Source organism: Passer montanus, unplaced genomic scaffold (genome assembly GCF_014805655.1).
Source record: "Passer montanus isolate IOZ18808 unplaced genomic scaffold, ASM1480565v1 scaffold227, whole genome shotgun sequence".
In the NCBI taxonomy this organism is placed as follows: Eukaryota; Metazoa; Chordata; class Aves; order Passeriformes; family Passeridae; genus Passer; species Passer montanus.
In genome coordinates, this window is record NW_024366893.1 from 21,539 (window position 1) to 164,005 (window position 142,467).

General features: G+C 46.3%; 2 protein-coding genes across 6 annotated transcripts; one reads left to right on the forward strand and one right to left on the reverse strand.

The window, feature by feature from the left end:
• The first annotated feature begins 17,113 nt into the window (after nt 1–17,113).
• FBLN2 (fibulin 2) lies at nt 17,114–107,624 on the forward strand. 5 transcript variants are annotated; one of them, XM_039710233.1, is made up of 18 exons: nt 17,114–17,242; nt 42,513–43,967; nt 78,007–78,118; nt 79,462–79,591; nt 83,800–83,986; nt 84,791–84,997; nt 86,958–87,074; nt 87,505–87,606; nt 88,935–89,075; nt 94,317–94,451; nt 95,548–95,685; nt 95,961–96,104; nt 100,139–100,267; nt 100,966–101,091; nt 101,715–101,831; nt 102,820–102,948; nt 105,161–105,284; nt 106,696–107,624. In XM_039710233.1, exons 2-18 carry the CDS (start codon nt 42,638–42,640, stop codon nt 107,051–107,053), a joined length of 3,726 nt encoding a protein of 1,241 aa, XP_039566167.1. In that variant the 5' UTR covers nt 17,114–17,242; nt 42,513–42,637; the 3' UTR covers nt 107,054–107,624. The 5 variants fall into 5 exon arrangements, with proteins under 5 accessions (XP_039566167.1, XP_039566172.1, XP_039566171.1 ...); XM_039710237.1 differs by lacking the exon at nt 17,114–17,242 and adding an exon at nt 17,674–17,698; XM_039710235.1 differs by lacking the exon at nt 17,114–17,242 and adding an exon at nt 17,989–18,087.
• A 10,157-nt stretch (nt 107,625–117,781) lies between these two features.
• On the reverse strand, nt 117,782–118,418 carry LOC120502655 (histone H1-like). Its single transcript, XM_039710232.1, is given in 3 exon segments — nt 117,782–117,846; nt 117,849–118,160; nt 118,163–118,418. Coding segments are annotated over 3 exon segments (633 nt in total).
• Between the last annotated feature and the right edge of the window lie 24,049 nt (nt 118,419–142,467).

The window sequence follows — 142,467 nt, forward strand, 5'->3', positions numbered from 1 at the left end:
TGGAGGGGAATAAGCTGAGGGGCATGGAGGGGAGGAGAGGGATTGTTTTGGGGGAAAGCAGAGACTGAATGAGCTCTCCTGGGGGCTGGAAGGGGTCTCAGAACAGCCCTGCTCAGCTGGGAAGAGTCAGGGTGAGGAGCACAGGGCTCTGGTGGGATGGCAGGAGCAGCTCTGGGAGTGAGACGATTGAATTGACTGCCACAGCCTGCTCTCTGCCTCACTACAGCCTCTCCTCTCCAGTTTGCTCCAAGCAGCAGCCTGATTGCTGAGACCTTGCAGATGGCTGGTTCCTTGGAAATAAGAACTAGACCTGACAGCCCTGGACTTTATTGAAGGCGGGAGTATTCTGGTCAAGTACAAGGTAGAGACACTTATGGATAAGTGAAAAAGTGTTGGGGTTTAATTATTTATATATATTTATTTACTTTTGTGAGTTGTTCTCTGTTTGCTAAACTGCCTTCCACTCTAAATTTGCCTTGTGGCTCTTTGTGACTGGTTACACCAAAGGATAGGTCACTACTGCTCTTGTGGAACCCCACTGGTGTTCCTGCGTGAACCATGAAGGAAGACTCCAGCATTTTTGAAATCCGGTCCCAAGCTGACACAGTGCTGGAATGTCTTTGCATTGCACAACAGCATGGCGAGCTGCTCTGGGATAGAGGTGGAGCAGTATTCTCTGTAGGTCTCCAGGAGCTGGATAAACCACATTTATTTTTCACGCCACATAAGGATTTATGGGAAATGTTGACGTGGTCATGTCTGCCTGTCAAGGGTACAACAGCAGCTTCAGCATATTTTTTGGCACAGCTCTTTAAAATCCAACTGTTTACTGACTTGTCATCTCTGTCATACAGTATAAAAAGGGTAAGTTTTTTTACACTTCAGGGATCTCTTCAGATAATTTCATCTCCTTAGTTATAAAATGAGGTGTGATTTTCACATGTATATATTCAAACTGCAGCTACCAGCCTGTCCCTCATGTTGCAGGAGCAATTCCTCCAGGTTATACATTGATTTAATATTTTTATGGGTTTTTATAGCAGTTTTCTTTCCACAACAAGTACAGAAATCTGAGCATACATTCCTGTGTACTCTATATTGCATTATAAACAGGAACTAATTTCTCTGGGCATTAATTCAGTTTATAAAACAATGTTCTTGCTGCAGCCAGGATTGCCAAGCAAAATATTTGCATATTTACTGCTCTGACAGTCTGGCAGTTGGAGTAGGGTAGATGGAAGCAGAGCCACGGCATTTACCTCTGTTAAACAGCAAGTGCTTGAAAGAGGATTTTATACATCAAAAGCCTAGAAAGGGTTGAGGAGAGAGGGCTGAGGTTCAGGGTGATAAACATCTGTGAGACTTAGCATAGGAACTTGGGTAGAATTAGAGAAAAACCAAAAATTCAGATCCGAGTCTGAGATAAAATCCTTGGGGTGTGGTGCAAAGCCTGGAAAGTGAGACAGGGGCTAAAGCAGGGAAATGAGAAAATCAAACAAAGCTTTTGGTGCTCTGTCAAAGCTTTTGCCTTTTATCCAGTCAGTCTAAGTAACTGTGGATAACCTAACAGTGATGCTGCAATTCTAATCATCACATGAATTTTCACATGAAATAGTTTCTGGTTTTCATTGCTGAAATGCATTAAAATAATTAAATCTATTAAAAATATTTAAGTTTATTTAAAGCTCTGCCTACTTTCTGAAGGTGCCCATTGGTGAAGGTACAATTCCAGTCCATGGTGGTTGCCCTGACCTTGCCCTGTCCTCTCCTCCCTGCCAACAATTCAGCCCCAAGAGCTTCAGGAGACAGAGCTTGGGATGGTTTTTATTAGGCAGAAAGGCTTAAGGAAGGAAGGTTTTTCTACAGATCTTTACAGCTATGGGATGTCCAGGAAAGAATCCAGCTTGGCTTTCAGATCCCATATTTGAGTCTGTAGTCCTAGCAATAAAGAAAAAGGAAAAAATCCCCCTGTGAACTGAGCATACATTATCATTTCCTATGGATTCCCAGGGCATTAAGAAACCCCACCAGACCAGCTTCCCAGTGTCCAGCTGGAACTGCACTGGGAAAAAGCAGTCACTGGCAGGAGTTTGGGGCCGAACCAAAGGCCCTGTGGGATCAGGTGCTGTGCAGCCCCAGCCTTGTGTCTTCTACCACTGTGGCTGGGCAGTGCCAGGGTAAGTATTGCATGAAAGACCTCTTAGAAAATCACAAATCTTTTGAAAAGGCCCAAATTTACCCATTATTTTGGAAATACCAATACAAATTCATGTGTGTGTCCTCAGCACACAATGTCAGTAATTACTGACCCCACACTAATGATTGTGAAGGGAAAGGGAAATGCAGATGAGTATTCAGTCACTGACAAGTAATGGCTCTTTTTTTTCTGGTTAATTCAGCAAGAAAGCACAGCAGACTCTAAAACTCAGGTACCTGCTGCCATCCTCCTGCCGTGTGGAATCTGCCTGCACTGTGACACAGCCACATGAACACCTTGATGGGGGTACCCAGCCAAAAGACAGCGCGAGTGAGGCAGACTGGTGAGTGTCATCTTACCAAAAACCAGTAGGAGCAAGACAAAACCTGCAATTCGTTAAGTGACCCCCTATGATCTTCTGAGTTCCAAAGCCTCTTCAAGTCTGAGGAATCCTGATCAGAAGGAAGGTTTGAGTTAGAAGGAATCCTATGGTTCGACAGGGCAGAAGGAAGCAGGGCTGGAGGTCCCCAGGCAGAGCTGCACTGCACAGGCAGTGCCTGGAAGTGATGCTGCAGAGACAGTGTCTCTGGGGAAAGTTTTGTTGTACATTCTAAATCAACACAAATAACTTGTGTGGGTGAGTTTCAGGATCCGTGCAGCCTCCCGAGAGGGGGTGTATGTGTCACAGATGCCTGGTGAAGTTCCTCTCTGTCACACTCCAGGTGAGCCTGCAGGGACCAGGACAGCCTCAGCTGCTCCAGTCACAACCACTGCTCCCTCAGATGAGCACCAGGCACCTCCAGTATTCTGTGGGTACCTGCGAAATTAGGTGTTTGGAAAAACTTGATAATAAGAGAGTGTACTGGAACATTTCTTGGATCAGGCTGCTGCATTACTCATGTGTCATTAATTCTCCAAATATTAAGGAACATTTCCCAATGTTGGGTTGCAGTCCGTTAAAGAGATAGAGAACAGCTTGCTCAGGTTAAACCGTGATGCCAGACACACCCTTGGCCAGGCAGCTCTGGGGCAGGAGGAGAGGGAGAACCCCAGGTGTGGCTCCTGCAGCGGGGGAGCCTGGCTGTGCTCACACATTTCACACTGCAGGCTGCACACGTGCATGTTTTACCAGCCCCCACCTGCAACATCTCATTGTTGGTGCTCACATTGCCTCACTCCCAGGCAGGATCCTCTAGTGTCACAGCAGACTAATTTAATGCTCTTTTTGGCATTCCATCTATAACTAAAACCACTGCTAACCTTGTCTGAGTTTGCAGAGAATGGGGCCACGGCACTGATGGCACTGCAGAGTCACTAGCTCTGGTTTTTACTTCCTGCCATTCTGGTGAGAGTCTCCTCTTTTCCAGGTTTAGAGCTGCCCTGGCACTTCCACTGCATTTCTTACTGCCATGCCAGCAGCACAAACAGAATGTCAAGTGAGCCTCATTTCCTCTCTTCTCTATGTCGGTCCTTAGTGATGCTACCCACTGCTTTACTGCTCGTGTCCCAGCTCCTGTGAAACTGATAGCTGTGCACAACACTTCAGAACTGAGAGAGGTTGGGGGCGTGTTAGTAACCAACTGCTTTATTAGGTTATTTTTCTGGATGGGTGAAACTCTCCCCTGCATTTTAAGGTCATCTATTAAGATGGAGTGTAGAATTGGTAAATGACAGAAGAAAGGACCCCAGGGAGAGGCTGCTCTGAGCTCAGCATCCATTCCCACCACCAGAACTGTGTCATATTTCATGGCTTTCTCCAGTTTTTAGATGCTTTGTAGGTAGATACCTATTTAATTACAGCCCTACATGGATATGGAAAGCAACAAAAATGGCAAGGGCCATGTCTGCAATGAGGGGAAATCAGCTAAAGGTGACTTGCTGTGCCCAGGAGGCTGGAGGTCTGCAGCACATGCCAGGAGCTGCTTGTCTGCCCACAGGGCCCCTGGGAAAAGGGGAGAGCTTCTGCCTTTGGGATCTGCCTAGGATGGAAGCAGTGATGTGTGCAAACACAGCCATCCCCATGAGGAAACACTCAGAACTCTGCTTTGCCTCTGAGCTAAGTGGAGATGGGTCTCTGAGTGTTCCCCAGTTCCCACAGGACTGCAGACTCCTGTGAGCTCCAGCACCCTGAGCTGGTGGGGTCTCTCCTGTGGGAGATGCAGAAGCAGGAGGGAACAGGGAGTAGGACAGGTTGGATAAACCACGTAATCCCTGGGCCCCAGGGACATTCCTTCTGCAGCAGAGTGAATTTTGCTGTAAAAACTTATCATCTTAATTTGCCCTTGCATATAGAAGACTTTCATTTGGAGGGTGTGGGTTTTTTTCTTTTTTATTTTAAATATATTTTGGTGGAATTACTTATTATAGATATCCCTGCTGGCTATATGAAGAATCTGAAAGGAAAGTATCTCTGTTTTTGGGAGCTGCTGGCTCTTTGTCACGGCACCAATTTCTTGAAATACAAACAGTTTTCTATTTAATCCTTCTCATGTGTTATTTCTTTTTATGCTGCAAAGTTGGGTGGGGTTTTTTTTTTGTTTTTTTGGGGGTTTTATTGTTTTGTTTTGTTGTTGTTGTTTGTTTTGTTGTGGTTTTTTTTTGTTTGTTTGTTGTTGCTTTTTTGGTATTTTTTTCTTTTTCTTTTATGGAAATGATGCTTTTGTGTATCATGTACAAAGCAGACTTTAAATCAGAAGATAATTTTGGTGGCTTACCAGATGGAATTTGGGAGGCACAATGAGGGCAGGTGAAAAGCTAGAAAGCCCCAGTGGCAGGGGGTTTGTGGAGCTTTTAAACCAACTCTCTATCACTACAGCCTGCTGCACAGTTAAAGCTCCTCAGCAGCAATGGAACTACAAAAAGATAAAGTGAGAGACTCCAGTGTGAAATCTGAAGGTGGAGGGGAAGGCTGTTCAGCACCACTTGATGAGCCAGGAAATTCACTTGCTGCAGTTTTCAACAATTTTCTCATCTCTGGCATGCCAGGTGGGTGTTAATGCTTCCACAGTGTTACCACCACAGGGGTTTGGTGGGAAGAAAAAGTCTGTGAGAGCAGCCCCAGGCAGGTGTCAGCAGCAGAGGGCCAGGTGGTGCAGGGTGGTGCTGGAGGGGTCCTGCCTCCAGGTCTGTCATCGCCCAGGCTGCAGGACAGGTGAGAGGAGAAGTACAAATAGCCATGGAAGTAGTAAAGTAAACAATTTATATGGAAGGTCAAAGCTGCTTTATTGTTTTTATCAGCTGGATTGGGGTGAAAAATGAGACATGCTGGGAGTGTTCCTGCAAATGTTCTGGGGCTGTGAATTACACACAACACCTAGGCTACCGAGCCTGCCAGGGTTCAAGGGGAGTTTGGACAATGTTCTCGGGCTTGTGGTGGGAATCTTGGTGGTCCTGTGTAGGACCAGGAGTTGGACTTGACATTCTTGGTGTGTCCCTTCCCACTCAGGACACTTTATGACTCTCTGACTTTGTAAGTGCTGAATTACCCATGTATTTCCTGGGCTTGTGGGCTCAGCCTGGAGGGTTAAATGGCTGTGGCAGAACTTCCTTAGCACAGACAGCTGCTTTGTTCCCTCAGTAGCTTTTCCAAGCAGAACTTCCTCCTTTCCCACCTTCTCTCTTCGGGCTCTGAGGCTGTTGAACCTCAACAGTTTTTTAATGTGTCCCAGGAGCTGGCTTAGTCATTTAATGATTTTATACATCTATAGCTCTTTTCCTTCAGGGAGGAGGTAAAATATCTGCTATTCTGTCACTATCAGAGCCACGATCCTGTGGAACTCACCAAGGGGATTCGGGAACCTGCAGAGACATCAAGGGAAAACTGTCATGGAGCTTAAACCAAAGCTGGAGTTGGCCATGGGACCTACAGAGTAACTGCTCTGGGGTTGCCCCAGGCTCCAGGGACGCACCTGTGACACTGCCTGGGACAGTGAGCAGCACACACGGTGCCTGTGTCAAGCGGGGGTCTCCAGCACCTGTGGAAGTTGCTCCTCTCTCCCCTCTCGGCTCTGCCCCGTTGCTGGAGCAGGATGTGATCTCCTCCAGCAAGAGGGATGTTTGTTTCTGGGAGCCTCATTGGACCCGAGACAACCCACCCAGAACATGAAAACCTGGAGGCCACGAGTCCTGAGGCACCTTCTGGAAACACTTCAGCTGTCCTCGATGCCTTCCCTCTCCAAAGCCCCTGCTTGGCACAAAGGTGCCACGTCTGACCCGAAAAGAGCAAAATTAAGATGATCATCACCTAAAATCTCCTTGGGATCAGTCACCTGCTAATCAGGTTAGCTATGATAGGGATAATTGTGAATATCAACACAGCTTACCTAACAGCCCCAGTCCTGCAGATAAGATGTGCCAGCAAGGTTGAAGGATAAATAAGCGTGTCATTAAGCTAATGAGGCCCATATGCTTGTGCAGTCAAAGAAGAGTGAACTAAATGCATGCAAGAGCCAAAAAGCAGATGAATGATCCACGACAGACATCCTGAAATCATGTTTAAAATGCAAATATTGATATTTCTCAGGCTTTTCTCCCGTATGTAAATCACATCTAAATAAGCATCTGGTAGAAGAACATATTTTGCCTTTGAGCTCAGACACAAACAAAGCAAACCCAACTGGGGAGTGGCTGCCATGATTCCTGGAGAACACAGGCAGTTGGGAGTCACAAACCAGACTTGCCATCATGACGGATGCTGAGCCTGAAAGTCATTTATATGCAAATCTGCACAAATTAATTGGAGGGGATTTTTTTCCTAAAAATGCAAACTATGTATTTTTCTCCTGGGATAAACTGCAAATGGTGGTTTGGGGAATGCAGAAATAGTTGCAGTCAGAAAGCATTTCAGTACCAGAGAAATTATCCTCTTTCTTCTGTTTCCATATTACTTGTACGGAAGAGAAAAAAAAGAGAAACAAACTACCAGCATTAATGAGCTTGCTATTATTTTTCAGTAAAGGTGTAACTCAGGGAGAATTTTCACTCATTTGTGAAAGGTTTGGTCTACTCGTTGCAATGCACTTGCTCTCTATTGCTGCTGGAACTGACATTTATTGCTTTGCTGGTCTGCAAGATCAGCCCACCTTTCTTCACCAGTGACATAATTTAATAGGGCAAATTATGTCTTATACATAGTGCTGGTAGAGGGCTATGAGCTTCAGGCTTCCTGTCTGAGAAAATGTGCCAAAATCCCTCTCCTTGCCTTAGAATGTGCCACTTTGAGTGAATGGAGCTCCCAGCTGAGTTAGTGTGGGGTGGAGCAGCCACTCTGCCTGTGAGAGGCTGCCATCACACCAGGCATGGTTGTGAAAGCACAGGCTCATGGGTGCTGCTGCTTGTGATTAAGATTTAAATTGTGAATTTTGGGCCAATAGGCTTTAAGGTCTCTTCCAGCCCTAAACATTCTGTGATTCTGTAATTCTACAATATATCACATGCCTGGATTATGGGAGCAAGCTGGGGGTGTTAAATAATGTTTGGCTCCAGCGCAGTCAGATGTGGCTTTTTATCTGCTTTTCCTTTTTCTTTCTTTTTTTTTTTTTTTTTTTTCCCTTTTTTGATATTCTTATTTTTCTGACCCCCCTCTCAGGGAACAGCAAAAAAGGAGACACCCTTTTCCTTGGCTTCCCTTTGGACTATCTTCCTGAAGGGCACAAAGCTGTGAGTGCTGATCAGATTGAGTTCAGCTGCCAGTGCCCTCTCAGCTGGAGGGCTGTGCTGGGCAGCGGGTGTGGACACATTGTCAGAAAAAGACTCTACACCCAGCACCCACTGCAGCAAGAGATGGAAATGTTGGGAAAAGACATTTGTGTGTTTCAACCGAGCAGAGATTTTCAAAAAACACAGTTTCAGGCTGGTAGTCCGGAGTTTATAGACTTTCTGCATGTTGAAGTGGGAAGGTAGAGCTTTAAAGCTATGAAATGATAGTAACTGAACCAAAAAAAGAAAAATTGAGTGTAGAAAGAGCTGTGCTGGTTAGCACCAGCTAGGGACTTGGCCCCAGCTCCTCTTTATGATCTGATTACACAAGTTATTGTTGTGGTTTGTGTTTGTTTTGTTTCTATCTCTGCTGTTCTGGGATTTGACCACATTGCAACATCTCCAGCTTGGTGCCTGCTGCAAAGGGCTCCTTGTGGCCCACAGCACTCCTCTAATCACTGAAATATGACCCAGCACATGGGCTTAGGGAGGGTGCTCCAAGTGTGACCTAAGTGTTGCTTATCAGACCCTTCTCCAGCCAAGTGTGGCACTATCCCGTGCTGGCATCAGCTGTCAGGCCATTACAAACCACTGAGGACAATCTCCTTCTCTCATATCATATCATATATCATATCATACCATATATCATATCATAATCATATCCTATCATATCTCAGTAAATGCATTAATAGATCACAAGAGTTGATCATATCTCACTTAGTAGGTGAAAGGAAATCCCCCTCCTCCAGATTAAGAGAATTAACATGGGAGTGTCATTCCTGCTTCATGAGCACTACAGCAAAGGCTTTTTTTATGGTTCAGGATAGAGGAGAATAGTTGCATTTTCCTATTTCTTCTCACACACCCAAAAGGTTCAGTTTGGGAGCTGATATTAACCAGTCTCATGAAGTGCACCATATGTTTTAGTCTTTTTTTAATTATTGTAGCCTTTACAGTCTCAGCCAAATGTCATACTTAGTGCTTTGTTCTACAATTAAATCTCTCCTTTGGGGAGATCCTAAGATCTTTTTCTCTCGTCATCTGTGAAGTGTAAAGGAGAGCTACAAATTTACATTACTTTAGGCAAACAACAGTTCTGTTTGGAAAATAAACTTCAAACTATTATTATATCAAGATGCTTTTTATTAAATGCTGTGTTGATGCCACATAACAAGAATGTAAGTGATAAAGGATATTTTCACTCTTTCTTCATTGCCTCGCATAAGGCGAAGTGGTGGTTTATTATTTGAAGATAAAGGTCTACACAGAATTTTAAAAAAGCCAGTATGAGCTCAGGTCTCCACACATTCTAAAGATCTCAGTGCTAAAAGGATGAATTTACATCTCAAGCAGACTGTTGGTTAGTGCTGAAGGACTTGAATCTATTCACAGCTCTCTCCCACTCCTTAAACCCACACACTCTGCAAAGAGCTTTTTTGCCCACAGACAAGACTCATTGAAATAAAAAATAAAAATATTCATAACTAAAAGCAAGGTAGCTGTTAAATGTAGCTCTTCTGAGCCTCTGCTGGAACACTTCTTACTGCAAACCAGCTCCTGGATGCAGGGGTGGGAATGTGACTCCTTGGCTCCAGAGGATCCCCCAGCTGCTCCCAAGCTCTGGTTAAACATCTGAGCTCCCTTCTACACTAGAGAAGGGATTTCCCCACACCTTGAGGGCATCCCATCGAGGGGGGGATGTAGGGTGCTGGCCCTGGAATGGCTTTGTCTGGGACTGTGAGGAGCTGTGGCCGCTCTCATCACAAATGTCACCAGGCTCTCTGCTTATGGCAGTAATTCCTAACTACACTTTGTGCTACTCTGTGCAGATATAACACTCAAGAGGAGAATAGCCATTTTCTTTTCCAGTTTCTTTCTGAGTGGTGCTGCTTTGCCACAGAGGCATTAGCATTGCAGTTTGGGGGAAAATCAGTTTAATTTATTGCTGATTAAAATATAGATGGTCTGAAACAAAAACATAAAACTCCTTCTGCCCCCTCCTCTTTCCTGAGTGTCAGTGGGTTAGGGTTAGTGCTTCTGAGAATTCTTTCCTCAAAGCCCCTTGTAATTTTAACCTTTCTCTACTCCCTCAGCCTCAGAAACAGGGAAAAGGGATCATTGTTGTGTGTGGAAACCATAAGAAATGGAAACTGCCACACTGCTCTGAAGGTGTTTCCAAAGAAGAAAGCAGCGTGACTGGAGGAGTCTGTGCTGATGAGCAGCTACCCCAGGGCTTTGGCAGTCCCAGTGTCCAGACCTCACCTTGAGGACAACAATAAACAAACACAGTTTTCTCCATGACCCTTTATTTTTCCCAGAGATGTTCATGGCTTACACTGGAGACCACTGGAGTGGGAGCTGTGGGCAGCAGGGATCTCCAGAGCAGCACTGCCTCAGAAACTGGAACGTGCTGGGGAAGCAGACTGGGCTATTACGGGTCAAACCCTCACTGCAGGGTTTTTTTCCTATTTATTTATTTTTTCTTTCTGATGGTTATAACATTAATGGGCTACATTTTTCATTCTCTCTGGCACTTCTAATGAGAAACAGGGATATAGGAAGATCCCTAAACAGTTTACATGTGTGCTCTGAATCTCAAAGTAAACAGCCAGCCAAATTTCAGGAGGGAGACTGGAGACAGCTGTGAAAGGGGCGTTGTTGCTGTCTGATTTATAGGACCAGCTATTCCCTTCAGTAGGAAGGGGAGCTACGTCCAAGGCAATCACGGGCTGGCCTTTGAGCATGAGCTAACCAGGGTTGCACGGCATTCCAGCCCTGTTATATTCCTGCACAGCAGCAACCATAAATTCAGCAAGGAAGTATGTGCTGTACGTGGATGACTCTTGCATGGATCCAGCCCCAGTGCTGCAGTTTCAGCTGTGGTGGAAAAATAGAAAATGAACAATTGCAGTTGGGTTTTCCAGAGCAGGTAACATTAGGAGTAATTTTTAACTTTGAATGGAGATGATTTTGTGTGAACTGGGTATATTTGTGCAGGATGAGATGTCCAAATAGTCCCTTTGGGGCTTGTGAGCTGGTTTTGTTCAGAACTTGGCTGTCAGTGTGTCTGTGCTGCCCAACAACAAGGATGTTTGCCTCATGAGATGATAACTTTCACATGTTGTTAGAGATCCATCACAGCACAAATCAGAACTAACCAGCTCACATGGCCTTCAGCTTTCCAAGATTTAATCATCAGGTTTCCAGGCTGGTTCAAGTTTTTATTAGCTCCACACCTTTTCCAATTTGCAAAGCCTCTAATGTGAGGCCTTCCTTCTGGCTGGAGGAAGGAGCTGATCTGCCAGCACTTGGTGACTGTCACCCCTTTTCCCACAGCACTCAAAACACGGCTTTGCTTTTTGCTTTGGATCATTTGCATTTTCAAAGAAGTGAGGCAATAGCGGTGACAATAACTGCATATTCAATAACACCACTTTAGTTTCTATCCCAATTGGTTTATTTTAACAGAAAACTGGTTTTCTATGGCAGAGGTGCTGTGAGCCTGAGGCTGGGATGGCAGGCAGCATCAAAGAGCAGCTTGTGCACGGGATAACTTCATGACATCTGGGGAAACAGCCATTCTGGTAGTTTATTTGTGTAGTAGGTATTTATTACCATTGCAGGATGTTGCCTGGCCTCAGACCCTGCATTCTTGGCCTCAGTGCAAACATTTTTATTTAAGCCATTCACCAGAGGAAAACAATTATCTGTGACGAGTAATTTTAAGGGTTTATGCACTCCTTTGTCGCAACAAATGGGACCTTGTTGTACCTTCCAGCTTGCCAACGACCCACACTCACTGGCAGCAAGTCTCTGCCTGTGTGGGCTGAGCTGGAAATCTCTCCCCAGCAGTGACAGCCCCTTCTTGTCCTGTGTGTCACCTGGCTGGGCTCACAGCAGGTCTCTCCCCAAAATGCAGGTGCTGCTTGGGACAGACTCGTGTGTGTGAGTCGTGTGTGAGGACAGAGCAGCACTGAGGGTTGGAGGGGATGAGACAAAGCCACAGCCTCGTTAAGGAGCTGGTGTGAAGTGCTGCTGGGATTTGAGATCCTGCTGCAGAGCAGGGAGCTGTGGCAGGCTTAAGCAGCGTTTCCCTCCGTGTTTGTGAGCACTGGGATGAGACAGAGGTAGTCCTATTATGATTTGAGTGGTTTTGAAGGGCTGATGTTCCTGGTAATTTTCTGGTAGTTCAGTGAGTGGGCAAAGGCAGCAGGGAACTCCAGATAGCAAAGCAGAGCTTGGGAGATGAGACTTCCCGTGCAGTGAAATGCAGAAACAGCAGATGGAAATCACACCTCACCTCAGGGACGAAAACACAATCCACTCATTTTCGGTGGGTAATGGAGTATATTACAGGGGAGGGGAACTCGCAGCTGGAATTCAGGTGGAATATCCAGGCTCAGAATAATGCCTCTACAAATTTCTAAACTTCCTCCTGCTTCCTATCTTCCTCCTCTCTGAATCCCTTCTGGCTTTCCACTGGAGTCTCTCCTGTGTTCTACCTCCTGCCATACCCAGCTGACAGATCTCTGGGCCCACAGAGGATGCTGCTGATGGAGCAGAGCTGGGTGTGGGTGCAAAAAACCCATATATAAACAGCCCACACAGAAAGAGCCTGTGGGCTCTGGGTCCTTGTTGGCAACCTTAAATGTTTGTAAAGTTCTGCTGAAATGGGTTTTCAATACTTTATCCTTTCTAAATTTGGAGCATGTTTCAGAGTCATAACAGCAGTCATGATGGCTCCACAGGATGCAGCCTGCTGATGGTCACTCTCATCTTGGATATTTCTTTTGTTTACAACCTGCATGTAATGTGCTGCAGCAAATCTAAAGTGGATTTTGACAGTTTGCATTAGTCAGCTCATCTGCCATGGAAAGAACCAGAGCTTCCCCTGTTCTTTGAAAACTTTCAAGGTCAATACTGATAGTCTCAAAAGAGAAAACAATAAGAAGAAATGTGTTGTTTCAGTTACATCTTCAACTTCCTCACTTTCAAAATGTTCAGATACAGAGGATCCAGTGAGAGGAACTGGGATGGCCAGGAGGAAATGAGAGATAGACTGGGAAAAAACACCACTCTGCCGGCTCACTTCACACCTGTATGGATGTCAGGATGTCAGACTTGAGCCTCTACTGCATATTTGGAAATCAGCTAAAGTGTGCATGACATGCTTGGTTTGGGTTTCTTGGCAGCTTTACATGTGACAAAACTGAAGGTAACCAGCCCTAGCAGAGGGGCTCTTTCTGCAGCTATGGGGCAGTAGGAGGGCTTGCCTTGGCTGTCCTTTCAGCTTTTGCCATCTGAAGGCTTCTCACTGAGGTGACATCTGCTGGTGTCAGATTCTGATTTCCGTCAATTACTAGTGGTGGAAAAGTTTGAGAACCAGGAACAGTTTCAAATCAGGTTCCAAGATAAAGATAATTTTCATGCTATTTCCCTTGAAGAGCCTTTTGATGTTAGATTTGGGTACATTTCTCAGACGCTGGCAGTAAAATGTCAGAATCTGAAAGAATACTTTATCAAATGCTGCTTTTAAGCACCCTTGCCTTGCCTGTACATTAAATTAATGGCAAGTCACTGTCAGGCACACTCGCTCCTGGCTTGAAGAATTAGGCTTTATTCTGTTTCACATGTATGACCTGATTTCCTCTCAGGGCACTGAATGGGTGTAGCAGAGAGTGAATGTGACTAAATACCTGCAGAAAAAATGGATGATGATAAGGAAACTATGGTTTTCTTTCATTCAGAGATGATGGGTCTTTCCAATTAGGCTCACTTCATTAAATCCTGGTTGTATTAAGTTCTTCAGTGTCACTTGAAGTCAAAGCAAAATATTTTAAGTGATCTTATGTTGTTAAAAATATGTCTCAGAACCAGAGTAATTACTGTGGGTACTTTTCACACTGCAGGAATCTTCTCCTGTGATCTGTTTCTTTACCTTTTCCCTGTCACAAGTTCAACTGTGCAGGTCGCAGCAAACCTTTACAAGTTGTGGTGATCAAAATCCTCAGAATGGTGTGAGCTTTTCTGCATGGCCTCAGAGTGTGCATAGACTGTAATGGATTTGTTTGGATTGAGCCAGTCAATTTCTCTTGTATGAAATGTGCTAGCAGAGGGACTCTGGTATTTTAAAGCAGCAACATCTGCTGAAAGCTTTTCCTGTGTGAGCTGTGCATTTTTTATGTTTCTCAACCATACACTGCAATGAAAGGCACGCTGTGGAGTGGTCTGACTTTGGCCAAGGGGGCATTGTTTTCTGTTGCTTTGTGACATCTTCCCAAATTCTGAAAAACTGTGGTTGGATGAGGACACGCAAACAAATATTTCAGTCTGAGTCTGCTCTGCTCCATGGCTATTCAACTAGCAGAGAGCAGCACCACTTCACAGTGGGAAGGCCAGAGCCATGTGGAAGGCAGGGTCACGGAAGGGATGTGGCAAAATGGGTCCTACAATTTACGGGGGCTGAGGACACTGGTGGTGCTGTTCCAGTGGTCTGCAAGTAGGAAATTGTTACTTAGGAATCACTACAGACTTTTTTTTTTTTTTTTTTTTTTTAGTCTTAGCTTTGGAATTTTAAAATGGCACATCTTTTCTCTTCTGGTTTGTTTCCACTTCTGTGAGGCTTCTATTTGGAAACTAAGTTGTTCCTAGGTGGGTCAAGGATTAACCAGCCCATGTACAATGGTTTCTCTGTGCTCAGGTTCCCGTCTGTCCCTTGGAAGGGGACAGTGCTACCCTCTCTCCTTTGATGCACAGTGCAGAGCTCAGAGCTTTGGGAGAGTTGGAGATGAAAAAAAAAAAAAAAAAAAAAAAAAAATTTTTAAAATTTTTTAATTTTTTGTGAAAGGAAGTTATTAAATATAAGATATAATTATTTTATTGTATATTTATTCTTCCATGTGCAGAGTGTTTTTTAGTTCCTTTTGTTTATGTTTAAATCTTTCATCCTTCAAGTTACTGCCTTCATCAAAAACTTGAATAGTAAAACAATTAAATTGGAGAAACCAAGTGAGCTCGGAACTGGATGTTTGGCTTTGTAAAGCTGTTAGTCTAAAGAGTTTTTCATGCTTTATACTGGAAAGAGTTTCACTTAGACATAAAGGTAGACAGATGTTCTTGGAAGGGGACAGTGCTACCCTCTCTCCTTTGATGCACAGTGCAGAGCTCAGAGCTTCGGGACAGTTGGAGATGCAAAAAAAAAAAAAAAAGGTCTGGATTCAAGTCCAAACTTTTCTCCTGAAATCAGACTTCCAAAGAGTTGGTTCTGCTTTCCAAAGCTAGTCCCTGAGTTGGTATGTGCTTATCCCATCCATGAGGATGGCTGTGTGGATTCACATGACCTGCCTTATCCTTGCCATCCCCAGACAACGTTGTTGGTTTTCTGTCATTCAGAAATGATGAATATTTCCATTTAGCCTCACTTCATTAAATCCTGGGTGCATTAGTTCTTCAGTGTCACTTGAAGTCAAAATAAAATATTTTAAGTGATTTTATGTTGTTAAAAATATGGCTCAGAGTAATTTTTTTACTTGGATAAATTGAGTGAAAACACTGCCTGAGGACAGGCCACCAGCATAGGGCTCCAATTTTTGGGTTAGGTTTATGACTTCCTGAGTTTATCCAGGTGTGTGGTGCTCTGGTGAGGTGCAGCTTGCACCCCCTCTTAGATATGAGGAAGGATTTGGGAGCCTGAAAGTATCTCCCATGTGCATCAATTGGTTTGATGAGACAACTCAAACCTACCTACACACTCCACCTTGCTTAGGGCATCATGCCTTAAACAGGAAAAGCTGCAGGAGTGATTTTGGGAGTATCCTGTAATTCCTGCTTTAGTTTTATCACAGTCCTGACTCCTTTGGTCTCTCATGGTGTTCCTCAAACACACAGCTCAGGGTGTTGAGCTGGCAGATGTGGGCTTACTGTCAGCTCAGTCCCAGTCTCAGTGCAAATCCCAGATAAAGCATGACCCCAGCTCTGCCGCTCCCCTCTGCTCCTGCTGCAGTGGGGGCCAGCAAGGGGCACTCACGGGCTGTCACCACACAATTTAAGGGGACTGTAACCCTGCTTTCAGAGCAGCAGCGCTCACACTGCATCTCCACAGAGGGAGAGAGAAATCAGAGTCCTCTGCTCCTTCTATGCTTTCATTTTTCCTCCAGATGAAATTCAAGACTGTGTAGGAACATTTTGGGAGGGCTGATTGTTTGTTTACAAAGTAAATAGCATTTTTCTCTCTGGCTAAAGTTACACAATGATTTTGTGTAGTTGGTCCATCCCTCAGGGTGCCCAGCAGCAATGGGCAGGACCCTTCCCACATACATTGCAGCATCACACAATAACACAGTCCCACTTTCCCAAGCACTGGCTGTGTTGGAGACAGGATACCACATTTCAGAAATGGAAACTCTTACCCTGCTACTTTTTCCCTAATTGTATGCACATTTGTCTGTGCAGACTTCAGTCTTGCCTGTGAATGGGAGTTGAGAGCCAGGACCAGCTCCAAAGTTTCCTCAAATGTTGCATTTATAGTGTCATACATCGGGCCGGGCTGACTTTGCCATGAGGAGAAGGAAGATGGCCAAGCACTGCAGGGAGCTCCCAGCTCTGACTGCAGCAGTGGATCCTGCTGCATCCCTTGGCTGTTGGGATGCAAAGCTGGCAGCCAGGCTGTGGATGCTCTGGTGCCTCCACCAGCTGTTTGCAGCTGTGCCCCAGGCCTGGGCCTGGCCAGGCTGGTGCTGCAGAGCTGCCGGGCTGCAAGCTGGACAGGTGGCCTCAGTGGGATGCTGCCATGCTCCTGCTACTCCTGTTCTTCCCTGCTGGCTTGGGCAGAGCTGTCCTGCCAACAGCTCCGGTGGGCACCAAGCAGGGTCTCTCCTTCCCATAACCAAATGCCCGGGAAGATAGAGGAGCCCTTGGGTGTGAAAACATCCCAGCTGTGCCTCAGTGCTGCCTGCCTCCAGGGCTGGCCGGCGGGCCCGGCTGGAAACAGCTGGTACTGAAGGGACAGAAAGGCAGGGGGAAGCCGAGCCTGGTGCCCAAAGAGAGGTGCCCGATCCAGGATCCAGGACTAGCGGCTCCCTCTGGCTGAGCTCCCCGAGCCGACAGGCACAGCCCGCGTCTGGCAGGGAGCAGCAGCGGCCGTACTCCCGAGACCCTCTGAGGAGGGATGCTTTCCCGATGACATAGTGCTGGTTGCAGGGACTCGGTTCGTCCCAGGGACTCGTCTCTAATTTATCCCAGGATGGGTTTCTATAAACAGTCGCTGTTGTCACACGACAGCAACGGGACGCTCTCGATGAGCAGATCGGGGGCCGAGCACCGAGCGCTTCCCTGAGGGCTCACGGCCAGGTGAGTTTGGAGCTACTTACATCTTAGTAAGCAGCTGTGGGACAAAAAAAAAAAATTGAAAAGCCCTTTTAGTACAACCTCGAAGCCACCTTTGGGCGACAGAGCGGCGTTAACCTGGGTAGAGCCAGGTGAGGCCCCTCAGCGCCGGGGCAGGCGCGGGCGCTCACCTCTCACCCCGGCTTTTTATTTTCCTTGGTAGCTGCGGTCCCCAGGAGCCGGTCTGGGGGCTGTGAGCCTCCCCACACAGCCCATCCCATCCCACTCCATTCCATCCCATCCCATTGTCCCGGCGCGTCGGGCCGCGCTCCGCGGGGCTGCCGTCCCGCCCGGCCGCTGTCAGGTTGGACAAACCCCGCCGCCGCTCGGCCCCGGCGCCGCTTTCCGGCCCCTCCCTCCGGCCCCGGGGTCCCGCGGCCCCTTCCCCGCGGAGCGGAGCGAGCGGCGCGGCGCGGCCCGGTAAGTGCGGGGCAGCGCGGAGCCCCGGCGCTCGCTGCAGCCCCTCCGCCCAGAGCCCTTTCCGGGATATTTCCTTGCGCTGTTCCTCTCTCCCTCTCTCCTTTTTTTTTTTTTTCTCCTTTTTTTTTTTTTTTTCCTGTTGGTTTGGAAGCGGCGGATTGTCAAAGGAAAAAAAAACAAGTTGCCGTGGAGGTTTCGGAGCTGTTGGTGGATGGAAAACAACTCGCAGGGTGGAGGCGAGAGCGGGGCGGGGGGAGCGTTCGCGAGGCAGATGTCATTTGGCGCCGGGGGGAGAGCTGCCCGGGTTGCTCCTCACACGCGTCCACCGAGTCGTGCAGGCTCGTGAGCCGAGCGAAAACCAATGGGAAGTTCGAAAGGAACAGGAGAAGGTATATGGTAGAGCTAAAAAAAGCGCGCTCTGCCCGTTCTTGCTGTGATTTCTGCAGTGAGCGGCGTTAACACGGAGCGGGGGCAGCGTCGGGAGCTCCGGGAGGACAGGGGAGGGATGTGCTGGGGCACGCCGGGGGACCAGGCTCCCAGGATCAGTGGAGAAGCCGAGCTGCGTGCCTGTAGGGCTGAGCCGAAGCCGGCCGGCTCTCTGCCTCATGCCTCCCCTCACCTCATCTCCTCCCCGATCGCTCAGAGCCTTGTGCAGGAGCCTGGCGGTCGCCCCGGGCTGAGCCGCCCCGGGCTGAGGTCACGGGAGGAGGATTTGGGCACACGGTCTGTAACACCTGCAGGAAGGGCCTTGGAGCTGGTGTGTGCCCCACTGGTATCGAATTTTCTCTCTCAACCTTTGGCTTTCTTTGGAAAGGAAAGTTGCCGTTATTGCCAAGTTATATTAGCGTCGAGTTTGGTTTCTTTGCAACCATAGGCGATGAGCAGAGGGGCGGTGTTTGGAGTTTGTGTGGTTTGCTAACAGATCACCAGCACCTGAGTTCTCTCCTTTCCTGCTCCTCCTCGTCATGAATTCTTGCTTTAGGCATCCCGGTCCTTTCAGATGCAAACGGAAGCTATGCATACATCGCATAAGTGTGGCTTTACTTGTAGCTTACGTCATCTAACAACAAAAACTACAGTTTGTGCTATACAGTTAATGAGTGTAAAATTGTCTCAGAAGATATTGGACGTAAACCCCCCTTATTAGGGGAACGGATTAAATTAGTTTTATTATGAAGAATTTTCCCCCAATGACAGAATGGAGCCTATAGAGGCCAAACCCTAGTCTTTTAACTAGTTCTTCTCCCGAGTGGCGTCAGCTGGACCTTCAAAATCACTTTGAAGACAGTTATACCAGCATTAATAGGGCTGATGTTGGCCTAAAAATATATTCCAAAAATCACACTCTTAATTGGCATTGCTTTGTTGGCAAAGCTTTCCCAGTGCTGCCTTACTCTTCAAGAGCCATGTTATTTTAGTTGCATAAATGTATTATGTCACAAAGGCAGTGCTCTGGGCAGGGTTTATGGAGTTTAGTGTAGAGCCTGGAGCTTTAACTTTTCCACTAAAGACAAGAAACCAATGGCAAAGCCATGGAGCTCTTCAGCCTTGGGAGCTTGTCAGGCACCCCTCTCCTGTAGGACTGCTGGTCTGAGCACACTGCATCAGGCTATTCTGCAAATGACACTGGAACGAATAATAAGTAAACAGGCTTGCAGTGTGTATAAATACGAGGAAAAATGTCTCTCTTTTAGTTTAAATCAGTTTTTGAGACTGAAGTGATCTTTACTTTCCATCCATCCACTTTAATACCTTTCCAGTTGCATGATATGATCATGTGATATTACACACTTCTTAACTTCTCTGATCTACTTGAAGCCAGAAGAAATGGTGTTCTGCAGTTTTGTGCACTGAGTGTAGGTGGCCTCTGAGAGGTGATGTTGGGCAGAGTCCCCTGCAGTGCTTGGTGGCATTAAAGACGACATTCCAGACAAAGCTCTTTCTGTCCTGCTCAGGCATGAGCTCGAGGGAGGGCAACAGCAACCCCCATCTCTGAGGGCTGGGGGTGAGTGTGGCTGAGGATCAGCTGGATCCCACTGGAAGAGGCTGGTGAGCTCCCAGGGAGCCTCAGCAGGGCGCTCCTGAGTGCAGCTTCGCTCCTGCGTGTGTGTGAGCACTCCAGGCTGCTTTTTGGGGCTCAGGTGGTAGATGGCAATGGAGCAGCAGCACAGTCAGGAAGTGATAGCTTCTGTGTCTGATCATCTGTCCCTTCCTGGGATGGAGTCCTGCTGTTACTACCTGGAAACTGTTTTGCTGGACAGTTCCTCAGTTCCAGGAGGCGATACTGCTGGGGCTTCCATGCTGCCAGAACTCCTCCAGCACTGCAGAAGGACATCCCTTTCTCTGGATTTGCAGGAGCAGAGTGGTTGCAGCCCTTCTCCAGGCTGCTTCCATGCTGTGATTTTGTGCCTTTTTGTGTGTACTGGAAGCTCTGAGGGCTCCTGTTGCTCTCACTGCTGTCATGTCTGGTGACTCAGGTCTCGCAGGCTGCATGGAGACTGTTGGGGATGGAAAGGACCTTGGCTGTCCCTCCCATCATCCCTGTGTCCCCAGATTTTGCATGCCATATAAACCAAACCAAGCCTCCTGCCAGCCTGGCAGCGTCTCTCTCTGCTGCCTTCTTTCCTTAATCCAGGCAGAGGAGAAATCTTTACAGGGTTGGTCTTGTCTTTCAAACTGCTCTTTGAAAACGTTTCCATGCCTGGGAGTTTCTTCCCGTAGCTTGTGGGGTACAAGGTGGGATTTAGCTGCTTCTGCCAAAACCAGAAGTGTCTCTTGCGTTCTGCAGAGGTTTTGGTGGCTGCTGAGAGACTTGCAGTGGGCACAGGCTTTCCTCCAGCTGCCTTCTGGCTGCTCAGCAGAGGAAACCAGAGTGCTGCTGGCTGGTGCCTGCCTTTGTCCTCAGGGCCACTGTGATCTCGGATGGCCTCACAGTGCCCTGGGAGCTCGCCTTCCTCCTCTGTCCCAGGGCCGAGTGTCCTGGGGTGTTTTTCTTGGTCGTATGCAGATCCCTAGTGATAGAAAGAACCATGACTCTTAATTATTGTGCCTCTTATCTCCTTCTTAGTTATTGTGCCTCTTATCTCCTCTTCGATGTGCCACCAGTCCATATGTTTAGAATAAGGCTCTGATCTTGTGATAGTGGCTCATACATTCACTTTTGTTTAGCTTTTCCCCCCATTCTCGTGCATTAGAAATTTGGATTTCCTTCCAGCTCATTGGCATAACATTAACCTTTCTTTCTGCTGGAAGTGACATGTTGCCTTTCAGCGTCTCTCTCTGCTGCCTTCTTTCCTTAATCCAGGCAGAGGAGAAATCTTTACAGGGTTGGTCTTGTCTTTCAAACTGCTCTTTGAAAACGTTTCCATGCCTGGGAGTTTCTTCCCGTAGCTTGTGGGGTACAAGGTGGGATTTAGCTGCTTCTGCCAAAACCAGAAGTGTCTCTTGCATTCTGCAGAGGTTTTGGTGGCTGCTGAGAGACTTGCACTGGGCACAGGCTTTCCTCCAGCTGCCTTCTGGCTGCTCAGCAGAGGAAACCAGAGTGCTGCTGGCTGGGGCCTGCCTTTGTCCTCAGGGCCACTGTGATCTCGGATGGCCTCACAGTGCCCTGGGAGCTCGCCTTCCTCCTCTGTTCCAACGCTGAGTGTCCTGAGGTCTTTTTCTTAGTTGTATGCAGATCCCTAGTGATAGAAAGAGCCTTGACTCTTAATTATTGTGCCTCTTATCTCCTTCTTAGTTATTAATAATAGGGGCCTGTATTTAATATGCCACCAGTCCATATGTTTAGAATAAGGCTCTGATCTTGTGATAGTGGCTCATACATTCACTTTTGTTTAGCTTTTCCCCCCATTCTCGTGCATTAGAAATTTGGATTTCCTTCCAGCTCATTGGCATAACATTAACCTTTCTTTCTGCTGGAAGTGACATGTTGCCTTTTAATAATAGGGGCCTGTATTTAATATCCCAAGTCCTTTCCAATTCCGTGTTCATAAAGATCAGGAGTTAAACAGAAGAGACTTGGAAAAAGGCTTTCCAAAAAGTGTTTTGTTTTCTCTTGCTTGTGTTATTGTGGTCTTTCTGTTGGAAATCAAAGAGTTGAAACAAACTTAGGTATGAAGAAATGCAGCTCACTTGTGGCCTGGCCACTCCTCCTCTGTCTGAGCACGACCAGACCCTTTGAGCTATGTTTTCATTCTTGCCCGTTACAAACCTACCCCATTATTCATGAAAATTAAGCTGTGTTAATTACACCCCTTGCTTTGCATTACGTGCATTCCTGTCTGTGTGTTTGCTGAGGAGCCTGAGGGCTGGAGCCAGGGGCAGGGAGAAGTTGAAGCCCTGTCGCTGATCCCTGGCCTCAGCACGCAGCCGAGGCGGGGGCAGTGCCTTTGGGCAGGGATGCCACCGGCATTTTCTGCTCGGTGCACTGCAGCCCAGGGCTTTCCCCAGCCTGGGCTGGTTCTTGTGAATGAAGGCAGGCAGGGAGTGCCCAGCCCGGTGCCAGGAACGCTCTGTGGGAGCGACTGGCTCCCTGGTGCAGCTGCACGGACAGATGGACAGCCAGCTGCCATGGGCCGGGCTCGGGTCCCCGACAGCAGGTACCTGCACACTCAGACCTTTCTGTGACACGAAGGCTGAGGAAGTGCCCCTCCACACCTCACAGACTTTCTGCCTTTTTTTTTTTTTTTTGGTGATCCTTGGCAGGAAACTTCTTTTAGTTTAGTTCTAGTTTTTGCTCCCGACTCTATTCGCTGAGAATACCTTGGAGACAAGGAGCTCATTTTTTCCTGTATCCAGAAAACCTTTTAGTAACTGCTAACCCCTTACACCTGTACACATAAGTCAAGAAAGGATCTTAATGCAGTTTTGTCTAGACTGGTGATGAAGAGAGAGAGAAAAAGCAGTTCCTAGGGCAGGCATACATGACATTTTGGAAATAGAAAATACAACCAGCAAAGATTATATCCCCACCAGAGCTGGCAGAAGGGGTCTTAGGGGTGTTCTTAATCCACCTCACTGCAAATCCAGCCAGGTTAGCTCAAACCACCTTTGTTTTTGACTTGAATTAGCTGAGTCTGCACTAGCACAGTGAATATTCTCTCTGTCCCTCCTGCCAGACATGTGGTGGGGGACTACCAGCCAGCTCCTGGTCCTCAGCCAGCTCCTGCTGTAGCCATGGCCAGGAGACACCGTCTGTGTGTCCCCAGGCTTCACTTAACCAGAGCTGGGCCGTTTGGCCAGCATCAGCTCAAGATGTGCCCCTTACGCTTTGTTTGTGCTGTCCTAAATCATCTCAGCTTGGTACCTGCCCCGTCGCATAGCTGTCCCTCCTGGGAAATTCCACAGATCCCTGGTGCTCAGGGTGGGCCAGCTGAAATCCTTCAGGGCATCAGTGTGGCTCCCGCTGAACAGCTGTTCCACCCATGGAATGGCAGACCTGTTCTTCTGCCCGAGCATTTGTGAACCTTTTAGGATGATATGGATGTTCATGGACAGAGGGTTAGGGGATGCCTATGGGATCTGAATTCCCATTTAAGTTACAAGGCAATTTGTTGTCTGAGTTTCTGTGGCAATCACATTTGAAGTGTTTTATAGAAAAAACTTCTAGGATTGCTGCTTTTCTGTGCTATGGCTTTGGAGGTGAGGTTACATAAAAAAAATAAGGTGAAAGCTGGAAAAATTCTTTTGCTGGTGTCATGAATCAGATCAGAATGAGAGAATACATTTAAAACTTTGAAGTGAAACCTTTTCACAGGAGAGTGTTACTTTAAATATATGTCTGGAATGGGGAAAAACACCCACTTCTGCAAAAGATTTTTTAAAAAATAATTAAACTCCACTGTTTAGAAATGATTAATTATTGTAACATGTGAGCACTGCAGAGTTTCATCTACTCACAGTAGTATTTCAAATGATTTAAAGTTGTTTGTTCAAGGTTTGCTTTTAGTATGTCATTAAATGTCATGGATTTATTCCAGCTGTCCTCCACAAATGTATCACTTGTGAAGGGTTTTGCATGGGAACAGGCTGCCAGATTTTAGTTTTGATAGCAAAGCCCAATTTTGTTTTATTTTTAATCTAGTTTTGCTTTGCTAAGTGTATTACTGGCTCAAAGTGGAGTTGACAGAGAAGATGGTAGCAGCTCTGCTGGGCAGAGTTACTGGACAGGCGTGCACCTCCTGAAGCCCCCCGAGCCCAGGCTCAAGGGTGGGCAGCTGGTGCAGATCCCTGACCCCACTGACCACTGCCAGCCTGCCCCTTCTCTGGGCCCTGCTGGCCTCTGCCTCTGCACAGTTCCCACGAGCACTCCCTAATTTGCTTTAGACAAAGCCAAGTGGATTATCTCGAGCCACTAATTAGACTATTGAAGATAATCCTGCTGTCTTTTGGGTTTGTCTCTTTCCTTCCTGAAGTGAATCAGCGAGGACTGAGAGAGGCTATTCCTCCATCCACCTGAAGGAGCTGAGCTGCTGAGCCTGCCCAGAGGCTCTGCCATCTCTGTGGAGGCCAACTTTTTATTTATTCAGTTTTCACAACCAGGACAGTCACATCTGGTGGCACGGCATGTCCTGTTCTCATCTCATCTGCCTCACGCGTGGAGCTCTGTCCTACAATCCATACAACATCCAGTCTGGTGATCCTGAATGTAGGCTCTTGGGCATGATTAATGTATAAAACTTGGATGGCTATTGGGGAAGGATATAATGCGATACAGACCAGATTGGTTTGGGGGATTTACCCCTCAGTTATGAGCTGTTGAAGTAAATGTTTAGCTCTGCTCAGGGGAGCTGCAGAATGCTCGGAAACATTCATTTGCCTTTAGAGCAAAACCAAAAATGCAGTCTGCTTTCTGACACGATGTTTGGTTCCTGGCATGGCTGCCTGCATATCCAGGAGGATATGTCCTGTGGAAAGTGTGTGTAATAATTCGCGAGCTTTTGTAAAATGCAGATGTTAACAGCAAGAGTGCACGATAAGCAATCCCTCCTTGCTTTTATTAAGATGTTTGCATTCTTCTCAAGGTGTTGACATAACACACTATGCCCTGGGGTGCTGCAAGTGTCTGAATATTTAGGATGTGTAAAAGAACATTTAATAATGTCTCTCCAGTCTGGGCAAACAGGTTAACTTGAGTGCATCACTTCTATTCCTGCATTTAAATACAGTGAAGTGAAAGAAACTCACTGGGGTTTGCTTAAATTTACTAAAATATCTCTTTCTGTAATGATTTAAAAAATAAATTAGCACTTTATGATGTTTGCCACGAAGATGAAGCAAATGCCTAGACCGGACAGCTCATACGTAATTCTTGGTTATGTTTCTGTGGTTTGGGCTTGCTTGTCTCTGAGAGTGTAAATAGCACTTAAATTGTGTAAATTGTGTGCTTGTGCATTGCTGGGCACTGTGGCACTCCATCATGCAGCTGCACAAAGTTCCATGTTGCTTCCACAGCTGGAGGATGGCTTTGCACCTCCACTAACTGGGAATTGGAACTTGATAATTGTGTTGGATCTAGATGATCTTTAGGTCCCTTCCAACCCAAACCATTCTGTGAAAACAGGCAGTGAAGTGTGTCAGGCAAGCATGTGTGTGTTTCAAATGATCTCCAATGGGTTCAAAATAAAATGTTTCCATTTGGTTTTAAGCCTGCTTTTCGAAAACTTGTTTAAAGAGCCTAAATAACATCTGCTGTCAGTAATGTTGGGGCCTTAACAAAGGACAAGACTCTCATGTTGGTGACTAAGGTAGCTGCAGAGCTGGGTGTTCTCAGGAGCAGAGCTGAGGATTTCTCCAATAACTTGAGTAACAACTTCCAGTTTTCCCTCAATGCTGTATTTTCCTGATGGGTAAACCAAGCAGGTCTTGTTTCCTCATTAAAAAGAAAAGCTAAGTAAAAGAAAATATATGCTTTCTGCAAAACATCCTATTTTCATCTTTATTTAATGAACAGGTTTTAAGTTGCAGAGTGACTGTCATGCGTCTGACCTGCCTCCCATCCCCTCCCCTCCTTATTGACACTGATATTAGAAGTATGGGAAAACTTAGACTGTTGGCAAAATGGGTGGAAAATCAAATGTTTAATGTTTTGCTTGAACATTTTGTGGTTTCTCCTGAAATTCTTTGTCTGAAACAAAGGATGTTCTTTGTTCTTTATTGGGAGGCTTGTTTTTACTTGAAAAAAAATATGCAATGTCATTGTGGATTGCAGAAGTTTCTACAGAAATTACATAAGTTCTCTACAAAAACATTTTTAAGACCTGGGAAAAAAGGAGACAGTTACAAACTGCAAAAAAATTGACTGGTTTGATGGTTTTTTGGCAGATTCTTACAAATACATTCAGAGTCAAAATGTTAGTGATTTGGAAAAATTTTGAAATAGAGTAATTTCACATGACCCCCTCTTGGAAGCTTCTAGGTTTTACATTCTTTGCTCCAACACAATTCCCACTGAAGAAATACTTCAAAAACCCAAGATTATGGATTCTTTTTAAAATGTCATTCCTTGCTTTTCGGGTAACTGCGCTGTGTTTATGCATCTTAATCTCACCCTGATTTATATGATCAAAACAAAGCATTTGTGGATTTGTTTGGAGTCTGCAAAGGATTTGAACTGAACCACGGGACAGGCGGAACTGGCAGGCCCCTCCTGGGACAGGAGGTGCCCAGCTCCTCCAGCTGGATGTGGGGGTGCTGTGGGCACCCATCCTCAGTCCCCTGGGCACTCCAGTCCCCTGGGCACCCCAGTCCTCTGTGCACCCCATGCCCTGTTCCCTGGGCACTCCAATCCCCTGGGCACCCCAGTCCTTTGTCCTCTGGGCACCCCATGCCCTGTTCCCTGGGCACTCCAATCCCCTGGGCACCCCAGTCCTCTGTCCTCTGTGCACCCCATACCCAATCCCCTGGGCACCCCAGTCCTCTGTCCTCTGGGCACCCCATACCCAGTCCCCTGGGCACTCCAATCCCCTGGGCACCCCAGTCCTCTGGGCACCCCATACCCAGTCCCCTGGGCACTCCAATCCCTTGGGCACCCCCGTCCTCTGGGCACCCCATACCCAGTCCCCTGGGCACTCCAATCCCCTGGGCACCCCAGTCCTCTGTCCTCTGGGCACCCCATGCCCTGTCCCCTGGCTCTGTGGGACCACGAGGGTTCCCTGTCCCTCCTCACCAGTGGGCACAAAGGCCTGGGAGCAAGCAGTGAGGACTGGGGTGGTGGTAATTTGAAGGTGGCTTTGGGACGATGTGGTGGTCATACATGTCCTGCCCTTCCAGCCAGGCTGGCTTTCACTGCCGTGCCTGTGCTGTTAAATAGCTGGTAGTTGTCACTCCATGAGTATTCCTTTGTTATTTGTGAATTACTGAGACACTTAATTGGCTGTTCATTAGCTGCTTTAGAGAAAAATAAGATTTGATTAATCATCATTTCAGCAAATTGTAGCCTGTTCTGCAGGCTGATGGAATTAGGCAGTGAAGAGCTGGCTCCCTGCAGCTGGCTGTGCCCTGCCCTGGCCGTGCAGCCCTGCCTGGCCTCGCCTGGAGGGCTGGGGACACAGTAATCGGGTCACCCACACCAGTCAGGGATGGGGCACCTTGCACTGGCAGGGTGTGGGGTGAGGAGCACGAGTGCTGCTGGGGCACTGTGCAGGTGGTGCCTGGGGCTGTGGGCTCCTCGCAGCGAGGCCCTGGCACAGGGTGCCCAGAGCAGCTGTGGCTGCCCCTGGAACCCTGGCAGCCAGGCTGAACAGGGCTAGGAGCACCCTGGGACAGTGGAAGGTGTCCCTGCCCATGGCAAGGGGTGGAATAAGATGAGCTTTAATGTCTCTTCCAACTCAAACCATTCCATGATACTGTGCTATAAATACAGCCTTGATCAGAGACAACTGTTGGTGTCCATTCCTAACCTTTGAGGTCACTTCACTTCCTTTTTGTTACTTTTGTTTTGTAAGCAATTGTCACCTCAGTCAAGATCAGATTTCTGAGCTGAGATGTTGAATTCATCCTTGAAGAATGTATCTTTTTCTCTGAAATAGTCCCATTATATTATTCCAAGTTTTACCTTACCAACATGCTAATTTCAAACATAACTGGGTTTAGTAAATTATGCAACAGGGAAGATAGAGCTCTCACCTTTGCTTTAGAGTAAAGATCTACAGTTTGAAGACAGGAAAGCTCCAAGATGCAGAATGCAGTTGTTAGAAATCCCACAGAAGGTATTTGTAGATCCTAAATACCAAGGCAAGGAATTAAAAAGCAGATTCTTTACATGAAATTGCTTTGCTGCCTTCTGGCTAAGAGTTAAAAGTTCCCGCAAAGGTTTTCTGTTTTCTGCCATCTTTTTGTCTTGTATCTTTCCTCTTCCAGGATCACTGACTGTTTCTTCCCTTTAATCTCTTTTAGGGGCCCTCTCTTGGCTGTTGAAAAGCAGCTCTGTCTGCTCCCCCATCTGCCCAGGGCTGGTGGAGAGAGGAACAGAGACCTCCCTTCCCCTTGCCAAGTGGGACTCCCTCAGCCTCCCTGACTTGATTTAGCAGTGATTGGGCCATTGACCATGTTGACATTGGGATTACATGGAATTTGCTTGCACAAAAGCTGGGGAATAGCACAGCCCGTGTGAGTTTGCACTTCACCCTTCTCTGAGCAAACACTCAGGGAATGCCTGCACCAGGCTGGTGCTGATTGTTATCCCTGGGGTTGGTGCACAGCGTTGGGGACCTCATTGTGGGGCTGGGGCTGGACCAGCAGCAGTGACAGGATTTGGGGACTATTCTCCCTCTGCTCCTCTGCATCTTCTCTGGTGCATTTGTGCTAGGCAGCATCACAGCGAGTGTAACTCTGCCCTGTGCAGAATTTGGGAAGAAGAGGCATTTCCTCCTTCTCTCAGTGCAGTGTTCTTGTCAAGCATGATGGTAATTGCAAATTCAAACCAGAAGTAGATCAATAACAAAAGAAGAATATTAACAGAAAAGTTAATTGACAAAGTTCAGAGGCTTGGTTTTTGGATGCTGTTAATTGCTTAGCTGGTGGCAGCCTGGAAAAGAACAGATGGGACTCTTCCAGCCCAACATGTACAACATCTTCATTGCCAAAGATCCCAGAGCAGATGCGCAGGGCTTTGCTGGGTCTTCAGGGGCCTCTCCAGAGCTACCTCAGTGACCAGCCTTGGCTTTGGCCGTGGGGATGGTGGTGGCCCCAGCACAGTGGTGGTGGCCCTCAGCAAGGAGTCCCCTGTGTTGGGACTGTGGTCCCTGCTGCTCCAGACACCCAGGGGAAGGAACACAAGGGCCTCAGCAGCTCCTGAATCCCCCCTGGGGTCTGGGAGGGGGAAATGAGCTGTTCTAGGGCCCCACTGGGGTGGAGGAGGCAGTCCCAGCGCTGCCCTGGCTTTACCTGGGTCAGGCAGCCCTGGGCTCAGCTTTGAAATGTGAAGCAGCTTCCTTAAGCATTGCAGGGGGTAAAAAGTGAATTAACCATATCATAGGCACATGGTACTTCCCTGCTCAGATTACACTACAAAATCTGGGCAGTTCCTAAGATAGGGCTGGAAAAGGGGATTTGGGAGTGTGAGCAACACTTGGAGCAGAGCACAGCTGACATGGCTGGGAACAAAAGGTGACAGGAGAACTCGCCACATCTGCACTGCTGCTCATACACAGGTCAGCGGAAATCTTTCCTAACTGGACATTTGTTGCAAATTTGCTGGGAGAAGTGTAAAGTAACTTTGTTTGAGTGCTGGCTTTGCTTTGTGCCTTGTGTTCTGCTAGTTGCAGGGCTTGTGTCTGGCTGGGTTTCACTTCGGTTTTTGTACTTTGTTTTCCAGATTTACTTTTTAACTGTTCTTTAGGCTCTAAAGCTACTGTTAAATTTCTCCAGTTTGATGCAGTTTAAAGACTTAAGTAGAGAGGGGTGGGTTTGCTTTGTTAGTTAAGGCTGCTAAAGCCGGGTCTTTGCTGCTCGTGGACAAAGCTTTTTGCTTTTTTGCAAAGTTCTCCATAAGCAACACATGTGTTTGTGCTATTAGTCAGATCTTCACGGGCTTTTTTTTTGTTGCTTTCTCCTCAAACTGAGTTTCTTACAAAAACAATTATTTTTAATGCCACTTCTGGCCTTTTGACTGGGAATTCAAAGTTTTACCTCACAGGCTGGAGCGAAAGTTAGGTTTGTTTTTGTTAATGTAAGTCAAGGAGTAGCAGTGATTCACTGTGACAGGCTGAATGTGAGCCATATGAACCGAGCTGCACAGGCATAAAGGAGAATTGTGCTGCAAAATATCTCCAAGTAATTTAGATTTTGACACACTTACTACTTCTCAAGTTGCATTTCCCCCTCTCCTCACACTCCTGCCCTTCCCCCACCATCCAGGATCTGATGTGATGGAAAAATATAGGCATTGTCTCTGGGATTAGGAATGGCTGGGCTAAAAGTGCTTTTTGCTTCTGTGGATTTTATTATAGCGGTGTGAGAGCTTCCTAAAGACATGGCAATGATTATATACATTTACATACAGGGTCTTAAATGACGGCTTTCTGGGCTGCAATAATAGGGTTCTGAGATGACCATTCCTGTCCTTGGGAGCGTGCAAGTGTTGTGGGGTGGTTTGTGTCACTGGGACACAAACCCTGTGCTGGGTTCCTGCTCCCAGGAGTGTGAGTTGTGTGGATTTGCTGGAGCCCGGCTCCCACAGCTGTGGGTGACAGGGGACAGGGGCTGCCTGGCCCCAGGAAACCCCAGGAACTGGCATGGGGCTGCTGTGTCCCACTCTGGGGGCAGCATTCTACAGAGCCCTTTTTTCCCAATGAAACACTGCTGATTTCTTTTGTGTGTGTTTTGGGGTTTTTTGCTGTAATTCTCCTTCTCCCCCTTCTTTATTCTGTGGTTTTCTTCTATGAATGGCAAATAAATGAAGGCTATTTTAGTGTTGACTCAGATGGTACATATTCATAGCAGGACTTTTTGTCCAGTCTTTTTATTAATTAAATATCGTAGCATTGGGGTGTAGAAAGAAATTGCAAATGGCAGTTCATACCATTATAAACATGGGGTTTCTACTAGTCAGTGAAAGACAGAGTGTGAGTGCAGTTAAGTGCAATATCTATAAAATAAGACATATTTTAGTGGCTCTTAAACTTGAAGAGTGAATTCTGTTCTCTTAGGAAGCGTGTCCTGCAGCTACAACAGACACATACCGGGGCAAAGGAGAGCAGAATTTGGTGTTGCAGTGAATTTGTTATAACCCAGTGGCCCACTCCAAGTCTCTTTCTCCCTGAAGTTATTAGCCAAGACCCTGCTGGAAGTGGGGATTAAGCCAGATGTTAAGGTCACGTTGTGACCCACCTTTGCTGTTTAATGTTGAATGTGAAGTTTTAAAAGCAAACCAAAAATGATACGTTGAATACTGTTTTTGAGGCAAAGCTCCAGCAAAATGTTTGTCATCAGGTTTCAAATGATGCTTTGCCTCACTTTAACAATGAGCTATCCATTATATGGTCTGAATTTATGGAATGTTAAACAGTTTCTGGCATTACTGTGCCCCTGCAGGAAGAACAGATGGTACATTTGAATGAGTTTTGCTATGGGATAAAATGTTCCAGGTCTTCACCAGATCACATCCATCTGTAAGAAAGGAATAGCATTTGTGTAAAGTAAACAAGATGAGGTCAAACAACTTGAAATCTCCTACTGAAGGAGGAACAGTGCCTGTGGGCTGAGGTGGTAGTACAGATTGGAAGGTAATGTGGAAAGATACTGGTTAATATTATTTTAAAGGTGAACACTTATCTTGGTGAAACATCCCAACAGGAAATCTCCTTTATCAGGCCTTGGGAGGCAGTGGTCAGGGTGTAAGTGGTCAGCGTGTACTGACAGGAGCCTGTGTATAACAAGAGCACATTATTTTTATATCTTGTTTGATTTATAAAGCTTTGGCTCTCTGAGAAGAGCATGGAAACAATAAAAATCCAGATCCTGATAGTCCTTATCGTGCTCATGTATATTGTGGCCACACCCACATTACTGAGAGGAACATCTCCATCTGGATGCACGCCTTGCACCCTTCATAGAAGTTTGTCTTGTAGGTGAAACAGAGGATTGGCAGAATTGTGAGGTGTTGTTGTGAGGTTGCCTTCTCCATTCCTCTGGATGACCAGGAACTGCTGGAATGATGGAGTCCATAATTGTTTTCAGGGCTCTGCTGGGATTCTCCCAGTTGACCTCCAGGGTAAGGATTGCTTTCTCCTCTTTGACCTCTGCAGTGTTGTAGTCCACATTCCACTGAAGGAATATTCCCTTCAATTTGTGTTCCTTACAATTCTGTAAGCTTTCTTTATATTTCCCATAGAGTTCTCCTTTGCAAAGTGAAAAATCACAGGCTCTGCAGCTTTATCCGCCCAAAATTAAGGTATGTAGGATGTAAATAATGTATAGTCTTTGTATGGTGCACAGCTGTGGGTCACAGGCTCTGCAATTTTGGGCATTTATCCGCCCAAAATGAAGGTATGTAGGATGTAAATAATGTATAGTCTTTGTATGGTGCACAGCTGTGGGCTTCCCATCCCTTAAAGTGTCAAGGCCAGGCTGGACAGGACTTGGAGCAACCTGAGGTAGCAGAAGGTGGGACTGGGTTATCTTTAAGGTCTTTTCCAGCCCAAACCAGCCTGGAATTCTGTGGTAAAGCTCAGAGCAAAGGGACAAGGCATTCATCCCAAACAGTTTATTAATTTCCCTCTGAAGTCTTACCCAGCCCTCCACTAATTATAGAGAACCTCATCAGCGAGGTGACTTCTAGAAAACTGATGTTAAACTGCACCAGTGATCTTCTGAGAACTTAAACTCACAGACCTCTTTTGTTCTGTTCTTGTTCTTTGTACTTGGGATACCAAAGACCGTGGTATCGGCCGCTGGCTTTCAGAATTGAGCCTTCGAAATTGATGTATGGTTTATTACTGAAATCCAGTGAAACTCTTCCCCATGCCAGGCTCCAGCTCAGTCAGCTGGGCGTGCACGTCTGGCTGGGCTGCCAGAGCGTTTCCATCACGGCGGGGTGAGGCAGGGTCGTGCCACAGGAAGGCTCTCTGCAGGTGCCTCTTGCTGCACCGCGGAGAGCACTGACAGGGGAGTCTGGAGAGCTGGAATGCCTCCCACTGCACCCCTCTGCTTCCCGTGGTGGGGCTTTTGGCCTTCTTTCATTGCTTTAAATACCGAATAGTCTGTGCTCTTGGGAGACTTCATTTCATCTCTCATGTTAGTAACTTTTCCATTTTAATTTTCCTTCTCAGTCGTGTGCTGGACTGTACGTAACTAATGTGGAAGGAGGGACTACAACCTCATTCTTCTTCTGTTGTACTAATTATTTATTTCCCCTTGTACTAATTATTTACTTCCCCTTGTATTAATTATCTTTACAGTTAAAGGATTTCCTCAGCTGGAAAATAAAATAGTTCCCTTCCAGAAGATCATTGACCAAAACATAAATACGTATTTTAATGTGCCAAGACCAAACAAATTGTTCATACTAGTCAATGCCACTTTAGCTGGAGTACTGATTGCTGTGATGAAAATCAGATTGAATTTGCTGTTTTGTCAGTGTGTTCAACAAAGCCAAGATGGTGATAAAGAAGAAAAAGTATTGTTTAAATTATATGCGTGTCTATAAGGTAACAATACAGTTATTCAGTCAGCATTTTTTGTTAATGCAGTATCATCTGCTTTGCTGGGATTTCTGTTTTGAATGTTCCACCTGCAGTTGCAAGTGATCATGGGTTTACTTGTATTGGGTGATGATCAATAAATTAAAATATTCAAGAGCCTGGGTTGCAAGCTTACCCAGCAGATCATAGTAACTTCCTGTGGTATTAGAAAATGTAATGTGTAATTTACAAAATAAACAAGAGTTGCTTTTCTAATCTCGTTCTGGTTTGTAAATTGAATATGGTACAGAACCAAACTGTTCTGAACACAAGAAGTGTACCCGTGCATCTTAGGGCAGAAGCTGTCCCAGTGCATTTGGACACTTGGCAAACTATCACTGAGGGTGCCAGCTTGGGGTTCTGTGCAGAAACAAGAAAAACCCGTGCTCCTATCTCCAGGAAATTATCCTGCAATTTAAGGTTACCCCCTAGACAACTGGGATCTGTTCCCTGTCAAAGGAAGGGAGTCAAGATACAGGATTCCACATCTGCTTCAGGCAAAAGTGCAGGATAAACCTGAGGTGGAAGATGGAGACAGTGCACGTGTGACTTCTGTAAGCTCCACCTGAAATTACTGTTGTCTCTGCATGATGGGCTCTGAGATGGAATGGCAGAGCAGGCTTCTTTACTTTTCAGTTTGGTACTCACCAAACCAAATTAATTCCATTATCTTTTATGGAAAGTTTGTGGAGGAACACTTTGGACTGATGGATTACATCTGTGGCTGCTGACTGATTAGCAGCATGATAGATGCAGCTTCATTTACAGGGATTTACTTTCATTCATGAGGAAAAATTGAAGGTTTCTTTCCAGCACTTTTTTTTTTTGCATTAAAACTATTCAAAGTGCTCAACAAATGGTAGGCTTTGATTTCCATTTGTTTAATGCCTGTGGTAACCAACATTTCTATGAGAACATTTTAACCAAGTGTTCTAGTTTTTCCCCCATTAAATTTTTTTTTTTTTGCTTTAGCTGAAGAATTTAATTGCTATATATAATAACCTTGGTATGGACTCTCTTTTTGTAACCATATGAGAGGAAACTCTTCCCGTGGAATGATCATTGCTGCTTTTTCTGGATTTTATTGATTTATAATTGGCAATATGCCTCGTGGTACATTCAGTCCATTCTCCAGATATGCTCTTGTCTGCAGTCCATGGAGGTTGAGAAAGCATGTGCACAAATGCTGAAACAAGTCTAAGTTCCTTTTCTTCAGACCAGAAAATCATGTATTTTGTCAGATGCTCAACCAGATTCAGTAATTGGGTATTTTTCAAAGCCCAACAGCTAGACTATCACCATTAATCATGATAGTGACTATGTCAGGACACAGTTACAGAAAACCTATTGGCTGTAAACTTGCTGTATTGACATTTTGTTTTGACGCTGGTTTGGAATTAATTGGCAGACTGAAGCAGACCCCTCTGAGTTCCTCTGGAGGGTCTCAAATCCATTCCTCAGTTCTGCAGCTGAAGTGCAGGCGATGGAGGCAGCTCTGCCTCACAGGTACACTGTGCAAAGCTGCCTGGCAGCTCCCTTCAGCCTTCCCTGTATGAAAACCATTGTTAATTATTTCCAAATTGCCACATGGCAGCGCACAGGGCAGGAAAGGCCACTTGCTAAGCTGTCAGTTAAATAGTAGCCTTTCTTTGGCCTAATTTGGATTTTGGATGGGGGTGGGGGAATTTTTAGTTTGAACTGTTTGGAAAGAGCTGCCTGAAATGGGTAGGGGGTGCTCAGATGTTCCAACCAATGCATTTCCCAACACAAATTCTGTATTACTGTCACTGCTTAGGGCAGTGGGGTTCAAAGTGCATAACAGAAGACTGGATTATGAAAAAGAAACAAACTCAAAACTTAAATCTGCTGCTTACAGAGAGTTCTAAGTAGTATCAGAGTTCTTTCATGGAGGAAAGGAGAAATGGGGAGAGGGAATGACATCTCAGGTTTTGCATGCCACTGTCCTTGCAGCAGGCTCTTTACTTGGTGAGACGCACTGCAGCCCTGCAAATGGGAGCTCTGTAAAACTGTGGGAAGGGGCAGGGGACTGGAGCATCCTGCAGGGAGGTTAGAGAAAGGAAGCAGAGAGACAGAAATCTAGTCCAGGATCAATTGAGAGAATATATCTGAGGGGCATGGTTATGAGATTGTGCAGGGGTTGTGCAGGGGTTAGTTTTGGGAAATGGTAAATATCTAAATAATGGGGAACATCTTGGAAACGAGGGGTTTGTTCCTTCCTGAGAGGGAAGACAGGAGTGCAGCTCTTTAAATAAGTGAGAAAAAATCTTTCTTTCACTTATCAGAGCAGCCTCCAGTACTGACAGTGCTCACCTGAGCCTAGAACCTGGAGCTGGTGCTGGCCCTGGAAGCTGTGCTGCCCCATCACAAGGCTGTCTCCACACGTGTGCAGCTGCTCAAGGTGCTGTGGCTCTCAGGGACCTGCCTGCTGCCAAAAAGAGCTCTCCCTGTGCAAATTAGTTCATAACTTATGAGCTTTGACAAGTTTTTGTTGGCTGTGCCTTGGGAAACATTTTTGAGTGGCTGTTGCTGAGTTTGCTTTAATCTTTTCCCAGATTTCTTTGGCTGGTGTGGAAATAGCTGGATTATTTAATTGTGTTTTTGAGGAGTATATATAGTCACCTGAAACTTGGTGATGTAAAAAGAAGGAAAAAGAAGTGTATCAATAGCAAACACATTTATTTTCACTCCAGTGTAAGAGTTTGGCTCCTTCTGCAGCAGAGTTGTGACCCTGGCCCAGCTGTCAGGACTTGCTGAGCCTCCTGTGCATTGTCCAGAGAGGAGCCTGGCTGTGGTGGGTTTGTCTGGCATCCCATGGTGGGTTTGTCAGGGTCCCCATGGCAGAGTTCTGGGCCTGTCCCTGCTGCTCTGGTCCCTGTGCTGAGCTCCCTGTGTCCCATGTGAGCCCTTCCTCTCTGGCTGCTGGGCAGCTGTGCTCCCACTGGGTCGCTTTGGATCCGCTGCACCGGCAACTCCCAATGACACAGAATTTCACTCCTCTGGAATCCAAGTACCTGCCCTGTTGTGCTGGGCTGGGCTGAAGGGGAGCACTGACACAACAGCCCCAAGACATGATTCTCCCCTCCCTGGCTCTGTCATACCCTTGGAAAAAGGCTGCCTTTTCTCTCCGGGACTTCAGAAAGCCTTCAAACCCAGCACATTGTGGAAGAACAAGTCCCATAGCTGCCTGGTCACTTCTGTTAATGCTTGGCTACTTCAGCTGAAATACCTCGGGTGATGCCTTTCCATTACTGCAGTGTGTCAGGTTCCTGTTTGGATTTGAGCGTGGGGAATGCTTCTGGAGCATCTCTGCCTGAGAAGGGAGTTCTTTTGGGAGGCTGTTGTGTGAGTTTTGATCCCATCCTGCTTTCTTCCTGTTTGTCTCGAGTTCGCTGTTGAATGAAGTAAAAATCCTTCAGACTCCCAAATGTCCATTTTTAAAAGCTTTTCCATGAAAAGGGGGTTAATGATAACTGATTTCCTATTGAAAACAAACCTGAGGAAAACTGCCTGCAAAAGCTATGACTCCTGAACACAGGCTTGTTTAGCCAAGGACCGGAGTGTTGACAACTCCTGAGTGCTTTACTTTCAATAACAAAAACCAGCCTGTTGGATTGGGATTTACCCTGAGGTTCATCCTTCCCCTCTGCTCCTTCTGCCCAGCACAGGGGTCCAGCTCAGCTCAGATTCCAGTAATTTGCAGGCAGAGATGATGGGCCCTGGGCCTGAATGTTGCGTAAGAGCAGTGATGGAAACACTTCTCTCTTTTCATTCATCCTCCCGGCGAATAGCCCTGCAGTTCCCTGTGCGAGGAGAGCAGCAGTCCCTTCCAGCAGCCATCCCTTCCAGCGCCTGGTGAGATCACAAGTTTCCGGTTTGAGAGGGTGTGAAAGGAAGATCTAATCCAGGGGCTGGCACAGTCCAATCGGGAGTCACTGGGTTTAGGGTTTTTTTCTGGTCTTCATGCAAGATTCAAATGCTCTCACAAATTTCCATTTTCTCTTGCGTTTAAAAGGGATTGTTTTAAAATGGTAGTTTCCTTCCGTCCCCTCCCTTCTTCCTCCCTCAGTCTAAACTGTGACCGCAGGCCGGGAGAGCTGCTGGCAGCAGCGCGGAGCTCTGGCTGGGGAGAGGTGTGAAAATGCTCTGACTGGGGAAATACATTCCCCTCGCTCCTCGGGACGGGTGTGCACATGTGCTTCTGCCTGCTGCCCTGCCTTCTGCAGAGCTTTCATCTCCGTGAGGGAGATTCAGCTTCACCAAAAGATTCACCGCCACACAGCAGGGCCGTGTTTGGTCCCTGCTCGTGTACAGCTTCAACCTACGGGGCCAATTTTAGCTGGCTGGCACTGGGAAGGCAGGAGAATGGTTCACGGCAGCTCTGCGGGCTGATGAACTTGCTTTGTGCACAGGTGGTGAGTGCCAGCCCTGCCCTGGCTTTCCCACAGGTTTTTTCTTTGTGTGTCTGAACCGTAGGTGTGGATTCTTGGGCAGGCTCGGGGGCTGCCCTCAGTTACACCCATCAGGGCGTGTGCTCCCAGTACCCAGTACGGAGGGATGGCACAGATGGCTGCCACCTTCTCCTCTCACATCAGCTTGGCATCTGGCCCTGCTCACTCCCAAAAGTAGAAGATACAGATCACACCAGCATTTCTGTTACTGTCACCCTTGAAAACGGCAATTTAGTGAGGGACTGAGAGGTGGGACAGAGACAGTAATTATTCTGTCTGAACACCTTCACAGGGATCTGCAGCTGGTGAAATCGCAGGTACATCTTAAAGGTGGAAGTCTGTGGGTTCTTCTGCAGTGCACTGGATTTATTGTCTTTACTGCTTTTTATTTATAAATGGCTGCCTCTTTTTGTTCAGTGAACATTTGGCAGAATGCTCCTGTGTTGCTCCTGTGGCATCTCTTCCACATGTGCCCACCTTATGTATGCCTGTGGGGCACCCTTCACACAGAGACATTGTCTGTGGGTGAAATCTTTGAAGGAGAGTGCCTCCTGTCACCTCTGCTTACCTAAAATAAGTTTTCTGCTTCAGCACTGAAGTGAAACCATCTGGAAAAAGAATCTCCCAATAAAATGCTCGTCTTAATTTAAAGAAGTTGCACATTTAAAATGTCTAGATCTTCTGTGGCAACACACTGGTTTCATCAACATTCTAGAGTAATACGACTGAACAATTTTAATCAAGTCAACATTCTTCCTTTTGGTTTTATGTTATGGCTTTGAATGAAGTAAATCACTTGGAGTATATTGTTTTGCAAAAATGTCAAAATTTATAACTTTTTGGCCCCAAACCAAATTGAAATAAGCGTCTTGAAATCTTGTTTTATTCCCGTGCCAGGAGACAGGAATATGGTGTTTTTCAGCCTAGTTTCAGGACTAGTTACAATTTTGATGGCTGCTGCTGTTAGCCTTGGATGTCCCATCACACAGATACTAGGTTCATCTGCTTTGCTTTCCCAGGAAAATGCGTGCCTGCAGTTCATGCTTATGTGGACTGTTTTTAAAGCTGGTTTTTCATAAGGTGTCTTTACTCTGCCTTTTCTAGGAATACTTTTTAAAGAAGGAATTGAGTCATAAGGAGCTGCAGCAGTGTCACCATCCTCCATCTACTGCTGCTTTACCTCACATGTTTACATGGGTAGAATTTGAGGGACTCAGTCTCAGTCCAGAGCATTTCCCCCTCTCTTGCATGGTCACTCCTGCTTTCTCAGGAGGTGTTACGAGCACAGGAATGGCAACAGCTTCTTTAATAATGGCCCAGTAAAACCCAGTGAAACCAACAGGGTCAGCCCTTGAACCAAAGTAGAGCAGGAAATACAGGTTAGGAAATTCTACAATAGACATTAATGGAATTCTCGTGGGACATGAAGCAGTGCATGAAGACTGGCACAGCTGGCACACGGTTCCCTTGCTATAGAGCTCTGTAAAGCTTGCAACAGGGCTTTTGAAAGACTTTTGTTTTAGGTGTGCAGGGCATAATTTGTCACTCAGTGGAATAGCAAAAGTTAGTGACATTGGTAAGAGTGGGCGAAGGACAATGGTGAGAGTACAAAGAACCAATTCTCATTTTAGTGAAGCCCTTGTGTATTGCCCCAGTTGTGTAAAAGGACATCAAGGAAAGCATTAAAATAGTTAATGGAAACAAATTATTGCAATAACATCTGCTGGTATTAAACTCCCCTGTCCTACAGAGATAGTGTATTGTTTTTACTCTCTTGGTTTAGAGACCTTTATTTACAGCTCCAGCTTTTGATGCCATTCCCCAGTAATGAGCTGCTGTCTCCAGAGCATCGTTGCAGTGTTGAGGCAGGGCAGGGCTCCAGAGTGGAGCACATCAGCTGCGGGGGCTGGCAGGAGCACAGCTTTGTGTGCAGGGATGGGGGCTCAGCAGCCCTGCCTGTGCTTCCCTCAAAGATGGTTTTCTCTGTGCCTCAAGTAGAGACTGTTTCTTTGATACGTGATTTTATTGTTTGGGGGGAGTGATGGGTGTGGGAAACACATGGAGAAAGCACAGGGAAACACAGTGGTTTAAAGGAATAAAAAGATACTTTTTGTTGGAGTCATTGCACCAAAAACAAGGAGCCTCTGAGGAAGGAAAGTGAGCCTGAGGAATGGGAAGGTTGTGGTCTCATTCATGGAGTAAGGGCTTATAAGGATTTCAGCCTTATCAGTTCAGCCTGAAAATCCAGATGCTGAGAGATGTGGAAATGGTGGGGAGAGGAAGGCACGGGGGGACTGAGCAGGGCACGCAGCAGAAAGTGTGAGAGGCAGGGACAGGGCTGGCCATGAGCTCTCTGTGTGTGAGAGGCAAGGGAGCAAGGATGGGAGCAGAGGAAGGACTGGCGGTGACCCAGGCAAGCAAACAAACCCTTGGATAGAAATGGGTGGGGGTTGAGGGGCGCAGGGGATGACAGCACAGGGGAGCAGCTCCTTTCTCCAAAGCAGGACTGTCCTGTGATAAACCCTCAGCTGTCCTTGAGCACTCTCCCTGTGAGGGATGACTGCTTTCTGCCTCTTGCTGCAGCTCAGGGGTTTCTTTTGGGAGTTTGAGCGTGTGCCTGAGGTGTTTTGGGGAACCATTTACCTGGAGCTGTGCCCCGGCACGGGCTGGCTGGGCTGGGGGTGTTCACACCAGCTCACCCCTTACCTGTCCCACAGGTGATGCCTGGCCTTGCCCTGAGGCTGCCAGACCTGTGCCTCTGACACCCACATGGCCAGGCTTGGTTCTGGGGCTCTCTGGGAAGCCTGATATAAAAAAGGGAATACGGCCAGGGCAGAGCTGAGTTCAGCTGCCTCCCATGGGGTTTGCACTGAGGCATCACAGCCAGGAGGTACCACAGGAGGGGATGTGACAAAATGCTGCTGTGAGCCCCTTACAGAAGTCACCTGTAGTTGTCCTCCCATTCACTATTTCCCAGCTAGAGCAGTGTAACAATTACAAATTTGGAGTACCTGGAAAAGCTGCTGAAAGCTGGATGAATTATTAATTCCCAGGCTGTGTTCTGAAGAATTAATTTCAGCACCACATATTGAAAATTCTCCTTCATGAGAAACAGCCTGGTTTTGAGAGCAGTGAGATTCTGAAAAAGTGAAATTGTTCCATGCTATTATTGTATTTTCTGACAAATTTATTTTTCAGTCACTCTCCTTTAGCACACTCAGCTTATATTCTCAAATTAGTAGTAGGACATTTGTAAGAATTCTGTCTCTGTATAAGGTACTGAAGTAATTGGGATTCCAGGGCAGAACTGTGGAAATTCTTAGCAGGGTTTGTCCGTATCTTATCAGAACAGGCACGCATTTCCCACAGCCTGGCCTCTTGCCAGAGGGGCTGAGCAGACTTGTTGGAAGCCCCCTTTGAATGGGAGAAGTAATCTTTCTGAATGGATTTTCTGGCACAACTCCTGTTGCGTGTGTGGTTCATTGTTCTGGGTGATGTGGCTGTATTTTACCCCCTAGATAAATGTTTTAGGGTTGTTGTTTTTTTGATGATGGGAGGGGTCCTGAGAAAATAATCAGATTGCTGGCTCTATAAAATTTCTATAGGCAAATTGTTTTTTTGTTGTAAGTGGTTTTCCGTGTTAATTGTGTAGCTTTGTGAGCATGATTTTGATGTAAAGAACAACAGCTGATTAACCCTTGAACTTTTTTATGCTCAAAGGGCTTAGTAATTAAAAAGCAAACCATTTTCTCTTCTTCAAGGCATTTTAACAGTGTTGTTATGGCAGTTCATGTATGTATAGATGTATATTGTGCATTCATAGTATAGTATAGTATTTAGTATTCACTAAAAAGTACTGCTGGTGTTGTCAAAACGAAAAGAAGTGGTTGCCAGTGGTGGCATACCCTCATTTGTTGTAAATGTCTTCCAATGAAGTTGGAGTCAATCCCTCTGTGCACCACAGTCCTGCTGTGGAGCTGTGCCAACCGCTGTGAGCAGAGGATCCGGCCCTTAATATGTATTACAGGATAGTTAGTACGATGTGTAACCACAAAGTAACCACAACACACAAAGAAGTTCTATTTTAGCCCTGCTGGAGCAAAGAAATAATTGTTAATGCTGAAGACTGAAGTGCAAGAGATTGCTCAGTGGGGGTAGGAGGCAGAAAAAATCCAGATTTTGAGTTAACATGTGTACAGACAAATTCTCACGTCCCAAGGCTAAGTTTTGTCTATAAAAATTCCTTAAGATTTGAGTCTTTGTAATTAAAACATAAAGAATAATTATCTTAAGCTCATATCTGCTGAGGAAGAACAGTGTATTTACTTATTCTCTGCCAAAAAATCTTTTTAGCTGGAAAGATTAACAGAAAGGCATTGAAGTATAGAGAAGGGCCTTCCTTTTATTGAAATATATATGTTTTGTCAACAGATTCAAAACAGAGCAGTCACAACCATTTTTTCTTCCCTCTTTTTTTTCAGAACAAGGGTGGGGAAAGCATCCAGCTCCAAACTTAGTGCCTCCAATGCTTGGAAGACATTATGATTAATTTTTGTCCTTAGGTTTCCAGATGTTGGATTTCGTCCCAACTTTTAAAGACCTCTAATGTTTAACAGGATATGTGCTGAGTGTAGTCTTTAACAGAGTTTTCTTTCATAACTCCAGGATCTATGAGAAAAGGTAACTTAGGAGGCCGCTGCAGACTCAGAGCTGAAGCCCCAGCCGTCCAGGAGAGCAGCCAAGGCTGAACGTGCGAGGTTGGAGCGGAGCCGCGTTCCTTCGGGAAGACGATGGCCAGGGCCCGGAGCTGGCAGCAGAGCCCTTGGAATGCCCTGCTCCTCGTGCTGCTGTGCACGGTTGGCTGCCAGGCACAGAGGGACTGCACAGGCGCCGAGTGCCAGGCCCTGGAGAACTGCATCGAGGATGTGCTGGAGCCCGGCGAGTGCTGCGCCACGTGCCTGCAGCATGGCTGCACCTGCGAGGGCTACCAGTACTACGACTGCGTCAACGTGGGCTTCGTCAACGGCAAGGTGCCCGAGGGACAGTCCTACTTCGTGGACTTCGGCAGCACTGAGTGCTCGTGCCCCAAAGGAGGGGGCAAGATCAGCTGCCAGTTCATGCTGTGCCCGGAGCTGCCCCCGAACTGCATCGACGCCGTGGTGCCGGCGGACGGGTGTCCCCAGTGCGGCCGCATCGGCTGCCTGCACGAGGGACAGAAGTACGTGGCGGGGCACACCTTCCACATGCCTCCCTGCAAGGTTTGCCACTGCCCCAATGCTGGCGGGGAGCTGATGTGCTACCAGCTGCCGGACTGCGACGCATTCTCCTTGAACACGGCCAGCCCGGGGGATGCCGAGGACGGCGAGCCCGAGCGGCACTACGATGATCCCTACAGCTACGACCAGGAGGCCTCCGAGGGAGACAACACCCAGGTGGAGTCTCCAAAGAAGTACAGGAGTTACTCGTCCCACCTGGAGCACGAGAGCCTCAGCCAGGAGCAGGGTGAGGACTATGACTACCTGGCGGCCAGCGTGGCTCCCTCGGCAGCGTCCCTGGCTGACGCCCACACCGAGGGCACGGCGGTGCCCAGCACCACCCTGGCACCTCAGGGCCCCGCTGAGGTGCGCGGTGCCACGGAGCGCGGCGAGCGCCGCAGGCTGCCCCGCACCACGGCACCCTCCCTCCAGCAGGTGACACACAAGGAGGCACCAGCCACCACCAGGGCTCCTCCCCAGCACACCACGGCCACCACCGAGGCGCCCCAGCACCTGGAGGAGTTGGAGAGGAGACCTAAAGGGAACAAAGAGAGGCACGAGCAAGAAAGAGCTCCCCACTCGAAAATGAAAAAGCATGCCAGGAAGGAAGAGCCAGAGAACAGCATGTATCAGGGCCTGAAAGAGGTGAACTTTACGGAGCCAAGCTCAGCAAGATCATCCCCTGAAAGCCTCGAGGGGAATGATTTCCCCAAGGTGAAGTTCAGTGCAACAACCTCTCCTCCTGTTGCTCTGAAGGAAGACCGCAGCCAGTCCTCCCCAAAGCAGTCGCAGACGCTGTACCAGTACCATCCCGAGGAGGATGGGGACCCCAACTCCATCCACGCTAACCCCAGGCTGCCAGAAGGTAAGAACAGCTCCAGTGTGGGTGTCTAGATTGCTCTCACTCGTGGTCACATTGGTGCTCATTCTCTGCTGTGTTGTTCTTAATGTTGCACATGGCCTTGAAATCAACCAAACCACCACCAACCTTTTTTCCATCCCCTCAGGTTATGGTTTGTGTTTCATTTCATAGAACAGGTACCATTTCACTGTTACCCACCTTGCTTTGATTTCACAGACAGTGAATGGGGTTTTCTGGTTTTTTGACTTTATTTCAGATGATGATTTATTAAACTCCGGCATTTTTCTTCAATTACTTTTAACTTCTGTTGTGATGTTAAAGAAACATCTTCCTCTACATAGAAGGATTTAATTAGTTATCTCCAGTTACTAACTCAGTGTAATCACATTTGTAGTTTTTGTCTTCTTCTGGAAGGGAAGTGAAACAGTTGTGCTTTCACTTTCTAAATAAAAATATTTAGAGCACTTATAATACTTATCTCATGGTTGTAAGCTCATTAGTTCAAGAACTCAAGAGATACACTCAAATACCCCTGAGGACTAGTAGGGAGAAAAAGGGCTCTCTCTTGCTTTATGTTTTCATGGGGCTGGAAGTTTATGATGTTTATGCTCAGCTGTGGCAAGTATATGTATTTCCTCTCTGCCTCTGGATTCCTCTTGACATCTGCAGGGAATGTTGATTATACACTTTATGCAGTGCTCATTACTGTAATGAATGCAAACTTCATAGATGTAAATTAGCACATATACAGCTCATATTTCCAATTCATTTTTCATCAAATCAAGAGCAGTACCTCCTCTTTCAAGATGTGGCACAAAATGTTCTCTCAAGACTCAGCTGGAGGATGCTTGCAGAGAATATTCATGAGTCCCTGGGCAATGTAATTTCTCCTGGGCTGTGTCGGTAGCCCTTAAATCTTGAGCTGTCCAGTCCATCTCCTGGAAAAGTTTAAGGCACATGAGAGGAGGAGAGCAGATTTGGAGCTCAGACTCTAAGGCCCAACACACACAGCACCTCGTGGCTGTTCAGACAGAAAGTGTGCCAGGTCCATGGATGGAGATGGCAGCTTTTTCCTTTCCTTTGACTTCCCGTTTTATTTGCTTCAGCCTCCCTCGAAATATGAGCCATGCACCTAAGGCTGTGTATGATACATGGGCCTGAATTAGGACTGACACATAATAACCTGTTTCCTGATGTAACTTTAAAGATTTTTTTTAAAATAAAATTTCCTTTTCTTCTTTCAAAAAAGGAGAAATGGGTGGAGCACCATAAAATTTTGAGTGAGAGGGTTTAAAAAGGCTGTTGGGGTGAAAGTGTTCAACAGCAGAACTAAGTACTGAATTTTAGAGTCTGCTTGGGTGATTTGCAGTCTGTGATTCCTGGGAACTGCTTGACTGAGACAGGTCTGGTTGGGGGATGGATTAGGTTGAGGTGCCTGCAGCAAAATGTGATGGATGGCATGTCAGGCATGAATTGTTCAGCTGGCAGAAGCAGGCTTGGGAATCACTGGGTGCCATTTTCCCCTTAGCTGAAATACCTGCGATTTCCTTTAAATATTGTAGGGGTAGAAATGAGAAATAAATGTCCCGTGGGAGCACACAACTCTCTGACTGACTGCAGAGGATGCAGCTCCAAGGCTGCTGCTTCCCTGCCCCACGGAGCTGCTGCATGTTTTGGGAGTCAGCACTGGTGCCACCACACCATGTCCATCACCCACGTTCACTGACAGGTGGGACCTGGCCAGGCAGCCCCTGATCTGTCCCACCATTCCCATCAGGAATATTGGTGGAAGATCTGTATGGAACTACAGCACTCTCTCCCAAAATCAGGACTCTCTTTTGCCATGACCAGTGCTTGTGCCTAGGGATAGCAGTGCTTCCACTCATTTTGCTGTTTTAATTGACATGGTTGTGATTCACAGGAGTAGCTCCATATGTTTCAAGTAATAAAACACATACATCTTGTGTCTTTGGTGACTCCAGAACCAGTGGTGGAGGGGGAGTGAAGATATTAGTCAGACTTGAAAGAAAAATTAATCTCGCCTACAGATACAGAACGAAAACATAAATTTTGTGCATGTATTTCCAACTATAAAATGACAAAATGTACCAGAATTGCCAAATAACTTTATTTTCTCCCTTCAGTAGTTGTCAGCATGGTATAAACTGCATCAATCCCCTGATTTTCAGAGCCTGTGGGGCTGTTGTGCTGTTCCCTAATGAGGCTGCAGCCACTCTGGCAGTGTGCAGGGTTCCGTTCGACCAGCTCTCAGCAGAGGGCTCTGGGGTACATTTCTGTGACTCTGTGGCCATTCTAGATGCATTTTTATGTTTTGTTTAGTGTTTCTTTTCTCCCAGAGTTTAGAAAAGTTTGGGAGCTTCCAAAGAGGCTTTCAGCCCAAGTTAGATGGCTGTTGCATTTATTCCTCCTGTTTAGCTGTATCCTGGCCCCAGAATTCTGTTGTGCTTGAGTCCTGATGCCTTTGGTTAAAAACTTGGCTTCATTACTTGTATTTTACATATCTCATTTTGTTTTATATGTAGCTGAGTTTTCATCTCCCAAATCTTTGCTGGTTCATACGTAATCTAATGATGGAAACAACATGGAACACTTTGGTACTCAGGAAAGGTTAATTTCATGGTTTGGTTTCCTTTCTTCTTTTTAGCATTGTTTTTCATCTGTAGTATTGCCCTGTGTTCACATCAGCTCCTCTGTTCCTAAAGGAGCTGTAAGTGTACAGCAGAGGTAATTACTCAGCTGAGAAAGTGCAAATTAAGTGCTGTCACCATGGGAAGGGAAGAGATTAATGGAGACTGTTCTCTTTATACAGTCTCTCTCCAAACATTGATCTTACCCTGTCACTTACTGCAAGAGCAGCAAATGGGGGGAATTTTAATTTCTGTATTGCCTATTTCCTCATCATAAAAATGCCCTGATCAGGGCAGGGCTGACTAAAACATATTTCAAGAACTTAGTGTCAAATTCTGTTATGATTTTCCCACTTTCTTCCATTTCCCCATGCTCTGGCAGTAGAGTGCTGTTCATCAGATAAATGTAACTCAGGTAACAAGCAGACTCACTGTGAATGTTTTATGATTTGCATTCTGGTTTTGGCAGGCTCAGCAGCAGTTTGGATCTAGCTGGACCTGTCATGTTTCAGAGTGGAGGTGTTTTTCCACTTAAACTCCTCCACGACTGGTGATTTTTTTTTTACCATGGTGGCTTTTAGCGATAAAGATAATTGTTCTTGAGCTGGAGTGAATTGCACCAATTTGGGAGTTGAGATCAGTGCATGTGAGAGTGCCATTTATTGCAGGTGAATCCTGCCCAGGCATGAGCTTCTGGGAGGCTCCCGTGAAACTTCTGAGGATGTAGCTGAGATTCCAACCCGCCCATCTGCTGCATGTTTGCTGATTCTGAAACTTCTGGAGAAAAATAACCTTGAATTTCCAAAATGAGGGCAGACAGATCCATGTGCAGGTCCAGGAGTTGGACTTGATGGTCCTTTTGGTCTCTTCCTGGATATTCTATGACTCTGTGAAAGCAGACCTGCAGCGAGGGTTTGGAAGCATTCCCTGAGCACACCCACTCTTTGTCCTTACTGCCACCATAAAAAGCACTGGAGGTGGGAGAATGCTTGCGTGGTCCTTCAGAAACAAACTCTCTTTGCAATTAGTTCGATTTGTTTGCTATCAGGTGAAGTGTTGTCTCATTTTTACTTGAATTACCTCAGGCTTAATCCTGTGTTCTCTACCTAATCCCAGTCCTTTCTGTAACAGGAAGAAATCAGCTTTGAGGCCTCAAAATAGAATATCTGAAGAATAAAAATAAACCTCAGGAGACTGGTGTATGAGGAGAAAAAGCCTCTGGGCCAGCAAGTGTGAATCAGCATGAATTACAGCCCTGGATGACAGTGTTCTGTGGTTCCTTTGGTAGCTGGAGTTCTGAGGTAGCACGAATGGGAAATAAGGCAGTTCGAGATACTTGCAGAAAGAGGAAGACTAAAATACTATGAAATTAAAAAATGTTTATCTGTTCTCCCAAAAGTGGCCTTTTTACTTTATTAGGTAGCCAGATGCTTCTTTAGAAGGAAAAATAGAAATAATTCAGCCATTTCTATTAATGAAAGCATCCCATGTATGATATGTCTGATTCCCTCACAGCTGCTGTGCACAGCCTTCCCTGTGCCCTTCCCTTGTCACCTCTGCTTACATGGATTTGTAAGCAGAGGGTGCAAGGAAAACCCAAACCTACCCAAATGATACAGAGGAGTGCACTCAGAGTAACTGTTTGCAGATTCTGCAATAAACAGTAGCCAGATTATCCAATCTGCAGGCACAGACAGCCAGATGTGACCTGGCTCTCTGCTTCCTCAGCTCTTGCTTTCCATGAGGTCTGTATCCAGTCCTGGGAGCAGTCCCATGTGAGGAATGGGAGCAGTTCCATGCTGTGAGGGATGGGAGCAGTCTCATGTGAGGCTGGGGGCCCCAGGCACGCAGGCAGCAGCCGAATTCCCAGTGTCCAGACGTGTCCTAGCCAGGGGCGCGCTGTCGGGGTCAGCGCCGGTGCTGTGGGGTTTGTGTCTGGGTGATGGCTCTGGACATGTTGCTGCATGGCTGCTGCTTGCCTAGCTGTGTTCAGGGAGCTGCTCTGGGTCAGACCCTGCTGTTGCTTTTCCAGCTGGCTGGGCTTCAGGGCACCTCTCAGAGCTGCAGGCTCTGCATTGGCAGTGTTATTCTTTGCAGGAATTCCCCTGTAGAGCCCAAAACCTCCTCACCACCATCCTTTTCCCATTCCCCATGTGCATCTTCCTTCTATGATCATCCTTTTATGATGAGGAAATAGGCAAAACAGAGATATTAACCACAGGTCATGAGCTCCGGGCTACAGTGCTTTTGTGTCAGGCTTTTATGGGGCTGTTTTGTTTCTCATCTTAAAGAGTATTTTAAGCCATAGCTGTATATTGAATAGTGGTCTTAGTTAGAAAATATAGTTTAGATGGTCCTTTTTAAAGCTCAAAGACCTGTGCAGTGATGCAGGCACAAGCCTGGCATGCAGAGTGCCAAGACTGGCACTTTGCTAAAAGCTGTGTAGCCTGTCATAGTCAGGTGTCTGCCGACTTCTAAGAGCCTAAATAATTTAAGAAATGCTCAGATCTTCAGTTCTTTTCAAACCTCAGTATCTGCCAATCTCATAAACAGAGATGTATAAGAAGGTGGCTCTCCGTCTTCCTGTGTTACTCATAAAATTAAGGTAACAGCTGCTGCCTGCAGTGTGAATCACTGGGGACCACGAGGGGCAGGTACAGTCTACAAGATGGGACATACGTGTGTTTCTGCAGCTCCTGCCAGTCCTGCCTGCATTAAGTAACCTCTGAAGAGCACAGTTCTTGTCCCACACCCAGCTCTGTGTGCTGCTGAGGTGCAGTCAGTCTTCCTCTGCCGACAGTGCATTATACCCCGGGCTGTTGGTGCTGCAGCACAGGGTGTTCCTCACACAGCTGGCGGGGAGTGTTCTGTGTAAGGAAATCCACTGTGCTCAGTGCTGGCACCAAGGGAATGTGCAGAGGATGACTGAAAGTGGAATAGGATGGAGCATTCACACCTGGCTGGGGTGTGCAGGGGAGACTCATCCTCCCTGCAGCACAAAGCCAGGGCAGTGCCTGCATGGGACAGGCTTTCCACAAGGACACAGAACACAGGGGGGTTTCAGATATCCTTGCCTTCAGGGAGTTTATGTTCTAAGATAGTTTAAATCTCAAATTGTTGCCATAATACTACTGGAGCTGGGACCCAACCCAGGATGACATCAAAATGCCTTTGAAAACCCATCTCATGTACCTGTTCTATAGAGGTAAAAATCATTATTTATGCAAAGTCAGCTCCATCCATGGTTTGCAACAGAAACATTGAATCTCAGTTTTGAAACTCAAACATGCCGCAGACAAAGTATGAAAATAAGATGGGAGGTTTTTTTGTATAAATTAATTACCCCCTTGAACAGACGAGGCTGTTGGGCTCACCAGGTTTCTCGAGGGGACTCCATTTGCTGGCTATTTATAGTGAGTATCCAAGAGTGTATTTTTTTTGTATGCATGATGGATACTCCTTCAGAAAACAGAATTTCAATGAGACTTCTTTGCAGTAATGTGTCTGTTATTCTAATCAATCACCGAGGAATTAAAACTGACTCTGAATATAGCTCCTTGTTAGAGAAAGGAAAGTATAAGTAGTAATTCCTGATCCAGATTTTGTGAGACAATAACCTTTTGAACAGTTTCAAATATGTAGGCCAAATAAACGTAGCTTTCTAGCATATGCTTACTCATGAAAGGATTTGTAATTTCATTACCTTGGGCCTCACAGCGAGCAATATCTCTTACCTCTCAGGGATTCTTAGGTAACACGCCAGCAAGTAATTGGAATTTTATAAAGATCCCCTTATGTGTGAGCAGGTTTTATGTTTTCTTGACTGTTCCCAGTCTGTCTGTGCTCTGCTTTGCTCTGCTTGAGATGACCAATTCCTTTCCAAAGCCACCAGAAAGTCCTAAATCGTCATGCCAAAGCACTGGGGGTATTTATGCTCAGCCAAAGGCTGGGAAAGGGGTAGGAGAAAGAAGTATTTGTGCTGTATTTAGGGCCAGCAAACCTCCTCTGCACATTTCCCCCTTCCCTGCCTTTGCCAGGGGCCAGGGAGCTGCAGAGTCCCCCAGCACTCCTTGCTCCAGCACTATGTGTGGGTGTCTGGGACACACCAAGCACCCTGCAGGTTTGTAAGCAGCACCATTCCAGACTCACCGTGCCTGCAGCTGGAATTGCTGCTTTCCCTCCATCCTGGGAGGCTCTGGTGCTGATGGGGTGGCTGATGGTGATGAGGTGGCTGTGAGATGGTGGGGTGGCTGATGGTGGGTGCAGTGGGGTGGGAAGGGAGGCTGGGCAGCCAGGGTGGGCAGGGGCTCGTGCTGGGGCTGCCCTGCCTGTCCTCTCCAGCCCTGCCTGTCCTCTCCAGCCCTGCCTGTCCTCTCCAGCCCTGCCTGCCCTCTCCAGCCCTGCCTGCTGCACTTCTGGCTGCAGTTTCTCCAACCCTTCCTACACCAGAAATGGGGCCATTCATACAAACCCCCGAGCAGTAATTCCCTCCCCTTGGTGTCTGAGTGCTGCTTGCTTTTGTGGTGCTGTTGTGAACCACAGGGAGGCCGATTGTGTTCAGAAGGGCTCAGAGTTGTTTGACCGTAGTTTTGAATTACCAAGTACTAAAATAAACGTTTATGGCTTCAACAGCTCTGGGTTTAATAGCTTTTAACAGTACAAAGAGTTGCCTGAATGGGGAGGATTTGCATCAGTAACTTTTAAAAGGTGTAAAAGTTGATGCTCTTGTGTGCTGCTCCTGTGTGTAAACTAAACATCTTAAAAATAATGAAAGTCATCAGATGAGCTCTCATGGCCTTACTGCTGCCATGCACAGGGCAAATGACTGTGACCTGTGCTGCCCAAGGAGTAGGTGTGTGTTCTTCCTCAACACCCTTCCACCAAGGTTACCTGAACTGGGCACATGAGGATGGCTCAGGGGTAAGGATGCTGATTGCTTAGTATGAGCTTTATTTTGTATGAGGTCACTCTGTAGAAATGCTGTTTCTAGAAGCTGTGGGGGGGCTGCTGTCCCCCATGAGGACTTGGTGTGGGGACCCTGCAGCCTGGTGTTGGCCACCAGACACTGGGTAACAGTACATGAGCTCTTCTGTGAGAACTCAAGGAAAGAAGTGCAGGCAGACATGCCTCCAGTGGTGTAAGAGAAGTCAACAGATTACCAAAATCTAAATCAACTGGAAAAGCAAGTGTCATCAGTGAGAGCTGTTGAAAGGGAAGAGAGTATGGGATGTGAAAAAAGGAACTTTCCATGGATGTCTTACATGGTCCAGAAAATTTTCAGCCAATTTGATGCAATATATTCTGGTCTCAGAATGGCACTGAGATGCTTTTTGTGTAATAATCCCCCTAGCACCGTGTGAGGGCTCCAGTCTGGCACTGATCTGTAATAGCACTCACCTCCTCATTACATTCTCTGAAAGCAGCAGCATCGACTGTGTTTGGAGCAGGGGAGCTGGGGTTTGACTGGAGCCGGCTCCTAGGCAGGGAAAAAGAATTGAGAAGATGAATGAGCTCTTGCAACAAGAACATCTGGCTGTACCTCAGTTTCCTTCTCTTCTAACCTCTCACTATTTTATGTTAATTTCATTCTGGGTCTTCAAAGACGTTGTATGTGCTACTTGCTGAGGGCAAGTTAAATTGATTAATATTAGGGAGTTATACATCTTGTGTGAAGTGAATCAGCAAAAGCACTTCTTTTATTCTGATGTAGACATCCTGCAGGGACTTAGGAGCCCATTACATTTTGTCAGTGGTTTGTAGCACAGCATTTGTTATACTCAATAGCAAACCTCCTGCATGGTGATGGCACAGGGAAAAGACATTCCAGGCACACGGACGTTGCCTTGGTGGGGAGGAGAATTCCCTGGAAAGCAAACACTGAACAGCAAAGCACACCCTGTGCTCCGGCCAGCCGAGCTGGGAGAGCAGAGCCTTGTCTGGAGGGGACTTGTGTCCAAACTTGTCTGGTCTGTCATTCCAAAACTGAACTTCATGACTACAAAATGAAAATATGTGAAAACATATCTTTGTCATGAAAATGGAGCTTATATAGTGGCGGTTTCTTACAGTTCTTTCCATAAGGTTAAAGAGCTCTTCTGCATTGAACAAGCAGAAAAAGAAGCTCTGAGCGATTTTAATGGTGTTTAAGGAGTCTTTTTTTTTTTCTTTCTTCTACTTTTAATAATGACTGTGAGAAGGCTTCGGGATAAGAGTGTGAAGGCAATGCACTGTGTACTCGGTGGCACGGAGAGCCCTACACCCATCCCACATCCCTGCCAAGTGCTGTCAGGGTTTGGCTACCAAGCTTCCAGCTGATGGCTTTAAAGCTTCCTTACACCCAACTGTAGTTCTGCAGCTATGTCTATAAAACATCTTGTTTATAGCCTATAAGCAGCTGAAGATTAATATAGCTCTCCCTCTTATCCAAGAATCCTTCCTCTGCAATGTTCATTAATTTTCCTGGTGTTGGAATTGCCTTGCATGGTATTACTAGTAGTTTTCATTTCCAGATTCAAACCTACAGTGTTCTAGCTGAATGATTTTGTAAGAGATTCACTCTGAGGAACTGTTTTCATTGAAGATAACATACACTTAAGTAATGTCTCATGTAATAATGATAAAATTTGTACTTTTCCTGGTTCTGGTTCAAAGTTGATAAGCATTGTCTGAACTCATGGCATTGAAACCAAAAGAAAAGCGTAGTGACCATCAGTGATGGCTGGCTTTACATTAGAAGGTTCCATAAATGTTGAATTTCAGTCAGTTTGAATTGACTACGGTGGTTTTGCTAGTGGAAGATAAATGCAGAGACTTTCCAAAATCTTGTGCTGTGGTGTCAGAAGTTTTGGACGATGCTTTAAAGTGATGAATGTGCTTTGCATGTGTTCTTGCAGTACAGACTTTTGGCTTGCTCAGCCTATGGCCCTGGGAAAATTTTCCTGGTGGTGTCTGTGCTCTTTCTCCCTCACCCTCTGCCCCCAGAGACAAGAGGAGCAGGTTTATGCTGTAGCGTGGCCAAGAACAAGTTGTGGGACAGGCAGGGACTCTCACTGCCCTGGTACCACGTGAAGCTAACCAGCTGAGGTGAAAAAAGAGTTACACTGCTGGTTTTCTTATTCTGGAGGAGAGTAACCAGCCAGTTAAAATGAACAGGAGCTTTTGGAGTCAGCCAGTTACATTTGCTTTCCAGTGTGAATAATTTGATATGTGGAGAAATTGTGGCAGATAGGGAGTTCATAGGGAAAGTTCTCTATGTGGTAGATAGGGATCATGCAGAGAGCCAGTGCATCATCAGCACTGCTGTTTGCCTGCACAAGCCCTTCAACCGTAGGTTCTGACCTTTATTAGGTAACACTGAAGTCTCCTCTTGGTATGGTGAACAGATTTACACAGCTTTGAAATCTGACCCTGCTATTTCAGAGAGAGTGCTTGCTTGTTAGTCAGCTTTTGAATGGAGTCAATAATGTTCCTTGAAAAAAGACACTGAAGGTCAGACCCTGTCTTGTCAATGCCATGTTAACCCCATTAGTTTCAGTGAGGTTTACATTCATTTTAACTGTATTGCTCCTCTGATATTACTTTAAAATGGTGAAGGGCAACTGTTAAACATCAGAAATTTTAAAAATTAAATGCTGTCTTTAAGAAAAAACTCCTTACATCTCACATAGGCATACAGCAGTTGCTCTCACTTCACAGGGGTTCCCTTGCAGTAACAAAGCACTTAGTTGTTTGTTATATTTTCTGGTCAGACGCAAATTCCTCTCCCAGAATTTAAGAGTTAATCTGTAGTAAACTAATGCCTCATAAACCATATGATCACTATATAAATACATTATTTTAGCCATTTATCTCTTTTGTTTGTAAATTCCCCAAACTGAATGTGTGGGTAATGGACATTTATGGCCATGCAGTTGATAGCACAGGGCCCCTGGCACCACCCGGTGCTGGGGGTCACAAGTGAGCTCCTCTTCCCATGACAGGCAGGAAAGGACTTGATGCCTGCTCATCCAGCATCACCCAACACATTCCTTGGAGAAAGAAGAGATGGTGTTGATTGATTAATATGCTTCCCCCACCCTTGCCAGGGTCACAGAACTGAGATTCTCTGCTCTCTTTCAAATGTGGCACAGACAGCTTCAGACTCCCACAGAAAGTTAATCATGCCCTTGAACATAAATATCTGGACTATGGTCAGTTTTGTGCCAGATGGTCAGTTTCAGACCCAGAGGAATTGCACAGTTTTCTAAGTATATAGCATGAGAGTTGTGCTTTTGTGCTGCATTCATACTAGGTCAGAATGCTGCTTGTCTTGAAGCAAATCTTGGCTTAGTTTGCCGTAGTCCTGGTATTAGTGAAGAAATCTTCACAACAGTTTCCTGTTTTGTATTTTAATGGCAAGAAAGCATATGTGTATATAATATGTATGTATGTAATAGAATCAAAGAATCAATAAGGTTAGAAACTAAGACCTCAGATATCATCAAGTCCAAGCTTTCTCTATCTGTCAATCTCCTGCAAGGTAAGGAAAGAGTCCATGACCTGGAGGGCCAGGGGACCATGCTGTTGATGACGTGGTGATTGATTCTGTTCCCTAAGATGGACCAGGGAGGTTTCCTAACCCCTTCTCATTTGCTTTGGCTGGCTGTTTGCTGCCACCTTGCTGAGATTTTCCTTTTGCTGCTTGAATCCGCTCCAGATTCAGAACCTGAAAGCTGCCAAAGTTCATGGCAAGTGAGAGGGAACAAGTGTTGGTGCAGTGCAAGGAGAAGCCAGGCTGGCAATGGGTGTTGAGGATGTTCTTGTTGTAGTAGCCCGCAGCACTCTCAGTATGGGCTATGTGTTGCTTTATCTGTGCATTCTCCCAAGAATGAAAAGCAAATTATCTGCTCTCATAGCCTGTCCCCTCTCTGCTGCTCCATCAGTTCTAGTGTACAGTGCAGCTTTGTTTGGCCCTGCCTCGCATGGGGTGGAGAAGGTAAAGTTTAGCCTTTATTAATTCAGTATCTTGGTGTAATTTAGAGAAGGTGGCTCCATGTGGGCTCCCTCAGCCCAGCTCAGAGGCCTGGCTGTGCTGACTCGGGGACAGTCAGCACAAAGCTGTGTCCTGGTGTGTGGATGTGCAGGCTGGGCCCTAGAACAGGAGTTAAAGCTGGTGTTCAGCACAGGCATTACCCACAGTGTGCAGGATGAGTGTGTCAGTGCAGCCAACTCTGCTGGGCACGTTGTGTGTGACTGGTATCAAATGCCTTTAAAAAGGTGCAGAGGAACTTCAGGTGTGTGCTGGGGAGCTGCCTGCTGAGGCTGGAAGATGCCTTTGTCTTGTCTGCCCTCTTTTCTTATTCGCTGGTACTAAGACTTGGTTGTTAACTTTCAAACTGCTGAGCAGCTTTTAACTACTTGTGTGGACTAAAAATGCACCTTCATCAGATGCTAAAATAGCTCCTAACACCTTCTCTGAATTAGTCTGTCAAGAAGGGGAGAGTTCAGTTCTGAAGCCACAATTTATGTAATTTAAAATAAAACCTTTGTAAGCAGGAGTTTAGAAGTGGCAGAATTTCTCCACAGGTGTGTGTGGTGCTGTGGGAATGCTGGCTAGCTCAATGTACACACTTGGAATGTAGACAGATAGAAATTTTGGCATGTCCCTTAAAAATGAGGTGCTGCAGAGCCCCAGGGGTTTGGTCACTGGAGGTCAAGCCAGAGGAGGTGAAACAGGGAACCTTTGCTTGGGGAGCTGAGCTGAGCCCCAGGGCTCAGAAAATCCTCAAAGTGATGAAAAGTAGGGCCTGGTTTGCAAGGCAAACACAGCACAGCAGATGCATTTGTGACTGTAGCTCGATAACAGGGATGTGTAAACAGACTGCACCTGGCTTCCTGTTTAGCTGCAGTTTTCTTCCATAACTGCCAGTTATGCAAACGGATTAATTTGACAGATTTCTGCCTTTTGCGGCAAGTCATGTTCAGAGCAAGGAAGAGCGTTAATCTAGAATGAGGTTAAAGTTGTTTGTCAGGTGTTGTGCTTGTAAAGAAAATCAATAACTTTTCCCAGCATGGAAATGTATGCCTTGGACATCACCTATGAAATTAAAGGAGTGCCAAATTCTACAACATGTTTCAAATAATCCAGTATATGAGGTTATTTGTAAGGTTCCATTCCCTGGAGCCCTGTGGCTGCCCTAAGCCATCAACTTTCATTTAAAACACGTTTTTTAGAAAAATAGGAGACTCACAGTTTTCCTCAGAGAGAAAAACTAAATCTCAAATGTTTAAAACCAAACAAAACGCACCGACCCTGTAAGGAGAGAGCAAATTAAAAGCTATTCATTAGATTTTGCTGTTTAGATGAGATGTTTGGAAGGAATTCCTCCCTGTGAGGGTGGGCAGGCCGTGGCACAGGGTGCCCAGAGCAGCTGTGGCTGCCCCTGGATCCCTGGCAGTGCCCAAGGGCAGGTTGGACAGGGCTTGGAGCAGCCTGGGACAGTGGGAGGTGTCCCTGCCATGGCAGGGGTGGCACTGGAAGGGCTTTCAGAGATCCCTTCCAACCCAACCCATTCTGGGATTCTGTGGTTCATGTTCCTGCTCCACTGCTGTTTCAGTCCTTCCCAGCCACCAAGGCCCTCAGGCAGGGTGGGAGAGTGGCAGGGCTGTGGTGGGGGGACTGGGAGCCTGGGAGCACCTCTCCCAGCAGAGTTTGGGAACACATCTCCCAGCAGGGTTCGAGAACACCTCTCCCAAGAGTTCTTCTTGGGTGCACCTGCAGCACTGGAGGTCACTGCAACAAGGAAGAACCAAAGTGGAGCCAGATAGCTTGAGGGGATGAGAGCCAAACCAAGGGGGTTTTTTGTGTTTTTGTGTTGTTTTGTTTTTTGTTTTGTTTTGTTTTGTTTTTTCTGAGCCCCACAGAAGTCACTATAGAGGGCAAAGGAAGCATTGCTGGAACGTTCTGCAGGAGAAGGGAGAGGAGCAGACAGGAATGTCCTGCTCTGTCACACGCCCTGAGCTGTTGAAGGAGCACCTGATGGGGTGGGCTGGGGTTTTGTATCTGTTTAACATTCAGCCTGGAGGTGGCTAAATGGGAATGGTTTAAAATAGCCCCACAGTTGCCATAGATACTTGTCTAAATTGAAAAGAGAGGTCTGGCCCTAGCTTGGAGTGTGTCCTCCAAAGCCAGCCTTGGAGTGGGCTAGAAGAGCCCCACAAAACTGGTGCTGCAGGGATTCAGCCCAGGATGGGGATGTCTGGATGTGTTTGATGTCACCAGGCAGCTCCAGCAAGGCTTTGCTTGGGCCTGGAGACTGGGAAGGAAAAAATCCTTCATGCTTCAAATGCTTCCCTCCTTTTTTTTGCCCCGGGAGGTCTGTAGAGCTGGAAAAACCGCCATGGAATGCTGCTTTCATGGCTCTGGGTTTGGTTTTTATTTGTGAAATGTTACTGTGCAACAAAGCAGCAGCAAATTTAAAATAGTTCAGCTGGATAAAAGCACCCTATTAAGGTAAATTTGGTTTATTTGTCCCAGGAATGTGTTGCAAATGCGTGTCTAATTACAGATAAGGCAACTAAGCCTTTCATCTTCTTTCAGTGAAAAAAACTCTGTGTGGAATAATGTGGAAAATGTTGTGGTGAAATGAATGAAGGTCTTTTCAAGGATTTAGTTATCACAGATGAGAGCCCCACTTGAGGGAATTGGGAATGTTTCTCCCTAGCCTCCATTGGATTGATGTTTTGGGACAATTGCAGCTGACTCTGGAAATGCTTCATTTTGAGATAACAGTCTGTCCCTCTGCCTTTGGGGCTCTCTGGTGTCATCTCTGGGTTTGGGGTGGGGAGGGCAGGTCAGGTCTGCAGGGCTTGGTGAGGAGGATGGAGATGCAGAATCTGACTGAAAAGTGCACACTTAGCAATGTGCCATGTTTCCTCTCCAATTTCTCGCTCTGTAGGTGGTAGAGAATTAGTGCTTAATTACTTGCAGGCTGTGGACAACAACTACCCCCTTAAACTGTTTACATTTCTAGATAAGGCTGGAGCTGGATATTCTTTGAGATTCAGTCCTTCCTAAAATCTATGGGAGATTTTTTAGTGCGTATTTATCTTTTATACCATGTACTGGGACAACTGTTTGTTCCCAAAGAGCTTTTATCTATTAAGAACCCCAAAACCCTGTTCATCCACGTCTACATCCCATTATATATGATAAATCCCATTCATGCAATTCAGCTTTCCAGCCTGTGAAAAGGCCCAGTCAAGAGGCTTGTGCAACTGGGGGAGTTCAGAACTGGGCAGAAAATCAGATCCAAGGTGGAGCTGGAGTTCTAGACTCACTTGGATACAAGGACTTATATCTAGCAAATATCACTTGAATAAAACATTAATTTCCCATTTTAAAACATAATGTTGCTCTGATAATGGTCCCTGTTTTGAGTAATCCTCATGTCCTGCGTCTCTCTGGTGACTCATCACAGCAGAGCTCTCATCCCTTCTGCTCTGCAGATGCTCTCAAGCTGCCTATTCCTCATCTGATTCAGCTCCTGTGTATCAGCATCTCCTCCCATTGCTGTGAAGCTCTGGGAGTGTTTGCCTGCAGAGCACTTCAGCCTCCTTCCAGCCTAAAGATGACTGGTGCTCCTGGCTGCGCTTTTAAATTTAACTCCAATTTTTAACAAGTTTTTGGTCAAAAATTCACATGTCAAAATTTCAGGCTGTCTCAAGTCCTGGATCTAGAACTGAGAAGCCCAAATTGCAGAAGTGTGTGTCTCTGTCCTTGTGTGTGTCTGTGAGAGGAACCAATCTTTCTTCCTCTCAGGTTTTCAGTGAGTTGCCTGTCTAAAACACTCCCAAATGTGATGTGTGCCTCCTACAGTCTTTCTTCCTCTCAGGTTTTCAGTGAGTGGTTGCCTGTCTAAAACACTCCCAAATGTGATGTGTGCCTCCTACAGCTTTAATTAAACTTCAAGGTGCAAGGGTCTAAATGGAGACTGTACCTCTCAGCTGTCACCCCTGTAACAAGGCCTGAGCTGCTGCCACTGAATTTTATAGGTAAAGTTTTAAGAAGGCTGATGGGTGGGTGGTGAACTAAGCAACAAAACCACAGGATTCAAAGAAATTTTTGTTGGAGATTGGAGGGCTGCAGTGCTCTGAGGTGCCATAAGGTCCATGCTGAATGTTCCACCTGTGAATTCAGAGCCCCCAGAGCTGGGGCAGAGCTGTGGGCAGGGCTGGCGTGACATTTGTGGTGCCAGGGGAGATGTTTGTGAGCTCTGGGGGTACAACAGAGCCTCTTCTGGCTCTCTGTGCCATTTGGGCTGAAGGAAAGGAGTGTGCAGGTGTTACCAGCTATAACTCCCATCAGAATTACCTGGCTGCAAATAGGCTGTTAAGGCTTCCCTCTGCTTCTTGTTTAATGCTACAAGAATTTGTTGATCCTGAAGAAACACTAACATTTCCTGCCAGGAGGCCTGTGGGATGTGTGCAAGGAGGAATCTTGAACAGAAGAGCCTTTCTTTCTCCTCCCAGTGTTCCCTCTGTGCTGCTCTAGGTGAGGTTTGGGCTGGAGGTTCATTCTCCAGCTCCTGGGTGGTGTTGGGGAGCTTTCTTTTCCTTTTTGAAGTCAACCTCACCCTCCTATGAGCAAAATGGAATCTGGTGTTCAATAAAGGGTGCAGTGCAGTGAAAATGTAACTGGTTGTGCTTGTCTGGGGCTTTCATTACTCAGGTGAAGCCCATGGAACTGGCACTGCCATGGAGCTGCCCTCCTGTCACCTGTACAAGGTGTACCTGGGACTCACTGCACCACAACCCCTTTACTTTTAATTGGCTTCGCTTTTTTTTCTGGCAGTACTTTAAGCTTCTTAGGTCATACTTGGGTAAAGTTTTCCTTTCCGTACTGAAAACAGTTTCTAGTATTAAAAGTTGCACATGGATGAGAGTTTTCACTGAATGAATGATGACAGAGAGGGGAGTTTGGGACAGTGCCATGCTTCATATAGTGCCTTAGATAGATTGTCATGAGGTGGTTACCTCAGCTGTCAGTCTGTTAGGATTATATAACATTTTAAAATTATCTCCTTTCCTAAGGCCAAAAAATGATTCAGTCCTCTCGTATATTGTATTACCTCGAGCTCTTGGTATTTATTACATATGCAATCAAGAAAATAAGAGTCTGAGGCTTGCAGAGATTTATTAGGTAGCATTTAATAGCTCTCTGTTTGCTAGTAATTTGGTTCATCAGAATGAGGAATTTATTTCTGAATTGTCTTTTAATGAGCAGATAAGCAGGTTTCTCTATCACTCTGAAACTGTGGGTTGTCACTTCAGGGCTTTGTTTTTACAAATGGAAGTTGTTATCTCTTGGATAGGTATCAGCCTGCTGTGGTAGTTTCCACTGGTTTTAATGGACCTTGAGTTTAAATACCCCAGCTAAAAGAAGGATAAGAACCTTTCTCTTTGGAGATATTTCTTTTACTGTGTTTTTGGTGCTTGATGGAATTTACACAGCCAGAACAAACCCCTAAATGATTTTCAGTTCTGTGAATAGTGACTTTTTACTTGGGTAGATTATGATAGAACAAGGAGGAATGGTTTTGAACTAGAAAAAGAGCAGATTTTGATTTGATATTAGGAAGAAACTGTTCCCTGTTAGGGATGCCTTATGACACTGTGATAACTGGTTGTGCAAGGGCCAAGGCAAACAGAGGTACTTCTCTGTGACAAGGATTTATGTGACTGAAACAGAGAATGAGCAGCATGATGTTTCTATGTGGGAAATTAAAATGGTTTATTAACTGATGGACTAGCTGGGATTTAACTTGTTGCTGCTGAAACACTGCATATGTGCAGCTGAAGTTGTCTGAAAAGAAGGAAGGGAACTGAGCAGAGTTGTAAGAGGTTTATTCAGCACCTGGGCTCTCAGTCCCTCAGTGCTGGGTGTTACAGGTTCCACAGCAGATCAGAGAATATCACAGAATCACTGGGTTGGAAGGGACCTTTAAGGTCATCAAGTCCAACCCAGCCCCAGCACCTTGACTAAACCCTGGCACCGAGTGCCACATCCAGGCTTTGTTAAACACACCCAGGGATGGTGACTGCACCACCTCCCTGGGCAGGCCATTGCAGAACTTTATCACGCTTTCTGTAAAAAACTTTCTTCTAATATCCAACCTGTATTTCCTTTGGTGCAGCTTAGAGAGGAGGAAATTCCTCCATTCTGGGAGAAACAGCCACAAGTTGCACCAGGGAAGGTTTAGGTTTGATATTAGGAAAAATTTCCATGGAAAGAGTTGTCAGGCATGGGAGCAGGCTGCCCAGGGCAGTGGTGGAGTCACCTGAACGTGTTCCAGAACATGTGTGGATGTGGCACTTGGGGACTGGCTTCATGGGGAACAGGGTGGTGCTGGGCTGATGGACTTTTCCAGTCTTAATGATTCCTTGTTCCTTTTGCCAGAGCCTGGAAGCTTCTCTGTGGGACGGGATTTCAAAGCCAGGCAAAGCTGGTGTTCCTCCTCCAGGCTCTGAATTGAACACAGTGTATGAGACTGGAGGTTGTTTTAGAGATGTGCAGCTCTGTGGGACATTTCTCTTTCACACACCATGTGGAAGGGGAAAAGCCAGAAGAACAGAGGAGAATCTGAGTGCTGATCCAGTGGGGTCCCCCAACAGCTTTTAGTTTTGGGGGTTTTTTTTTTGCTTTTTCTAGTTAGAAATTGACAATTAAAAGTCCCTGCTGCAAAGCCAGTAGATAACATGTGGGTTGAGGGAGCAGTGAGTAGCAGGGAGGCCTGCACAGGGCTGTGGGAATTGCCTGCACTTTAGCATGCTCAAATGGAAGGTCATTCCTCTTCAGCCAGGGAGGAAAAGGAAAAGCTAATTCTCTCTTCTTCCAGTCTGGGAAAGCCAACAGCATTTCATCACACAGGGCTGGAAGCTGCCATGAGGCTTATGGAACAGAGAGTGGGGTGATGGAAAGTGTACTCAGCACCCCTAACTCAGCTGCCATTCAGTTTTAAGGCTGCTCTTTCTACAAACAATTACTGTACACAAAATGACTTACCTCTGGGTCCTGGGTTACGATGCACAGCATCAATCCCTACAGGTAAAAAACTCACTTCCCTCATTTGCAGCTTGTGAAATCCTATGGGAAATAGGAATAAAATGAGTATTGGGTTAAGGAGATAGAAATGGGCAAGTAATTGCAGTTTCCTCTCTGTTTTACAAAAAGAGACATATTTGGCAGTGCAAATTCTTAGATATTTTCAAAGAAACACAGAGCAGTATGTAAAGTGTGGGGGATTTTTGGTCAATATCTATTCCTTAAGGAAGTCAGAAAGCAGTAGGTGTAGTTCTTCCTTTTTGTTGGCTTCTTGCCAGGGCATTGCTCTTTGTTTTAAGCCTTTTTATCCTTCAGTTTACTCCAATTATAATTTATTTACAAATGTATTCCTCGGGAATGTCATTCAAAAGCCACGTGCAATGAGACAAGGCAGATTTTCATTTTTCACACCGTCAGGTTAAGCTGTAGAAAGTGGATCAAACAGGACACATGGCTGGCCTCTTTCTTGGGTTCTTGGTTCTGAAATAAACTCATAGGTGTGTGGCGTTAAATCCTAACTGAGAGTGCTCATACCTGTGTGTGGCATTAAATCCTAACTGAGAGTGCTCATACCTGTGTGGGGCAAATCCTAACTGAGAGTGCTCATACCTGTGAGCTGGAGCTGGCTGAGCCAGGTCTCAGGGAGGTGGGAATGCTGATGGACCCAGATAAATCAGGCAAACAATGCACACAGTCTGCACCAGCTGGGATGGCTGAGAAGGACAGTTCCAGGGCGGAGGGGCTGACCTGCTGGCCCCCTCCCAGCTGGAGGAGCAGTGTGGGCTGCTCTGGGGCCCTGCAGTGTCCCCAGCCCTGGCAGGGGCTGCACTCTGCCCTGAGACCAGCACTGGGAACCATTCCAAGCTGGAGGGTCATCCCAGGACCTGGGTGTGTCCAGCCACGCAGCTCCAGGGAATTTTGGCACTGCTGTGCAGAGCCATGGCTGCAGCCTCCCCTCCCTGTGGCTTGGCACTGGCCAGGCTTTTGGCAGGAGGGCTGGCAGGCATCGCTCCGGGGAGTGCCGCGGAGCAGGAACTCCACCGGGAGCTTTGGCCTCGCTGGCTGCAGGAGCAGGGCCCTCCCTGCTGCTGTCACAGCCCAGGGGACACCAGCCCTGCCACGCTTCTGTCTTTTGCCGTCATCCCTGCACCCTGCATTCCTCAAATCCTGCCAGCTACAGAGAGAAAATGAATGTGGTTTTTGGGGTAGGGGTTGGATTTGGTGATCTCGAAGGTCTCCTCCAACTGAAATTATTCTGTGATTCTGTAAAACTTGAAAAATCACCTTTTTCTTATGTGGGGGAAGAAGGTTTCAAAGGGGGAATTTGCATTGTACCAGCTCTGGTAAGTGAAGATTACCACTATTAAGAGGTAAAACAGTTAAAAATATATCAAAAATGCATGTTGGCTTGGGTCCTGCTTTGAAAAATAAAAAATTATTCTGTGAAGGTGATGTCTGATGAACCCATTTGTTTATCTGAGGTGAAAAAGTCATCTGAGATCTGTCTGATGTGAAGATGACCTGAGCTGTGCTGTACATATCTTTAGAAATGGGAATGATACCTCTTGCTAACAGCCAAAACACTTCTTAAGGCATTGAGGAGATTTTCAAGATATGCATAAAGAAAGATTATTTCAAGTTAAACTGCTGGGATTTAAATTATGACCATGTTGAAGGGAAAGCATCCTCAGCTTGAAGCCATTCTAATTGATGTCTGTCCTCAGAATTTAAAGTCATAAAATTGTTGCTAGAAAAGGGATGCATTGCAGTGTGGAGGAATTGGGACAGGCTGGGCATTTGTGGAGGTGTGACTGGACTTGTACCTGCAATTACCAATCAAAACAATTATAAGTGATTATAGCTCGGTAGAATGTCAGATCCCTTGCATTCCTCCTGCAGGGCTGATGCTGGATGGTGCTGGGTACACAGTGCCTGAATTCAGTTTGGAACTTGTTTCTGTGCATCAAACAGGATTGGGAAAATACTACATCAAGAGTTAAAAAGGTTGAGTCTTTCCTTTTAGCGAACATATCAAGCAAACGTATCAAATTTAATTGACTTTTTAAACACATCAAGTGTTTCAGAGCTATTCTGTGGAAATAGCATGTGGAAAGTTTTACCTGTCCATGATGTTTCTGTTTGAGTTGGATCTGCACGGTGCTGGCAGAGAACAGGACAGTTTGGGCTTTTGGGGTGATTTTGTTTGAAGGCAGTTGCTGATTCTTGGGAACTATTGTAATCTGTGTTTAAATGCCAGTGGATTTTCCTCATTTGCAGTTGGTTTTTATGTACCAAGTCTACTGTACAGAGGTTCACAAAAAAACCCAAAAAAACCAAAAACCCTTTTTTATGACTAATTCTCAGTGACAGTTGATGTCATTGAGCCTGGTTTTGTCTTTGTAAATTGACATGGAAAAGCTGAAAGCTGGAAGTGGCTAAGCAGTTTTTCCACTCACAGGTAATTAGGCAACAATAACATGGCAACACTGGTAGAGATAAAAGGATGTGGAAAGCAGAATTGTATTCAGGAGGCTTCTTTTCACTCTGTTCAGTATTGAACATTACTTCCTAAAGGAATAACTTTCCTCCACTATTCAAGTGCATGGAGTTGTGCCGGTCATAACTTTAACAGATGATGGTGAGGAAAAGTAATTAGCCTTCAGTCAGAAATGGTTACACTGTGTGAGGCAGTGGTGCTTTGCACTGCATGCACTGTAAATATAAGTCATTTTAACACTGCTGGGAATCCATGAAGCTCTGAACTCAGGTTTCCATGTTCTCTCCGGCTCCTGAAATGTTAACTCTTGGGTTGTAGTGCCAGTCAGTTCCTGTGCTGACTGTGGGAATTAGAAGTCATTGAGAAGTCAACGAGCCACTGCACAGGAATGAGATCTATTCCAATTGCATGGACTCAGTGCAAGTGTCACTGTATTACTCTGATTCCATCCCCTGGCTCTGGAGGCTGCACACAAGAATTGTGCAGTGGGGTGCTGCAGCACAGACACAGCATGTGCAGGTGCTGCCAGCAGGATGGGGGTCTGCTCTCCAGCAGGATGGGGATCTGCTCTGAAACAGGATAAGAGATCTGCTCCCCAGCAGGATAAGGGATCTGCTCTGAAACAGGATAGGGAATCTGCTCTCCAGCAGGATAGGGGATCTGCACTTCAGCAGGACAGCAGGATAAGGGATCTGCTCTGAAACAGGATAAAGGATCTGCTCCCCAGCAGGATGGGGATCTGCTCTGAAAGAGGACAAGGGATCTGCTCATCAGCAGGACAGCCAGATAAGGGGTCTGCTCTGAAACAGGATAAGGGATCTGCTCCCCAGCAGGATGAGGGATCTGCTCTCCCCCAGGACCTGTGGAACAGGAGCTCCTGGTTCATGGCACTTGGGAGAGCACTCTGAGCTCTGCTCCTGACTGAAAGCAGAACCTCTGCCGAGTCAGCAAGTGGATGTGCACAGAGGTTTGGGGCTGAGAAAGGCAGACTGGGTGAGAAATGTAGCATCAGTAGTGGTGGCCTTGTTGGATTGTTGTTTTGTGTCCTAACTTGGAGGGAAATTGATTTGTTAGGGTTTGGTTGGGGTTTTTTTGTTTGTTTGTTTGGTTTTTTTTGTTTGTTTTGGGGTTGTTGGGTTGTTTGTGGTTTTGTGTGGGAGTTTTTTTTGAGGGTTTTTGGGGGTTTTTTTTTGTTTTTTTGGTTGGGTTTTGGTTTTGGGGTTTTTTGGCGTTTTTTTGCTTTTGTTTTGTTTTTGGGGTTTTTTTTTGGTTTTTTTTGTTTGTTTTGGGGTTGTTGGGTTGTTTGTGGTTTTGTGTGGGAGGTTTTTTTTGAGGGTTTTTGGGGTTTTTTTTTGGTTTTTTGGTTGGGTTTTGGTTTTGGGGTTTTTTGGCGTTTTTTTGCTTTTGTTTTGTTTTTGGGGTTTTTTTGGTTTTGTTTTTGGCTTGTTAGTTTGGTTTTTTTGTTTGTTTGTTTGGGGTTTTTTTTTAATTTTGTTTTTGTTTTTGGTGGGTTTTTTTAGATTTCCTGAAGTGGCGTGGGAAAAGAGATTGCGTTTGAGGGGGAGATAAGGAAAAAGGGTCAAGAAAAAATGTGTGTAGGTAGAAAAGGGAGAAGACTAAGGGACTCTAGAGAGGAAAAGCAGTAGTGAAACAGGGAAATCTTCAAGGGTGAGAGCTGCAGGACTCCAGCTGGACACAGATGACACTGTTAGTGCTATAAAGCTGCTGTAGTTACTCCTGTCTGTCCCAGCAGCTGGGTCACTGCTGCTTTTGTCGCTGTGGGCCATCCCTGTGTGACACCCCTGCAATCTGCCTCACACAGGAAGATTGAAGAGAGGGGTCCTAACCTGGAAGATGTGGATGGCCCTTTCCTGTTATTGAAAATGGAATGCTCATGTTTTTTATGAGAGCTTTGGTAACAAATTGCCTAGAAAGCTTGCGATCCCAAGGGCCGTTTATACTGGCTTTTGTCAGATAGCCAATCTTTCACTATAATGTGGTTGCAGCACATTTTACTTGAGTTTATAAACAAACAACTCCTCCCCAAAAGCAGCCTTGCCAGTACACTCTGTGGGTGGTCCTAACCCTTGCTGAAGGGAGCACAGCTCCCAGCTCTTGTCCCACAGCTCTGGAGCTGCCCCTGCCTGGCAACTTCAGCCTTCAACTGTGCTGCTGTTACAGGAAAAACCTTCTCCCATGACCTTGTGCTGAACATCAGAGGCACAGGGCCAGTTAGACCTCAGAAAGCTTTATCTGATCTATGGGAAGGAGTGGAAATCCTTCAAATCAAAATGCATCTTAGATACCTGCAGCTTGTGCTGCTTGGGTCAGTGGCCTTCCAGAACATTAATGTGTTGAAAATGTCAAGACTTTGCTTCAAATTGTTATAAGGAGTCACCTATCTGATGTGAGAAGGGTTTCAGGCTTTTGTTTTGGTTTGCAGACACTGCAGGGGTATGTGTTGATACACTGCTATCACCATTTACACCTCACCTTCCCTCCACCCCTCTTCTTTCTCATTGCAGATTTACGGAGTGGCAGAGAGGTCAGATTGTGAGCTGTATTTCCAGCTCTGTAGTGGAGGGAGCAGTCCCTCACCTCTCCCCACTATGTGGCTCTGCTCCATGTGAAAGCTGATGTCTTGCAGTGATTGGGAAACAGCTGACAGTTCACCACCAGGGTTTGTTGGCTGGGAGAAGCAACAAGTTCAAAGCTGAGCTTTGAAAAGTTTCCGCTCCCCTGATGAGGAAAACTGCATTCCTTGCAGGGAGGGGTCTGGCTGGTGCCCAGCCCCTGCCCAGAACGTGCTGTCCTGTCCATGGCACCCCACACGTTGCTCCCAGTGCTTCCCACTGGGCTCTGGGAGTTCAGGGGTGATGGGGCAGGGGAGGCTGGGGAGTGCTGTGGCAGCTCCTGGGTGTCAGGGGACAGCCCGTGGTGCCAGAGCTCACGTCTGCAGTGCAGCAGTTTCACCCCCGAAGCCTCAAAGGGTCTGAGTTTTCCTGAGATTAGAGAGGATTTCCCCTGGCAGGGATTGGATTTTGAGATGAGGCTTAGTGGGTGTAAATGTGACCTGGAGCCTGGCCCAGGTAAGGAGAGTGCTTCTCAGAGGAACTCGTGTCTTTTCCTGCCTCCAGGGTCCCATTTGGGATGTGCAGGATGTGCTGCTTGGTTTGTCAGAGCTGGTTCTCAGGACAAGAGGACTTTTGGGAGGTTAATAGGTAGAAATTGCATCTGATGAGGAGAATGAGGGGATGCCACTGGCACTTTACTGAGATCATGGGTTTGCTTGTCAGTGCTCCCTAGTTTGTATCTTGCTTTTAAAGATCCATTTCACATCCATTTGTGGTTGCAGACACAGCAGAGAAAGGTGTAACTGCTGAACCCAAATAAAACCAAAATAGATCTCAGCAGCAAGAAGTCAAAATTGTAACAGTTGCTGCAGAGAGCAAATAGTATGCAGGATCCTGCTTCTGTGGAGTAGTTTATAACAGACCTGTTTCTATGGAGTAGTTTAGGAAAGACCTATTTTGTGTTATTGAATTAAATTCTGTGAAAAATGTGAAGTATTGTGGCCTTCCTCAGTGTTGTCCTTGTGTGTGTGGGTGTGCACAACTTGGTGGTGCTCCAGACCCTCTCAGGCACCCAGAGCCCAGTGTTCCAACCACTTCTATCCCTTCTCCTGGCTGATGACTCAGCAAGTTATTGTCTTTTTCCAGCAATGTCCAGACTTGTCTGCCTTTAAGTATCCAGACACTTTGTTCCTTTCTTATTGCTGCATCACCACAAAGGGCCTCATATGGAACTTATTTTCAACAGCCTCTGGGCAGCACTGAGGCTTTACTTTCATCCTGAGCTGCTAGCATCCTGAACTAGAGACCTGGGTAAAAACCTTCAAAATTCAACCATCCTGATATTTTGATTGTTCACTTATAATTTGCACAAGTGCTGTGTGGGAATGGACGTCGCTTTCCTGGCGTGTGGTTGAATATTGAAAAAGAGAGAAACTGAGAAGTGCACTCTACTTATTTACACACAAGTAATAAAGACTAGAGGTTTTGGAAAAGCTCTGATGAAGTGGTATGTGAAGTTCTGCCGCTTTTAATATTTTCCTTTACTCTGTTTTAGGTGTCTCTTGCAGAAAGTAACAGTAATGAGTCTTTCTGGGAGAGATGAAGAGTCCTCCACCCTTCAGTAGAATTTGCTGCCTTATCCCAAATGCTCCAAAACACATTTAAATCACATAGTTGGAGCTTTTCACAAGTCAGTGCCTTTTCTCTCTCTTCATCTCTGATTCCAAACTGGAATGTGATTGGGAATGTAAATTCCTTTACAAGTGGCTGCAGCCTGAGTTGTCCAAGTAGGAAATGTGAGCCAGAGTGCACTGCAGGAGATGGAGCTGCAGCTGGGGTTTAGCTTGTGCCTGTTTTAGGTTCTGCATGTGGGGTGTGGAACCCCAGAGCACATTTGTCCGCCTCTGGCTGCTCAGGAGAGCAGGAGGAATCTGAGCAGAGCCTGATGCCAGCTCTGTCCTTGCAGCCGTGCTTGTGCTTGCTGCAGTGGTGGGTACACGGGGAGAGGGACTGGGACTGTCCCTGCAGCTGAAAGAGCTTCTGTAGAGACAGACACAGGCTGAAATGCTGATCAGCATCCTCCTGACTGTTTCAAGCTTTGTGCAGCTGTTGCTTGTTGGCTGTTCCCTGCAGGAAGCACTGTCCCACCCGTTCTTGCTGTGCCTCGGCAGGACTGGGCTCAGCAGTGGCCTCCAGCACGTGCCTGAGCTCCATCAGCGCTGCTGCACTAAGGACTGGACTAATGTTAATATGTTTGTATTTACTCTATGTATAAACAACCCCAGGCTGAACTGGAGTTGCTCAGCCTGGAGAAAAAGAGGCTCAGGAAGAACCTTCTGTTTCTCCACAGTTCCCTGACAGGAGGGGGTCGGGATCTGCTCCCAGGGAACAAGGGAGAGGACAAGGGGAAATGGCCTCAAGCTGTGCCAGGGAGGTTTGGATTGGACATTAGGGAAAAATTTCTTGATGGAGAGGGTTGTCAAACATTGGAAAAAGCTGCCCAGGGCAGTGGTGGAGTCCCCATCCATGGAAGTGTTCCAAAACAGGTGTGGATGCTGCATGTGGGACATGGTTTAGTGGTGGTGGCGCTGGCCTGATGGTTGGACTTGATCTCAAGTCTTTTCCACAGAAACCTTAAGGATTCTGTGATTCTGCATTCAAGGGCTTTCTGCTTGAATTTTTGGTAAAGAAGCAGGCAGTGTCTGTAGGCTTCCATGGGGCACAGGGTCAAGCCCCAGCTTTAGGTGAAAACATCCACTTGTGCTGTAGTTTATGATTATTTTCAAGTGTTGCCTTGTTTGAAGGTGACTTCAGTAGCAGTGCTGGCAGGTATTACAGGAGTGTCATTTATCCCGATGAACAGATACATGAGGTACTCACTACTTTTAATTAGGAAGGTAGAATTGAAACAAATCGTAGGAATTTTGTGTATGATCTGAGTGGTGTAGATTTTCGACAGGGAGGAAGGACTTAGGGAATTGAACAGTTCATGTGAATGTGTTTCTCTTGGTGTGCTGTGGGGTTACACTGAGCTGCACCCAATCCCTGCTGTGTGTATCCACATTAACAGCATCAAACAAGGTGCTTCATTTACAAGTTAAAAACTCAATTTGCCTAATTTCTACCCCAGACCACACTTTCTTAGGGAAATAAACCCCCTTCTTTCCAAACATCTGTGGTTCTGAGGCATGCTGCATGGCAAAGGAGAGATTTCCTGCTGTGCTTCCTGCTAGAGCTGTTAAATTCCCCTGGAACAATCTAAACATCATTATCAGCCCATTCAAATTAGTATTTCCTCCTACTTCTGTAAGGGATAAAAGGAGGCTTGTTTCGTTGCTGTTGACTTAAGTGTCCCACTGAAATTCCTTCACAATAACTGCTCTGGCACTGGGTGCATCCTGGAGAGTTTAAACCTCCTTGGGGTTACTGGATCAAGGCAGAACTGGGAGCCATCAGCTCTTCCAGCCTGTCATTAATCCAGGAAATGCCCTAGGCCACAGTCAATACTGCTGAAATTCTTGCCCAAACCCTGATTACAAAACTTCATAAAGGAAAGCCTGAGGAAATGAGAGATCTCTTCAGAACATCATCATAGAATAAAGGAACAATGTAATTTACGATTATAAACCTGACAAGGACAGGCAAGGAATCCTGGATGGCTCCCAAATAAGGAGATGGAGCTCTACAACAACTCTTCTGTTCAGTTAAAGCATCCCTGCTCACTAATTAGAAACTCAATGAAACTCAGATTTTTCCTTCCTCTGCTATTCAGAATCCTTTTGTCAGCAGTCCTCAGGCAAACAGAGCTGGAGGGCACATACTTAGTCAGGAGCACTCCGGGGGCTGTTCAGGTCACTGACTGCTGCTGTCATGTCCTTCCCTCTCTGTTCTTGCCTTCTCCAGGTGTGCAGGCTCGTGCTGTGGCTGAAGGCTGTGCTGAGCTATGTGGCAGAGCAGGCAAGCTGACACCAGCAGCTGAGCTGAGTCAGGGGGTGAATCTGCCCCATGTTTTCAGTCATGGGCAATCCTGTGATGAATTTTACAGTTTTTCTGCTTTGGGTGAATTGGTCATGAGGAAAATGAAAATCTCGGCTTCCCCTTTCCCCACCAACCCCGAACTGATTAGAGACTTTCTCTGTGAACAGTTTCTGAGTGGGTTCTCCTGGAGGACAGATGGGGCTGTGTGTTTTTTAGCCTGTGCTGTGTGTGTTGAACTGGTGGAAGCAGACTGAGCACTGGGCAGGTGCTGGGGATTTTATTTTCAGTTGCCAGAGTTACAAAACTCAAACCCCTAAAGGCTCACAACAGCAATCTGAAGGATGTTTGACTTTTGGGGTTGGCTCCATAGAGCATCCACGAGCAGTCCCTGTCCTGTGTTAGCCCTGGCAGGGTGTGCACAGTGCAGTCTGTGTCCCAGCAAATCAGGTGTGGTTCAGATATAAATGTACAATCCTCCTTCAGGCTTTCAACAAAAATACAATTTCCGTGTGCTTGGTCTGAGAATGAATAATATATTTATATGGATTGCATGATTAAAGTGTGTGTAGTGGTTTTAGGCAGTTGGGCTTTAAAATGGCACAGTAACTTGGCTTGTCCTTGATCAACACTCCCAGTCCTAAACAAAGACCCTTTTCACTGCTAAACTTTTAAAATTTAAAGCAGAAACGTGTCTTAATGGATGGCTGTCCCTAACACTGCAGTGTGTGGGTGTGAATGGGTAATGGTGAAATTAATGCATTTTCTGTAGATGAGCACTCAGACATAAGGGGAGCATGTATGCTAAATGAAGACCTTACACACACATCTATTTGCTTATGTTTGTTGCCTTTGTATTTTTTTAAGATGAAGGAATATTGTTTTTGTAATTTATTTACCTTTATAACTTCAGCTCAGTTTGTAATTGGTTAAGAACATGCTGGAAGTGCTTAGCTTACTCAGTGATTGAGTTGCAGCAGATTTAGTGATCCTGCCTAATTTTCCCAAGCACTCTGACAGGCAGTCCCTGACCACATTCCCTGACTAACACTATTCCTCCAAATTTTAACTTTAAAATTAAACAGGACTGGTGGAGGTGCTTTGAAGAAAGGAGCCTACCTAGCCACAAAACAGATCATGCAAAGAGCTTTCTCTCCCCAAGATAAAATTCTTCAGACAGGAATTACAAGGATAATCAGAACCAGGCTTTTCCAAAGCCTCAGCTCTTTTGAAAGTTAATAGCCAGCATAAATATACTCTGTGCAATATCTGAGGAAGGAGGGTTGAGGGGGAAAATACAGCCAAGACTGGGCTGAAGGGCAAGAAACATTCTGCCTGCTCTGCGTTATCATTGTAACAGATAGAGGGATGATTGTGCATGAACCGTTCTGCTTCAAACTCCACGGCAGAAGGATGCAGCAAAATGAGACACATTCTGAAACAGCAGGCATAGGAATTGCTTCGGTTTGTAGTTGGTGAAAAGGGTTAAAGAATTTATTTAGTTGTCCCCCCCCCTCCTTCTTTCAACCTGGATCTAATAAAGGATGTTGTCATGGAAACATTAGAAACCAAACATTGTCTAAATTATCTGGCCTCTGCCACAGGTAATACAAGTTTGACTTACAAGGACTATCCAGAACTAAAGCCAGAGGGAGTATAAGGTTGCTATTCATTGACACTTTGAACAAAATCTGCCAAACAAGCCTGGCTGAAGCTATGTTGATGTATGTCTCCACTGTATGGTGCACAGTAAAATGAATGTTCAGCTTGGGTTATCCAGTTTTTCATTGTGCCTTGGGGCAGACACAGCTCTCTATGTTTTGCCAAGCAAGCCAGCATAAAGAATTTATGAAAAAAGAATAATGTAGGAAACAGAATGTTTTCAGGTTGAAATAGAAAGCAGATGCTTCCCAAGGAGTGAAGGCAATATAACAGGAACTTGTCCTGGATGAGTGGTGGGATGGATTCCCAAAGAGATGCGGGTGCCTTCAGAGGATGGAGGAGAGCACAGAAAAACACTTTGCTGTGTGAGGTTTAAAATGAATGCAGGTTGCTCCAAGTGTGATGAGCCTCCCTTACAGTGCTGTGGTGATGGCATGGCAGGCAGGAATTGAAGAGGGTGGTGGAAAAGGATTAGGCACTGAACTGAATCCAAGAAGTGTGTGCTGGGTGCTCAGCTCAGCCTGTATTTGTCCTGCAATCTGCTTTTCCATCATTTCCAATGAGAGAAGCCTCAAAGACTGAGGAGAGCACGTGGGCTAATGCCCCACCCCGAGCAGTGAGCTAACTGTGGTTTGGTCATGGAAACATTCCAGCACTGCCCTCATTTCAGGGAGATTTAGAGTCAGACACGTCCTGAACAGCGAGGCACTTGGAGGAGCCTGCAGGAACCTGCTCAGAGTAAAACCCTCTGCTCATTTATCTGGGAACAGGTCCTGGGAGAGCTTAACCAGCCCCACTGACGTAAGTGATAGCTCAGTTTGGAGTGAAAGCAGCTGGCTTTGGGGCTGTGCTGTCATTCTCCCCTCCCCTATCTTTGCCAAGATAGATGTTCTTCTCCTCTTTACCTTACTCATTAAAATGTCTTCCCAGCCATCCCAGATAAACCAAGTTGAGAACATGTCACAGTGCACACCTAGGTTGTGAAATTCAAGGAGGGAGTTTAATAAAGCCTCTCAGGCTGTTGATAAGATAGGAAATGACAACCTGTTAAGGGGTAAAGCTACAGTACTTTGTAATTTATTTATTAGAGCTTTAAATGGTGAAGAGATTGGAGCAGAAAAAAGACCCACTGGAAACAGTTATTCTTCAGTATTTTAAGAACTCCCACAAGTTGTTCTGTGAGGTTTTTGTCATTATTTTTCATAATATATTGTTTTATGTTGTCAGGCAGGTATTTGATAAGGAAGTACAACTTATTTTTCTCCAGTTCTTGTTAAGTGTATGTGCTGGATGTAAATGTAAATTCTATGGGTTTGGGGAAGACAAACTACTTTCTTCAGGTGTAGGAATGGAATAGGAAGTTCCATTATAACAGCAAGAGCTCAGCTCAGTTTTGGGAGTATGACCTTTGCCTCTCTCCCATGTGATTGCTGATCCAGCAATTAACAGCTGGAATTAAAGCCAGCAGGGAAGAGATGTGAGTGCCTGGGGCTGACAGTGCTCTGCCTGACACCCTGATCCTCCTGGTGATTCATGCAGTGCTCTGCTTTCCCTGGCTTATAGATAATTGGTTTTGGTGAAGTCAGGTGATTCTGTCCAGGCCTTCACTGTGCCTGCCGTACTTGGGTCTCTCTGTAGTTGAAGTTGCTATCTGAGACTCCTTAATGTCGTGTCTCCTGGAGTAATTTTAGTGGAAAGGGAAATAATTGTCCACTTGTGCATGGGTGGGTTGGTTGGTGTGATGGGTCAGTCCTTGCTGCTCCCATCCTGTGAGGAGTCGTAGACTCACAGAATAGTTTGTGTGCAAAGGGATTTAAAGCCCATCCAGTGCCACCCCTGCCATGGCATGGACACCTTCCCCTGTCCCAGGCTGCTCCAAGCCCTGTCCAGCCTGGCCCTGGGCACTGCCAGGGATCCAGGACAGCCCCAGCTGCCCTGGGCACCTGTGCCAGGGCTTTACCCGGCTCATCGAGGAAGTGCTGATGTCTTAAGGTTTGTCTGTCTTTCTGCTGAGACAAAAGAACCACTTGGAAGGGAATGATGGATAAAGCTGCTGACAGCTCAGTCCGGACTGCTGGCTCCAAGAATGGGCATTTGCATAACAAGAGTTATTCAGTCGATGCAAATGCTCTGCAGAGCTGCAGACCCGAAGTGAGAATGGGAGGAAGCACACTGGAGATGTTAAAGGTGTGAAGTGGTCTGAGTGGAAATTCAGGTGAAGCTGAAATCAGGGTAACTTCGGTGTCAAAAAAGCTTTGGCAAGAAACTGAGATACCCTATCCCTTCTTGACCTTCTAGAGCTGGCTGGTGATTTTTCACTCTGGAAACATAATTTGTGAACACTGGGAAGGAAAAAGGGGAGGGGAATTTATGAAAATCCACTTTGTCTCCTTTGCTGCTCTAACAAACTTATGGTTCCCTGTGACAGTGGGAGGAAATAATTTAGTAGCCTTTAACTGTGTGTTTTTCTCAGTTTGAGCTGCAACTAAACTTTTTAAAATACACACACCCACCCACAGCAGATTTTTCTAGCTGAAAGCTGAAATTCTTAGCATGTAAAAGCTACGTGGCTATCATGTGACCATGGAAAACCTGGATGTGTCCCTGGGTCAGCTTGAGGCCATCCCGCTGCTGCTCCGGGCTGGATCAGGCACTGAGAAAACTTTAAAGCACAGGCAGGGAAGAGTTAAAATTCTCTTGAGGAAAAAGTGTTATTCAAAATATTTGAATTAACTTCTAAGTGTCTTTAAAAGACAATACACCAGTTTTTGAGATTAGGCCAAAATGTTCTGTAGTTCTTGTCTTCAGACTGATGCAGAGTGATAAATGCAGAAGGTGAGTTTCTGAATTGCAAACAAGTGCACCCTGATATAATTTACCTTTTTTTCCTTAGTGAAGACATCTATAAATAGCAAATTATCTTTTAGCAGGTGGGTTGTGAAATGACTTTATCAAAGATTCACACAGTATATATATATATATTAAAAAAGCCCAAGATTATAGAGTTCTGAAACAAAATTACTTTGTTTTCCATGAGCAGATGCAAATCTGCTTCTAAATCTGCTAATATCCTGGAAGCCCCAAATAAACAAAGCTCTGTTTGAATGTTTTTGTATTTCAAAGTCTGCTACACCCAGAGCTGAAAATCTCTTATCAGCATAGAACCTCTGTGATCCCCAGACCTGTGCATGTATTTAGTTGTATATATTTGTTCTTCCTAATGGGGAATTAAAATATCATAAATCCATGCTAATGTGTGTGAGTCCTAATATGAGTTATTCCAGGTTCTTTTAAATTCCTGAAGATAAAAAACAGTAGTTTGTTTATTTTATGTTAACTTAATTCTGGGTTTAATTATTCATAAGATCACAGCAAAAGGCAATATATTTTGCAAATATGACTGTTTAATAGTATGACACTTCAGTAGAGCAATCTGATATTGAATCTTCAGTGAGGAATGAGTAACTCGCTTTTAGTTGATTTATAAATCATGTAGATTACTGCAATATAGATAGTTAAATTCTACTCTATTTTCATGTTCCAGCAAGAGCAACAAATGTATTTCAGCACTTGGTAAAATGAATTGAGTTTCCACTGAGGGAGTGAATTAGAACTATGTTAAAATTTCACTGTTTTATAGCAATGTATTGTAATTATCTGGAACTGGATGTATTTCCTGCCAGTTTAACTGCATAGATCAACCCTCCAATGTCACAAAGCAACTCTTACACCTAATTCAGCTCTCAGGACTCAAGCATATCTTAATGTTGTTAATGTGTTGTGTAAAATGAAAGCATTGTGTAGCCCGGGGGCCATGTGCAGATTGTTGTGGTGCCACTGCCCTGGTGTGTGAACAGGAGCTGGGCAGGATGGAAGACACAAGTGGCTTTGGTCATTAACCCCCTGCACCTGCAGGTCTGCTTTGGGCTGTTCCTCCCCAGGGGCTTGAAGAGAACAAGTCCGTGCAATAGCTGTAGAGGATCCAGAAAAATCCTATTTCACTGCAACCTGCACGTTTACATCTTGGGTGCAAATCTGCGAAACCAAATCTGAGAGCTAGAGCAGCATTCTCCATGCCCATCTCTCTTACTGCATCTTAGTGCCAGTGTTTCACAGCCAGAGCTACGGCTCCCAGACCCTTTTCATTGTATTTTTAAGCCAGCTGAACTGTGCAAGGCTGGGGCACGCTATGCTAACCGAGCCCGTGTAGTGAGGGCACAGTCACCACAGCATGATGACTAAATCAGCTTGCACCAAGTGGCCAGGCATGATTTTTCAAGGATTTTGCTCAGAGTTTTTAAATATGGAATATTCTTCAAACCATTTATGTCATTTATAGCATTTAAAACTCTTAATTTCCTTCTGCTGTTCCCCCCCCCGCCCCGAAGGACATCACCAAGTGATTGGTCATGTTGAGATGTTTTATGTATCACTTGTCTCTTTGGTTTTTTTTCCTTATAACCAAATAAAATGTGGAAATAAAGGGAAAAACCTCACCCTGAACTATCATTATTTTAAAGATCTTCTCAATTAAGAAGCAGAGTTAAACTAAATCCATTCCATACAAAATAATAATAAAAAAAATCTGTGTGTGTGCTTCGTACAGGTTCCACGAAGGAGTTGATTGAGAGCTGCTGTGGAGCTGGCCAGCAGTGGGCTATAGACAACGGGGAGTGCACAGAAATCCCTGTAAGTGGCATGGATGGTGATATTTGCAGGTACGTAAGGAAAAACAGAACATTTTTGGTTAGCATAAAGAGTAGCCCTTGAGAAGAAATCAAATGTACTTCGTGGGATGCCCAGGAGGCTGGAAACAGTGTCATTCATTGTCTGAATTATTTGTGGACTGGCAATATGCATGGCTAATTAGAAACCAGAATTTCCCCCTCCATTTGCCCAAAGTCTAATATAAACAAAAGCTTTTTAAGGTTTCTTTTTGTCTCTCCCGTGAGCAGAGCACAGATTTTTGTTTCCCATTTTCTGCCTATCTCTGTGGAGTTGCAGTTAAATGGGAGGGCAGAGCTTGGCAAGTGCAATGATTGTCCGTGTCATTAAGGGATGTGTTTATTGCTCTGTAAGTGGCCCCTGGTTCTGCTGGAGGGGGCACCATACCCTGATCCTGCTGCTGGTGTCAGCAGCCCCTGCTGAGAGGCAGCCAGGTTCCCTCTGCATGGTAGGAGGACCGGGATGGGTGCAGGCTAACCTGGACCAGCACCCCACGAGCTGCAGTTCATCCCATTCCAGGGTAACCTGGACCATTGCCCACCAGCCTGGAGCAGCCCTTGGGGAGGGATGGGGACAAACTCACTCCAGACTCACATTCTGGAAGACTGATCCGGCATTGAAAAACTTCGGCATAATCCCTTTTATCAAATTTAGTATCACTGCACATTTCTGAAGTTACTGGGAGATTGAAATCCTCCCTGCTGGGATCTGGCGTGGCAAAACTGACGCATACCAACTGTCTGTGAAGTAAAGGCAGATTAAAAATTCCAGCCTCGGCCTAAGTAGGTGCAAATCCAGTACATTAATGAGTTGCACCTGCACATCTGAGGCTGGTTGTAGATGAAAAAGCCAGATCCTAAATGTTTCAGTCCCTGTGAACCTGCTGGAATTAAAAGGAGTAAGAGATCAGGGGTTCAGTTGTCTTAGTTGTAAAATTTCAGTTGTGCCCCTGTTTTAAAAATATAAGCCTGCCCATAAATATTACGTCTAAAGAAAACATTTTATGTAAAAAAGTATTCAAGTATGCGGCCTCAGATGTTGGAAAGCAAGGACAAAATCTTGCTGCTGCAAGTGGGAGCTGTGCCAGTGAGCAGATCTGGTGACCCTGCCCCTCTCCATCCCTGTCCAGCCTGGCCTTGGGCACTGCCAGGGATCCAGAGCATACATACAAAGTGGATGCTCATTAAAAAAATTAGTTCCTGTTCTGCCAGGATAGTTTTCTGCACACGTTTTGGTGTGACGAGTGGGGTAGTTGAGGTGGCCGTGGGACATTTGCAGGGGGTGTTGGGGAGCCCTGCCCCTGGGATGTGTGACAGCGCTGGCCTGGCCCTTGCAGGATTGCCCAGAAGCAGTGCTGCGTGTCCACGGTGAGGGAGAACAGCTGCCTGGCCGGGATGGTGGCCGCCAAGGAGGGGGACACGTGTGGCCCCGAGGACAGCGACCCCTGCACGGGCTCCTCCTACAAGGTGAGCTCCTCTGTGCGTGTGTAAGGTGTCCTCCTGCCTCAGCAGGCAGCTGTTCCTGAGATGAACATGCAGGAATGTGGCAGTGCAATGGTGCTGTTTGCATTTCAGTTTGCAGCCCCTTTTAAAACTTTGCAGTAATGTTTTTTTTAATTAATTTCCATCTCCGTTTTGTGGACCTAACTGGCTGTATTGCTTTTGCTTCCTCGCTTTGGAAGTAGCTGAAAAGTCCATTTTAGTTTTTATATCTATAGTGTAGAAGAATTTAGAAAATGATGGGGCAAAACTTAATTGAAGATATAACGTGAAGCCCATTACTGGGTGCTTTGCTTGGCTCCAGTGTTGAATTGTAGCCCCATTTCCCAGTTCTGCACAATGCTGGACTAGAGGAACAAGCATTTAGATGATGATGGAAGCTTTTGTTCATCAATAAAGGCAACCCGTTAATGGACAGCACAAATCACAAATCCTGAGCCACAGCCTCCACTTAGATAAATGAGATTTGCTTTATGAGAACCAGTGGAGCCAAACCAATTTAAACCAGTTTGAAGATTCAGCAGCTCTCTTGTCCTGTTTTCACCAGAACAGTGCCTTTCAGAATTCATTTCCCTCTGATCATAATTTACATAGCTATAGCTCAGCTTAAGTGCAGCTTCCTGGGCTCAGCAGGAACCTGATTAGTTCTATCTGTTCTTTTACATAGCAGATTCTCTCAGATAATTGTTCACTGGAAAAGCAGGGAATGTGGACATCCACTGCAGGGTTTAAGGGTTAATTAGCTGTGCTGATTTGTCATCTTCAGAACCATTGCTAATTTGGGTCTGAAGTCTGTAATTAGAGTAAAAGGAGAATCTGTGCATTTGGGAGAAGACATTAATATGTCTGAAATGTGACAGAATTATTATTCTTAGGTTTTCACCAGGGGTTGTTTGCATGCCAGGCAGAGCCAGGCTGTGGAGTCAGCCTGATTACACATGCCATTCCTCAGGCAGAGGTGGGGAGGGAGAACTCCATCATTCCTGGCTGAGCTGAAACCAGTGACAAAATATTCTCGTGGAATGGTTCCTCATGCCAGTTCCAGTGGGATTTTTCCTTTACTATAAACCATCTGAGACAGCAAAATTACTAACAGCTTTGCTCACCTATTTAGCTCATTTAGCTCTTGAGTCATTGCAGCTACTGCTTGAAAAAATCAATAAATATTGAGACTGTTGAGACTTCATATTACTTTAGCATTACAGTATGTACTGCTGTAATGCAAAATAATCCAACTTTGTACTGCTTTCTAATGCTTTGTATTACAAGAAAGGTTTTCTAATTTTATTGTGGTTAAACATTGTTTCAGAGGGGATCTGGCAGAAGATGCTGACGGTCCATAGTGGTGTTTCCTCTGATCTGTCTGCTCTTAGTAAATCCTGTGGCATAAATCAAAAAAGTTTGTCTGGAATGTGGAAAGATTCATTAATTGCCTCAAAACCCAGCAAGATATTTATACTATCTTGCCAAAAGCCAGGGTTTTATCTCCAGGTTACAAACATTTGTAGTTCTTCAGGCATTATTGTTTTCACCTTTTGCTTTAAGGTGGATGTGGTAGTGCTGGTTTTTCAGATCCAGGAGTTCAGCCTGTTCTAAATCAACCTAATCTTAGGGTGCTTTCATTGTTATTTACTCTTAACACAAAAAGCACAGGCTTAGGGATTTTTCCTAGTGGATGGAGACTCCACCATGGTAAATCCAATTATGCAGAATTCCAGCTAAGATAGTTTTGAGGGGAATGCAGAAAGCTGTGAACCAAAGAACGGTTGTCAAGGTGGCTTTCTCAATTGCAAGGTAAAAACAGTCATATTTGCTATTAAATCAGTTGTAGAATCCCTAGGAAGTTCAAAAAGCAGCTAACAGAAAGTCAAGGCATTCCAATTTTTGCATTTTAGAAGGAACTTTCAGGCAACAAGTTTTTCCACTGGAAAATGAGACAGTTTTGTTCACCTGGAAAATATGTGCGCCCAAAGATGCATGACTGATTTAATACTCTCTGTCATGGCTGCACATGGGATAAATTGCGAATCAAATTATGATGGAAAGAAACCAGGTTATTCAAGGCAAATATTGCATATTTTACAGTACTTCAGTAAAAACATGTATTATCTTGAACTTCTATTTTGCATATTGAAGGTGACAAAACTGAGCTAAAACAAAAGAAAAAGCAGAAAAGAGAATTTTTTTCATAAAATTTGAATTTGAGGGTTCTGGATTTGGGGAGGATGGCAAGAGGAATTTTCCCTTTTCTAGCATGATCACAATTCATTATTGCTAGGGTTTTGTTTGGTTGGTTTTTTTTTTTTTAATATTCATTTGAAAAGATAATTTAAGCCTATTTAGTGTGCAAAATAATTCATCCTCTTCAAGGCCCGTAGTGTAAATTTTTCACAAACGTATTTGGGCACATGAAGGGAGTTCCTTATGGCTGTGCATATTTGCAGATGTGAGTAATGTCTGCTGTTTATGGTGTTTGGGGATTTCTCAGATTAGGAAGCAGGGCCGTAAAATGTGAGCTGCAGCCATCAGTGCTGGCTGAACATGCCAGGCTGTGCACTGAGTGTGAAGTGCCCACAAAACCCCCGTGCTGCCCTGAAAAAAGGGGCTCAGCAGAAGAGTTTCTGAGCATTGAGCTGGCAGTGGATGCATCTCCCTTCAGGAGACAGGCTCTGGATTAATGGGAATGCCCATCTAGGATTTCTAAAGATGAAAAGTGATCCCTCCTCATTTCCATGCTCCGTAGAACACTGCCTCTCTTAGTGCCCTGCCCAGCTCAGGGATCTCCCTCCTGGCAACTGCTCTGTCCGTGGAGCTCCTGCTGCCAGCTCGAATCCTGCCCTTCATGAATTTCCTGTGTCTGACCCCTTTTCTCAGAGTGAATATTTTAACAGGCTGGAGTCTTTTCTCTGGGTTCAGAGAGGGTCCTCCAGTGTGGCTGCAAACTCTCAGTGAGTGGATGACTTTCAAAGGAGTTGCAGAGGGAAAGAGAGTTTGTGCTTTTCTGTCAGTGAAACTTGTTATTTATACCTAAATTACATGAACAAATAAATAAATAAATAAATAAATTAGGGGTGAGAGGACACTGGAATTCAAACATCTCCAGCTCAGGTGTGACCCCTGTTGCCTCTGCAGCAGACTCAGCTCCTCAGCTTCCCAGCTTGGTTAGGTATCCACTGTGCATCCACAGCGTGGACTGTTTGAGTTTGGTATAATTTATCTGATGCCCTTTTGTGGCTTGACTGTGCAGTAGATTTGTCTGGGACTGAGTAAAGCAGCACACAGTTTTTGCCTGCCACCTGCAGCAGGGTAAACTGCAAGAGGTGGGAGATGAACGTGTCACTGAAGCTGCTGTTCAGGTGCTCTGAGAAAGGAAGAAAGAGGCAAAGAGCTCATCAGACACCCTGGCCTCCCTCCAGCTATTCCCAGCAGGATGCTGTCCAGCACAGCCAGGTAATTAAAGGTCAAAGCAGGTTTGCAGGGCTGTAGTGCAGAGAGGAAAGTCTTTACTGACACCTGACAGGGCTGGGATGCTGCTGACCCTCGTGTCTGTGCAGGTTATTTCCAGTTCCTATCACATGGCTTCAAACTGACCATGGTTTGAGCTCTAATGCAAAGAGACACGGATCTGCATTACTTTGTTTATAATTTCTGTTTATACTACACACAGTCAAGGCCTGTGAGCAAGAGCTGGGAGGAGCTGATGTGCAGCACCACTCCTTCCTGGCATGTGGAGCTGCTGAAATCACTGGCACAGCCAGACTTTGTGTTTGTTGTGGCTGCAGTTGACCCGTTGGTGCAGATTGGCAAAAACAAGCGCAAGTAAAGCTTTGATATTTACAACTGTCTACACTACAAATGTTTTTCCAGATGCTCCACTGCTTAGGAAAGTGCAGATCAGTTCCAGGTGTGTGTGGGCTCATCCCTGAAGCTGTGTTAAATCACAGAATATAATTGTTAAGGTGGAAAAAGACCCCCAAGACCATCAAGTGCAACTGTAAACCCAGCACCACTGCCCTGTTCACCACTAAACCATGTCCTCAAGTGTCACATCCACACATTTTTTGAACACTTCCAGGTGTGGGGATTCCACCACTGCCCTGGCAGTTTGCTCAGTGCTTCCAAGTGCTGGTGGCTGACATTCCAAATGCTGGTGGTGACATTCCCCTGTCTTGCAGCAATGCTGTGATTGCTGCAGCCTGGGCCTGCGCCTGAGGAGTGAGGGGAAAACCTGCGACTCCAGCATCAACCTGGGCTACCCCTGCAGCCACGTGATGCTGTCCTGCTGTGAGGGAGGGGATCACTTCGTCCATCCCGAGATCAGACGGCATCCTGAGCCTGTGCCCACGGTGACCCCCGAGAAGGGTGAGTGTCCTTGTGCCACTGAGGCCCTGCACACGAGGGCTCTGCCCCACAGGGGCCTTCAGCGAGGTGCTGGGGGGAGCAGGGCATCAGGGGCACAGCTGCTTTCCTCTCAGATCTAGCACAATTGTCGTGTTCCTAAAGCAGGCTGGAGAAGGCAAAGAATGTGTGGATGTTTCTCATCCATAAATGTACCTGAGACCTCGCTGAGTGAGGAACTTTGGCGCTGTGTGTTCAAGAAAAGCTGACTGAGAAACTCACTTAAGGATTAATTTTAATGTCACAGAAACCTTGTCAGACTTGGTCAGGCATGGAAGGTGATGGTTTTCCAGCTCTGGCTGATGTTTAAAGGCAGTAAGAAGGACACCCATGTCTCTCCCAGGCTGCTGCTGCTGCTAATGTAAGAGAAGCCAACAAATTGTGATGTTGGAAAGTTTCCAAATCAACTGGATAACTTCTCCTGAAATTTGGAATTCAGTGTAGGGCCAGTTTCAGCTGGGGCTCAGCACAGTACCTGAGTTCAAATGTCAGTGGGAATGGGGTTGGCAGTGATGTGGAAGGTCAGTTTGTGACCTCCCTTGTGACTGTTTCTCAGTGGCTCTGTAAAATCTGTCCCTGCAGCCCTAGGGAAGGAGGAGGTGGCCCTCCAGCACAGATAACAGTGTTATCTACAGGATGGGTTCCTTTGTTCTTACCCTTGCAGTAACTCTTTTGGGTAGATCTGACTTTTCCTGGCATTTTTGTGCCCGCCCACCCTGTTGTGTCCATCCCAAAGCCAGAACAGCTGTGAGAGATGTTCTGCTGTAGTTTCAGAGAGGGAAGACCACCATGAAGCACTGTCCATCAGCAATGAGGCTGAGCTGTCCAATAACCTGCCTGGAGATGACCTGGATGAGTGCCTGCTCTACGGGGGGGAGCTCTGCCAGCACCTGTGCATCAACACCGTGGGCTCCTACAAGTGCTCGTGTTTCCCAGAGTTCACCCTGCAGGAGGATGGCACCAGCTGCTCTCCAGGTGAGAAAAGGGACATGAAGGGCAGTGTCTTTATACCTGCACTCATCAACTAAACTTTTCTTTCATTTCTCTGCAGTTTCTCTTTTTTAATGGGTGCTGATGCATGGACATGTTCTGTAGAAATTGTAAAATGTAAAGAAAAATGGTAATTTAGGACACTCAGTTACACCTTATTTTTGTGTTTGGTGGTACAGGATAAGGGTGGTGTTTCATATGTCCAAATCAAGAGTGTTTGCACTTTTCAGAAGGGGATTTGTAAAGATTTTTAAAGAAATACCTGTTCTTCTCAGAGTAATTTTGTATTTCACAGTCAGGTTTTCTTTAAATAAGTTTAGATAAACTTAATTCAGACAGACAGCATTGCTTCCTGAGCTTTGACTTTTATCTAAAGTCATTAACATCCTCCAGTGATAACAAACTCCAAATTTGTCTAGTGTGGTGGAAGTCTGGAAAAGAAAGTCAGTTGTGTTGTAATTGTTTTGATATGTGGAGTTCTCCAATGGCACAATTTCAAGTCAGATAACCCAGAAAGTTGAAACATCATATTAGTTACAGGTCCTTTCTGTTATTTAACAAGCAAAAGCAGAATTTCCATCCAATGACAGAACTCCTTAGGCTTCTAATCCTCTGCCCAAGCCAAACAATGAGCATTCTTTATGTCATCATTCTCAATATGGTGTTACAGCATTTGCCTCAAGAATGCATTTGACTGTTTCTGTGGCAGCTGTATGCTCTGCTTATATTAAAATTCTGGGAAAGGAACGTAATCCAAAAGAGGCAAAGAAAAGTTCTTATTTTAGCACTGCAGAATTTGGCCTGATTGCTCACCTGGAGTGTATTTGTGGTTTTGCTTTGCTTTGCTGTTCTTCTCGGAGCACTGCCTCGGCTGAGGTTCTGGGTGGAACATCTTGTGGTCTGAGAAGTCATGTTCCTGCAGATCTACAGGGCTGTGGTGCTCAGGGCTGTGCCCAGGGGTGCAGAGGGGTTTGCAGAGCTCCCCTGGGGAATGGGATTGTGACAGGGGCAGGGGACACCCGTGGGAGCTCAGAGGTGCACGGCAGGGGCCAGGGCAGGGAGGGCTGGTGCTGCTGTTGCTGTGCTGGGCTGAGGGAGGGTCAGGGAGGAGATTGGGAACCTCAGTGGCTTTGCTCAGCTGAACCATATGTGGCACAGTGGCCTTTCGGTTCTTCTTGTCCCTGTGTGTCTGTGCCCATCTCAGGCATTCCTGGGGAAATCGTTCAGGCTCTGCCCCAAGCAGGTGAATTTTGTTTGTCTCTGTTCCACAGCCTGTTGTGCATCTGTGCTGACTTAATTTGTTTGAGGAAATCACTCTTCCCACACCCCAAACCTGCACTGCAGTCACCCTTAGTCACTTAAGATTGTCACTGTTTTGGGGATCACACTTTGCTCCAGGTGACCTTGAACACAGTGGGGACAGGACGCATCCCTATTAAGGGACAATTTAGCCCTATGGATTTAGGCTTCTGTTTTGATGATACTCATTCTCTTACTGATGTAAGAGAGCTCTTTTTTTCCCTGATACCTTTAACATTACTGTCTGTTGAAAATATTAGTGGCAGACAGCAGTTGTCATGTTTTCCACTTGGCTGTACAAAAGTCATTCCAAAGTACCCCGTGCTTGTAAAGGTGTTTGTTGTTTGTCTGTGTTGAAATAGGATGGACAGGATAAGGTCAAAGGCTTGGTTTTTTCCATCAAATACTGAATGAAAGACAGCTGCTGTATTTAAAATATAGCAAATGTGTTAAGAATTAAATTAGCACTTCGTAGTTTATTCAGATATTACAGTACTTTACAGAAGTTATTGTCAGCCAGCTCTCTGATCTGTGTCCATATTTGTTTCCTCCTCCAAACCACGATGGAGTGGCATGAATGGGATCACCCCTTGCTGTGGTGTGTCTGGTGGGGGTGGTCTGTCCCTGATCCTCCCTTGCCTTGCAGATCCTGACAGAGGACAGATGACCAGGCTGGAAGCCGAAGCCACCATCCCTCCAGTAGCTTCTCCCTCCCAGCCCATCCTCGTGGTGTCCTTGCAGGAAGAGCAGGACAAGTGCAAAGGTACGTTGGAGACGTCAGCTGCAGAGGAATGTTTAGAGACGGAATAAAACTCCACTCATCCCTTCTCCAGTCTGATTTCAGTGCACAGCTTTAATCTGTTACCGTGGCACAAGACTGAGGAATTGTCAGGGGAAACCCAAGGGAGAAATCTGAGGCTGCTCTCTGCTTTCAGGGTATTCCCCACTGGTGCTCAGGCTGGGGTGGCAGTGCAGCTGTGCAGGGTGATGTGAGCAATGCAGGTAGGAGGGCCCAGCTGTGTCTGTGTGCAGCAGGAGGGTTGGCAGCAGTGCTTAGGGCTGCCTGGACAGGTTGGTTCCAGGCTGATTCTCCTTGCCTGAGCTGGGATTGTGCCTGGCTGGCCTGGCAGTGTGGAACTGCAGCTGATCTGTGCTAGGGGTCCTGATGTACTGTGCAATTTTGTGTTGTGCAGATAATGGCCCCTGCAAGCACCTGTGCAACATCGTGGAAGGAGAGGCTGTGTGCTCTTGCATGGCTGGGTACACGCTCATGGCAGATGGGGTTTCCTGTGAAGGTGAGTGCTTTGGGCTCCCCACAGAGCCATGGTTAAATGTTTGTGTACCTCACACCCCTGGCTGTTCCTCATTTTCAGAACTGGGAATTGCAGTGCCATCAGAGAGGCCATCTGGCAGAAGGAATCCCAGTTCTGCCTCACAGATACCTCCTGAAGCACAGCGTGGCTGTTACCTGGTGAGGTGGAGGCAAGCCTGGGCTGGTGCTTTTTTCCTCTGACATTGCAGGCTTTTTTACAGCCCCTTTGGTTTCTGTTCCCACTGAGGTTCCCCAGGCTCTGTGTGCTCAGCTGTGGACACTCAGCACTCTGGCTGGGAACAGGAGCAGCGAGCAGGACACCTTTGCTGTCCTGGGCACCCTCAGGACATCTGCTCTATTTGCTTTTAGCTCCTCTTGCCTCGGAAACCCAAACTCAGGGAGGCTTCACAGCTGAGGCAGGACATGCCATGGGAGTTGGGCCAGCTCTGGGTGTTCAGTTGCTGCTGGAGCTCTGCCCTGCCCAGTGATGAGCAGTGAATTCCAAAGCTGCATCCTCACCATCCACAATACAGACATTTTAAATGGACTTCTTGAGTAGTCACAAGGGATATCTTTGCCCAGGGAGGGCTTGGGGGTCAGAAGCCATGCCCTGTGGCATACCTTAATTATAAATCTCTAAGTAAGGGAGCAATAACAGTGAAATGCAAGCAGGAGCTCCCAATGCTCAGAATTGCTCACAAATGATCCACATCACTCTTAATCTTAGTTCTTATTGAATAACAAATCATTTTCATAAAATTCCAGACAGTCTGTGAAGAAAATGGGATTTTAATATCACCAGATGAAATATTCACAGTGCACTGCTTACTCAAGTATGGTGGAAGCTAATTTGATTAATTAATGTCAGCATCAAAAGGGGCATTTCAAGGCAATAGTTTTCCTACAGGAAATGAAAAGATTTGTATTTGTCAGTGGAAGCAGTGAGTTTAAACATTGGCAAGGGACATTTATAATCTCTGCTGAAGTCAGGAGCTGATGGTGGTGGTGCACTGGAACAGGTTTCTTTCAAGGAGTGTGCACTGTCTCTATGTGAATGCCTGCCTGTTTTTAAGGATATTTCTTTCTGGAATGGCAAAAGTACAGGAGTGTGAGCAAGGAGTGAGTGATCTCCGAGGGTTTATTCCAGCCCTGCTTTCAGTGTAACACTGCTTGTATTGCAGCCTGGTGCTGATGTGGGAGCTCCAGCACACTTCATCTCGGCATCCCCGCGCGAAAGAAATGTTGTTTCATTTCAGGAGCTGTTCTAATGGAGTTCTGTTTTTCCCTTTTGGCTGCCCCGTGCTGCTGTAGATTTGGATGAGTGCCTCACAGGTGCTCAGGCTTGTTCCAGCGGACAATTGTGTGAGAACACACTGGGATCATTCTCCTGTGTCAGCCACAGTGGGATGTGTGCAGAGGGCTTTATTCTCAACAGGCATAGGAAATGTGTTGGTAAGATGAGAGGCACACGCCGTTCCCCTCAGCATCACAGCTCTCCATGCTCTGCAGCACCTCCCCACCATCCCTGCATCTGACATCTCAGAGCCACTCAGCACCAACACATGCACCATTTGCTCAGCCCTTCACTTCATGAGTTGTGTGCTGTTTTGGTTTTTCCCCAGCCATCTCAGGGTGCAGGTAACCTTGAGCAGGAGCCCCGAGCCCACAGTGTGGTGAGCACAGCAGCTCTGCTGGCTGCAGGCTGAGCTCAGGGGTCAGAACAGCTGATCCCTCTGCACAGTTCCATACTGCCAAGTTCTAGACACCATCAAACAAGAGAACTTCAGAAAAACAGCTCAAGAATCCGTGTGAGTCTGGAAAAGATCCATTCCAGAGGGAGGGCATTTTAAAATTCTTATGAGTCCTTTGTTGATTCTGGTATAAATTTCTTTGTAAAAGTCAAGGGTGCATCATAATTCTGCTCGATCATCTCTGCTGTTTGACTTCATGGAAGAAACGAATCAATTTTTACAAGTGTATTTATGAGGATTTTGTTTGCTTCCAGCAGCCAGGACCTCAGCTTATGTGAAATAGTTTCTTTTTTGGGTACTTTCCTAGAGGCTGGGTTAGGAGGCAGCAGCAGTGTTGCCTGGAAAAATGGAGCACCTGGAGACCTCCAGTCATCCGTGGAAGCATCAGTGCCCATGGCTGTAACGTCCTGTGTGAATGCAGTACTCTCTTCCACCCCTGTCCTCCTCCCTACATTTATAACATTGTTTCTCTGATCACCACAGCTTCGGTTTTGTTCCTGTCTTTAAATCTCTGTGATCCCATCTGGTTAATAAACACCATGTGGCATTTGGGCATGGGCAGGAAAACTTCTGCAGTGTCAGACTCCAGAGAAGAACTGTAATTTACCACCTTTTGGGTGTTCCTTAAATTGTTGACACTGGATTTTTATTTTTTTGGTTGTTATTATTATTTATTTTGAAGTCAGAGGTACTGGTAAGAATGGGAAACTAATGAAATTATTTGGTTTCAATGAAATGGCTGAGAGAGCAGCACTGGAAGGAGAGAGGCCTCTATCAGACAGCTCAGCCTGAGCTGAAGCTGGTGCTGGAGGTGCCCGGGGTGTGCCCAGAGCCTGCTGCAGGCACCACACTCCTGCCCAGGAGCCTGGCAGCTCCAGGAACACCCCTCCTCCAGCTCTCCTTCTGACTCCTGCCACTGAACCCCCTGACGTTTTCCCTGGACTGTGCAGGAAGGATGAATCTGTGCTTTTTCACCTCTCCCAGGAGTGTTCTGAAACTAAACCAGTGCCTGTGTCTGCAGCTTTGGCAGGAGCTGCTGTGGCAGGTGCCAAGTGCTTCCTTTGAGTCACGTTCTCCCTCTGCCCCAAGACATTAGAAGAGTTTTATTATGGCTCGTACCAGATAAACCTCAGCACCACTCACAAAAGCAAAGACAAAACTCTCGTTTGTGAAGCCCTTCTCCCTCACTGAACACCAAACTTCTGTGTTCCTCTAATGCAGGGCAGTTTTTACAGGTATCCTTTTAAATAACCTTAAAAACTTTGGGAATTCTCTTCCCTTTTTTTGTGTGCTCCCTGCTCCCATCCAGCTCTGCTCCGTGTGTGGTGCCACCAGAACATTTGCCACGTTTAACATTTTTCCCTACTTTTGTAGTCGAAGAGGAAAGCCACAGACATACACTGTGGGTTGTGTTTTGCTCTCTGCCTCGTTCTCCTGGGGTATCCTTTTCCAGCCTAACAGCTTGAGCTGTCCCAAACACCAGGAGAAAACCTTTGGTAATTAGTTTGCTAATTCTTGTTGGTTTAACAGTGTTACTCTTTGCGTGTTTTAGGGACAGGAGGAGCAATCTTTTCACAGCCACAGCAGCTGATCATCTTTGATCTGTGGAGTTCCCTTTAGTCAGAGGTGGGGAATTAGAATTCCAGGTGCATTCAGGAGCAGACACCCAGGATTCCCAAAAGCCAGCCATGCACAGGGAGGAGTCCCCAGCTGTTTGAACAGCTCTCACACAGCCCCTCTGTGTGTCTTTGGGAGCAGACACTGAAATCCTTTGGGCTGGAAGCTCTGTGTTCTCCAGAGATAAGAGCCAGGTTGGGTGTTGCTTTTCTGGTGACTTTCAGGCAAAGTCATTCCCACCACCCACTGCACACTGACAGCTCTGCTCCTGTCTTTGCTACTCCCACCTCAGTTCCCTCCTGACAGGGAGCAGGACGTGGTCTCCTTATTCCTGGACCCACTGGGTGGGTGATTGCGAAAGAACAAAGTGTCTGCATTGCACAGATGTGTCCCATAAAAGAAACAGAGCTGAGGCAGTTTGAAGAGGAAAAAATAGTGAGAAGCTGCAGATACAGCACAAGAAAAGTCTGCATTTCACTTTTTTAGTAGAAGGTGCATCAAAATGAGTTTTTGATGTCAAAGTGCATATTGAAATAAATAGCAGTAGGTAAAATGTTGATGGCAGAAATGCCAGCTCTTGGGTGCAACAGTTGTGCTCAGGGATCGTGCGTGTGCTGCTGTTTTCAGCAAGAGTTCTGCAGGAAAAAAACCCAGTTATTACATGATTGCATGTCATTCTGGGTTCTGCTGACATAAAGTGAGGAATGTTGCTGCCACACACAGAGACTGAGTAGATTTCTCAAAAATTAGCTGTGTCTAGTTTTCAGTATAGTATGGAGCTATTTTTCCTTTTTTCCCTGTATTTTAAAGAAAATGTCATCTTACCCTCCCTCACAGCCTTAATTGGGTTGGATGAATACCACAGCTGGTCCAGTGTTGGAATTAACTGTGTTTGAGACTGAAAACATAACTCCTGTTATTCCTGGTGCTCTGTCGAGCTCTTACTGCCTTGTGGAGTTGGCTTCCAGGACTGGAGGGAGACAGGTCATGGGCACTCTGGATTCTACAGCAAATTTAGGAATTTATTTAGAAAAATGAACAAAACCAGGCATGTTTGCATGATAAACTGGCCAGGGGACTGTGGTGGGCTGGCAGCTGGCCTGATGGCACAGCCAGGGGCTCCTGCCCTGACTCTGGACAGGCAGAGCAGAGCTTTGCTTGGCCATGGCTCAGGGTTTAAGCCTTGCAGCTCAGCTCAGTTTGCAGTCAGGCTGTAGAGCTTGTCAGTGTCTCGTGCACAAAACTTCCATTGAAAGCGAGAATTCTGCATTGTAATCTGCCAGTTTCCATCATTTTAATTTCATCAAATATGTTCCAGCCAGTTTTGCATATTTTTTCAAGCACTCAGAGCTTTGAAAATTAAATCAAAAATATAGACAAAACACAAAATCGTGTTCGATTTTTTTTCTGTCTGAAATCACAATCTTTTTTTGTGCCTCAGTATTCCACCTGCTGATCACATGGAATGCCTCCTACCCTCTTTGGTTCATATGTCAGACAAACACACTTTCTCTTTTGACATGGTGCTGGACTGACTCAAGCTCATGAGCTGCAGTGTGATGCTGTCAGTTTGTTTATGTGAGAGCCTTTTTGTGGTCTGCAAGAAACATAATCTCAGATCTGTGGTACAGCCAGCAGAAAGTCTTGCAGTGCTTTGGGTGCTATTAAGTGGCCGTCCATTGCTGGTTAAAAATAACTTTTTAAACCACCAAAAATTTTATGAACTAAGTCTAAGTAGGTGAGAGGGATCTACCACAGCACCTTGTATTCATCTCCCAGCATGTGAGGGGGTTTTGCTACCCCCACAAGATCACTTGTGAAAATACTTAGTCTACTTCACTTGTGATAATACTAATTAATAGAAAGTGGGAAAGTGCACAGGCATTGAGGGACATAACGCTGTAGTAATTTTGGGGCAGGCAAGGACCTGCCCCTTAGTGGAGGAGCTCAGACTTCATGTGGGATTGGTAGAAAGAGATCCAGGTGATGGCCAGGACCTTGCTGTGGATTAACCAGCTGCTCTGGAAAGCAAGCCCAGGGCATGTGGAGATTTCAATGGCAAACAGAGAGCAAACGAAAAAGGAAAATAGGAATAAGTGAGAAGTGGAATGTAACCAAGCTAATGCAGGTCTTGCAAAACTCTGTGCACATCACCAGTTATCTGAATGCACCAGGAACTGAAGGGTTTTGGTGCTTCTCTCATTTCTTTGCTAGAAAACCAGCTGACACATTTTTAAATACAAAAATCTTTTTGAATGGCTTTTCCTGTTTTCGTGCTCCACAGGGAAAGTCATATATCTGATGTACTTATCTGAGAATGAGGTTCTACAGCCAAAATGAAAATCTGATTCAAACAATACTGGCTTTATGAAAACAGCTTCATGCACAGAGCAGCCAGAGGACTGGTAATGGTTCTGGCCACATTTGGCTTGTGTTAGCTCTAGCAATTCTTAGCTTTATATAGAACTCGGAATGTGTGAGGTTTTGTAGAGGTTGGCAAGAAAATTTCTCTTCCCAGTCTCTGCCCCTTTTTGTTGCTTCTAAGTATTTGTTCATCATGCTGTTCTAGCTTTCATTATTAAAATAAGCGAAACCTGAATTTTAGATTATTTCATCCAAGCCTATCAAAACATATCATTTTAAAGGTGTTTCATATTCCTTCCCTAATTGTCCCATGCTCTGCAATCTTGTGTTCAAGTGATTTCTTAAAAAGAACTTTTTAACTACTCCACTTGCTGAAATCAAATCTCTTTAAAGCTCTAAATACACATTTACAAACTTGATTGAGCCATCAGGGTTCCTCTCCATGAGTTCCTGCATATCCAGTCCCAGTGACTATTCCTTAGGGAACAGAAGCCAGCACGACCCAGCTCAGCAGGTAGCCTCAGCTCCCACCACTGGCAGCCTGGCCTGAGGCAAGAGGGCTGCTCAGTGGCCTGGGCTGTGGAGGTCTGGAGAGGAGCAATGGGCATTAATCCCTTTCTCATTCCCTCGTCCAGGAGTTCCCATCCCTTCACCACCAGCTGGTCATCAATCCTCTACCCCCTGCCTTTCCTCAGTTCTGTCCATCCCTGTCCCCAGTGCCTGCATCATCCCCATGGCATTTGGGAAGAGGGGAGGAGGAGGAAATCCCCCTGTGATTTGCGTCTCTTCAGTCACTCTTTGCTAACTAAAGACCCTGGACTAAAAGCATCTTCCATCAGAGCACTGTAACAAAGCCTCTATTGAGTATCCTTCATTTGAGCTTTCTGCTCCTTCCAGAAGAGAAGGAAGAGGGAGATCTTGTGGCACCCTGTGGCACTGATTTGTTCCCTCTTTCTCACAGACATCAACGAGTGTGTGACAGAGAGACACACCTGCCAGAGGAGAGAGCACTGTGTCAACACCATGGGCTCCTTCCGCTGCCTGCAGGAGCTGAGCTGCCAGCCCGGCCACGAGCTGAAGGACGGCGAGTGTGTGGGTAAGGAAAGTGTTCTCAGTTCTCACGCTGAAGGAGGGGAAGGGATTGCAGAGCATTCTGGTGTTGCTGCTCTGTGGTACCAGTGCTGCAGCTAAAAAAGGCTGCTCATCATGGAAGTGTTGGGCTTTACAGGCTCTTCCAGCGCATTCACTCATTTGAAGTGGTTTCCAGGGATAACTGTAAATTACTTAGAACATGGATGAAACCTTCTGAATTAGGATTTGACATCTCCGTGATGGAGGAATCCCCCTTAGCTCCTCTGCTTGGCTCAGCTGATGCTGTTTGCTGGCGATTCCAGAAAAATATCCCAGTCTGAACGGAACACGGGGCTGACAGCCCCGTTCTTCCTGTGTTCAGAATCCGTGTCAGCATTTATTTCCTTTTACATTTAACCATTTGGAATGGGTTAAGAAGTTATTCTTCATCCCCCCTGTCCCTGTAGGTTTCTAACCAAGGAGGGAACATCAGTGCTCACAGCAGCACAGGACTGTGCAAGGGACACACATGCCCTGCCTTCAGGGCAAAATTCACTGTCATTTACACCTACAAGTTTTACAGTTTCCTGACAGCTGCAGTAAGAGATGCCTAAGGAAAGAGCTTAGCTTTTGACATAGAACATAAAGTCATAAAACAGAAATTATCAGAAATCTCCCTGTATAAACAGCTGTCATAAATAAACCTTGGTTTACTTGAAGTGTGAATGCCTTGTTCTGTTGTCTGATTCTAGAGCATTTCTAACATTTATTACTAATCTAATTTACTTTCTAGTCTTGAAATTAAATTATAGAGGATTATAATATTTGCAAACTGTTTTACAGTGGCCTGTAAAAAAACTGCAGCTATTTTGGTATTTGTGGGTTGCAAAAGATGCTGTGAATGAGGCAGTAGGGACCTGAATCAAATTTGCTGCAGGACCTGATGAATCCTGAAGTGATGTCCAAGAGCACACACACTTAACCCTCAGATTTCTCATTGGTAACACGTGCCTATTGAAATAATGCCTCCTAATTTCCTTTCTGGAGGTTAGCTGGCCATGAAGGCCACTGAAAGGCAGAGCTGAGCTCACCCCAGTGTGGTGTTTTGGTGTGCTGAACAGATATCGATGAGTGCGAGAGAGGAACTCACAGCTGCAAGGTGAACTTTGTTTGTCAGAACACAGAGGGCTCCTTCTACTGCGAGTCAAAGCAGCGCTGCATGGATGGCTTCCTGCAAGACCCCGAGGGCAACTGTGTGGGTGAGTGAGCAACAGGGTCTGTGCCCTGTGCTGCAGCTCCTGGGCATCGACCCCTTGGATCTGGAGTTTTCTGCAAGCCCTGCTGTGAGCTTAATGTCAGTGCTGCTGCCCATAGTTGCATGTTGAATTTGTAGCTATCCCCACAGCAGACCTTCATCAACCTTATCTCTGTAGTACAAGAAATTGAAGGGAAGGAAAAGAAGTGACAGTTGGAAGAAATCAGACCAGAAGGGTTAAATAGCATCTCTCACTGCTCTCTTCGTGTTCTTCACCAGATATCAATGAATGCACGTCTCTCCCTGAGCCCTGTAAGCCAGGATTCAACTGCATCAACACCGTGGGGTCCTACACGTGCCAGAGGAACATGCTGAGCTGCAGCAGAGGGTACCACTCCAACGAGGAGGGCACACGCTGCGTCGGTGAGCGCAGCCTGGGGCTGGGTGGGGGCTCTCCCAGGGGAAAAACCTGTTTCACTTCTAAAGAGATGTTTGGAGTTACTTCCAGATTTCTAAATGTGTTTGAGGAATGGGAATTAGCTGTCCCTGCAGCTCTGGGGTTTGTTTGTGCTGCAGGATCCTGATGTCTCATTGCTCCATGGAGTTTCTCTTGGTATGCTCAGCAACTGGTTTTGGCTGCAGATTTCACTGGCTTCCAGTCTGAAGAGAGTGTGCTTTTGTTAGTTTTTAAGCTTATCCTGTCAGTCAAGACCACAATGCCTAGGTGGTTTTTGTAGTACCTCCCTGGAAGTGAAGTGATCTGCAGAAAACAAGGCATGCTGGTTTTGGGGGCTCACAAGAGTAGCACCAAGTGGATTTTCTTTGAAGGGATCTTCTGTGCATGGTGTTCCCCATTAAATCCACTTGTGAGGGTGTTTAGGATAAATTCTCGCTGTGTGAAAAGAATTCTGAGGAGATTGAGTGTATGAAATATTCATATAGGCTGGCATGCAGCTTGATCCTGATTTGTGTTTGTTCCAGTGTATTTAGGGAGTTACTGACTCAGAATAGCAGATTTCAGCGCTTGTTAGCATTTGTTTGTAAATGAGCACATGAGGCACCAAGGGCTGGGAAGCTCAGTCCCTGGTGCCCAAGGCAAGGCTGGCTGGGTGTTCTCCAATTCCCCATGTTCCAGGTTACATAAGATAGGAAATCCTAAAATGACTGTGGGGTAAAAGAAAAAAATAAATGACAAAGCAGCAGTTTGCTTACTGGTGATATCCTAGTGATTTTTACCTGCCTTCCCCTGGAAAAAAGGAAGGATGGCAGATGAACAAAATGTGCTTTGTAGTGCTGCATGTGGGTGGGAGCCATGTTGAGAGCCATTAATTTGGTCGTGGTTAGCAGCTTGCAGTGCACACCAGAGGTACAGCTAGACCCCATTTCCACAGGTATTTCTGCATTCACCCTTTTGCTCTTCATTATCCTCTACCTCCTGTCATGGTTTTACCCCCTGGACTATCCAGACCATGGGTGGCCACTGGAAAGGTGGAGAAGATTTGGAAACAGCACATTTGGAAGGAACAGTTCATGTGTGCAACTGAGGAAACTGAGAAAACTTCCAAATACTGTGTTTTGTAAATTCAGGGCAAAGCAGTGCAGTGTTCTTTGCTGTCCTGTTACAGCCTGGGATATTTTAGCTCTTACAAAAAGAAGCTCCAAAATTCCTGTCCCTCTCTGTTCTGTGCTGACACAGTTCTGCAGCTGCTTTTGATCAGTCCTTTCTCAGCCAGGCCACCTGGGTATGGTTGCACCACCTGGCCTGTGCTTACCCTGAGGTTGTTTTTAGGGTGACCACCGTGCCAGAGTCTCCCTGAATGCCATTTTTCCCACAAGGCAGCAGTCAGCCCTGAGCAGCACAGCCATCCTCGCTGCAGTGTCCTGCATGCCCTGCAAATGAGAGCAGGGGTGCAGTCCCCATCCCTGGATATGACCAAAAACCGTGTGGATGTGGCACTTGGGGACATGGCTTAGTGGTGAACATGGTAGTCTTGGATCAACAGCTGGACTTTGTGATCTTGGAGGCCTTTTCCAGCCTTAATGATTCTGTGGTTCTGTAATAACTGGGGCAAGTTATGTTCCTAAATTTCAAATTGATGAGACAGAAAGAATCCAGCTTTTCTTCCCATCTGTTCCTAAAAAAAAAAAATAGTTGACTGTGTGTAAATCCAGGAGAGAGGAAGAAATTGCCATTAATCTCTGCTCTAGAGCACAGTGAAATAACACGATGCATTGTGATTCCTGATGGCCTTCTGTCTCTGCTTTGCAGCACTCACAAGGCTCTTCAGGAATAGGCATAAGGAGGCTTCTCTATCTTGATTCTGGGAAAACATAATTGATGTTAATTGGTGATTTCTCTGTCTTCGCTGTGTGCACTCTGTCCCTACTGCTGGTTTGTGTTGTTTGGTATTTTTTGAATGGCTTTTTTTAAGTAGGCAGAGAGCACAGAGAAGAAAGAAGAAAAACATATGGTCCTAATTTCCTCTCTCTGTGATAAAGACTAGTGTCTGTGAGGCATTACAATAGCTAATTAGATCCCTGAATCAGATTTATTCATTTCACAGTAGTAAAAACATCATCTGCACATGTTTCTTCAGCAGAACAACACTTGTAGGGTCATCTCCTCTGTTTAGAGAATTCATCTGTCTTTAAAATGCTCAGATTTTCTGATTTAGCAAATGAGTTATTAAAACCTGCCTCTTAGATTTAGCTGAAAACTGCTGTAAGTGTGAAATATGGCACAGTTCTGATGGTGTAATGCCCTAGAACTAATTAAAGTCTGAATGCAATGGAATACAGAATTTTGAACAAGCTAGCAAAATGGTTTGCACTCACAAATTCATTACAAATAAAGCTGCTACTTTACAAATTATCTGCATTAAAGACTTCCTTGTTTTTGCTGCCACCTCTGATTAAAAGAGAATTGGTAACTCAATGTTCCAGCAGAAACCTCGGTTCCTGTCAGGAGTTCTTGCGTGGTGAGGGGCATTCCCTGCCATCCCTGACCCCAGTCCCAGCAGGATCTGTGTGGATGCAGCCTCTCCAAGGCTGTTGTTTAATGGAGAACTGCCCAGGAGCCCTCTGAAATTACTCAGTGCTCAAATTTATGGCTTCAAAAAGGGCAGTATGGTGAATTTCCAGCCTTAGAGATCCATCCTGATGATTATTATAGATGGGCTTAGAAGCTCGCTGTGATCTCGCTTGGCTCGGCCAGGAGGAGCTGGCTAATAAATGAGCAATAGGAATGGTGAAATAGCCTGGAAAATACAACCTTTAACAACCAAAATAACAAAACATGGTGCAGGTTACAGAGGCTAGATTCCAAAGATCCCTGGGCAGGGCAAACACAGCCAGGTATAGGGACACAAGGTCCAGTCACAAAAGTGAACTCAGAATTTGACCTTATATGAACTAGGCATGGAGCCAACTGGAAGCAAGAACTGGAAACTTGACCAAATATAGGATAGTCCTATTAGCATACTACTAATTTCCATGGCCCCACTCTTCCCACTGTGGCCTGGTCAGGTGCCCCTCCCCTCAGTGCCCTGCCTGCCATGGTTTGTGGCCAAAGCCCTCTGCAAATGCATCTGAAGCAGGACCCAGCTGGACAAGGTTCCACAATTACATGAACAGGGATTTGGGTTGTAAAAGTAGTTGAAGATGTGAACAATAGGAAAAAAATCAGGATTTGTTGGTTTAGTAAGTGGCAGAGCTTGGAATACTTGAAGAAAAACACAATTGTGAGAGTTAATCAGACTTTTTGATGCTTCTTGTCACAGATGGTAAGAGGGATTTGTTAGATGCTGATGAGCTATTTAGTCATGTTGCAAGTCTTGTAAATCAGCCTGTATTGAAAACTCTCAGCTTCCTACAAGAATGTTTGAATGAAATTGGAAATGATGTGTGTGAGTGGAGAAGCAACTAATTTGTTGGTTGGATTTTGGATGAGAGGCCGTGGGGAATATCAAAATAGGAGCTGATTGAGAAAAGAAAAAAATCAACATTGGGAAAGAGCAAAAGGTAGACAGCAGGAGCAGACTGAGAGGGCAGGTGGAGATGAAAATAGCAATTGCTTTAATTGAAGGGATGAGCAGAATTTCTGGCTCGTTCTTGTTTTGCCTTAAATGGCTTGGTGTGACTCGTGGAATGGCAGAACATCAGAATAGGGGGTTTAAATGTCATGGTTTGATCAGAATCAAAGTGTGTTTACACTGAAATGCAGAATATACTGGGAGAGCCCCATTGCAAGTCCAGTTACCATTTTCACTTTGAAGGTAAAGCTCTGCTTTTCCCAGGTTTGACTCAACTGCCTCTGAGAAAAGCATGGAAGGAGAAGCTGGTGGTATTTCTCCTGTCCAGTTTCTAATCCTGCTATTGAATGGACCTTTTTGTGTCTCTTTATAAACAATGGTTTTAGGCAAAGTGTACTGATGCTGATGCCCTGTCTGGCTCTGCAGATGTGGACGAGTGCCAGACTGGGGTGCACCGGTGTGGAGAGGGGCAGCTGTGCCATAACCTGCCTGGGGGCTATCGCTGTGACTGCAAGATGGGCTACCAGTACGACGCCTTCAGCCGCAGCTGCATCGGTGCGTGGGGCATGGGAGGGCTGGGAGCTCACCCTGGCTGAGCCCTGGGCCCCAGAGCAGTGCTCAGCACCACTGCAGCCAGAGTTCTGCACTGCTCAGCACTGCTGCAGCCCGAGTTCTGCACTGCTCAGCACTGCTGCAGCCCGAGTTCTGCAGTGCTCAGCACCGCTGCAGCCCGAGTTCTGCCGTGCTCAGCACCACTGCAGTCAGAGTTCTGCAGTGCTCAGCACCACTGCAGTCAGAGTTCTGCAGTGCTCAGCACCAGTGCAGTCCGAGTTCTGCAGTGCAGTGCCTCAGAAGAGGATGGCCTCACCTCCAGAGCTGGGCTGTGCAGAACAGCCTGGGCTCTGTCACTCCCAGCTAGGAGTAGGGACCAGGCACCCTTGGCTTGCCTTAACTGCAGTTACTTACAGTTTGTCACTTAAGCCATCTGCAGAGTCCTTCCCTGTGGGTTATGCTTCTGCTGCTGTGGGAAACCTCTCTGAAGGTTCCAGCACTGTCCTCCCAAGAGCCGTGACACAGCACTTTGTCTTGGTCCCTCCCGTGCAGCAATTAGAGCTCAGAGTCACACAGTCTCGACCCCGAGGTTGCAGCACTTCGTGCTCTGCAAACCAATCTGTGACACTTCAAAAAATACCCTCTTGCACCTCGTTTGCTCGTGTCCCTCAGCTGATTGTGTGTTTGCTTGTTGCTGGCAGACATAAACGAGTGCTGGAACTACCCCGGGCGCCTGTGCCAGCACACGTGTGAGAACACACCCGGCTCCTACCACTGCACCTGCTCCTCCGGCTTCCGGCTCTCCTACGACGGCAAGCACTGCGAAGGTACCGGGCTTCTCCTCCGTGAGGAAGCAACTCCTGGGGGAATTAGGGGACTTAGGAGGAGGCCTGGAGGTGAAATATAAAGGCAGTAACCTTTGTGTGCTCAGATTTGCAGACAGTCAAACACTGGAGTTGTCAGATGAGTGTCAACAAGTCCCTCCTCTTTCTTGCTTTCTTTGTTTCCCTGTGTACGCTTTGCTTTCCTTTCAGATGACAGGAGAACAGAACAAAGTTAAAACAGGAAACCATTCAAATTATGATAAAGATGAAACTTGGTAGTGATGAAATGTATAAAAACAACTTTGAGTTGAATGGAAAATTTTTGAGTTCTCCATGATTTTTTTAGGGCAACAGTTACATATTTTAGTGAAGTGAAACCTATGAAGTCTGAAACAAATGTCTGCATGTGTGTGTGTTTCCATTGGCATATGGAGAAATGAAATTCAGGTGCAACAGACATGTTCCGGCTTCCTGGCATTCTGCCTAGGGAGCAGAAAAAATAGGGACAAATTAGTCCTTCCTTAGTCACTGTGACTGGAATGTAAAGGTTTTCAGGGGCAGGAAAGGGTGGAAGACACTGTTCTGAAGTGCTGTGGCCATCTCTGTGGGTTTGTTTTTGGATGCAGACGTGAATGAATGTGATAACAGTCCCTGCAGCCAGGAGTGTGCCAATGTTTATGGTTCCTACCAGTGCTACTGCAGGCAAGGCTTCCAGCTGGCAGAAGATGGGCATTCCTGTAAAGGTAAGGTGCTGCCTCACCAGGTCAGAGATGTGTGTTTATTCTCTGTAGCAGGAAGAGCTCTCTGACCCTCAGCTGCCCCTGATGCTGCAGGTGATGTTGGAGGATGGTCGTGAGCTGCTGCTGCTGCAGAGGCTGCAAAAGGTCACTCAGCTACTGCACAGTGCAGTTCAGTGGGTGGAGCACACCTGTGGGACTGCACAGCTGGGGAGGTTGTTGTAATGGTTTCATGGGCCAGAGATTACGACTGAAGAAATCAGGTGGGAAGATATTCCTGTATTGCATCATTGAACACCTGCACTGCTGAGTGAAGGTTTGCTCTGACTGCTGCTCATGGTGAATGAGGAGCAGAGTGATCAGAATGGAGAGAGGAAGGGTTTTGACTCTTTAGCTGAAGTTACCAGCACTGACACCCTGGAGAGTCTCTGTTTAAGGAACGATGAAGAAGCCAACAGGCTTTCCTTCCTAGCACAGGGAAGCCTGACAAAAAATCCTAGAAAAATTCATTGCTGAAAGGGTAGTGAGGCCCTGGCACAGGTTGCTCAGAGAGATTTCTTATCCCTGGAGTGTCCAAAGCCAGGTTCAGCCTCGTCTCGTGGAAGGAGTCCCTGCCCATGGCAGGGGGTGGAATGAGCTTTAAGCTCTCTTCCATACTAAACCAGTCTGTGATTCTATGATTCTCTCAATTACAGAGGCACCAGAGAGACAGAGTGCTTCAAACTCAGACATGCCCCACCCTCATTATTCTTTCCCATGAGTGTATACTGCTTGCAGCCAGTATTTCTGGGAGCAGGCAGGTGTTCAGCATTTCAGAAAGCATCAAAGCAATGCCAGACCTCCGTGGTTCTGCTCACATTTAGCAATGTATTATAAATGTGTCAGGTGAGAGCTTCCTGGTGTCCTGCAGCCTGCCTTTGCAGACCTGTGTTGTGTTTTTTGTTTTGTTTTGTTTTGTTTTCTTGGCTGGGCTGTGACCGTGTTCTTTGCACAGATATTGATGAGTGCACGCAGAGCGCCGGCATCCTCTGCACCTTCCGCTGCGTCAACGTCCCCGGCAGCTACCAGTGTGCCTGTCCTGAGCAGGGCTACACCATGGCAGCCAACGGCAGGACCTGCAGAGGTAACAGCACCTGAAGGCTGGGCCATTCACACCCTTGCAATGAGCTCAGCCGTCACAGCTGCTCAGTCAAGCCTCCGTGGTTTTTATCAGTCACTGTTCCGAAGTCAGTCTTTGAAAAACTTGCCAAATATTGGTATCTGCAAAGTCAGTTTCCCTGTGTTAGAAGAAAGTGCTGTGGCAACTCAGCTGTCAGTGTGAGCTAATTGCTTCAACGAATTCCCCAGGAGCCCACTTCATCCTTCCAACTGAGGCACTTGATGACTCACGTGAGCTATGTGTGCACCTTGGAGCAGCACTCAATGGTTGGGGTTTTAGAGGTGCCAGATGTAGAAATCTGTGGCTGCTTTATGAGTTACAGTTTTCTCCTCCGGAAAACGGGGAGGTTAAATGTTGGTGGTGTAATTGAAACTTGGCCATCCAGCAGTGTCACCTAAGCTTAATTGTGCTGGCATTAATAAATGTTAGTGAAATGACAAGAACCCTCCCCTCACACGCCCCTTTTCCTCAGAATTGTGGAGGTGTCTTCTGGGAGTCTGGTGCTTTTCATCTGGTGTGCAGCTGTGTGGTTCTGAGCTGAACCCCCCCTTTCCAAAGGATGCACTGCCTGTGTAACCTGATGGAGGATCTGATTACCTTTAGTCCTCTGCACATTCCTGCAGTCCTTACACCAGCTGCCAGGCATTTCCTGCCCTGGCTCTTCTAGGAACCCTACACGTAACTTTGGTTATGTATCTCCTGTGCTTGAATTCTGAGTGCTAATGGCAGTGAATTTTCTCTGTGTAAATCCTGAGCAGCATGAGCATACTTAATCCTGACTGTGGAGCAGTGAAGCGGATGAAATGACAATTAAAATCCTTTAGAAATATTTTAAAATATTTTCAGATGTGTTTTTAAGTATGATTGCAGTAATATCCACATGCACTTAAATTGTTATGTAAAGTTTACCTTTAGAAAACTGCAGTTCCCCTGGATACATCCCCTTTTTTGGAGCTCTGCAGGTCTGTAGGTACAAGTCTGGGCAGATACTGAGGTGTGTCTGAAAATGTGGTCAAAGGAAGGCTGGGTTGCTGTTGGCTCTGTTGTTGGCTTCTCTGTGCAGGGAGACGATGTTGGTTTCCCCCAGCTAAAGATCTGGCTCCAGTTGCTCATCATCTGGCCAGTTCTGAAAAGTTACTGGTGGAATGCTCCTTGTACCCTATTTTCAAAAGATGAGTTGTATCTCATGGAGTAGTGGCTCAACATATGGATCTTTTTTGCAGAAACTGCCTGTGGTATTTTGCAGCGCAGCCAAAGTGGTGCAGGGACTGCTTTCATGACAATGATTGCAATATGGAAGAAATTTTCTTTTCACCTACAGGCACTGCTGAGAACCAGCAAGGGATTTACTTGACTTTGATTCTCTCCTATTTCCTATTGTATACTTTTCTTTGCAAGACTTTTAAACCAGCCGGTTCAGCGTGTGAGATCAGTTCTCATCCCAGGGGAATGGAGGGAGTGGAAGGCTGTGATTTCCCTCTAAGAGTCTCTGCTCTCTGAGAATTAGCAGAGCTGCAGGGCCCTACGCAGTCCACATGCCTTGTCTGTTGGAATTTATTTCATTTTAAAGTCTCTGTGCATTGTCTAGACGTTTGGGAGTACACAGTGTGACTGTGAGGGCTCTGCCAATGCTTCCTGCTCAGGCTGGATCCTTGTCACTGCATCTGGCTCTCAGCATTGTCAGGCCCATGGTTTGGGCTTGTGGCTATGTGTGATTTAGGTAACCACATTATTCTTTGGGCCATAAAGTTTTTTTGAGCTTCTAAGTGCTCTTTATTATGTCTTTTGCAATGTGTCTCATTCTGGGGAGATACTTGTGTTTAGGTTTTCTAAACTGTGTGCCTTGTTCTGAAGGGTTGTTCTGAGTTCCCCTCTTCGGCATCTCCTGGATCCTGTAGGACAGCAGTGACCACTTTGCATTTGCTTGCTTTAATGCCAGGTTTATTTTAGTTGTTCTGCTTTAATCCAGATCTACCTTCATGCACAGATGGATTCTACTGGCACAGCCCAGCTTTCTCCAGTCTCAAAAAGTCAGTGAGAAGGTCCTGTTGTCTTTCAGCATGACTTAATTATATCCTGGTGGGGTTTGTTAATTCCTGAAAAGTACTAGGAATTAATTCTTAGATTAATTAATGATTTTGAACTTAGAACATCTTTTTCTTGTGTTTGTTCTTAGATATTGATGAGTGTGCAATAGGAAGCCACAACTGTTCAGCTGCAGAGACTTGCTACAACATCCAGGGCAGCTTCCGCTGCCTGTCGTTCGAGTGCCCTTCCAACTACAGGAAGGTGTCTGACATGTGAGTATGGCCTTGGGGCAGCACCAGAGCCTCTGGTGCTGTGTGGTGCTTAGTTTGTGGATGGGTGTGGGTGCTCAGAGCTCTGAGAAGCTGGTTTGGCACGTGGAGCTCATACACCTTCCCTGTGCAGAGTTTGTGTCTGGTTATCCTTCCTGCTCCCAAGCCCTGAATCCTCTGTTTGCCCTCCAGCTGCTGGTGGAACAGCAGAGACCAGAGCCTGCAGCTTTCCTTGCAGCTCTAAAATGCCTCTGTTTATAATTAAGTTTTAAAGTACTATCTTCTGTGCTGTTTGTGTCAGAGCAGGAGCAGCCAGGCTGCTCAGTGCTCCACTTTGACAGTGGGTTTGGGGCTCCCTGTTCAATACTCACATTGCAGTTCCTCAGGGAGTGTTGAAGGGGAGCAGGATACTGAGCTTGCCAGGCCACAGGATTCTGGGAATGGCACATCCCCAGCTCCTCAGCAGCTGGGGCTCAGGAGCCCCAAAATCTCCCTACCCATTTCCTGCCTCAGTGGCTGCCAGTGCTTTGGATCCCATATTTAGTTGCTTATGGCTTAAAACATACTTTTCCTGCCTTACAGAACTGAGCAGCTTTGCCAGTTGAGGAGTTTGTTTCCCACTCCCATGTTTTAGGTACCTTTCCAAGGGGTCTCATTGTTATTTTCTTGGAGCAGTGCCCCAGCCCTGCCGGTGATGAGCCCCTGGCTCCCCTTCCCGGCTCTGTGCTGTTCAGCCTGGCTCTGGCTGTGGACACACACTCTCCCCAGGCTGTGATCTGTGCCTCGGGCTGTGCTGCTCTCAGTTACACACCCAGAAGTGTCCCTGGGCGCTGGAAGGGCAGAACAAGCAGCTGCTGATCACACACTGAGGTTTGGGACTGCTGTTGTCCTGATGGGACTACCTAAAAAGAAAGGCCAGACAAAATTAAGAGAATAAAAAGAATTTATATTTATTGAAGTGCCTTCAGGTACATTTAGGGCAGATGAAGCATCCCCTCCCCCCACCAGGGGCTACACCCAAAATGTGTAGTCACGGGTCATGGGTTTTTATACTTTAATAAATTTGGTCCATTTGCATATTGGGGGTTAATCTTCCAGTTACAGGTAATGCAGTCATTTACCCCAAGTGTTCTCCCCCCAAACTCACTTCTCTGGGGCCTGAGGCAGTGAGGTGTCCTTGATTGCCAGGCCTGGAGAGGAATTGTTGTGTCTGACCAAAATGGGAAAGCAGTAGTGAACACTCTCTATGGAGTTTACAGTTATACACTAAAGAATTGCAGGATTACAAACGTATGAACAATACAAAATCTAAAATCCTAAGGCATCAGTCTGCTCCTTGGCAACGCCCCAAGGTTTTTATGTTTTTTCCTGCTGTTCCCTGCCCCCTGAAGGTGCCTCTCTCCTCTTTCCCCAGGAGGTGTGAGCGCATCGGCTGCTTCAACTACCTGGAGTGCCAGAACACGCCGGTGCGCATCACCTACTACCAGCTCAACTTCCAGACCAACATCGTGGTGCCAGCCCACATCTTCCGCATCGGGCCCTCGCCCGCCTACGCCGGGGACAGCATCGTGCTCACCATCACCAAGGGCAATGAGGAGGGCTTCTTCAGCACCCGCAGGCTCAACGCCTACACGGGCATCGTCTACCTGCAGCGCCAGGTCAAGGAGCCCAAAGACTTCCTGCTGGATGTGGAAATGAAACTCTGGCGGCAGGGAACCTACACTACTTTTCTTGCCAAAATCTACATTTTCATCACAGCTCATGCCTACTGAAGCCTGTGCTGACGTTGGATTTTATTGGTGCTATGCTCTTTAACTGTTCTACCAAAGCTTAATACCGTTGAACTGGCATTTCATGTATCTAGCCTTTATATTATTTTTCTTTCGTTGCTTTAAACTTTATTATTGGTTGTGTAAATTAAGTTAATTTTTATCTTTTTATGTTCTGTTTTCTTATGCAGTTCTGTACATCATCATCTGCCAGCGAACAAAGGAAGGGTTAGAAAGGCAGTACAGACCCTGTGATAAATGCTGGAACCTTTTCTTAGCGATTATTTGTAGGTGTAGTCACTTCTGCAGGGTATTGCACTAGAGAGGGAACGTGTTCATGTGGGAGTACTGGGAAAAAAAACATGGAATGATTTCTCTTTCTGACACAAAGCTCTGGTTTGGCCAGGCCAGTGGCCTCACTGGGGTGTCTCTGCTGAGGTGCTGAGTCCAAGGCCATCTGTGGACACTGATGGGGACCCCACCTCCTGCTCCCAGGTTATTTTCCTCCTTCCAACTTTCATAATATGTTGCCTTAAAATATATATAAATAAAAGGAAACTCCACCAGTGAAAAAGCCTATGGATGAGTCTTGCTTTAGTAGGAATGCTCATCTGCTGGATATTTGGAAGACCAAGGCCTTACCAGAATGTTACACTTTAAGGTAAAAGCTCACATTGCCATTTTTGTAGTTGTCTTTGAAAGTGTTGGTGTTCCTCTGTTCCTCACTCTATAATATGTAAATGCAGATTTGAAGCTTTGTAATTCTTAAAGGAATGTCCAAATGGAAATAATGAAATAATAATTACTGCTCCTTATTTTAAAGCTTGGGCATGTCCCTGAGCAATAACTTGCAGTTTTAAATAGACAAAAAAGGGAGTTGCTTCTCTGCTTCAGAGAAGGATTAGTTGATTTGTCTCCAGTGGTGTTGCCAAATGAAAAATGCCAGTGAAATTGGTGGGTTGTATTTTGCCATTTAGAAAAGAGCACAACCAAAGTTTTGAGCTCAATTTCCTCCAGTTCTTTAGGGAACTGGATGAAGTCCAAAGTTGGAGGCCAGATCTGGCAAAGCATAATATAATTGAAGTATTTATTAGAACTCAAAAATTAATATCAGAACTTCTTTTTGCTGTTTTTTTTCTCCTTCCCCAAAAAGCTGCAGTGTTGCAATTTTCTGAGCTTCCTTTGTTTCAGTTGTAATTATTTTGCAAAATGTTTTAAAGGAAAAACATAGCTACAAGCTATGGATGTTTATTTCTCTGCAGTTTAATAATCCTAGAATCCCAGGTGGGATGGGACCTCAAGGATCCAACTTTTCTTGGCATAACAATAACCTGTTCTTTTCTACAGTTGATCTTATTTTGGTCGATGTGTACACAAAAAGAAATGGAGAAATTAAATCTTACACATTTTTATGCCATATTCAGCAATTTTATTATGTTGTAAAAATTGCGCCTAAAAATCCTGTAAGCATCACCTGTATGGTGAGATGTATTCACTACATCCCCAGGCCAGTCTCTACCACTTCAATTCACTCCTTTAATTTAGACGTTCTTAAAATAAAGGGAAAATCTTCCTGTATCTGTGATCATAAAATCCCATTAGCAGGGAAAAATTATTTATGTTTCCCAGCTGTAAAACAAGAACTATCATTGAGCTTGCATACATCAAACTTCTCTTTGTTTATTTTCTAAAAAAAAACCATTTAGTAAAAGATCTTCTTCCATCCATCTTTTGTTTTCCTTAGTTAACAGTTTTGTAAGCATGTAACAGGGAAGTGCCAGCTGAGAAACACATGCTTGTGCAATTTGTCATCCCAGTTAATTCCTATCTTACAGCTCCAGGCCTTTCAGATCCATCCTGCACACGTTCAGGGGTGACACATTTCTCCAAGCCCCACTGGGGCACATCAAGAGTCACCAAACCCTGGAGTTTTCCATCAGCATTAGGATTTGATTGAGCATAAATGATACCCAGGCCTCAACTGTGCTTCTTGTCAGAGAATAAATGGACAAGTCATTTGTTACTGTGAGACCTTTTGCTGACTAAAACCAGCCACAGTCAATCATATTAAGGATCTGGCAGTTCTTAGCACCAACTCTTCATTTTCTAGACAGGTAATTGATGAAGAAAGTTTTAGGGAAGGCTTTGCATAATATTAGAAGGAAAATGCTCTGCTAGGAAGAAGGGTGTCTTCATTTGTAGTTGGGACAGGTTGGAAGGAGTTGCTCGGTGCAACTGGTCAAAGCAAGGGGAAAGATTTCAGGAGGTAACTTCACATTCTTCTGCTTCCAGATTAACCAGAGGAGGGTTTTCCCTTTTTCCAACCCCAAGAGTTCTCCCTGTCAGTCCAAGGAGGAGCGGGAGCAGTCAGCACTGCACCCTTAGCTCTGCCCTGGGGCAGTGCCCCTGGCTGAACTTGAGCAGCCTCAGCCCCACCCACAGGGGGGATGTGCTTTCATGTGGTGTAAGTGGCCTTGAACTGGAATTTTGGTCTCCTTCAACTGGTCCAGCTCCCAAGGGCCCAGTCCCCATATCCAGGAATGCTCTTTCCATTTATTTGGCTGGGTAATCTGCATTTGTGTCTTATATCCACCGGAGGTCTCAGTGGAAAGAGTTCAGGCCTGGGCTGTATTTCTTTTTCTTTTCTTTTGAGTATGTTTTGTTTATTCCCTCTGCTCCTTTGTGGCCCCCCACGCCTTGCCTGGTTGAGGTGAATTAAGAGCAGCTACACAAGAGCTGTGCGAGCTGATAAACGCACGAGGAAGACAACTGCTGCAAACCTCATAAAGAATTACAGCTGACTTGGGGCATCTGTTCTGTGTGTGTGAAAACTCAGATTATTGGTTGCTTCCCAGCATGGAAATGGCCTTTCTGTGACCTGCCTGAGCAAGGCCTGCTCTGCTCTGCTCAGCTTTTCTTGCTCCTGCCTCGATAAAATCTGACCTCTCTGCACTCTGCTGTTGTATTCCTTGGGAGATCCAGTGATCCCAGAGACTGAGCAAGATCAAATGAGCTGTTGGAATGAAGAAGAAATGTTCCTCTGTGTGTTTGCTACAAATTTGAGTGGGTCTATTCCAAAAAGAAGCATCAGGTTTTATTTGGACTGGAATGTACATAACAGAGTTGAAATAGCAGGACACGGGTGAAAGGGATGTTTTTACCTCGTATTTTAAACTGTTCCCTTTCTAGAGCAGAGAGGAAGTTGTTTACAATCTCTGTGTGTGTAAATACATGTTTGTGGGTCACTGCAGGTGCTGGCCAGCCCGTGCCAGCATTCCTGTGTGAGCCTGGTGCAGGGAAAGGCATTGGATGGCTCAGCCTGGGCCTCACTCCTTCTCCTCACACTGGGAGGACCAGAGCAGGGAGGGAGCTGTTAATGGGCCCAAATTTTTACATTTCTTCCAAGATATCCCAAACAGACTTTCATTCTCTGTTATTTCTCTGTACCAGTTACTCAGTCAGTTATATCAATTATATCAGATTCAGGACAGAAATAAATTTCAGATAGATTTTCTAGTAAAAAGCTGTAATAAGGGCCATTCTGCAATATCTCTTCAACTTCAGAGCATGAGAACCTCTTGGGCAAAGGTCTCAGTGCCTCTGCCAGCTGAGGGCATCTTGGAGAGTGAGGGCAGGGCTGAGCCCTCTCCACCCCCGTTCCCTTGGTCAGCCCCTGGCACACAGACACCTTTGGTAGACCCTGGCCATGGGAGGAACACAAACATTGTCCTTCTGTGTTGCTCCGCAGACCTGCCTCACACCTAGGGAGATGGTTTTTCCATTCATTTGCCTTTTTTTTGCCTTTGTCTTTCCATTGCTCCCGCCCATGCCAGGGGGAAGAGAAAGTTCTAGCTGTGGAGAATTAGGATTGTGGAGTAAAAATAGATTTTGAGGTCAAATAAAAAGTGTCTTCACACTTCCAGTGTTCTCTGCATTACAGAGACATTCATTTTGAAGTGGCTACTGAAAAGCAGGATTTAATTATATCTGTTTTCAGTGATGTGAAGTCACAACTCAAGCCTTTTGTCCTCTAAAGCACAGTTCTTTCTCTGACACGTTCTCTTCCCATAAGGCTGAGGGTCCTGTTAGTTTGGGGTTAAAAATGACAACATCTGCAGTGAATTTTCCCTTTTTAGCTGGGGCTGGAGAGGAAGAGGATGCCATTGTGGTGCCTGCCCTACACGCTGTGACCGGAGGGGTGGGACGAGAGCCTTTGTACATCAGTGAGTTCTTGCGTGGCAGCCAAGGATTGTGTTCAGTGCATAAATGCATAGCAGCATGTTTGGAACATGGGATGGTGCCGTGGTGGTGGGATGGAGGGGCTGAGCTGGTGATGCTGGGGCTGGGCTGCAGCAGAAGGGTCTCTGATCTCACTGCCCCATGGAACATAAACCCCAGGCTCACTCTGGGTGAAGAATTGGTCTCAGGTGAGATGCCTTGTGCTTACAGGTGACCCAGGGTCAGATTAGTGAGCCCAGAATGTGTGAGAAGGGAAATGAATTGAGTTCTGAGCAGGGTTCATGAGATTTGGTTCATTGCTAATAGTCTGTAACCCGAGCGTTCAACCTCCCGAGGAAATGCAGAGTTTCTGAAGAGAAACACTGATTATGGAAAGGGCCATCTGAAGGAGTCAGAGCTTTTCCCAATAGAACAAGTGTGGAATGCTCTCCTTTCTGGGGAAGGGTGGAGGGGGAAGATGTAAAATCTAATTTTATTCAGGAACAATAGTCCAGTGTGCGGAGCACTGAAGTGTCCTCTGTGCCACCATTACTAGAAAGGAGTTGTGAAACATATTAGCAACACCAGTTGATCCAATGTAAGGAAAATGCATCCAAAAAGGAGACATGAATGCCCTGAGGGAATGGGAGGGAGGAGATGCCTTTCTCTCTGTCACTGAGGGCCCCTGACAGCAGCTCCACTGGGCTCCGCTCCAGGGAGGGATTTTGGCTCACTCTGATTGCAGAGTTACTGGTTGCAGCCAGATGCACCATAGAAGGGGATAGATCCTCCCCAGCACTGATAGCCAGAAGGAAAATGTATGTGGAATACTTTCAGTATTCCACATACATTTTCCTCATTTCAGTATTACATGGGAAAAAAGCTGATAATCTTTGACGAAGGACACTTGAGGTGGAACGCTGCCATTGCTGGAGTCTGAGTAAACCACGGAACATGGAGGCTGAACAAATCCCACTGATGCTGGTTCCCTTCTCCCAAGGGTTTCCCACAGCAGACACCAGAGGTGGTGCTGGTGGCTGAGGGCTGAGGCTGAGTTTGTTCTCAGGTGCCACAAACCTGCAGCTCTGCTGGGCTGGGTTGGGTGCCACCAGCACTTCCTGCTAACTCTGGGAGCTCTACAAACAAGCAAACAACAAAAACCCCAACCTCAGTCACCTTGAAAATAATGCTTGCTGAGCAAAAGACTTAATATTCTCGAGAAAGAGTTTTCCACAGGTTCCCAACAGCCGTTGATGCAGAGCTCCATTGAAGTGGATGGGCTGGATGAAGGCACAGCTTTAATCATAACTTAATTTTCCCCTGGGGACAGGAGCAGACACACAAATGACATGTGCTGCTGTTGTGTCCTGAATCACATCTGGAAGATGCTGACATACATAATGATCAAGGCCATTTAGAAATGTGATTACTCCATGTAAGTACCTGAATTTTCTTTCAAAAACATATGTTTGCACTAGTAAATGAAGTGCTCAGAGGAGGGTGAAGGCCAGGCCTCCAGTGTGGGAGGACACCAGAGCCAACAGGCAGAGTTAGAGCTGCCAGAATGCAGTTTGAGGCTCCCCAGCCTTCAGTCAGACTTGACCCCTGCGTGGAGGGGGTGTTGGAGCATTTTGGGTGGTTGGACTTCAGGAGGTTTTCCCTGTGTTTTTACTGGTTTGGGTGGAGAGGGAGGCTGTGGGTGTTCACAGCTCTGCCATGGGTGTGTTGGGCAGATCATCTGCACCTCACCTGGGTAGTCCGAGTCCCTTGGCAGGTGGTGCAGAGTTGGTTTTCCACATGAAGTGTGACCTTCTCAGGACTCTGAAAGCTCTCACCATCCTCACTTCCCAGCCTCCCCATCCTTGGAAATCCAGGAGTTCACAGTTCTTTTGGTAACTTTGGTACCTCTAACCCCCAACAATCTCCACCTCTTTCTCTGAGGAATTCCACTTTCTGCAGCTGCCTCCTGTGGGTTCTCTTGCTTTTACCCTACTGCAGGAGATCTTCATTTCATCACTTCTCTCCCCTTTAAAAGAGCACAGGTCAGGAAGAGAAACATCCACCCTTTCTCCCTGATGCCTGAGAGCCTGCACTAGCGTGAGGAGCTCACTGCCCAGCTGAGCCTCTGAGCTGCCAGGCTAGATCCTAAGCAATAATATTATTCTACACTACACCATGCCTTTAAACTGCAGCATTGCAGGTTTGGAAGGCAGCTGCTCTGCACCTTTGGGACTTCAGTGTGTGTTGTTGAATGAGTGCCCTGGGAAATCATTAATAAAGGATGATTTATATTTCCCCAAATTCCACTCTTTGTTTTTATTTTTTTAAGGCATTGTTTTGTTCTTTCTTGGAGTGTTTTTGTAGAAGTGTAGAGTTTAATGTTAAATGTTTGCTCCCACGTGTTCGTTTTTGAGAGGGTATCGGGGATTTTCAGTTCATGTCCTTCAGCATCATCTCCCCCCCAGGGAACCGTGTAGGGCAGGCTGGGGCACTGCTCTGGTGGTGTCTGGCCCAGCCCACAGCTGGTGCTGAAGTGGTTCAGTCCGTTTTGGGCCCATTGTTATTGCAGAGCTGCTTGGGTTTATTCTGGCATGTTTGGTGGTGCTGTAGCCAACTGGAACTGTGGCAGTGGAGATGTTAATGGAAATACACAAAAAACCAAAGAAATGGCAGAGGCATTTGTTCTCTCTCATGTGCTGGCACTGGAAGACTTTGAAGAACAGGCTGCAAACCAGTTTTTACCTGCACACATCATTTCCCCAAACCTGTCAGTGACAATAACTCAGTTATTTTGTAGATTGTTGTACTCCCCTGTCCACGCAGGACAAGCCATTTCCAAATGCACATCTCAGGGTTTCATCATCTCTGCTGTACATTGCAGTATATCTGCACAATCAATAATGCAGAGATTTGCAGGCTTGTTTTCTTTCAATGCTGATCTAATTAGTTAATAAAATAATAGTCTCTCCCCTACCTCCTCCTACTTGTTTCCTCTTCATTTCTCATCTTAGCCACTGAAGAAATATTTCCTCTGTTCTCATGAAAGGAATGCATTTACACTTGCCACAGCAGTTCAAAGATACTAAGAATATATTTTCCTTATGCTGGTAATTGCTTTTCTTGGTCATTAGTTGATCAAAGTGGAGGAAATTGAGCAGGGGCAGTCAGACTAAATAATAGATTTGGAATAGAACTGGGACTGAGCTTTCTTGGGGTTTTTCTTTTGTTTTCAGAGTGTTGAGTTATTCAGTCTCTGCACAGGGGTGCCTCCCTGCTATGTGGGGGGTGGCTGTGGAGTTACTGGGATGGCTCCTCCATGGTGTAAATCAGGCACCAGCTGCTTCACGTTGTTCCTCTAGACTCTGAAGGAGCTTATAGCTCCAACAGAGGTTTGTCTTACAAGCAAACTGAGCAAACTGAGGGAAGCCTTTTTTTTTTCACCTGTCCAGCAAAATACGCAGGTGGTGAGAAAAAAAATGGAAAATTGGGGATTTGGTGCTTGAATTTTTTTGCTTGATATTTTTTTTTGAACTTTTTTAGAAAAGTAAAATTAAGATTGTTCTTCCATGCTTTCTGGCACTGTTCTTGTTTGGAAAGCTTGTGTGGAATGTGAAACTGAAACTTTGCATTAGCATAAACATTTTAAGGTCTTTCTTCAAGTCTGTTGCACTTACTGTCAATGTATTTCATCATTGTGGCTCTTTAATGAGATTTAGCTGGTGCTGGCGAGACAGACAGTCAGAAGTTCACTTTTGCTTCATTTGAGTTTTTTGTGGGTGTTTTTTCTCCCCGCCCGTGTCCGGCCCCGAGAGCTTTGGTGGATTTGGTTGGAGACAAACCAGTTTCTAGATTTCTCCTTATTTGGAACAAGTGCCCTTCTCACTGCTGCCAAGAATATCCCGGGCTGAGTGGCAAAGGGCCAGGAGGTTGCCGCAATTGCTCGGAGGGCTGGAATCCCCAGGGAAAACTGGGGCTGGCATGATCAGTGCCACAGGAGGGAAGGTGTTGGATAGGCTGCGTGTCATCTCATGAACACCATCTTCACAGAAACACTGGTGTCTTTGGTGATCCTCCCTTTATGACTGGGTGCTGAGATCAAAGATAACTTATTTTAAACAAAGCTTGAGGATTTTCGCAGTAAAAGTCTCCTTGCTTACTCAGTGGCATTTAATCATCTCAAGAGCCATAATACATGTAAATACTCTGAAAAATATAGGAGGTGGGTGCTCTAATTTGCTTTTTATTCCTCAGAATAATTTTCTGGAATATACTGAATAAGGATTTTTATGAGCTTCCTGAGGAAATTGCTACTGTCCTGCATTCTTGTAAAGAAGGATGATCTTGGAAAAAACAAACGACTTGGAACAAAATGGGAAAAGTGTCTGAAATTGTTAGTATGTATTTACTGAAAGAGAAGGTGGCATTTAGTACTCTTAATGATTCAAGATTGCTCAGTGTTTTACCTTGAGTATGGAGGAAGTTTGTTTTGAAGACCAGACTCAATTTCAGTTGGGTTTAGTATGTCTGTGACCTGCTTTTGCATGCATGAGCAATATTCCCAATGGATATCCTGGGAATGTACAGGGCAAAATCACATCTGATGTTACTTCTGACATTAAAATAATCATAACAGGGATGAAAGTAGACAGTATTTCTACTTCAAAAAGGGGAAAAGCAGAAACACCTGGGAAGAACAGGTTAAATGACCTTGGATTTCCTTGGTGTGTGGAGGGATGGCAGGGGTAGAAAAATTGTTCCCTGTGATTGTTCAGCTGGTCGTTGTTAGTTTGCCAAAGAGGACCACCATAAATGTAGGAACCACACGCAAAGGGAAACAAAGTGAGAGGAAGGGAAAAATGGAGGGGAGGTTCACAGATGGAAAAATTAAGACTTTCTTTTAAATGCAGTTGGTAAAAGCAGCAACTGAATCAGCTGCAGTGATCCCAGCCCTGCTGTCAGCTAGTGCATAATAAGGCATAATAAATGTTTAAAACCAGCCTTAACAGTGCAAAACTTTAAGGACTCTACACCAATAAACGGAACGGTTCATAATGTACTTTTAATTAGCACCCATCAGGGAAGTAGCACACCTCCAGGCATTCCATGCCCACGTTTTCCAGACACAGTGTGGAGCAATGCACACCCACAGCAGGGCTGAGCCACCCCATGCGTGTGCGGAGCCCCACGTGGGACACCGTGACAGACGCGGCCTCAGAGACCTCCTGGGAAGGGTTGAAAAGCTCCATTTTAGGAGATCCCTGGCTGGAATCACATCCTTCTACCTGGAAGTGCTGCGGACCAGGGGATGCAGCTCAGCTCTGAGCTCTTGGTGAGACAAGTTCTGGACTCACATGAAGTCATGGCAGTGTGGCACGAGAGCAGCATAAAAACAGAGCCAAGTGGAACTTGCCCTGGCTGGAGGCTGGCAAGACCAGAAGGGAGGGATATTTTTGAGTTCCTGGGTGCAGGGCTGTGTTGGGGGAGCAGGCTGGCTCTGGTGCTGTGGAACAGGCTGACGTAATGCTGAGGGAAGGAGCCAGCAGAGTGGGTGGATTGTGTCGGTGCCGTGTGTGCGAGCATGGCTGGCACATGGCTGTGAGCGCACAGGGACAAGGGATAAAGGCTGGGCTGCCCCATCTGTGCCTGGCAGGAGGCTTGGGGTCTCCCCTGGGAGTGCAGGTGTTTGTCTGGTCCCCTGTGTTTGGGTGGTGGCCATGCTGGCACAGAGGCCAGCCCAGAACTGGAAATGGATCCCTGTTCCTCCATGTATTCTGTGGATGCTGAGGTCTCCAGGCACCACCTGAGCAGTGTGTAAATGAATTTCTGGGGATATAAATTGTGCCTGTGCTCACTGTAAGACCACCTCGCCCTGGCTGAAAGCTGCAAAATGGTTTGGGTATAAAAGGTGCCTTGTTGGCTGTCACAATGGGGGGAGACAGAGAGACAGCACAACACTCGTGGTTCATACAGCAGAGACTTTGGTTTACACAGCTCTTACACACCCTATCCAAAATACTCCACATTCAAACCTGGCTGGCTATGACTGGTTACCACCCAGCTTACTGACCAGACTTGTCTTCTCCTCAGAGGTTGGCTCTCCATAGCCAAACCCTTCCTCCTTTTTTGGTGCATACAGTCCAGCTGTATGATCTCACAGCTCCCCGTTTTCTGTTTCAAAATATAAAAGCCGTGTTTATTGTCTCTCTGCGGGGCCCCTTTGCAGAAGGGACAACAAACATGGTGCAAGGAGAATTAAATTCTTCACCAAACTGACAAACCCAATATTTCTAGCTATTGGTGTGCCCCATCAATTTTTCACTATCATGTCCAGGAGCTATCAAAGGTACAATGTTGCTGGGTGGCATGCATACCCTGTTCTGAGTGTCAAGGTCCCGTACCAGTACCTTTGGTTTACGTAACTGGACACATCACTAGAGGACTGTAATGACAAAAAATTATTTAAGATGACAGGGTTTATTTAAATGAGTAGACTCTCGATTTTTCTCAGTCATCTTAATTCTTTTTTGGCACTGCCTTCTTTGCCTTGGCCGCTTTGGGTTTGGCTACCTTAGGCTTGCTGCTTTGGGCTTCACTGCTTTTGCCTTAGCTGGGCTCTTCACTGCCTTCTTGGGGTGCCCGGCCTCTGTGGCTCTCTTGGGACTCTTGGCTGCTTTCTTGGCTGCTGTGGCTGCCGGCTTCTTCACCTTCTTGGGGCTCTTCTTCACTGCCACTGCTTTCTTTGGCTTCTTGGCAGTGCTAGCAGGCTTCTTGGCCACCGGCTTCTCGGGTGTGGCAGCTGTCCTTTTCTTCATTGCCCTTTCTTTTGTCTCACCCGGCTTCTTGCTCAGCTTGAAAGAGCCAGAGGCACCCATGCCCTTGGTCTGCACCAGGTGCCACTGCTGACGAGGCTCCTGAGCCCCAGCTTGATGTGGCTCTTGTTCTTCTCCATGTTGTAGCCACCAGCAGCCAGTGTGGAGAGGGAGAGCCCCCATAGCTCCTTGGAGGCAGACACGGCCTTGGTGACAGCTTCAGTGACACAGACTTGGTGACACGGCTGTGGTGACATGGCCTCGGTGACACGGCCTTGGTGGCACGGCCTTGGTGACATGGCCTTGGTGACACGACCTTGGTGGCACGACTGTGGTAACATGGCCTTGGTGACATGGCCTCGGTGACACGGCCTCGGTGACACGGCCTTGGTGACACGGCCTTGGTGAACATGGCCTTGGTGACAGGGCCTTGGTGACACGGCCTCGGTGACACAGCTGTGGTGACACGGCCTCGGTGACATGGCCTCGTTGACATGGCCTTGGTGACACGGCCTCGGTGACATGGCCTTGGTGACACAGACTTGGTGACACAGACTTGGTGACACAGCCTTGGTGACAGGGCCTTGGTGGCACGGCCTCGGTGACACGGCCGTGGTGACAGGGCCTCGGTGGCACGGCCTCGGTGACACGGCCGTGGTGACATGGCTGGGCCCCAGGGCCTGGCGGGCCTTGGAGCTGCTCACCGCCTTCTTCAGCTTCTTGGTGGTGGCGCGGTGTCCAGCATCGTGCTGGCCTTCATCTGCAGCCCAGGGAAACTACTACGGCTGCCTGCCTGTGTTCTCCTCAGGACAGCCTCCCTGCAGCCAAACCCTCCTGCTTTTATGGCACGAACAGTCCAGCTGTGTGCTGTCACAGCCGGCCAAAAGGCCTCCCCACCCTCCCTTCTTTACCTGCAGTAAAACCACATCGGGAATTCCCTGGGAAGGCTGGTTTGGCTTTGGCCCTGCCTGGGGCTGCTCTGTCCAAAGGACAGTGGGATGGGCACCTCCTTGGGAAAAGAGCAGGGTTTAATTCCGTGTGCTGGTAGGGATGTGGTGTGACTGGGCAAATCAGCTGATTTTTTTGTTTTTCTTCCCTCTCAAAATTGGGGAATATGCCATCCCTTATCTGAGCTACATGAACACAAAAGCCTGATTGGTTTTTTGTACGCTTCTAATAAAAATAAATGCTACCTAAGCATCTACAATATGAGTTTAGGGTATTTCCTGTTTGCTTTAGTTTTTTCTTATTTCTTTTTCAAAAGAACTCAAACTAATTTTGCTACACCCACCAACTCTTTTTTTTTAAACTCTTTTTTCTTCCCAGTAAAAGATTTTTCTTAAGGATTATAGACTAATTTTACTGTACGCATATTGCACTGAAACAACTGGTAACTTGTTCTTGTGCCTACTCAGAGAGCTGGCTCCTATAAATAGTATTTCACATGGCAGGCATATAATACCCATGTTCTGTGGTCTCTGCCAACAGTTTGAGGTATGGAAATGAGGTTAATATTAATCTAAAAAACATATTTAATTTGGAAACCCTTCTCTGCCTTTTCCCATGTTGCTGTGGGAGATGTGGGAAGCAGAGATGGACAGCAGCTTCATCCCTGGGAACAGATGGAAGGTGCAAAGCAGACATCTTCAAGAAGAGCTGACATTTTAAGCACTATCAAGTCTGCAGGGAGAGATAATATCATTCCTGAGACATAATAATATACTTGGAAGAGCAGACAAGCTTTACAGCATGCAAGCTGAAAAAGAATTTTGAGACTGAATGCTTCTTTCTTTTTATCATTCTATCCCTATGTGCAATAAAGATGTTATTGCCTCCCTCAAATCTTGTCTTGCTGGTATCCCAAGACCTTCATGTCCAAAATTATATCAGATTTCACTTTCCAATGTGCTTTCCTATCCTTGATATTGATGTCTGCATCTTCCCACCTTCAAGGCAATGGTACATGTCCTGGCCATGTGACACAGGATAAAGAGAGCAAGGGTTTCTTTATTATTTGCTATCCTCATTGCTTTTACTGATGAATGTTTATTTATCCATCGAGTCAGAATAAGCAGTCATTTGCACTGGATCCTAATTTCAATTATGGATATCTTAAGTACTTGAGCAATAGTGCCATTGTTTGTTATTAGGTTTTAAGTAACAGACATGAGTAAATAATAAGACAATATAAATATAAATCTACTTAATAATCTGAGCCTTAAATTCCAGGCAACAATACCTAATATAAAAAAAGAAAACCATGAGAATTACTAACATCAGAGAGACTTCAGAAATAATCTGTCTCTTATTAAATTTAAGTGGGTCAAATCCTGCAGCTCCTCGGTGCAGGGGAGAGGTTTGTTCAAGGATTTTAATGGACTACACCATGATAAATGATGACAGAGGGGGTGATAAATGCAATGTGTTGCTCATTAGGACAGGCAAAGTTGGGCTGGTAAATGACTGGTACAGATCTAATGATTTATTTGCAGAAGTACTGAGAAATATTCGAGGCCTAACTTAAGCTGTACATTGGGATGATACTAAGTGAGTTAGTGCAAAGCTTGAGTCTCAGAGAGTTGAATCTTACATTATTTGTCTTCTATATAAGCAGAAGTAATAGTAATAAGGAATAAAAATGTATATCCTAATAGATTGATTGAAATTACAACCTCAGGGATTTTCTTCATCAAAAACTGGCAGGCAGGAAGACTTTAGTGCTGGCTGGGTGTTTTCCACTAACTTCTGAAGAGCTCGTCTTTGAGTGAAGCATTAAGAGAGAGTAAAGTAGAAAACTGACGAAAGCCTTCAATGTTTTTTGGGTTTCAGCACTTTGAGTTGATCCTGTGGCACCTCTGGGCCCAGCCTGTTGTGCTGTGCAGATCAGATGAGCTTCCCTGGATTGTCAGGACCCCAGGGCACCATCCCTGCTCCAGAGTTTCCTCTCTCCCTGTTTGAAATGGGAGGAATAATAATCCATTAAAACATTTCCTGTGCTTCTGCAGCAGCACAGGGAAAGAAGAGCTAACTTGGGAAGCAACCACATTTCCTGCTTTGTGTGAGCTCTTGGAGGGGTGATGGTGCAGCGGTGTGTTCTTGGTCCTTTCCAGGACAAAACTGGATTTAGTAGCTGGGAAGGAACAAAGGGCAGCCACAGCTGGGAGGGAGACAGGGCAGGATGAGAAGGAAGGAAGGATCAGGGAAGGGACCAAAGGAAAGGAGCCTTCAGGGCAAAAATGATAGTCAAGGTCAAGCTGTCAGAGACAACCACAACCTGTTATTTAAAACAGATGGCAGCTGTTCCAGGGCTTGGAGCATGCCAGTGCTCCTCCATTTATTTTACATTCCCCTGGGGCAGTGGTACGTGTGCTCTCCACCCCTCAGATGTGTGAAGGGAAATTAATTTCTGCTCCCTGCAGTGGGAATCTGGAGGGCTCTGACTGTGGCAGAGGAGGGGAATGGACCTCAGGAGACTTTTAGAGATAAGTTTGCTGTGAGGACAGGGGTGGGAGCTCTGCTGCATGCGCTGAATGGGGGTCCCAGCACATATGACTGAGAGGGAATTGGTTTGCAGTTGTCTCACTGCCATGCTGAGATCCACATCTTTGGAGTCTTTCAGGAGAGGACTGCAAGCCTCAGAGCACTGTTGGAGCTGCAGCTTTGCCGTTTTAATCTGCATGAGTTTCAGAAGCAGCCTTCTACCTAAGCAAGTATTTTGGTATTGAATTAATTAGCAGATCTCTCACCACAGCACTTTCACAGGAACTCCATCCCACACCTGCATCCCCACCTTTTCTGGCTGCAGCACCAGCCAGTTCCTCAGCCAGGCTCGGGGGTGCCAGCACGACTTGCCCCGAGCCCCAGCCCTGCCTGCTGTAATCCAGTGCCTCTGCAGAGCTATCCCCACAATTACCTTGCTTAAGGACCTCACTGCCGAGGCTGGTGCTCGATCAGCCTCTGCGAAGCTGCTGGGGCTGCCCTGGCCCTGGGGACAGGCTGGGTCTGCATGGGGAGTGCTCACAGGGTGCTCATGCACTGTGCAGTGGGACAAGAAGGGCATCACAGCACCCAATTCCTGCTTGGTTTTAGTGTTCCCTATGGCTCTGCACGTGTCTTCCAAGTCGAAGTAGAGGAGAAGCTGATGGCCACTGCCTCCAGTTATGAATTAATGTAACTGATGTGGCCTGGCTGCCAAAGAAGGTGTGAGGACTCCTGAGGTGAGCAGCCTGCTGAGCCCGTGCTGCTCTGTGGAACAGGCAGGCAAAAGCTGCAGGATGCGCAAGGGGCATCAAACACCTTCCCAACACACTGGGCAGGGCAGGTCACCAGTTTTTGCTAGAGCCACCAGGCTGAGCCCCTCTGCTCTGAACCCCAGCTGGGAGAGCTGGGAGTGCTCACCTGGAGAGGACAAGGCTCCAGGGAGAGTTCAGAGCCCCTTTCAGGGCCTAAAGGGGCTCCAGGGGACTGGGGAAGGACTGGGGACATGGGATGGAGGGGCAGGACAAGGTGGAATGGCCTCAGCCTGAAGGAGAGTAGATTTAGATTAGATTTCAGGAAGAAATTTTTCCCTGTGGGAAGAACTACCCTGAGAGTGGGAGACCCTGGCACAGGGTGCCCAGAGCAGCTGTGACTGCCCCTGAATCCCTGGAAGTGTCCAAGGCCAGGTTGGACACTTGGAGCATCCTGGGACAGTGGAAAGTGTCCCTGCCCATGGGGGTGGGACAGGATGGACTTTAAGTTCCTTCCAAGTAAACCATTCCAGGATTCTGTGATTTATTTAACTCTAGAGTTACTGGTAGCCTCTCATTTCCATTTGTTCCCTTCATTCCTACAGTTCTGCCCTCTGGCCTTTCATCCCTTCCCTGTGCCCACATCAGGGCTAGGAGGCAGGAGCAGGCAGGGAGCAAAGGGGCTGTGAGGCTCAGCCTGAAGCCAAACCATCCTGCTCTTCTCAGATAACATCTAAGAGTTACAGATAGGCCAGAATGACAACAGCATCGTTAAAGCCTTTGTCATTCATGATGAATCCTTGCAGCTTCAGAGGATGAAGGTCTCTTTTTAAAGAGCAGCATCAGCTGATCTAAACCCAGATAAAATTCACAGCACTATGCTACATCCATCAGCACAAAGAGTCAGAAAGGTGCTGGGAACCACTGTCTCACACCAGGGGAAAAAAGTACAGCCAGCATCAGACCTCACAGCTTCAGGGTTTCTTTTGGAGCTAAGCAAACTTCCAGAAATTTTCCAGCCAGGGATTCATTTCTGTTGTGCGCTTGCTTTCCAGACACAGCACTGCTACTCCTGGGGCTGTCAGACTGGGGCTGGGCCGTGCATCCCTTTGGGAGCAGCAGGGTTATAGGGATCTCTTCTGTGTAACACTTGGTGCCCTTGAGAAGTGTGATCCAAACAAGAAAATAACTTGCTGGAAGTCTTCCATCCAGACTGGTGTTCTAAAACTCATTTATTTGTGTGAGTGATCTAATGAAAGTCAAACGAAATTCAGAATAATATTTCTTCCACCAGAGGGACTTTTTTAGCATCTTTGAGAACTGTGCAGTATGACAAGAGGTAGGAGAGAAAGGGAACATGCTGGACTGAGTAACGGGAATTATGATGAACGTATTTCAGTTACCTTAAATATACAACTTACTGTAAAAGAAATAAAGAGCAAATCAGAGTAACTATTTTTTTTTTTAAAACATCCTCCAGAGTGATTATTTGTGGTAGATGTGCTTGTTGTGTTCCACTTCCATAAAACACGTACGTAGGCAGGTTTCTGAGCATCACGTCTTCCAACTCCAGCACAGGAGTTTGTGCTGAGGGAGTGTTTTGGTTTGGGAAGGGAGGAATAGGGTGTGGGTTATTTTTAGGGGTTTTGTTCCTTTTTTTCTGAATAGGGAAATGGAATGGTATTGAAGAAAATGGAATTTAAAAGAAAGGAAACTGGAATGGCATTGAAAGCAGGAGTACTCCCTTTCCCTTCCACAGCAGGAGGGAAGCCAGCAGACCCCCTGTTACCCCAATACACTTAGAGCACTAAGAGCTGTGTAACCTCTTTACATAGATGTACTTATCCAAATTTGTTCATGCCTGAGAATGTGGTCAAGCACGGGACCAGGCTGCCAGGGCAGCAGGGGAGTCCCCACGCCTGGAAGTGTCCCTGTTCACGTGTGGATGTGGCACCTGGGGACACGGCTCAGTGGTGAGCAGGGCGGTGGTGCTGGGCTGATGGTTGGATTTAATGATCCTAAATGTCCTTTCTGACCTTGATGATTCTGTGATTCTCTGTTTGTCTGGGAGATAATTCAGACAGGCTGTCCTATAAAATTATTAGGTACAAGAAGAAAGAGACTTTTACTCTTCTGTCACTACTAATTTGAGCAGCCAGCTTGAATTCTTTTCTCTCTCTAATATTTTCCTCTGATTGCCTTCATATTCAAATTTAAATTAAACCAAAGATAACTGGCCAGTAGTTCTCACCTTTAGCCTGTGGATGCTTTTGCTATCAGCCCTGGTGTGTCATGCAGCAGCAGTGCTGCTGCCATGAAGGAGCTGCTGGTGGAAAGGTTGAATGGAGCTTTGCTGATACATGGCTCATAAATCTGAGGAAGTCAGAGTTCTGATTTACACTTTAATTAAAATATGTATCATACATATATTAAAATTCAAATGCTTAACTAATATAAAGGTCAATGGAATGCAGAAGCTGTTCTGGTCCTACATTTTTAATTTCCACATTTTGGTTCACTCAGTCAAATGTGCACACAGAGCGATCAGGAAACTTAATCCAACAGTTTATAAGTAAAGATACAGTGATGTGTCTTAATCTAAATTCAAATTACTTTCTTCTGGGGAAAAAGTCATAGCTGTCAAAACTATTGCTGTACTAACTGTAAATTTATCACTTTTGTTACATAATCTCTGGGGAAATTAGGTTATAAAACCTGTTTCTGATTCTTAATGCTTATACACCAAACAATAAAAATTTGCCTTGATTCATAACCTGTTAGACTTCATTAAAAAAATATGGAGTCTGGAGATTTATGAATAGCAGTGACATTGACGTAGCTTCATTTGCAAAGAAATTACATCCATAGCTCTGCATTAATCTGTAAATGCTTATGAATGAAAACTTATTTATAATTGTTGGGAAAAAAATATTTGTAGGATTTACAAGTGAGATATGATTTATCTTGGGGAATTTATCATTTCAATTATATACAATTAATAACAGTCATAATTTAAGACTTCTGGTTGATGAAAGGCTGTGCACATTGACTAATTATCCTACTTTTCAGTTAGACATAAAGAATATTGTGCTTTGAAGAGTTGAAGGACTGCAGGTTTTCATCATGTAATAGCAAGCAATGGCACTGATCTGTTTTATATGATACAGATAATTCTTGTCTCCTAATTAACTAAGCACAGAATTCAGCACTTGCAAGGGCAGACTGTCAATGTGAGGACCAAAAACTTTTGTAGTGAATGTGAAAACACAGTTTTGTGGTTGTAGGTGTTTGTATCTACCTGGTCTCTCCTTCCTAGTCTGTACTGACATCAGTTTGCAGCATCAGACCTGGGGCACCTGCTTGGTCCTTTCCAGTGCTGGGGGGCTTGTGGCACAGGGAGGCTGTGCTCAGCAGGGACAGTGGCACCATCCTCCCACACCTCCCTGTGTTCCACACCTCAGGCAGTTCCTTGCCCAAATTAAATCAAGTTGGATGCTATGGCACCAAAGGTTTGTTTTCTGCAACAGGAATGACCAAGGGAGAGATTTTCTGTGCAAACCACCTTTTAATAATGAAATCTATGCTCCTGAGACTGTAAATGCCATAAGGATGCAGCTGCTGTCCTGGCTCTGTATTCCCTGGGAAACTGGGTTACATTTGCAAATAAATTTGCTTCTATTTGTGTTTTGTATCTACCAAAGCACCAGTTCCAGGGAAGACTCCTTAGCATCCATTCCAATGTCCTTGAACTGGTGTCTACCTAAATTCTGACTCTGAAATGGGAGGAGGGATGTCTCCACAAGAATATTTTAGCAATTGCTGGGAAAACTGGACAATGATATGAGAGAACAGGAGTTTCTTTTGAATGCATGATGTAGAAATGGGAACAATTATAGTGTCTATGAATGCTTCCAGGCTGTTCTCTGGGCCCAGGAAGTCCTCAGTACAAGAATTACCAATCCAAGTTTTTGCAGCATGACAATGTCCCTCAGTTCTCTCAATGTCAAACCATTCAGTACATTGCTAAAAATACTTTCTCTGTGCACAAAGCCAGCCTACACGACAGCCTGGCGTGCTTTGAAGAGGAAACCATCTGAGCTGCCTGTGCTGATTGACTACTCCAAAAAAGCTTTCTGCAGAGAGCTGTGCAACTTTCTGAATGGATTAGCTGTGGCCAGGCTCATAGCCCTTTCTGTGTATGGACAGACAGGCCCTGCAGGTTTACTACATTTTAACTTGGAAGTTTGGACGCTGCAAATGGTGGCTCTTAATTTTGCTTTTGAAATCTGTTATGCTCAAGAATATAAAAAAGTTATGCTCACCTTGTCAGAGAGCTGGAGCCCCTTATGTGTCTGGGGAACAATCAAAGCTGCTGGCAAGTGTTCGGGTGGGTCATTAGAACAAAAAAACCCTGGCAAATAAATTAATTGTTCAAATGCTGTTCGTCAGTGTTTGTACAGCATTTGATTTGAGGCTGACAAAGGACTGAATGAAGCAATGCTTGACTTTGGGGAGCTTCCATGTCCACTTGCAGAGAAGATCTTGTGCTCTCTGGTGCAGCCAGGGCACTTTAGAGCACTGGGAGCAGGGGATGACAGTGGCTGAACACTTGGGACAGAGCTGGAGCATACCTTAGGACAAAGGACAGGAAGTGCAGGAGAAAGTAGAGCTGAGGAGGACGAAGTGGGGAACCAAGAGGGGAACAAAGCAAGTGACTTTGCAGGTGATTGTAGTCTTAATTGGCTTTTTTTTCTGTAGCCACCTCCTACTGAGATGCTGTGGCTGCACCCTGAGGAGGCTGATGGAGTTTGGAAGGATCCTGGATGGATGAGATCCTCCTGAAATTTGTGTTGAAGATTTTGCTATTTCTGGAAAGGCAAATAAACTTCTCAAAATGGCAAATGTTTGAATGGGCCTTAATTGGACCATAATGTAAATTTTTTTTTTTTGAAGGTAGGCCAAAGCTGGGATTGAGCAAGAGACATCAAAGTAAACTGGAGCTAAATGCAGCTGAGGGAAATGTGAAACTAATTTACAAAACCCCAAGTCGCTTTATGATCTGAACAAGAGAGATCAGTGCTGGAAACTGTAACACAGTTCCTGCATGGCAAAGCCAAGAGCACTGAGAGGAATGGTTCAGCAAATCACTTGCATATGAGCCAGTCCAGGCAGCAAATGGTTCATCTGATAATTTGCTGCTTTAAATGTGGGGCTGAGTTGGTCTTTGTGCAGTCTCTATTTAGTGACACTCAAATTGCAGTTTGAAATGATTTTGCAATATCGTCTTCCTAAGGACAACTACCTCTTCAGAGATTTGTGGTATTGTCATTACTCCTAATGATAATCCCTGTTTTCTAGCACCTTGGATGGGCCTGTTCCTATTGATTCAGTGTTGTGACTTGACATCTTGATGAAGTTTTCAGGTACCTTCCCACACCCCATGGCCACAGGAGTGTCCCAGGAAATGCTGCTGGCATGAGGGTGCCATAAGGCTAAAGGCAGAAGGCAAAAGCAAGGGGAGCCCATTTGTATCTTTTTTAAGGTGCCACATCCCTAGAAGTGTCCAAGGCCAGGCTGGACGGGGCTTGGAGCCACCTGGGCTCGTGGCAGGTGTCCCGGCCCATGGCAGGGGTGGAACAGGAGGAGCTTTAAAGACCCTTGCAGCCCGTACCAGTCTGGGATTCAGTGATCACGAGCCTTTCTCAGGCCCTGGATCACACAACTGCCATCAGGGTCAATCCTGAGCCCATACCAGTCTGGGATTCTGTGGTCACGGGCCTTTCTCAGGCCCTGGATCACACAACTGCCATCAGGGTCAATCCTGAACTAAAATACTTGGAGCTGTACACACGGGGCAGTACAGAAATGTGAGAGCACCCTGTAATTGCCAAGCTGACCTCATAGAGATGCCCTTCAGAGCATCCATACAGGTTCTCTGTTCAAGGCAGAGCTTTGGAATATTCCTAACTTGGCAGACACATTCCAGATGCTGCATTTTGGTGGGTGCTGGTGGCTGTCCTGCCCTGGGCACTGCTGCGTCCTCCTGGGAACAGCACCCAGCCATTGTCTTCACAATCCCCAGCCAGGTTCTCATCCAAGCAAGGAAGAGTCTTTGATAGCTGCAGTGCTGAACATGCTGAAACCCAGCTGCGTTACCAAAGAGTGTTGTTTCTTTTTTGAAGATCCTTTCAGAAAAGCTGATGAATTAAAATGCTTTTCAGATCTCAGAACGAGCTGAATTTCCATCTCGTGCCTCCCTCTCACAAAAGGAACCGCAGTCATTACAGAGAAGCCAACGCCTGTCTGCTCGTGATGGATGTGTGCAAGTGAGAAGTGAAAGTTCCTTTTATTCTCAACTGCCAAGTGCCACAGTCAGAGTTTCAACCTCTTAATCAATCAGTGTCAGCCAGTGTCACAGTCCCTCAGCACCTCAGTTAGCTCTGCACTTCCCATTACTCCCATTACTGCTCCTGCTGCTGCACGGGCTCTGCCTCACAATTCCTGCATCAGGAGCAGGGAAAACTGTGATGGAACTTTGGGACACTCCTGTGTCTGCTGGATGGAGAGGGCAGGGGAGAGAAAATGGAGAGGAGAGGAGAGGAGAGGAGTGGAGAGGAGAGGAGAGGAGTGGAGAGGAGAGGAGAGGAGTGGAGAGGAGAGGAGAGGAGTGGAGAGGAGAGGAGAGGAGTGGAGAGGAGAGGAGAGGAGTGGAGAGGAGAGGAGAGGAGTGGAGAGGAGAGGAGAGGAGTGGAGAGGAGAGGAGAGGAGTGGAGAGGAGAGGAGAGGAGTGGAGAGGAGAGGAGAGGAGTGGAGAGGAGAGGAGAGGAGTGGAGAGGAGAGGAGAGGAGTGGAGAGGAGAGGAGAGGAGTGGAGAGGAGAGGAGAGGAGAGGCTGAACTGCAGCATCGTGGGTGAATCTCAGTGTGTTGCTCAGTCACTGGAATTACCCAAGGAGGCCAGAACAGGGATGAGTGGCACAGCTGCAGCACCACTCTGCTGCTGGAGCCCTGCTGGAGTGTCAGACAGGGCTCGGGTTGTCCTTCAGCAGAGCTAATCAGCTCGTGACCTTCAGCTCTATTGCAGTCTCTAATGTGAGAACTGCAGTTTAAATCAAGCCAAACAGATTGCTTTTGTCATTTAACTTCATGCTGCAAGCTCACTGTACTTCTCCCAACTCTACCCTCACCTTTCTCATCTTGGACTGACTGCCCAAAGGAGTTAGGGAGAAGCACAATTTTAAAAACATGCTGCTTCTAGGAACAGGAAAGCAGCACAGGGCTCTTTTAAGGGCTTGCTCTTATGTGTGGTCTAGAGTTTTTTCCTTTGAAGAATGTAAGTCTTAAAAAAACCACAGCTGCAGTGAGAAAAAACTAATGGTGGAAAAATAATTTTCTACCTGACAAAGCAGCATAGTTCTCTGCTCTGAACAAAATCCTGAGGGATGCTGTGAAGATCTGAGTCTGTTGCCTCCAAACCAGTCTCTAGGAAAAGGTTAACTGCAGTTTTTGTAATCTTGGCTGGGAGTTGGAGGGTTTCCACTCTGAATAACCTTGTTTGGGTGCCACAGACACAGGAGGCGCTGGGGGACCCTGCCTTCCTCCCTTCAGCCCCCACCCTCAGCGTTGTTGTGATGGTCAGAGAGGGGCTTGAGGTGCTCGGAGCAGATTTCTGCCCCTCCTGCAGAGGCAGTGACACAGACCCTCGTGGCTGGGCAGGGCTGCTGTGTGTCCCTGCTGCACACAGAGGTGTGAGCGCGGTGTCTGCACAGCCCTGGGAGGATGAACTCCAGTGTGCCGGCTGAAATCTGCTCCGCACGGACCAGCTGCGCACTGCTGCTGCTGCTGCTGCTTTAAATGCTTTTCATTTCTGTTCCTCTCGGTTTCCTCGGGAGCCCAGCGGTGCTCTGCTCTGCCGCGGTCCGTGACCACCCCCTGGTGCCCAGCTCTGCTGCACTGCTGCGGCACACCGGCTCGGTGCTGGGGGGCTTTCAGAATTCCCACCTCGGGAATTCCATCCCAGCGCCTCCCCACCCTCTCAGCCGGGAATTCCTAATTCCCAATATCCCATCCAGCCCTGCCCGCTGGCAGTGGGTCCATTCCCTGGGTCCTGTCCCTCCATCCCTTGTCCCCAGTCCCTCTGCAGCTCTCCTGGAGCCCCTTCAGGTCCTGCAAGGGGCTCTGAGCTCTCCCTGGAGCCTTCTCCTCTCCTCCCAGAGCATCCCCAGCTCTCCCAGCCTGGCTGCAGAGGGGCTCCAGCCTGGGATAAGCTGAGTGACCTCCCCTGGATTCACCCCAAGAGGTCCATGTCTCCCTTGTGCTGTGGCCCAGAGCTGGATGCTGTCCTCCAGGTGGAATGGGACACTCCAGAGGGCTCAGATGATGCCTTGTGAAGGCTGCCCTAGAGCAGAGGCTGGACAGAGCTAAAGAATAAAGCAGGGATTTATTAAAAGGCCTCAATGGATCCACCTTGGGCAGCACAAGACCCTAGCCCGGGCTGCAGCCAAGATGAATAAAAATGGTCACAAAATTAACCCAAGATGAACCAAAATGGTCATAAAATGCACAACCACTCGTGGAGTCTCTCGCTTTGATCAGTTCTGCTCCATTTGCATATTGGAGTCAATTGTCCAGTTCCAGCTTTAGTCCCATCCTGCTTGTTTTTCTCCAGACCACGTTGTTGTGCTCTTGGCCCTGAGATTTGGATCACTTGTCCTTGGTGCCCACCTAGAGCAGGAATTGTTTTGTCTCCCTGCTCTGTGCAGAGAGCTCACCATGCTCTGATGTGAACCCCAGACCCACACACTAAAGCAGCACAGAGTCTGAAAAATATAAAAGCTCAAACCTGGGGCATCACAGTGACCTCACAGAGGTTTGGATTGGGGTGCATTAACTGCAACACGCATTCCTGAACTAAAGAAAGGTCAAACTGGACGTGTGTTGCAAAGAGCAAGGATGGGTTTAGATCCATGCCCCTCTGAGACATGAGGCACAATTATTTTTCTGCATAGATTAGGAGGAATTTATATTAAACTGGAGCCACCTAAATAATCTAAAATTGCTGAAAGATGTTACTGAGGAGAGTTTGGTTTCCCTCACCCTGAGCAGTGCAGAGCACAGCTCAGCACTCCCAGCTCTTCTTGAGGCAGGTTAGCTGTGCCTTGGGATGTTGGCCAACCCATCTGATTAGCGAGTTACTTATTTATTCAACACTTATTTCTAAAAATCCCAGGCAGATTAAAATTTGGCAAATGCTAGGCTGCTGGAGTGAGTGATGCAGAGAATAATAAATGGAGCAAAATTAATCCAACTTCCTCTTGGAAACTTTGCAAATATGCTTATTAAATCATGCTTGAATCACAATGAATATAAAAAGTAAATGTTCACCAATACACAGTGCCCATTTACAACCCTGTTCCCTGTAAATCCAGAGTTTACAAGGCATGTAAATCCTACACAGTCCCACCTCCACAGTAAATCAAAAGGAGGAGGATTTGTGGTATGCCAATAGCTACTTCATACTTCTCTGCAGGATGTTTTGCTAAAAGGAATCCTCCAGGAGAATCTGCACAGGATGGAGACCATGTCCAAGAGAAAAAAAAAAGAAAAAACCTTTCTGAAGAATGGCCTCTTAAATTTCCATTTTAGTTTGTAAACTTCTTATTTGTACATTCTTATAACAGTCTGAAGGAGGTCTTGTTTTAAAAATTTTTAAGACCTCTGGACTGTGAGCCAGGATGTCAAGCTTCTACCTTATTTATTCTTTAGTGTTAAAAATAAATAAATACACCTGCATCAGTGCTAAAGAACCCAGAATATAAATTCTGAGGTGGCTTGGATTAGCCTGGGAAAATGCCCCCAGCTTTTGCAGAATGTTCCTGCAGGAAAAGAATGAAGATGTTATATAAAAAAGGGTATGGTGGTTTGTCTTAGAGAGATATGTGAGTGCACTGTACCCTTTAAACAATGACAAACACCTCCAAGTTTCTCGTGACATGATTTCTAACTTCTGCTCCCTTCCACTTGGTTTTACCCTTATCCTCAATGGCTCAAGTGTGCAATTAATCCCTCCACCTGCTGTAATAGTTGTGGGTTGGTTTTATTTTGGGGGTGCATTTTGTTTTGAGGGGGTTTTTGGGTGGGTTAGGATGGGTTGGGTTTTGTTTGGTTTTTTGTTGGTTTTTTTTTTTTTGTGTGTGTGTATGTGTATTTGGGTTTATTTTAGTTTTTGTTTGTTTGTTTTGTTTTGGGGAATTTTTTTTGTGAGTGGAAATTTTTCTATTTGTTTTGTTGTTTTTGTGGGTTTCTTGTGGTTTATTTTGTGTTTTATTCCTATGTTTTATTTTTTCTTCAGAAAAAAATAATAGCTTAAATAATAAAGGAGGGAGGAAGGTAATGTACAGTTGAGTAAGGACCTGATTGGAATTGAAATACAGAGATGGAATTAAGGTAATTTCCCCCTCTCTAGGTGTTGCCTTTGTCTGTATTTCTCATGTCTGAGGAGTAAAGGCAGGAGGGAACTGGTGTGACCAGCATGTAAGAAGAATTAGGGGTTTCTTTTGCTAGAAATGCCTTTGGGTACCCACACTGGAGGTGCAATGAATGTTATGAAGGCTTCCAGCTGACGTTAAATTGAAGTCTGCACATCCAATCGGAGTTTGCTTCTAACCCAGCTCTGGTTTTGATTAAATACTGAGGAAAAGGGTGAGAAAAGGTGCTGTATATAGCTGCATACACTGATTTCAACCTTTTGTTTTCTCCCTGTAGTGACACTGCTCACCTGTCTTTCAGCTGCATAGGAAAACACCTGGTTTATTCTGCTGCTGACATTCTCACCCAGCAGATTCACCTGCTGGCAGAGCTGGTGGCAGGGAACCCCTGCCAGCTGCATATTGCAAATAAACATTATGGATTTTAACGAGCAGTTCCATGCCCACATAAATCAGCTGTCTGGAAGCAGCACTGCTGCTGCCACCCATCGGTTCAGAGGAGAGTCCAACCCACAAATCTGCTCACCCTGCAAGGGCCATTCCCCAGTACACACTTTGCCCTCGTAACTCATTGGTGATGTGAAAGGAGGTTCCTGTATGTTGGTGATAAATAGATCATCTGCCATATAAAGTGGTCTGGTTCAAGTTCAGAACCTGCTTGCAAAAGAATAAATAAGTTCATCAGCCACTTTCCAATATCAGATTTTCTAATCCCTAAGCCAGTCCTTGAACCTTTTTTCTTACTTTTCTTACTTTATTCTTCCTGTGGTAGCATAAAGTAATCATCTTCTAGTCTTCCTTTCTCCCTTTAAATCACTTAATTTGAAGGGTTTTTTTGCAAAGCATCAGTTTCTTCCTCCTTATTTCTCAACAGGCTGCAGTCAGTTTTCATAAGTGCAAAATAAATCATCTGTAAAAACAATACTACCAAGTTTGTGATAGATCATGTCCAGAGGGAATAAAATAAACCCAACCCCTGCACTGGCAGTGCTGTTACTGATGGCAGAGTGATGTGTTTTGTCATCTGCCTGAGCTGTGGTGCTTCTGAAGAGGAATCACAGAGTCCCAGAATGGTTTGGATTGCAAGGGACCTCAAAGCCCATCCAGTGCCACCCCTGCCATGGCAGGGACACCTTCCCCTGCCCCAGGCTGCTCCAGCCCCAGTGTCCAGCCTGGCCTTGGGCACTGCCAGGGATCCAGGGGCAGCCACAGCTGCTCTGGGCACCCTGTGCCAGGGCCTGCCCACCCTCACAGGGAACAAATCCTCCTAACTATTTAATCTGTACCTGCCATGTTTTATTTTAAAACCATTCTCCCTTGTTCTGACACTATGTGCCCCAAAAAACTTGATTCCTGCAGCCTGTGCCAAGGGCACGAGGAGCTAGGTAGCAGGAGAGGAAGCCTGGGGCTCTCATTATGGGCACAATCTTTTGTATTTTCCTGCCTTTTCCAATGACTAGAAGCACCCAGCAGAGAAGGAGCACATGGCAAAGCTGTTTCCCTGTGCACTGGTTTCCCATTGCCTCTTCAGCCCGGCAGGTCTCTCCAGGTCTGTCACCCATCTGCCCACCACAAACAGCTGAGAGTTCATTCAGCTCACCCTTCTGAAGGCTGTAGGATCCTCTGGATTGGGGTGGGGGTGCCAGGTAAGCAGCACAGCAGCAGCAATAGCAGTCCAGGGACATCTGTTAACTCCCCAGACCCGTGGCTCAGCTCACAGTTTTGCAAAATGGAGATTCCAGTTTTAAATATCCACCTTGCCCATTCTCAGAGGAGTTATGTGTGTCTGGTAGCAAGAACATCAGGAGCCCAGGTGTGTTTATAAGCACGGCTCCCCCAGGGAGCAGTGATGGAGGCAGCTCTGTCAGGGCTCACTGGGCCATTCTCACCCTCTGTCTGATGGAAAAATTCAGCTTGCTGCAGACAAACCCCAGCCTCACCCTGTGCTGGCTGCTGGTGATGAGTTCAGCCCCTTTTCCTCATGAGCTTTGTGCAGGGTGAGAGGCCAGCGCCTGGGGAGGCTCAGGAACAGCTGGAAGAGACTGGGAGGGTTGTTCCACTTGAGCCAGCACTCTTGCAGCATCCCCTCGGATCTCCTCCTCCGGGAAGAACAGAACTGAACTCTGAGTCACGATGGTGCAGCTTGTCCTACACCTTGCACAGTAATTTGGGCGATAATGAAATGCAGAATTTAACTTTAAAACAGCCAGATCAGCTCTGGCAGTTTCCCAGGGGAGCACTGGTGAGTACAACAAACTCTCCCGTGGAACTTTCCCACTCCCGGCTCCTGGAGAGGCGTGAGCTGGCTGATGTGCAGGGACAGGTATCAGAGCTCATTGAGCACCTTCCCTTGTGCGTTAGCTCAGGACTGACTCAGACCAGGCTCTCTGTGAGCTGCCTTTAACAGAAGCATCCTCAGAGCTCAGGGAGGTCAGGCTGGGGCTGTTGAAGGTGTCTGCAGCAGGGGGTTACAGCAGAGCCATGGCACTGCCCTTCAACTCGGTCAGGGGAGGATCCTGTCAGCTCTCAGCCCTCTAATTTCATTACTCAGCACGATGCTGAAATTGATTTTGCTTCTCCAGCTGTTAGCAAGGGTAAAATTACATTTTTACTAGATTTCTGGCTTTCAGCAAATTAACTTGAAGCCAATCAGGATTCTTTAGGGACTGTAGGAAGGAGAACAATTAGCCAAGCCATAAAAATCTGACTTAAAAAAAGCTGCCAAATACAAGGCCAGCTCTCTCTTTAAAAGTTTTATATCAGCATAGTTCTACTTATGTAAATTACTGGTGCAAACAAATATAGAAAAGGTCTTTGCTGCCTTTCTGCAGCATAAATTTTAATGTATTTTCTCCAATTACTAGGAATATTTTGCTTTTAGTTCTTATTAGGTGAACATTGCTGTAACCACTCACAAAATATCTTCCAGATGATGACTATATGACTTGGGTCATTTTACTGTCATAAGGTATATCAAGTGCCACCTTATCCTTGTTTCCAACCTCAAAACATCCCAGGATTTGTCAGTATTACTTTGCTTTCACTCCTTCGCCTGCCTTCTCTGCTTAGCAGTATCTATCTTTATTTTTGCCCTGAAACTACTTTCCTCCTTCTTTTTCCTTTGATTCTCCTTTGCTCTTCAGGGCATAGATGTGCCACTTATTCTTGGCATCTTTCTGTGAGCCTGTTTCAGCTCACGTCCCCTTCCTTAGCTGTGCTCTGGAAAAGAAGAAATCCAAAAGAATTTCATCAGCATTACAGATGCAAAGGACATCCATGGGGGGAAACCTGCTTAACCCCATAAAAAAAAAAAAAAAAAGAAAAAAAGAAAAAAAAGAAGAAGAAGAAAAAGAAAGAATAAATGCTTTATGTGTGTAGCAGGAAAATTCCAGGGAAACGGGGAAATGGGGGTGCGGGGCAGGAAATTCCCGGGAAATCGGCTTTTTTTTTTGCGTCAACACCGGCACCTCGTGGCTGCTCGGGTTATTGCAGCTCCCGAAAATTCCCCAATTCCTGCCGTTTCCCGGGAATTCCCTCTGCCGCCCCCACCGCCTCCCTCTGCGGTTTTTAAGGGGAAGGCACAGAGAGTACCGGGTGTTTATCGGGGCACTGCTGGGTCCTCTTCTCTGCATGGGTTCCCTGCAGTGCGGGGCAGGGTCCCCTCCTCAGCGTGGGTTGTCCCCTCTTTGCAGGGCACTGTTCTGTGGGAACTCAGTACGTCACTCCGGATGTCCAGAGCTACCGAGACAACCCCTGGGGGGCTCAGAGATCCTGGAATGTTGCCAAAAGTACCTGGTGGCTTGACTTTGATCCTTCTAAAGAAATGACACCTGAATGTGAGGAGATGAGAGAATTTCAAGCTTGAATGGTGAGGGGATGATATTCACTTGATAAAACTTGAATTATAATGCACTGTACAGGGGGGTTTTATATGTTGCACAGGGGGGTTTGGAATCCTCTACATGGGGGTCAGGAGTCCCAAGATGGAGGGATTTGGGCGTGCCCTGTCCTTCTTCTTTCTTCTCCTTGGCATCCATGTTCAGGATGATGTTGGCATGTGTGGATTGGTTCATAGAGAAGGTGCACTTGCCAACAAGGGCAGAAAGTATTGGAAATTAAAGGTAAATATCTTATACGTAGTTTTCACTATAAAAGAGACAACCGCCCCGTGGGCGGGAGAGAGTGCCTTTGGCTGCCTTGCTGATCAGACCTCGGCTGGACAGACAGAAAAACTTTGTAGATAAGAAATAATAAACTCAACTGAAGACCCAAAAGTAAGAGTCCAGACTCCTTCTTCAAGAGCGCGGCCTGCCCAGAACCACCTTTTCCCTTGCTGGGGCAGAGACAACTGACAGCCGACCCCGGCAGTGTTCCTCTCCTCAGCATGGGGTGCTGGGTCCCCGCAGTGGAAAGGACACAACCCCCTCAGCGTGAGGTGTCCCCAGGGCTGCCACAACACCCTGCCTTAGACTGAGGCCTTCGGTGCCTCTGGAGTGCTCCTCAACCTTAGCCATGTTCCAGTGCTTTAGTGTCAACTCCAGGCAGTGCAAATTCAGGATAAACGAGCCTGGCCATAGAGATGGAACACTCAAAGGAGTACGGCCACATGGCCACATAGGTCTTGTCAGAACTGGGCTGTAATCTGGTATTTTCCATGCTGAGAGGCCACGTGTGTAATTGCTTCATCCTTTTCCTTGGGACAGACATGTGCCAAGTACACTGCTGACCCTAGCACATAAATTTTTCACTAGCAAATGAAAATAGTGAGGGGGAAAAGGAGATATTTCTAAAGGAAACTTTCACTATAAACTTTAAAACCAAAATCCGCTGATTTGGGATAAGTGATACGTCCTGCTTCCTTCGGGCTGTCACCTCGTGTTACGCACGAGATGTGACCTGTGAGCAGGCACTCCAGGACAAGGCAGATTACATCTGGGCACGTCAGAGGCTCCAGGAGTCACTCAGAGCCAGGCTGAGCCCCACACGCTGTGGATGCAGCCCAGTAGCCCAGCATTTGTGCAAGAGTTACTGGCCCGGCTGCATGCAAGTGAAAAAACCTGCATTCACAATGGGACAGGTTCAGAGCTCGTCCAGGCTGCAAACAAAACCAGACTCCTGCTGGTGCTGGTTGGGTCCTTAGGGCTGTTTCAGGCTTGTGAGCAGCAAACTGCCCTGGGAGCGGGGCTGGGCTCTGTTCTGCCTGCCCGTGCCCCTGCACCAACCCCTCTGCCAGGGCTCCCTTCCCTGCTTATCTCACACCGTGGCGTTGTCCAGGCTGGGCTGGAGTGGGGCAATGATGACAGCTCAGAGGCCCTTCAGCCCTTTTTGCTCTGGGTCTTAGGGGAAGTAAAACTGGACCTGCTTCAAACCTTTCTATTCCCAGTATGCCCAGCAAGGCAACAATTTCAGCTGTGTGGGCCAAGATAAAGAACCACTTCCAGTATTGTGGATTCCACCCAAAGAACACCCATTTCTTGCCCTTTTTGTAATCAGAGGGTTCAGCAACTCTGGCAAGAAGCCATGAGGGGAAAAGCAGCAGCTCAGGTGGGTCAGTGCTGGGCTGTTTCATGCTGGACTGCCACAAGTCTTGCTATGTGGGTGAAAAACCAAAGGGAAGCTCTGGCTCACCTGTTCCCAGCAGCTTGCTCTTGCAGTTGGAAAATCTCACTTTGCAAAAATATTATTGTCTTCTTGTCTTTGAACACAGTGAAAGTTCCTGGACCTATTACATAAGGGAAATTATTATCTTAATGGATAAATGCAAGCTGAGTACACAATGAACAAAATTCTAGAGAAATACAGAACCAAATATATGATGTGTAGAAACCATAGATACTCTATCATATAGATACCACACATATCCTGTGATATATGGAACCATCATTTAATTTGTGTGTACAGGAGAAAGGCAGAGCTTGGAGCCTGGAGAGCAAAGTGAGTGGGTCTTTCCAGCTGTCTGTGAAAAAGGGAAGAGAAGGTGAGGAATGTGCACCATCCAGGTCACTTTGCTTTTGTCATGTTTCCCAAGGTGATGTTCAGTTAGAGAACTAAACCACTCATTTTGGGGGGGAATCAACCTTTTCCCAGTGACTGTGCTCTCATCCAGAAAAGCTCAAGAAGGCTTAAGTAGTTTATAAAATCCATCATGCATTAAGAGCAGCAAACACAACTCTTCATGAAGGTAAAGATTCAGTATCCAAGAGGTAAAATGAAAACAGACTGAGAGTTTTCACAGCCTTTGTATGAGGCTGAGAGATGAAAACAGAGTGGTCAATCATGTAGCTCAAAATGACTTAAGAGTAGCCCAGAGCAGCAATGACAGTGCAGTTTGGGCTCCTATGGCAGAATTAAAGTGCTTCAGAGCCTTCCAGTTATTGACAATTCAGCCCCACCTCCACAAACCCTGGCCCCAGCTGTGATAACTGCGTGTGCTCCACATGCAGAGCTGGTCAATGAGGAGTCAGGAGCTCCTGGAGGATGCTCCTGGGCGAGTGGATGCCTGGAGAGGAGAAGTCTTTGTGACCTCCCAGTACCTGAAGGGAGCCTCCAAGAAAGAAGGGCAGAGACTTTTTCCAGGATCCTGGAAATACTGATGATGTAGATCCTGATCCTGATCCTGGAAATACTGATGAGGTAGAACGGTTTCAAACTGACTGAAGGTAGGTTTAGGTTGGATATTAGGATGAAATTCCCCCCTGTGAGGGTGGGCAGGCCCTGGCACAGGGTGCCCAGAGCAGCTGTGGCTGCCCCTGGATCCCTGGCAGTGCCCAAGGCCAGGCTGGACACTGGGGACAGACAGGGATCACTGGAAGGTGTCACTTGGAGCAGCCTGGGACAGTAGAAGGTGTCCCTGCTATGGCAGGGGTGGCACTGGGATGTAAATTTCTGCCAAGGAATAAAGTGTTCATGAATCCAGGGAGCCAAATGAGCCTCTTCCATCTGTCCATCTGCACCAGCTGCACCCTAAATCTTTCTTTGAGGTTCCCCAAACCTTTCTTTGAAGTTCCCTACCACTCTGAGCTCCTCTCAGGCAGGCACGGCCCAAGCCCTTCAGACTGGATGTGTTTATTTGCTTAGGAATTATCTTAATTGCAGGCAGGCCCTTCTATCTTGGCTCCAGAGCCATTGTCTTCTGTCACCCTGCAGCCCTTCTCTATTGCTGGGCCATCCTGAAGAGCCCGAGGGTACAAGACATGTAAACACTTGGGAAGCAAGTGGAAAATGCCATTGGGAAACAATGGAGCCAGCTGCTGCTGGGGAAGCTGGGTGTTGTTCCTGGGATATTGCCCAATCCTTCACTTAACCCTGAGCCATTTCCAGGCTCCAGAGACCCGCCTGGGGACAGGAGCTGGTTCCTTAGAGGGCTCTGCAGTGCAGAATTAGACCTGGCAGCCAAGGCAGGTCCTCTCTGCAGGGGCAGATCTCAGCTGAGAGCAGTTTCTCCTTTTACCAAAGACCAAGGTACACATTTCCTTCTGCTGCTGAGGAAACATTCCTTTAGAAGGGAGCCGGGCTGCTGTGCCCGTGAGTGGCTCTCAGGAGCTGGGATGGCAGCACCAGCCCTCAGCTGATTGCAGAGGACAGGAAGGGAGTTTTCTTGCAGAGGTGGGACCCTGACACAGGCTGCTTTTCTTTATTTCAGCAGCAGCTCTGTTCCCCTTGCCCAGGGTGTGTGTACATCCACACCGGTGTCGCTGCAGTCACACGCAGGGATCCAGGGAGGGATCCATCCCTGCTCCTTTGAATGGCTGCTTCTGCTGCCTGTGGAAGGAGCTGAGGCTGTGCTGCAGAGCTCCTGAGCTCAGCAGACTGGGCTGTGCCCTCTCCTGAATGCACAGACGGGGTCACCTGGCGTCCCTCAGGAGCTCTGACGTGTCCCCAGGATCCCTTGGATCACGCCAAGGCTCTGGGAAGGGGCACAGTGGCTGGAGGTATGGATACATCACCTCACTCTGTGAGAAAGAATGCAGAACCAAATATTTGAAACATGAGGTACACCTTTAAATTCCTTATAAAAAAAATCATGAAGGAGAAGCCCAGAACTAGTTCCTTCCCACCCCCAAGAATGGCTTCTCTTTGATTCTAACAGAATAGGAAAATATTACACCTTTCAGTTGTGAAACTGGGACTGCTGAAGCCCCTGACGTTTGTTTCTATCTCACATATCAGCTCTCCTCTGCTCAGTACATGCCAGCCCGGCAGTGCAGGTGCACCACAGGTGATGGTGGCAATCCCCCCGAGGCTGGCTCAGCCTGCACTGCCACAGCTCAGGGGAAGGAGCAGCTTTGTGTGTGCCCTTCCCACCCTGGGCATGGGGCACGGGGTCTGTGGGCAAGGGGAGAGGAGCTCAGATGGGCAGGAAAGAGGTGATTTATGGTTCTGAAGTGACACAATGGTCCGAGCCATGGCTCTGACCCACTCCTGATCTGGTGAGTGTGAGTGATACCTCCTGACATTTGTTAACACCCCCAGCCTCTGGAAATGTCTCTGTAGCAGCCAGGCAGGCCCTGGGGTGCCTCCCACCCACAGGAAAATGCTAATCTCCCCTCAGCCCTCTCCTCCCAAGGCCACAGTCAATGTCTGTCTGTGATTCAGCTGCCAAAGGATGTTCCTGCAGAAGTCTGCTCACACCCTGTAACATTTTTGTCTGTTAGCTAAATATAAAATGGCTAATAATTGTACTGACATGGGGTAAATGGCTGTACTTTTTCTTTACAGAGTCTCTGCCTGGGATCCTCTATTATAATCTGGCTTCAAGAAGAGACATTTTTTCAAGTGTGTCTTGGTGCCATACTGTACTGTACATATTGTTTAAATCAGTTTCTGGCTGAGTTTGGACATGGAGTGTTTAAGCTCCTGGACCACATGGGGAATCTGTGACCCCAGCTTAGAGTTTAGTTCTCACTGCAGGATCTAACTTTCTGCAGTTGTGCATCCTTTTGGGATCCCATCCCTCGTGTGCCTGTGGGCCCAGGTGTCTGCTCTGAAATAAAGCACAGGTGCTGTTCCACACCCAGCTGAGTTATTCCTCCGAGAGACTCCTCTGCAGTCTCTTGTTTTCATAGGGCTAGTAAAAAACAATTTCATACCCGATCAGACATTCAATTTTCACAATAAGTCTAAAAAACTGCAGAGAGCTCTTTTTCTGCTCTCCAAGCACCCCGAAGATCAGCTATCTTGGGTGCACTCAGTCACCATGACACTCTAAATACACTTAAATACCTTCCAGACAGAAGCTCACATCCAGCCAGCTCCAAAGAAACGAGGTCCCCAAATAATTGCTGTAATTCACATCCCTAGTGTTCACTTTAAAAGAACAAAAGCATCTGTCTGTCTCTTCTGATTCTTTCATGTGCTTTTTTTTAGAGAAGAAGGCATTCAGGTTTTCTCCACTCTCAGAGTACCTGATTAAACATCCCAGAAAGGAAGAATTTCCCTAAAAAGGTGTTCCTTAGTGTGTTATTAACTTGGGAGTACTCGTCCTGGTGGAGGAATGAGAATTAATTGTCTGGTTGTGAGCTGAGAATGCTGGCAGAGGAGATTCTTTGTCATGTCAAAGGCAGTAAGTTCTGATGTATTGCACACTGCTGCGACAGAGGATTTGGGGCACAGGAGCTGTGCTTTGTGCAGCAATCATGACATCTGCAGCAGTGCCATGGTTCTGCTCTCCTGGGGG

Bases quoted from the DNA above. Each gene is read 5' to 3' on its own strand.
- FBLN2 (XM_039710233.1), top strand. From the start codon at position 42,638: ATGGCCAGGGCCCGGAGCTGGCAGCAGAGCCCTTGGAATGCCCTGCTC. The intron at 100,268-100,965 runs GTGCGTGGGGCA...TGTTGCTGGCAG, and splicing joins CTTCAGCCGCAGCTGCATCG to ACATAAACGAGTGCTGGAAC. The intron at 102,949-105,160 runs GTAACAGCACCT...GTTTGTTCTTAG, and splicing joins CAACGGCAGGACCTGCAGAG to ATATTGATGAGTGTGCAATA.